This window comes from Mycena indigotica (genome assembly GCF_014461135.1).
Source record: "Mycena indigotica strain 171206Taipei chromosome Unknown Mind.scaff0006, whole genome shotgun sequence".
Taxonomy (NCBI): domain Eukaryota; kingdom Fungi; phylum Basidiomycota; class Agaricomycetes; order Agaricales; family Mycenaceae; genus Mycena; species Mycena indigotica.
Genome location: NW_023503005.1, coordinates 829,686 through 950,242, shown reverse-complemented (window position 1 = coordinate 950,242; position 120,557 = coordinate 829,686). Strand labels below are relative to the sequence as shown.

The 120,557-nt window shown below is 52.5% G+C and overlaps 31 protein-coding genes across 31 annotated transcripts; 12 read left to right on the top strand and 19 right to left on the bottom strand.

Moving 5' to 3' along the window:
• Positions 1-9,203: 9,203 nt before the first annotated feature.
• Positions 9,204-10,126, bottom strand: MIND_00675900 (uncharacterized protein; the record flags this gene model as incomplete). Its single annotated transcript, XM_037363473.1, has 2 exons — positions 9,204-9,349; positions 9,400-10,126. 2 exons carry the CDS (start codon positions 10,124-10,126, stop codon positions 9,204-9,206), a joined length of 873 nt encoding a protein of 290 aa, XP_037219117.1.
• Positions 10,127-14,495: 4,369 nt separating this feature from the next.
• MIND_00675700 (GPI ethanolamine phosphate transferase 3) lies at positions 14,496-17,552 on the bottom strand (the record flags this gene model as incomplete). The annotated part of the gene is made up of 2 exons (XM_037363472.1): positions 17,061-17,552; positions 14,496-17,018 (listed from the first exon to the last, which is right to left on the bottom strand). Exons 1-2 carry the CDS (start codon positions 17,517-17,519, stop codon positions 14,496-14,498), a joined length of 2,982 nt encoding a protein of 993 aa, XP_037219116.1. The 5' UTR covers positions 17,520-17,552.
• A 362-nt stretch (positions 17,553-17,914) lies between these two features.
• Positions 17,915-19,205, top strand: MIND_00675600 (Serine/threonine protein phosphatase 2C; the record flags this gene model as incomplete). The annotated part of the gene is made up of 4 exons (XM_037363471.1): positions 17,915-18,101; positions 18,163-18,519; positions 18,567-18,740; positions 18,796-19,205. The coding sequence occupies 4 exons, from the start codon at positions 17,915-17,917 to the stop codon at positions 19,203-19,205; spliced, it is 1,128 nt and encodes a 375-aa protein (XP_037219115.1).
• Positions 19,206-41,441: 22,236 nt separating this feature from the next.
• MIND_00675400 (uncharacterized protein) lies at positions 41,442-42,794 on the bottom strand (the record flags this gene model as incomplete). The annotated part of the gene is made up of 3 exons (XM_037363470.1): positions 41,442-41,868; positions 42,256-42,632; positions 42,678-42,794. The coding sequence occupies 3 exons, from the start codon at positions 42,792-42,794 to the stop codon at positions 41,442-41,444; spliced, it is 921 nt and encodes a 306-aa protein (XP_037219114.1).
• A 251-nt stretch (positions 42,795-43,045) lies between these two features.
• On the top strand, positions 43,046-44,360 carry MIND_00675300 (uncharacterized protein; the record flags this gene model as incomplete). Its single annotated transcript, XM_037363469.1, has 4 exons — positions 43,046-43,810; positions 43,864-44,190; positions 44,238-44,279; positions 44,334-44,360. The coding sequence occupies 4 exons, from the start codon at positions 43,046-43,048 to the stop codon at positions 44,358-44,360; spliced, it is 1,161 nt and encodes a 386-aa protein (XP_037219113.1).
• Positions 44,361-45,318: 958 nt separating this feature from the next.
• MIND_00675200 (uncharacterized protein) lies at positions 45,319-46,845 on the bottom strand (the record flags this gene model as incomplete). Its single annotated transcript, XM_037363468.1, has 5 exons — positions 45,319-45,332; positions 45,387-45,447; positions 45,501-45,545; positions 45,590-45,970; positions 46,018-46,845. The coding sequence occupies 5 exons, from the start codon at positions 46,843-46,845 to the stop codon at positions 45,319-45,321; spliced, it is 1,329 nt and encodes a 442-aa protein (XP_037219112.1).
• Positions 46,846-51,277: 4,432 nt separating this feature from the next.
• Positions 51,278-52,888, bottom strand: MIND_00675100 (uncharacterized protein; the record flags this gene model as incomplete). Its single annotated transcript, XM_037363467.1, has 5 exons — positions 51,278-51,541; positions 51,587-51,906; positions 51,956-52,446; positions 52,489-52,827; positions 52,872-52,888. 5 exons carry the CDS (start codon positions 52,886-52,888, stop codon positions 51,278-51,280), a joined length of 1,431 nt encoding a protein of 476 aa, XP_037219111.1.
• A 403-nt stretch (positions 52,889-53,291) lies between these two features.
• On the top strand, positions 53,292-56,062 carry MIND_00675000 (uncharacterized protein; the record flags this gene model as incomplete). The annotated part of the gene is made up of 8 exons (XM_037363466.1): positions 53,292-53,483; positions 53,535-53,659; positions 53,710-53,928; positions 53,975-54,093; positions 54,144-54,241; positions 54,455-54,834; positions 54,883-55,370; positions 55,419-56,062. The coding sequence occupies 8 exons, from the start codon at positions 53,292-53,294 to the stop codon at positions 56,060-56,062; spliced, it is 2,265 nt and encodes a 754-aa protein (XP_037219110.1).
• Positions 56,063-56,858: 796 nt separating this feature from the next.
• MIND_00674900 (ATP citrate lyase) lies at positions 56,859-60,676 on the top strand (the record flags this gene model as incomplete). The annotated part of the gene is made up of 7 exons (XM_037363465.1): positions 56,859-57,021; positions 57,077-57,252; positions 57,322-58,126; positions 58,177-58,275; positions 58,326-59,734; positions 59,787-60,207; positions 60,258-60,676. The coding sequence occupies 7 exons, from the start codon at positions 56,859-56,861 to the stop codon at positions 60,674-60,676; spliced, it is 3,492 nt and encodes a 1,163-aa protein (XP_037219109.1).
• A 266-nt stretch (positions 60,677-60,942) lies between these two features.
• On the bottom strand, positions 60,943-61,863 carry MIND_00674800 (Peptidase C14, caspase catalytic subunit p20; the record flags this gene model as incomplete). Its single annotated transcript, XM_037363464.1, has 5 exons — positions 60,943-61,055; positions 61,104-61,219; positions 61,267-61,470; positions 61,517-61,656; positions 61,711-61,863. The coding sequence occupies 5 exons, from the start codon at positions 61,861-61,863 to the stop codon at positions 60,943-60,945; spliced, it is 726 nt and encodes a 241-aa protein (XP_037219108.1).
• Positions 61,864-62,815: 952 nt separating this feature from the next.
• On the top strand, positions 62,816-64,240 carry MIND_00674700 (Metallo-beta-lactamase superfamily protein; the record flags this gene model as incomplete). Its single annotated transcript, XM_037363463.1, has 6 exons — positions 62,816-63,210; positions 63,256-63,278; positions 63,326-63,434; positions 63,484-63,595; positions 63,642-64,132; positions 64,180-64,240. 6 exons carry the CDS (start codon positions 62,816-62,818, stop codon positions 64,238-64,240), a joined length of 1,191 nt encoding a protein of 396 aa, XP_037219107.1.
• A 1,233-nt stretch (positions 64,241-65,473) lies between these two features.
• MIND_00674600 (Rad60-SLD-2 domain-containing protein) lies at positions 65,474-66,105 on the top strand (the record flags this gene model as incomplete). The annotated part of the gene is made up of 3 exons (XM_037363462.1): positions 65,474-65,783; positions 65,833-65,916; positions 65,972-66,105. The coding sequence occupies 3 exons, from the start codon at positions 65,474-65,476 to the stop codon at positions 66,103-66,105; spliced, it is 528 nt and encodes a 175-aa protein (XP_037219106.1).
• Positions 66,106-69,078: 2,973 nt separating this feature from the next.
• Positions 69,079-70,605, top strand: MIND_00674500 (uncharacterized protein; the record flags this gene model as incomplete). The annotated part of the gene is made up of 5 exons (XM_037363461.1): positions 69,079-69,906; positions 69,954-70,334; positions 70,379-70,423; positions 70,477-70,537; positions 70,592-70,605. 5 exons carry the CDS (start codon positions 69,079-69,081, stop codon positions 70,603-70,605), a joined length of 1,329 nt encoding a protein of 442 aa, XP_037219105.1.
• An 891-nt stretch (positions 70,606-71,496) lies between these two features.
• On the bottom strand, positions 71,497-72,307 carry MIND_00674400 (AB hydrolase-1 domain-containing protein; the record flags this gene model as incomplete). The annotated part of the gene is made up of 2 exons (XM_037363460.1): positions 71,497-71,853; positions 71,903-72,307. 2 exons carry the CDS (start codon positions 72,305-72,307, stop codon positions 71,497-71,499), a joined length of 762 nt encoding a protein of 253 aa, XP_037219104.1.
• Positions 72,308-73,175: 868 nt separating this feature from the next.
• MIND_00674300 (uncharacterized protein) lies at positions 73,176-74,735 on the bottom strand (the record flags this gene model as incomplete). Its single annotated transcript, XM_037363459.1, has 1 exon — positions 73,176-74,735. One exon carries the CDS (start codon positions 74,733-74,735, stop codon positions 73,176-73,178), a length of 1,560 nt encoding a protein of 519 aa, XP_037219103.1.
• Positions 74,736-77,568: 2,833 nt separating this feature from the next.
• On the bottom strand, positions 77,569-79,158 carry MIND_00674200 (uncharacterized protein; the record flags this gene model as incomplete). Its single annotated transcript, XM_037363458.1, has 8 exons — positions 77,569-78,413; positions 78,462-78,506; positions 78,557-78,607; positions 78,655-78,711; positions 78,758-78,802; positions 78,849-78,923; positions 78,970-79,017; positions 79,065-79,158. The coding sequence occupies 8 exons, from the start codon at positions 79,156-79,158 to the stop codon at positions 77,569-77,571; spliced, it is 1,260 nt and encodes a 419-aa protein (XP_037219102.1).
• Positions 79,159-79,995: 837 nt separating this feature from the next.
• On the bottom strand, positions 79,996-80,350 carry MIND_00674100 (uncharacterized protein; the record flags this gene model as incomplete). Its single annotated transcript, XM_037363457.1, has 2 exons — positions 79,996-80,127; positions 80,177-80,350. The coding sequence occupies 2 exons, from the start codon at positions 80,348-80,350 to the stop codon at positions 79,996-79,998; spliced, it is 306 nt and encodes a 101-aa protein (XP_037219101.1).
• Positions 80,351-80,911: 561 nt separating this feature from the next.
• On the bottom strand, positions 80,912-82,456 carry MIND_00674000 (uncharacterized protein; the record flags this gene model as incomplete). Its single annotated transcript, XM_037363456.1, has 1 exon — positions 80,912-82,456. One exon carries the CDS (start codon positions 82,454-82,456, stop codon positions 80,912-80,914), a length of 1,545 nt encoding a protein of 514 aa, XP_037219100.1.
• A 746-nt stretch (positions 82,457-83,202) lies between these two features.
• MIND_00673900 (uncharacterized protein) lies at positions 83,203-84,842 on the bottom strand (the record flags this gene model as incomplete). Its single annotated transcript, XM_037363455.1, has 1 exon — positions 83,203-84,842. Exon 1 carries the CDS (start codon positions 84,727-84,729, stop codon positions 83,203-83,205), a length of 1,527 nt encoding a protein of 508 aa, XP_037219099.1. The 5' UTR covers positions 84,730-84,842.
• Positions 84,843-85,647: 805 nt separating this feature from the next.
• Positions 85,648-86,862, top strand: MIND_00673800 (Abhydrolase-3 domain-containing protein; the record flags this gene model as incomplete). The annotated part of the gene is made up of 9 exons (XM_037363454.1): positions 85,648-85,668; positions 85,715-85,728; positions 85,779-85,934; positions 85,984-86,044; positions 86,092-86,288; positions 86,336-86,415; positions 86,460-86,634; positions 86,681-86,735; positions 86,791-86,862. The coding sequence occupies 9 exons, from the start codon at positions 85,648-85,650 to the stop codon at positions 86,860-86,862; spliced, it is 831 nt and encodes a 276-aa protein (XP_037219098.1).
• Positions 86,863-87,416: 554 nt separating this feature from the next.
• MIND_00673700 (uncharacterized protein) lies at positions 87,417-88,979 on the bottom strand (the record flags this gene model as incomplete). Its single annotated transcript, XM_037363453.1, has 1 exon — positions 87,417-88,979. The coding sequence occupies one exon, from the start codon at positions 88,977-88,979 to the stop codon at positions 87,417-87,419; it is 1,563 nt and encodes a 520-aa protein (XP_037219097.1).
• Positions 88,980-89,239: 260 nt separating this feature from the next.
• On the bottom strand, positions 89,240-90,309 carry MIND_00673600 (NAD(P)-bd-dom domain-containing protein; the record flags this gene model as incomplete). The annotated part of the gene is made up of 2 exons (XM_037363452.1): positions 89,240-90,184; positions 90,238-90,309. The coding sequence occupies 2 exons, from the start codon at positions 90,307-90,309 to the stop codon at positions 89,240-89,242; spliced, it is 1,017 nt and encodes a 338-aa protein (XP_037219096.1).
• Positions 90,310-90,877: 568 nt separating this feature from the next.
• Positions 90,878-92,027, bottom strand: MIND_00673500 (Serine/threonine protein phosphatase 2C; the record flags this gene model as incomplete). The annotated part of the gene is made up of 4 exons (XM_037363451.1): positions 90,878-91,293; positions 91,346-91,528; positions 91,582-91,926; positions 91,988-92,027. The coding sequence occupies 4 exons, from the start codon at positions 92,025-92,027 to the stop codon at positions 90,878-90,880; spliced, it is 984 nt and encodes a 327-aa protein (XP_037219095.1).
• Positions 92,028-92,464: 437 nt separating this feature from the next.
• Positions 92,465-93,605, bottom strand: MIND_00673400 (1-acylglycerol-3-phosphate o-acyltransferase; the record flags this gene model as incomplete). The annotated part of the gene is made up of 3 exons (XM_037363450.1): positions 93,250-93,605; positions 92,853-93,202; positions 92,465-92,808 (listed from the first exon to the last, which is right to left on the bottom strand). The coding sequence occupies exons 1-3, from the start codon at positions 93,594-93,596 to the stop codon at positions 92,465-92,467; spliced, it is 1,041 nt and encodes a 346-aa protein (XP_037219094.1). The 5' UTR covers positions 93,597-93,605.
• Positions 93,606-94,029: 424 nt separating this feature from the next.
• On the bottom strand, positions 94,030-96,036 carry MIND_00673300 (Transcription factor; the record flags this gene model as incomplete). The annotated part of the gene is made up of 7 exons (XM_037363449.1): positions 94,030-94,666; positions 94,715-95,053; positions 95,114-95,427; positions 95,481-95,592; positions 95,638-95,807; positions 95,863-95,974; positions 96,020-96,036. The coding sequence occupies 7 exons, from the start codon at positions 96,034-96,036 to the stop codon at positions 94,030-94,032; spliced, it is 1,701 nt and encodes a 566-aa protein (XP_037219093.1).
• A 191-nt stretch (positions 96,037-96,227) lies between these two features.
• Positions 96,228-97,026, bottom strand: MIND_00673200 (Ribosomal protein; the record flags this gene model as incomplete). The annotated part of the gene is made up of 2 exons (XM_037363448.1): positions 96,335-97,026; positions 96,228-96,288 (listed from the first exon to the last, which is right to left on the bottom strand). The coding sequence occupies exons 1-2, from the start codon at positions 97,015-97,017 to the stop codon at positions 96,228-96,230; spliced, it is 744 nt and encodes a 247-aa protein (XP_037219092.1). The 5' UTR covers positions 97,018-97,026.
• Positions 97,027-97,112: 86 nt separating this feature from the next.
• On the top strand, positions 97,113-98,268 carry MIND_00673100 (uncharacterized protein; the record flags this gene model as incomplete). The annotated part of the gene is made up of 2 exons (XM_037363447.1): positions 97,113-98,183; positions 98,230-98,268. 2 exons carry the CDS (start codon positions 97,113-97,115, stop codon positions 98,266-98,268), a joined length of 1,110 nt encoding a protein of 369 aa, XP_037219091.1.
• Positions 98,269-98,594: 326 nt separating this feature from the next.
• Positions 98,595-100,022, top strand: MIND_00673000 (Protein kinase domain-containing protein; the record flags this gene model as incomplete). The annotated part of the gene is made up of 6 exons (XM_037363446.1): positions 98,595-98,825; positions 98,876-99,148; positions 99,204-99,241; positions 99,298-99,613; positions 99,662-99,880; positions 99,930-100,022. The coding sequence occupies 6 exons, from the start codon at positions 98,595-98,597 to the stop codon at positions 100,020-100,022; spliced, it is 1,170 nt and encodes a 389-aa protein (XP_037219090.1).
• An 11,844-nt stretch (positions 100,023-111,866) lies between these two features.
• MIND_00672900 (putative transmembrane protein) lies at positions 111,867-113,932 on the top strand (the record flags this gene model as incomplete). Its single annotated transcript, XM_037363445.1, has 3 exons — positions 111,867-111,894; positions 112,141-113,403; positions 113,454-113,932. 3 exons carry the CDS (start codon positions 111,867-111,869, stop codon positions 113,930-113,932), a joined length of 1,770 nt encoding a protein of 589 aa, XP_037219089.1.
• A 420-nt stretch (positions 113,933-114,352) lies between these two features.
• MIND_00672800 (Proteasome subunit beta) lies at positions 114,353-115,087 on the bottom strand (the record flags this gene model as incomplete). The annotated part of the gene is made up of 4 exons (XM_037363444.1): positions 114,353-114,500; positions 114,553-114,692; positions 114,738-114,883; positions 114,937-115,087. 4 exons carry the CDS (start codon positions 115,085-115,087, stop codon positions 114,353-114,355), a joined length of 585 nt encoding a protein of 194 aa, XP_037219088.1.
• Positions 115,088-115,224: 137 nt separating this feature from the next.
• MIND_00672700 (Vacuolar assembling protein) lies at positions 115,225-118,565 on the top strand (the record flags this gene model as incomplete). The annotated part of the gene is made up of 6 exons (XM_037363443.1): positions 115,225-115,690; positions 115,741-116,897; positions 116,945-117,799; positions 117,851-118,163; positions 118,215-118,425; positions 118,478-118,565. The coding sequence occupies 6 exons, from the start codon at positions 115,225-115,227 to the stop codon at positions 118,563-118,565; spliced, it is 3,090 nt and encodes a 1,029-aa protein (XP_037219087.1).
• Positions 118,566-120,557: the final 1,992 nt, after the last annotated feature.

Sequence of the window (120,557 nt, the reverse complement as noted above, 5' to 3'; positions counted from 1 at the left end):
TGTCGCGTGGCGGAGTTGGCCTCGCAGGCTCTCGCGTGGCTCAGAACGGTCGCGAGAGTCAGCGGTCGTCGTATCGTCCATTGCTCAAAAAAGGTGTTGATAAATGTGCTTCCAATGAGCGGATTGAGGCCGGAAGAAGTTGGAGTTGGGGCAGCTAAGGCACTGAAAGCCGTTAGAGGAGCCGATGCATTTTGAGGTTGTGCTTAGATGCGGGCTTGAGATTCGTTTGTGGAGCTCCCTATATGCTCTCGAAGACTTGTTGTCGGACCAACATAGGCTTGGCCTTGCACGTGTGCATTCGCGGCAACTGGAGCAGACCCAGAGCTCGTATGTAGTAGCAAGAGAGTGTTGAGGATTGCGACTGCTGGCAGAAGGCGGGCCCGCACATCTGGTGGACGGCGATCTACCCCAGTGCTAGTTTGACCATTGGTATAACTTGTTGTCTGAGCGGGGCGGTCCCAAGAAGCGTGTGAAGCCGTGGGAGTCGTTTCGCTGGCAGTTTATCAAGTAAGACCCTGGTTGCCGCAAGCACATCTTTTTGACTGCGAAAACGTTGTCAGCAACGAAAGCAAGAGCCTAGTAGCTTCAGACTCACCCATTTGTGGCCCCCCCATCAGTACCTTCCTCTCCCGTCCTCGAGCCCTCCGTTCCTTTTCAGTTCCCTCTCGTTTCCTGCATGAAGGCGCCTGCCGTGTTGGTGGGAAGAGGAGCAGACTCGGACGCCAGCGTGGCGTTTCCCACGGGCTCGGGCAGGCCGGTCCGAACGCGGAGGCCTTTGCCACGACCCACCTGGCATGTGCACGACACAGGGCTGGAGGTTAGGGGGAAATGGTTGGCGGTTGGAAGGAGGTAGAGGGTGGGGGTATTCGGGCGAGAAGGTCGCAAGGAATGCGGGCGGCGCGTGCAAGTGCATGATTGCTCGCAATCGTCCTCCTGCAAAGTTGGAGGTGGGTGTGCCGATCCAGAATGTGGTCAGAAAGGCAAGTTCCGAGCACGATCGGCCTGGGCCCGGCCCGGCCAGAGTCACGTGCGGTCACGTGCAGACCCTTCTCGCGGAAAACAAACTGCTCACACATTATTCCACAATAGACCAAAAACAGTTCACGGTAGCCTCTCAACTTCTTGAGATGGGAACTGACTTATTTCCAGGTGAGATTTCCATTTATATTTTGAGATTTATTTATTTTACAAACGGACCGCCATAGCTCTCGTCCCACCCCTCTCATCACCTCCTCAATCCCGCCGGGAAATCAGCAACACTTTTGTGAAAGCGACCATAACTTTCAATTGCTGGATCATCAAAATTTCCTGCCACATTCATCGCAGGCAACCCAACGACCGCACTCTCGCCATCTGAATCGTCTGACTGCTCTTCGTTTGACCACTATTCAGTCATGACAGCTATATCTCCGACTCAGGGCGTGACACTACGGACATTAATGTATTTTCCGCCCCAGAAAATGCACAGAAAATTTGAAATTTTCTGAAGATCTTCTGAAGATTTTCCGAGGATTTTCTGTCACGGAAAATTTGGAATTTTCCATCAATCTTCTGAGAATCTTCTGGAAATTTTCCGTGTCAGAAGATTAGAAATCTTCTGACACGGAAAATTTCCAGAAAATGTAGCCCTCGGATCTGTGATCCGAGCAATGACATTTTCTCTGGCATACAAGTTAGCTATGAAGGCAATCAGTCGGCATACTTAATCAAATCCTCCATTTGCTGCAATTACATTACATTGACCCACAATGAGTATAATACATAGCATACAACACTTTGCACATGTATGCTCTTTCATACTAGCACCCCATCCACATCCTTTGGACTCTCCACCACCTATGTGCCAGCCATCTCTTCCACTGCGACAACCATCAACCTACTCGATGACGACTTGGGAGAGTGCGCGTCTTCAACCCCCTGTCGCTGTTGGATATCAAGCTGAGCATCAAGTTCAGAATCCACTCACAGTTTGACGACTACAACTTTCCTCGTTGCGCTAGCAGCAGGCATCGTCCCAGCTCTGTCTCAAACAATTGTATGGCGCTACTGTACTAACACACAGTGTGGCTGCTGGCAGCAACAAGGCTGCACGTTGCTGGCCAGGCCAGGTGGGTCTCTTTGTGCAGCACATTGGTTTGAGCTGGGCGGGGCGGGGAAAGCATGGGTTATGGCAGGCGATGGTAGTTTCGGACTTCGTTCCTAACTCGATGGTTGACTTACTTATGTCCCAGTTTTGCACTCGCGCGGGCCATCCCTCTTATCTAGCAATGGTGAGCGGCCTCGAAGTTATATTTCGCCGTTGTCGTCGGGCTTACCTCGTGCTGCAGCCGAAGGGATAACCACTCCTCAACCCGTTTGTCTCCCCATTTCTAACTAAGTTCTTGCTGACGCTGTTGCACAGTTTGAACCTGTTGTTTTAGTCAAACTCATGCCGTTTTGGAAGTTCTCGCCAATGCTTTCGAATACGGGTGTCATTCCGAGTCTGCGAGTGGGGAGGTAAGTTTCTTGTCATTCATCTTCCCTCGCGTCCGGCCGAGTTTGCTGTCATTCTTGCAGACTTCGCATTGGGCTTTCAAACCGTGGATGTGGTTCTGCGAGTGGGCTTCTTGAGCCGCTATTCATGGATGCTGACGTCTTTATGCTGCTTCGTCGGGATACCGAACTCCGATTTACGGAGGGAGGGAGGGCGGTTGTCGACTTTGAGGAGGACGTTTTGGCCGCCAAAGTGCGCGCGCGTTCCTGCTGTTTATCCTACTCCTCGATGCTGATCTTGTTTATTCATCGAATTCTCGCAGAGTCGAGAGGGCGCGCGAGCAATTGATGGGAGGGTGGTTTCTCCGAGATGGAGATGTTTGCCCTGGGTCGATTCGGGCGAGCTTCTGCCAGCAGAATGGCGTCGTTTTGGCGAGAGAGGGCGGCTGCAGTCGTTGCCCAAGTTATTCCGGCCCCAAAAGTGCGAGTTCTTGCTCTGCAGTCGATATTTGTCCTTGCTGACCTTGCTTGCAGCTTGCTTGCGACTTGTCACCCTGTAAAGCTCGCAGTCGCGCGAGACAGCGCCGGTGATTGGGCCGGAGGGCAACCGGGCGGATAGAGCCGCTTGCGTGAGGTCGATTCGGCCCCTTGCTGCCGGGGCAAGCGGCTTCGTTTTGCGAGAAATGGCGGCGGGACTTGGTTCTGGTTGCCGCCCGTTTCGACATGCTGTTGCCGTTATTGACCGGGAGGGCGAGTTGGGAGGTTGCGCGGGCCAGCGGCACCTTTTTTCCGTCCAGCACGAATCCCGCGGCATCAAAAGCATCTTTGCATGCTGGTAGTTTCAGAAATAGTGAGCTTCTCGTTCCCAACTCAATGCTTGACTTACTTATGTCGCAGTTGTTCACTCGCGCTGTCCATCCTGAGATGTCGCGCTAACATTCGCCAGGGCCAATCTGTGGAATCTACACAATAGTCAGCAAATGCATTGTTTCCCGCAATTCGACTAACCGGCCAGCGTTGCTGTTTGCGGCGACTGGTCTTGCCGCTTCAGGCTGGTTTTTCCCCAGCCTGGGCCAGTTCCGTCGATCAAGCGGACCTTCGCCAAATGGCGCAGAAGCTACGGCCTAAAGTAAGTTTGTGCGGGTAAACTGACCGGAATTTCAGACTTACCTGCTCGTTTCAGGCTGCGACGGCCAAGCCAAAGTGGCCCGTTTGAACGTTCGGCTTGTCCCGTAGCATGACTCAGTACTTGTCGCGCCAGAGCTTGCCGTCCCGCGCGGGCGAAAATGACGGCTACCCAACGCGCGAGTCAGACTCGGAGTTCGGCGCTGCCGGGGTCCCGGGCCGCAGAGTCTGGGGTTGCTGCTAGTTGTTAAGCTCCAACGAGTTATAGACGGAGAACGGCTTGTTTGCGGGCCGTGGGCAGCAATGGCTGCTGGTGGGATGTGGCGGAAGTGGAAGGGAAAGGCCGGTTAACGGGCACGTGTGATCGGCGGGCCCAGTCCGGCCGGTTCCCCCATTTTCTTCAAACGTGTTTCCTTGCCCTGGCCGCGAACACTGGGCCTAACGAGCCCAGAAACTTTGCGCAGTCAGAACCTGTTTGCGGGTCAAGCTCGGTGTCTGGTTGGCCAACCCGGTGGTGAGTGCTGGCTTGCGGGTATGAAGTTTACTGACCAATCTTGCAGCGGCGATGGTCGTGCTCGTCCCTGACCGTTAACCAGCTTTGGAGGGCGGCTGCAGTCGTCGCCAAAGATGTTCCCGCCCCAAAGGTGCGTGTTTTTGCTATCCAGCCGCTATTTGTCCATGTTGACCTCGCTTGCAGCTTGTTTGCGACTTGTCGCCCCGTAAAGCTCGTGGCGCCCGGCGATTGGGCCGGAGAGCAGCCGGGCGGATGGAGCCGCTCGCGTTGGGTCGATCGGCCACTTCAAGCGGCCGTTTGGCGGGCAATGGCGGTGGGACTTGCCGTTTGACACGCTGTTGCCGTTATTGAAGAGGAGGGCGAGTTGGGAGTTGGCGCGGGCGAGCGGCCCGGGGACCATTAAACGGCTGTATTTGACGGTGGACTTGCCGGTAGGAGGCGCCAGACTTGCGAGATAGACCGAGAGGAGTGCCGAGTTAGCCGGAGTAGTGCTAAGTTAGATAGATGCTGAGTGCGGCTCTTGTGCCCGCCGTTCGCGGCAGCGCGGCGACTCCGCCTTGAGTTTGCGAGCGCGAGAGATGGCCGTTTCGAGCCTGGGCTTGATACGGCGGGCGGGAGATGGCTGTTGAGTAAAAGGCCGCTGTCAACGGGCACGTGCTCGCAGGATAGGCAGTCAGTTTTGCTAGCAAAACCTGGGCTACTGGTCAAGGGTGTTACTCACAAAACTGGGCAAGCCCAAACGGGATGCTGTGACAGGAAAATGTGACATTCAATCAATTGTGAATATCTCAATGAGTTTGATAGCTATGACTAAGCTATTACCAGATATGGAAAGGCAAATCACCATTTCTTCAGGCCGAAGACCCGGATAAACATCTAGGTAGGCTTGTGATGCAGGGCAAAGGTATACATCCTAATTGGGTTGAAATTGATGTATCTTGACAGAGCCATCAAAAGCACTGATGTCAATCAAAAATCGTTCCACATCAATTACTTTATCTAGATGCCATCAATTCCATCATCAATATCATGATCTAACACCTAAATATGAATAAAATAAGTTTTCAAAAAGTGTGACATTTGTGACCCTTGGGCAGTCCCCCAGGTTTTGTGAGTAACACTCTTGACCAGTAGCCCAGATTTTGCTAGCAATTCTGAGTGAATGAGCTGGTGCTCGCTTGAGGCTGTACCTTCTTCTCCTCCAACTGCCAACACCGCTCGCGTTGACGTGTTTTCCCGAGCTGGCCCGGACCCAGTGAGGAAGAAGAACTCGGGCCAAACTTGCTGTGTGACCTGCTGACCGCCGCAACCTCCTTTCCGGCCGTCGGCGCGTCTGCTGCCTCACGTTGACGCGTTTCGCCGAGCTGCAATGCGCAAAGAAAACTCGGGCCGAACTTGGCAGCGGTACTGCCACGACCTGCTTTCTGGCACGCTGTGTGACTTGCCGACTGCCGCTCGAGCTCGATGCGGTAGGCAGGAGATGGCGGGTTTGGGGATTTGTAGTCGTCGCGGAGGTAGACTTTATTTGCCCAAGTACGTGTTCCTGCGCTTGGGAATTGTGTCTTGCTGACCCATGTCCAGGTTTTGCGAGTGTCGTCGTTTCGACCCAGGTTTCGGTCGCTGGGGACGGCGCGCTTGTGTTCGCTTTCATTGGTGGTCCCGTTTGCATGGGTGATATGATTCCAGACGTTGGTCCCCCACCACTGCCACTTGCGTTGGCGGCGGACAAGCCCGCTTTCGCTCGGGCAGTCATTTTGGAGCTAGAGCGGAGTCGCGCACAAGGGTGTTCTATTGGTCAAGGTAAGCATTCTTTGCGGCTGGAGACGATTTTGCAAGATTTACCTTGTTATTCAGTGATTTTTCGCATGAAGGGCGGGACGAAACGCAGGCACCGTAGAGCGGCATGGCGACTTGGGACAGACAGTAGCAAGACAGCTTGCTTAACGGGCGTCCACAGCGCCAGCCTGAAGATCACATACTAAGAAAAAAATGCTGTCATTGCGCGTCCTCGACACAGTGCAGGAGGATTGAAGGCTTGGCCTGCGGAGAGCGGTGTTGGGTGCGCGCAGCACATATTGAGCCTGCGGCCCTGCCAGCGGTTTCCATGTTGGCACGCGTGACGGCGGGACAGATGACTGCCGCTCCCGGGCCATCCATCAGCCCACACCCGCCAGTGTCAACTACGGGTTATTCTTCCGGCTGAGCAAACACCCCTGCAGCTGCGCGATCATCGGCTCGGGCGGGACCGCCGCAGCAAACTGGGTGCCCAACAAAAGCGTTAATTGTCCACGTCGTCAGAGACGGACTGACTCCTCGCTGGACACGGGGTCTGCGGCAGTGCGAGGTGCAGGGCGGCAGGCGGGGCAAGGAGTTGTACGAGCTGAGTGTGGGTTGGGACAGGCTCGGGCTGGGGTTGACTACATAGGAGCCAATAGACGCGGTGTTGGCTTGTGGGAACCAATATGTCACAGTGTTACACTGTTTTGAAACACTGATTACTTAATCAGTAGTAGCGGTCCCCCACTCTTTCTTGACAGTGTCCCATTGTAGTCCGTTCGGTAACAACCGCTGCCAGCAGCTGCAAGATAAAAAACGTAGGTTGCGAGATAAGTGATGGGCTTGGCAAACCAGCTCAGCTCGGCGCTAAGGGCAGGAGATACCAATAATACAGTGTCGTTGGACGGTATGTGGGAGCAAAAACCAGTACAAGCATGGTCAATATCTTTCTTGAGATTTCAGCTCCCTTCCGCCAGCACTCAGCTACTGCCCTCCTTTCTGCTTATACTTTTACCCACCCCGAGAAATCATCCTCCTCGTATCGTGCTCGCAAAAATCCGAAGACAAGGCTTCCTTGTTATCGCCATGAACACTGAAGCAGTGTGTCCTTTGCTCTTAATCGCTCTGTTGTCGTGATGCAGCAAACTCCCCAGATTTCATGCTTTTCTCTCGTCTCTGGGCGTTTTCATTCGCCGCAGCCGTAGTGTACGGCCGAAAATCGATCGTTCTTGATCGTCGAAACTCTATTCCGATTGATTTCGTCCACTCGGATGTCACTCCGGCAGAGCAAAGGCTCAATCTTCGTATCAACCTTCCTTCCTTTCCAATCCATCTACGAGAGAGCGCGCTGAGCACCTCGTGGTACTTCAGCCCGCTCTCGCTTTCGATGCGCTGGATGTAAGACGTTTGGGGTGCATTGATTCTGTCGTATGAACGCAGGTGGTAAAAGCGGATGTATTTGGCACTGTTGCAAAGGTCAATGTGACGCAAGTCCAAAACTAGAGAACTTACGGGTCGTAACCTGCTTTCCGAACCTCTTCGTATATACTGTGTCCGGTTGATAGTTCGGTCACGGTATTGGACGGCCATGATAGTCTTGAGCCCGCCTTCGGTCTTGATATTCCCCGTGAAGCCTGGCACTTCGGGAATGACTCGGACAACGATAATCTGGAACTTGTGGTCTTATTGGGCGACGCGAACTATGCGCTCAACCAAGGCTGCCGCGACTTGGTTCTTCACGACATCCTTATCGTGTGTGACAGAAATACTACGTGAGAGTTAGAATGACAATGAACGGAATCAGGCGTGCCGAGCATACAAGAACTGGTTTTCTGTGTTCATCTTGGTCAACTTTCAAGCTTCGCAACTAAAGAAACACTCACCAATGTAGATGTAATGTTCTGCTTCGCGAATGAGCTGGCAGTCTGTAGCAAGATGTTTGAGGAAGGAGAAAACAAAAGAAAATGGCACGCACAGGCATTCTGGATACTGTGCTCTGTCAAGACTCCGTGGCTCCAGTCAAACTTGCACCCTCATTCCAGGAATCATTCTTCTTGGCATAGTGAGCTAGTGAGACCGGTCAGCGAAACGAGAGAGCAAAAAAATAGTGAAATTGTACCCGCATCCTGGCTCGTCCGGAAGACCCAGCCAGCGTTGCTTATAACGGTGACCAACCGAGTGCCATGCTTCCCAATGAGGATGTCGCACGACCGCTTCGTTGTGCGCAAATTCGACATTGTGGGGGAGACTTTCCTTCAAAAAATATCGTAAGCGACCAAAGGCTATGGAAGGACCCAAGAAGGACCGAAACGAACTCCTTCTCGCGGTATTTGCGCTTCATGTCCCCGGCAAGGTGGCCGCTTGAAGCGGCCTGCTTCTTCTCACATGATGTCCTCTTTGCCTTTTACCGCCCGCAGCTCTCAGATGGAGTCCGCGAGAAAGACAGCTGGGTGTGCGGTGCGCGATAGTCATTCAGTCCAGTCCATACAATATCCGCTTCTATCTACACCTCCCCCCGCAAGTCCCGTCAACTTGAACGCAGCGAGACACTCCCCCGCCCGGACCCGCACCTCCCGCGCACTCTCCAGCAACGGCCGTATATTCTCTGGCGTCATCGTCATCGCCAGACCTGGCAGCGCATCATCGCCAGCCACGCCCTCCTCGACAAATGACAGCCGCGTCCGGAACCCAGCACGCTCGCCCCGCGGAAGGAGAAGCGACGTCGTCAACCTGTTGGCAGTTGCGGGAGTACGGGTTACCCGCCGTACGGGTTACCCGCCGAGCAGATGGCGACCGGGACCGCGAACTAGACTGCGCTCGCCCGAAGCGGAAGATGGCGGTCAATGAAGGCCGGCGGGTGATGTCGCCTTGAGAGAGCTCGGCGCCAAAGTCCTCCAACTTGTTCTGCACCCTCCGCAGTCCCCTGAGCATCGCCCGAATCCTACTCATTCGCAGCCTCCCGCCCTTATTCTCCTCTGGCTCCGACCCACTCTCTGACATCTCAAGCGACGCAAAGGTCACCCTGCTGCCCATCGCCTCCCTCTTCCAAACACCCGCCTGCACCGACTGCTTCGGCTCCCCGTCCCGCATCATCTCCCTCAACAGAACCAACTGCCCCTGGCTTAAGTCACTCCTGCCGACCGATTTCGTGTTATCCTCCTCCTCAGTCATCAGCACCACTTCCGCCCAGCTCCACGAGCAGCGCCGCACACTCCCACACAACGCGGTACTGCTCGCAAATGCCTTCTAACGCTCGTCGTTGCTGGACCACTGCAGGAATCGGGGGCCGGGTGCTGGCGGAGGACCTCGATCGAGATCATCGCCGGGGTAGAAGGGGGAAGCTGGAGAGCCGACTATACCGATGAGATCGGTTGTCAGCTTCTGGTTCGTCTGACACGGTCGTAAGACTGTCCGTGAGGCTATCGATAAGCGTGGTATATGTCATCTGCAAGACTTGTAATTCTATCACAACGAATCAGCCTCTCGAAGCAAGAAACGACGATCATACACACCTTCGACAACATTCGCAAACTCCCGGACCATCCCCAAATCGCGCTTCAGCCCCTCCTGCACTTGAGTGATCCGCACCGGTATCTTCAGCCCAATCGGGAGAGAGCTTCGTCTGGATCCGGTCGGGCTTGGGCCACCGCCAATGAGCGCAGAAGACCGCCCGAGCGACTTGGTTTGCATCGCCATGACCAGTATCAGTGTCGAAGTAAGGTGCGCAGCTGCAGGGGTATTTGCTGGGCTGGAAGAATGACCCGCAGTCGGCACTGGCGGGCGTGGGCGGATGGATGGAGCGGCAGCAGCGTGAGAAGCAGGAAATTGAAGAGATAAAGAAGCGCAGGAGGCGGGAGGCCGCGGCGAGACAGGCAGCAGAGGAGAGGAAGAGATGTGGGCGGCAAGGGAAAGTGAATTGGCTGTGGATAAAAATGATGAGGAGAGTAGACAGACTTCACCGGGGCTGGGTGGCCTGTCCGCCGGGGCCGGGCCAGGGTCGCCGCAGCACTCCTTGAAATCGGTACAGGTTGAATTCAAACGCTGTCCTTCACTATCAAAGGCGACAGGGACAGAAGAGCCAAGATTTGCGTTTATTGAGGCGCTATTGACGATGAGCAGCTGAGTTTGGAGGTGCGGAAGCAGAGAAGAACGTGGGACAGCAACCGGGGGCGTCGGCGCCGGGACCGGGCACGTGCTGCGGATCACTGCCAACGCCTCTTTGCTTCCTCCCGCCCACATCCCCAAGCAGAACCGCCGCACGCACTACTCTAGCTGTTGGACGGGATCTGGGCACATGCTGTGCTTCTCCGACTTTGCTTAACGCCCAGGCAGCGCGCCTCGGCCAGGGCTGGGCACAGCTGACACACTGTCTTCCCTGGCCCTTGTCCCGCTCTGCCACGTCTCCCCACTGCAACCAAGACCGGCCGCGACATCTACGCTGCCGTGCCCGGCAAGGTAGCCACCAGTCCAGGACATATCAAATCGACCCGACTTGAAACGGCGGCTAGTAACGCCGTTAACGATGAGGACAGAAGGACCAATTTGATAACTTGAACGCGGAACGGGCCAACGGGCCAACGACACCGCCTCCAACTCTGCGAACGGCGGCCAGCCCAGACATGCACACTAAGGGAGATGGACATGCAACACATCATGCTGCTGTGGTGCCCACTGGCACGCTAGCCCGCAAATATCGACTATTATTGAGAATGTCTTTAGCCACGAGAGCAGGAGCTGAAGAATCAGCGGAGGGTTCTGGGGGCACAAATAGCTTACAAGGTGGACCAACTGGCTTTTTTAAACGTGTTTTGTCGTTCGCTATCCATGGGTGGCCAAACAGGCCTCAAAGCCAACTCTAGAGTACCGAGAGGGACACATCCAAGTTGGTGAGGCACAAGTGCAGAGGCAGAGGTGGAAACTCGAATGTCAAAGTGTGTATTTTAAGCTCTGCCAAATCTCTGCTAACCCATATCCTTTCAGCCTCCATTTGTAACAGTCCTGTAATTGTCACCCGCGTTCACGGGCCCTCCATACTATTCCAATATCCGACTTCGACAACGAGAGTGACAACACCATTCATTCGCGCAAAGCTGCAAGTAGAGATGCCAACTCGTGTGGATGGCTTTTGAGGTCATTGGGACGGCGTGCGTTTTCAAGTGCTTTCAATTCCCTCATCTTGACTGGTGAAACAGTATATGCCGATCCGGACTCTGTTCTGTTACCAGAATCCTCAGCCGGACAGTATGCCAGTTGGTATGTGTGCCAATGCTTCCACATGACGCTGTACATTACTCACCGGCTCAGCAGCTCCTTGCAACGCGCTTAAAATCCGAGTCTTCGCTCGCGGCACTAGGAGGAAGGGAGTTTACTGGACTGGATGAGCTCGGTATTCAGATGGAGGTATGTAATCTTGACATTCGCTACCATTCTATCCGATGCTCATTCATTGTCGTTTCTGATAGCTAGATGGCCTTCACATCTGTCTCAACTACCACGCACGCAAAGGTAAACTACTGGACAATCCAATCTGCTCGTCGCCCTCAAACCCACCACCTCTTCTTGCGCACTGCGACTTGTCTCCACTTACCACTGTGCATTCCCGTTCGGGATTGTGTTTGTCTTCTCCCTTTCTTGTGTCACGCAAGCACTCGCCGTTCAAGAAAGTATCCTTGTCCTGTAGCAGGCTGGCTTTCAAAGCCGCCGAACACAACCCTGGTGCTGTTGTGCCTCAATTTCGTAGGGACTCAGAAGGTACCCGAGCACGTCTTGCTTTAAGCTGAACGAGGGAATGGTTAAAGCATTGACTGACACAGCTATAGAACGAGAGACCACCCCTATGTCTAACTGGTCAGGCAGGTGCAAAATAATGTTGACGCTCAGGGCATGCATGTCATGTCGCTTTGCTTCTACCCCCTGCTGCTGAGTGGGAGAAGAGAGCTAAAGGATACATGTGAAAAGCCTTGTGTATAATGTATGATACTTAAGTCCAACAAATGGAGGATCGGAGTAGACTGTGGTCCGACTGATTGCCTTGATTGCCAATGTATATGCCAGAAAAAATGGCACTGGCCGGATCACAGATCCGAGCACTACATTTTCTGAAAATTTTCTGTGGCAGAAGATTTCTAATCATCTGACCCGGAAAATTTCCAGAAGATTCTCAGAAGATTGATGGAAAATTCTAAATTTTCCGTGACAGAAAAATCCTTGGAAAATCTTCAGAAGATCTTCAGAAAATTTCAAATTTTCTGCGCATTTTCTGGGGCAGAAAATACATTAATGTCCGTAGTGTGAAGAACAAGTCGAGTGGGAGGAAAGGTGGCGACGGTCGAAAGCGCACCAGCACTGGACATGTACAGCAAGTATGATGAAATGCACGGAGTTGTCAGCCAACCCCCGGTTGAGGGGCGGATTCCCAGCAGTCCCGGCTGATTTCAAGTATGAATTTGGCAAGGCCTTTTTCTCTCTCTCTTTCTGTCACACCCACGTGGAAGTGACTCGGCGCGTCGAAAATAACTTTTTCGCTTTGCGCCACGAGCCAGCCGCATGCAACCATCTGAACACTCCTTCCTATACTCTTGATTTCCTCAAAATTTTCCTCTTCCATTCCCGTTTCTAAGAATCCTCCTCCGTTGCCGGCGCTGTGTCGATCAATGAGTTCTTTTTGGAGCGGTGGCATACCAAGCCTGACGAAATTTCTCGCTCTTGCTTCACTAGATTGCCCTGATTTGAGGAAAAGTTCAGTCAGGCGAGGCTTGGACCATAATTGCGATGTTCGAACCTCCTCAAGGGTGCGGATCCACTTCAGAAGCTCGGGCTATCCTTGCTTTCCCTGGATCTCTTGTACGAGGATGGGACTCGAGCCAGTTGATTTTGGCAGCGGCAATATCCACCATTCCTGGATAGATTGCAGAATCTTCTTCAAGTAGCAGTTTCCCTTCATCGAGGAGCGATTCTAGATGTCGCAGGCGGGGAAGATCAGAGCGCCGAAAAGCCGAAAGGTCGAGAGGGTCGTAGTTCTCGCTGTCAGGATCGTCGAAACCGAGCTCTGCAGTGCCAGTGTCATCATTCGCCTGTCCATCGTTGACGGCTCCTTCAACCTTGCTTCGCTTAATGGGCCTGGACTTTGTTAGTGTGGGGCCTTGCTCGTCTTCATTGTCGTTGTCCTCCATATCCTTCCTTTTCTTGTTGTTCTTGTTGTTGTTGCCCTGTTCTTCTTCCGCGCTGCCCCCACCGCCAACGAACGTGAAATTTCTCCCTCCATAGGTTGCGAAAGCAGTTTCCATAATCCGGAACACAGTCCAATTGAATCGTGCCCAAAGAAAATGCCCGGAAACTCTGGACGGTAAGGCAAGGCTGCGAAAATGATGGTCTCGGGCAGTGGCGGGAGATTTGGAGTCCATAAAGAGCGCTACCCATTCACCTCCCCACGGATAGATGGAAAATTGTCCTGTATCGAAGATCCGCTCATTTATGTCATGCCGGAGAGTGATAAGGTTGTCGCCCGTATTGACGGCCTGTCGGTGGCCCGTGTAGGCCAAATCATGGATCGCGAGCTACTCACCTTGTCAATAGAGAACAGAAAAATGGCCAACTCCGAGTCCGTACCCATTCTTGACAATCTTCGGGCACGAGGTGCGAGGCGTCCAACGCTACCATCTCGTCGTCCCCCGTCAATAGACATTTCCCGTCCATATATTTCACCGCGACATCAATCATCGTAAGATCTAGACCGGCGTTTACAGGTGTTGCTACGCGTTGCCATTCTGCCGGCGGGGGAGAGGGAGACCAATGGCTGAAAGAGCGACATAGGGGCCAGCTTGGGCATTCAGAGATAAAATCACAATCGTTCCACTAATTAGCTCACCAAAGCGTTGGCGGCTGTCCTTTAATGAGGAAAACATAACGCCCAGGCCGTATCCAAGCATCGGACACAGGCTCGCGCTCATAGTCGTGGCCCCGAAACAAGAACAAGTCACCATCCGCATTGTTAGCGATGGCGCGCGCAGCAGAAAGAAGGGCATCAGTCGGGTACAAGTAGACAAGAGATTCCGCTGTCGGATCGAGAGGGAAGACCGCCTGAGAATAGAAGAAACGTGGCGGTGTGTAACCATTATGGAGGAGGTGCACATCCTCGCAAGGAGCCCGGGCTCTATTAGAGCTAATCTCTGCTCGAGGGTGGAAGGAATCGACATTCACAAACTGATTTAAGTTTGTGCTCATACACACCGAATCTTGCACTGATTGTCACGACCTCCGCATCAACCCATGCCGTGTCACAATTTCCCATGTCAACGGGTGTATTCGGACCGACCCTCTTGATGTTAAAAAAATTACTTTCTGTATGTAGGTAAATATGTTGCAGATTTGGAGATAAAATATCTTATCCATGACAAAAATTTGAGGTTTTATTTAGACTGGATTGACCACCAAGTATTTAGGCAAATATTCAAAACAGGTATTTATGAGTCTAATCAGTTTGTGCTACGCCGCTGGTCGGCCTACCTTGAATCATTGAGGGGTAGACTTGTGACCACCTGTGACAAGTGAGTCATAAATGTCACTGGCCACGTGAACATGACCGGACGCGTCTAACCTCTATTTTCTCTTAAGCCAGCTGGGTATCTACACCACGAAACATCTTCGCCACGTGTCCCCCAACATGCTGAACCCCGAGTCCGAACCCAACCAATACACCCACATCCACAACAATCAGCTGCACAACCGCCAGCATAAACCGTGGCGCGAAAACCTTCCAGACCATTAGGTGCCTCCGAAGAATCGCGGCACTGACCGCAGCGCCAAAGAGCAGTGACGCGTAATAGAGCATTATGCCTAGGCCCGCGATAACGCTCTCGCCGTGGATCTGTGTGTCTGGCCGTGTTTTATTCTTTTTCTGGTCGGAGGGTAAGGGAGAGCGGTTCCAGAGGGAAAGAAGTGGGACCGCAAGCGCGGCAAGGAGAATTGCGCCAACCGAGTTGAGAATGACTGTCGTTGCGGAAAGCGAAAAGTGCATTGTGGGGGTGAGGAGGAAGGCCGTTTTCCATTGGATGGAGGAGATCACGGCTTGATGGCCCGTTCCGTAAAATGCGTGTAGCCCAAGGAGAGCAACCGGGACGATGTCCGCAAATGTTATGGGCGGAGAGCGCGTCGGTCGGCGGTTGGGCTCGAGAAGAGCAGATGGGTTTGAGGCAGCAAGAGTATCGAATAGCCGGACATCACGTGTGCTGTCGATGACTTCAAGGTGTGCCATAAGAGCGACAACCATCAGTCCAAGCACGAGTTGGCCAGTGAGCTGTGTGGTAAGATATATAACCGCAAGGAACCCGCTCCAGAACAACAGATACGACGAGCCGAAGGCATTCGCGTAGCCAATGACTGTGACTTGTCGCTTTTCGTTAGTAGAGTTAGGTGTTGCTTCGATAATGTCCAAGCACAGCGGGACGGTCCACCACAGGAGCCCTCCACCAAAGACAAGCAGCACAATTGATCGAGCAACCCATGTTCTGGCAATACGCAAGAGCGCGGCTAATTCTGCGTCTACGACCCCCGCCGAGTCTGCCCATTCCACGAACCAATACCCAGCTCCAGCAGTAAGAGCTGGCAAGAGGATCGCGGGTAAAAAGATTTTGGCAAGGCCTAAATGTGAGCGCGATACTCGAAGGAACCTCCGGAGAGTCCACGGAATGGCAAATGCTGTCGGGAGGGCCATATACAGTACCAAAGTTGGGGGAGCAGGAAGCGACGAAGAAGCGTAGAATGTCACGTGACAATATGGCTGCTGTTCCTCACGGCACACTGTGCTGATGGACATTAACCGGACACAGACGGCAAAGAGAAGCGAGAAGCCAAGGATGCGATAGCGGAGTCGGGGAGTCGGAGCAGAGACACCTTTCCTGATAAACGGTGCCAAGGAGGAGACGAGTAAGAACGGAACCATTCTGTCTTCCCAGAAGGTAAACGAGTTGGAGGTGAATGCGACGGAATGCAATATGAGCAGAATAACCGGCAGGGAAAAGGAGCTGAAACTAGGCGGAGATGAAGCAATCAAGACGACACACGCCATCAGCATAGCGCCGAAAACGCAAACATCGAGTGCATCCATTCCAGTTAAGGATGTTTCGAGCACATAGTAGAGCCCTAAGCCCATGATGGACCCAATTGCCGCGCCTCGGACGTAGTTCATAAGCTGGCTCTCTAACCACTCGTCCCAGCGATCTCCCACTTTCGAAAATCCCGAATAAGCCGCCCATGTTGCAACGATGCCCACACCCAACAGTACCAAGCCGAGTCCCATCAAGACGGGGTTGAACTGGGCCCATATCGCTCTGCAAGCAGCAACTGCTACTCGTGTGTAGTTGACCAGGGTAATCAGATGTTGCTCGTTGGTTAATGTGGTTGATTGCGTTGCGGTCCAGGCATTCAAGAGGTTTGGCCACGCGTCATCGAGTTCAGAGCCAGAGGCACTGGCTCGGTAGGCGTCAAGATAATCCTTGATTTGCTGAACGTTGATAGCAAGGGCGTTCTCAAGCGTTTGATCGCGCCAGAAGAGCTCTGGAATTATACTTCCGAGGTTATTGAACGGTATTGGAAGGCCGAGAAGGAGGGAAAGGGACGGAACGATGTCGATTTGTTGAATCCAGCGATGAGAGTTGGGTGCATTCGGAAATGTTTTATATTGCAACAGTCCGGAAGGGATTTTTGACGAGGAAGTCGACAATGGAGCGCCTTTGCTGTACACCCACATAGCGGAAGAGGTCTCCAGGTCACCGTCACCACCATGATCACCTGAACGGTCCATTCCATGGTCTCCGAGAACCACCAGGAGAGTGTCGTGATCCAGCAAGTCAACTACCCGCCGTAGAACAGTGTCCATCTGTTTGAGTTTGTCCTTCATGCTGGAATGGTCTGGCCCAACTCGATGTCCGACATGGTCGACCCCAAGGAAATGGCCAATAAGAAAGTCGAATGGCTTCGAGTTATCTTCTAGCAGGGGGAAGATGTGGCGAATGACGCCTTCGTCAACGGTGTGCAAGTCTTCCACGTTGAATGAATCTTCGGGAAAGGTCATATTCAGCGCGAAAGAGTCCGGATAGACAGACATCCAGGTATCGTCTCCCATGAAAGCAATCTGGCCCGAATCAGACATGCTTGGACACAAACATATACGCACCTTCTTTCCCGCTAGCCTTAACTGCTTCATTATCGAATCCTCCGCAATAGCCGAACCTCCAAAGTTATTCCCAATGTCGACGAACGTGGGCAGCGACCCGGTCGTAAGCGCCTTTATTCTTTGCAGCGTGGCTGTTGGAGCGTCGGAATACGCGTTGAACAAGAACGAATTCTGTGGATGCGCGGCGGTCAGCTCATGCGGGAGCGTAAGGATGTTATGGTGGAATGGGGAACTTGGAACGGGTGGGTTGGGAGAGATGAAATCGAAGCGGAGGGAGTCTATGATGAGTAGGACCGCGCGTTTATGGGTGGGGGGAAGGATACACGACTTGTCGGGACATTGAGTGAAGTTTGGGAGTGAGAGACGTGTAAGTAGGAAACCAGATGTGAATAGGTAAATGCCAGCTAGGTGAACAAGAAATACGAGTGAGAGGAGGGCGAAGCCTTTGGAAAAGGCCATAATATTGTCTATCCACAGAGGTGCATCAAGTTGGGAGATAAATGGGTGTTGTCCACGTGACTTCTTGCCACATTTTCTTGAAATTCTTCACTTCTGACTTCATCCAACTCATCTTCGCGAGTGCATTTAGGCAATCTCATCGCACCACACAGCCGGCGCGTATGACCATGTTTTCCGCTTACTGCTCTACTTCGTCAACGAAGCTCAATGAAGAATGATTGCCAGAACAACGACGACGGAAAATATGCCCGAACTCGAACTGGTATACCGCGGACTCATATCCAGCCAATAATGTGGAGGCCAATATCAAATCCGAGTTTGTAGGTCCAGCACGTTGCTTGAGAAGCTTGTGCCGCGTGGGAGTCGGACTTGGTCTGAGCAGTCACTAACCAACGATGAGCGAAGCTATGGATCTATATACTCATCTTATTCAAGCTGCGACCCTACAACGAATAGGCAATGTGGACATTGTGGCGTTCGACCGCCGAGACAATCACAAACGTTTTCCTAGCGAGGACCGATATTACACAGAAGATTGGAAACTCTTGAACGGGATCTGGAAGTTGGCCATTGTACTCGACGGTGTGTTTGTTGCTCGTGGGAGATGTGAGGGAATAGGATATTCATTTTTTGCTCTGCTCAGGTCATGGTGGGACTGCAACAGTGGATTTTGTTCTTGAACGTTTACCTTCAATGCTGAAACTGGCTCTCGAGTCGGCTCTCCAAAAGGGATCCGCCACCGTCGACGACGCAACTCTGACGAACATGATGTCCAAGACTCTCATCGACATTGAAGAAGAAATTAAGAACGACTTGCTGTCGCTTATTCCCACCGACCCAGACGCACTGGCCAAGTTCGACGCTGCTGCCGCGCTGCAGGATAGTCCCGGAAACTTAAACGTGAAGCTGAAGCGGGTGCTTTCGGGGACGACTGCCATGGTAGCCTTGATCGACCCCGACAAACGTGTCCACATTGCGAGTGTAGGAGATTGCGATGCTTGTAAGCAAGTCGTTCTTTCATGATCAATCCCAGCTGACGATAGCAAGTTCTTTGTTTCCTCGCAGAGGACGGATCGTGGGACAGCCGGCACATGGGCTTCGCCCACCGATGCACAAATTCAGCTGAGAAAGCACGAATCTTGGCTGAACATCCAGGGGAGCCTGATTGCATCAGTAGCTGGGGTGTACCCAGATTACTCGGCTTACACACCCTCAGTCGTGGTGGGTTGACTCCGGCATTCTCATCTACTTTTTTTCTCTAAGCCGGTCAAATTAGCGATTGGCAACACGTATTTTAACCTCCCAGTCAATGTTATTCAAGTCATCGGAGCTGGGCGCGGCGAAGATTTCGAGCAATCCTTTCTCGATCTTGTCAAGACCCCACCATACCTTTCCAACGTCCCTGAGGTCGCTCACGATCATATTGACACCCAAAAGTTTCTCGTCCTAGCCTCGGATGGACTGGAAACTGTGGTGCGCCGAAAGTTGCCATCTGACCCAGTGTCAATCGGCAAATTGTGTGGTGCTGCCGCCACCAAGGGTCAAACCGCTGGCCGCAATCTTGCGGGCGAAATTCTTTTTGAGGCAATGGGTGGCGACAGCGAAGGCAACATAGTCGTGCCGGCGATTGAGGGGAAATTGAAGGGCCGCTTGGATGACGCCACAATTCTGGTCATTTCGTTGTAAAGTGGTTTGGCTTCACGGACAATTTACGTCTCCTTTGCGAGTCGACGAGAAAGTAATCGTCTATCAATATATGTTTCAGGACCTCGTGCGCAAGGTACTCAGTGGGCAACTTGGCCGCTCCTCCAGCGATCTGTCAGTGAATTTGAACTGGAGGTACCGAAAAGTGAGGACGGGGAAGCACTGACTGGAGACCCGAACCATGTGTTGTCGACTCGAAAAAACCCTGATGGGAGGAGTAATGTCTGAAAACAAGGCGTTGCAATGAATGGTGAGATGAAGCATCCAATCTCGGTCTCCTGGTGAAGCACTGTCTATTCCAGGTTTAATTGACGAAAGGAGCTCCAAATCCAATGGAAGTAGGGTTCCAGCGGTATCAGTTTAGAGTTGAGACACGACTACGGGAACGGACGCGGAGTAGCCGAAAGAGTAGTGCCCTGGTCCCTGGAGAGGTTGGGAGCATTGCCGGAGCGATCACATCCACGGCGACGGTAAGCAAGATGCGGGGAAGGCCCGGAGGAAACACACGAATGGGATGATCGAAGCAGCTTACTAAGTAAGTGCAGCCCTGCAGTACGAAAGAAATCGAGGTTGATGGATTTCAACAAGACTGGAACAAGGACCATCTTCTGAGCCCTCGAGCATAGGCGAACGTGCCTTTCAAAATTTCTCGACACTGACAACGCCTCATGTTATTGCCGGGCAAAAGAGCACGAAAGGGGATGGCGAAATGTCGAGAGTGTGAACTGGGACGAGAAGAGCGGGGGACAACTTCCTTGCCAAGCACAAAGCCTGTGTGCATTCGGACTGCGGCGGCGTGGGATATCAGGCCACCTCGCATGTCGAGCCCACAGTCCTAAATGGTCACTTAAGCGTTTCCAAAGGTCAATGGTTGGTGACATCATAGGGTAAGCTATCCCACCATCGACGATTCTCAGTTGACTTGGAGGGCGTGGTTGGTGGACAATGCAAGATCCTTCAAGTTGAAAGAAAGAACTAATAACTGTCAGCGCTTCAGTGTCAATAATTGTCTGGAGCAGCCCTTCATACCACGCTCTAATTTTGCCTCGCCGAAGTGCTTGGAACAATCGGCCACAATTGAAGGTCGCCGCGGCGACGCACATCCCAAGGATGATCCCCAACTGCGCGAGAAAAGTCTGTGCAGTAAGGCAGAATGGCGATTAATAGAAGCAAGACGACATAGAAGTTTGCATGACATAACTCCCAGGGGAGTTGAGCTTCGTCTTCGATCAGTTCACATAGACATAGTCTGTTTTACCGGCGACTTACCGGTCCATCCAACACAAGATGTCGCCATCTCAGGCCAACGGGAGCAATACAGGGGACTGCAGAGAATAAGAAAACCTATAAAATGGGCCAGGATAGTATCTTCAGACTTCACTGGCAAACGCTCAGTTCCAACGCAACACTCGACTCAAACATGCGATTCCTTCCTACCTTGCTCCTTTTCTTCGCCACTGTCGTCTTTGCGCGCCACGGTGGAGATGATAATGGCAATGGCCGTCACGGAAACGACGACCGCACTCGTACAGTGACCGTTACCCAAACGGTTGCAGCGCGCAGCGCCAAGTTCACCAACGTTGCGGTAAGAGACGCCGCTATGAACTAGTATCGAGACTGAGTGATAATGTTAGCTTGTCGAGCGCAAACACGGAGGGGACGACGGACCCAACGACAACGGCCACCACACAAAACGCCGCCACGGAGGGGACGATGGCCCCAACGACAATGGACATCACGGAAATGATGACAATGGCCGGCATGGAAAGCGCCGCCACGGTGGAGACGACAATGGACGCCACGGTAATGACGACAATGGCCGCCACGGAAACGACGACAATGGCCGCCACGGAAAGCGCCGTCACGGTGGGGACGACAATGGCCGCCACGGCAATGACGATAACGGCCGCCACGGAAACGACAATGTTCTTACTGCTGTAAGTCACGGCCAGCCCGCTCGGGGAGATGCAAGCTGAATATGACCATTTAGCGCCGCCATGGAGGTGACGATGGCCCCAACGCGGCGCAGGAAGGCACGCGCACACGACGTCGCGACGTGCGTCGGCCCCACACTCGGCGATCACTGGCGTGACCACTCCCGGCCTTCTATGTAGCAAAATGGCACGATTCCCCCAAAAAAAACGGGTACACGAGAAACACCAAGTATCTACGGCCAATACCGCTCGCGTCTCTGGAGCCTGCCGACTATGGCAACCTGGTCAGCAACCTGGGCGACAACGACAAGCCGGCTTACGCGAGCCACACAGGGCAGCTCGGACAGCAATTTTCAAGGCTTGTCTGGGGCTGTTGGAAATGATACGTCTAGATAAGTGTCGACCTAGCTCAATCTCAGTCCGCGAAACGCCCAGACTGAGAGAAAAAAACTCACCTGTGGGGACAAGGGTCAGCGTGTTTAACGTACAACGGACAAGTCGGTGGGGCCGTCAGTCGGCGAAACAGCGTGCTTACTGACCAAAGACCTAACTTATTCTCAGTTCGCGAATCGCCCGGACCGAGGAAAAACGCACCTTTGACAGAGTAGGGCAACGGTAGAATGGCGGGATGCATGGATTGCGCGGCCCTGGAACGAGGTCAGCGAGCCAGAACAATTTGCTACAAACTAACCATTCAGACAGTGTCGTCTCGCGCCGGTCGACGTACCCAGCGCAGAGTTTGGGACACGCGAGTGGCAGACTTTTCGGACACGCCAAGGAGCAACTCCTGGTGAAAGCTCAGCCCGCGAAACGAAGACCTCGACGGAAAACTCACCAAACAAAGAGTAACACAACCTGCGGAGCGAGGGTTCAGCGTCGCAAGCATAGTCATAACTTTCATAACAAGGTCCGTGTTGCAAGGCCAACCACGGAACTCACCATTCTGGAAGCGGTAAGTGCTCTATTCGAGGACAGCGCGAACAACTCACCCATTCGACAGCCCGTCGCATCAATCGCTGGGAGGTCAGTCAAGTCTTCAGGTGCGCGTTGGTTGGGTTTGAAAGTTGACATCCTGGGGAAAGAGGTAAGCAACAACGCGTGGCTCGGGACTGACTTATCGAACGAAGGAAAAGGGAAAGTATTTACAACAGACAAGTACACGATGTAACGAGGTACCATGTGCAATCCGAGCAGCTTCTGTTGGCCAGCAGTCAGCGTGGTTAGAAGTCGCCAATCACTCCAAACTGAAGAAGGTGAGGGAGTGTAGTTGAAGAGGAAAGAATGACACTGACTTGGGTGTTGTGGTGTCCCGGAAAATCTCGCGATTGCAGCGCAAAAGATTATTGCTGAAATTCTTTAGTTTGTCACACAATATTAGAGTCATAAAATAAAACTCACTCACAGGCCGTGGGGGAAGGAATGAGACTTCTGATGCGCCTGCGGCGCATCCATCGCACTCGCGCTCCCCAATGACGACAAGAAACGCGACAGCACGAGAAACGTTGTTGCGAGTACGCCACGCTCAAGTCCAGGGCGTTATGCACGCCTCCGGCGGCAAAATCCTGCGAAAAAGTGAGCTTTAAAAGGCGAAAAAATGAAGCAGAAATAAGCTTACGTAATCGTTACATACAAGCAAATTTCGCTGTCGTTTTCGCGCAATTGAGGGGGTTTCTGCCGCGGGAAATGAGCCAGAGGTGGGATACAATCAAGCTGGAGGCGACCATTGCAAGCGGGCTGTACTGACTTCTTGAAGATGTTTCAGCAGCTCGCGTTCTCCACGACGACCACCCAGCTATTGTTGTACTTGTGGCGAAGGGAAGTGTCTGAAAACAAGTCAGCAAACCGGAAGTAAAGGACAACGGAGCAAACTCACGTTTGCTTAATGCACATTGCCTGATGCGCCTGACGGCGCATGCTTCGTGCTCGCCAACAACGATGACCACCAAAGCTAACCCAGACAAACTCGACGCGCCTAACGGCGCTTTCCCTGCGTTCGCAAACGACAGCGGCGCCAGCGAAAGAATAAGAGTTATTGCCATGAGTTCGTTAAGTCCCAGTCCAGTGCGTTATGCACGCCTCCGGCGGCAAAATCCTGCGAAAAAATGAGCTTTGAAAGGTTAAAAAATATCGCCAAAAGTCATTACGTAAGCGCAGCGGTACATGTAAATTTACGCTCGTTTTCACCCATTTGAGCGTGTCTGTCGCGGGAAATTAGCCAGAAGGAGAGAGGAATCAAGGTAGAGACCAGCCTTGTTGGCGGGGCAGAAGGATTTCAAGGCCTGTGGGGGAAGGCGGGTTCGTGTTGGGTGTAGGTGCTGACTTGCTGAAGGAATTGGAGCAAGACTGTGTTACCTTTCAATAACAGTTGATAGTGTGATAAAAGCAACGCACATTATGACTCCCTTCACTTCCTCCAATTAGAGCATGTTCGACACCGGTGAGGATGAGCGAGCTGCAACAAGGTAAGCATGTATGCGTCAACATGTTTTGGCCACGTACCTAGACTGCTGCTTGTTGCTCCACGGCCCCATTCCCACCCATGCCCATCGACAGCGTTGCCAAGTTTGAAGCCGAAGAACGCGCTGCAGAAGAAGTAAGCCAACGAAACAGAGAAAGTACAAATCCGCACCTCTCAGTTCAAAAGACGCGAGGTAAGTGCCGACTGGTAGCAGCGTAAGCAAACAGGTGTGAATGTCGAGCCCAAAGACAGATCGTGTGTCGAAGAGGAAATGGTCGAAAGCAAGTCACGCCGATTCGTGTGACGGCACGCGATAATCTTGCCTTCCTCCTTGTCGGCACTCTCAGTTGCCCACACTCTCCCACTTCAGATCTGCCCCTGGCAAAGTCGGCAAGGACTCAGGCGCCGTCTCTCAAACCACTCGGCCAAAGTCTACGGCTACAACTACATCAATCTCGCCTTCTGCATGCCGACTCAACCCGGAGACGTAGTGGCTTGAAACGGGTAAGCTGTGGGCATATCTCGGCAGACTAACATGCTCAAGACGGACCGGCTTCTCGGCAACGACTGCACTGGAGACGAATGCGAGTGGGAGACCGATTAGGAAGGGAAGGGAAATGCCAACTGCAACAACGAGCACTGTCTTCCCGAGCGCTGGTTCGACTCGACACTAACGACGAGCGGAGCAAAAGGAAGTGGAGGGTGTGAGCTTTAACGAGAAGGTGAGGGTTGTCCCAGAGAATGACGAGGCAACTCACCAAACGCGCAACCCGTTGTCTGGCGACACTCTCGACGTCTTCAAGAACAACCACCAAATCCCTTCAGCCCACAACCAACCTCGGCTCCAACAACGACCACTATCTGCCTGAGTTCTGACTCAAGACGGGACTGACGATGACGACCGCAGTTTGCTTTCCCGAGAAGAGCGGACATCAGCGCAATAATGCACAAGACCACAGCTACAACTCACCCATCTCGTCGGGAAACCCAATGACTACCACACCACTCGGCTGTTGTCGGCGACGACAAGAACACGGTCTCCAACATAACAAGTAAGTACCGACTCATTATCACCAAATAATGACTTACCGGTGTCCCAAGCATTGACCACAAGCCGCTCTTAAAGCATGTTGACGCCGTCCTCGTCGTTGAGAGAGAATCGTCTCAAGAACGCGAAGGAGGTCAGCCAATGCAGACAACGACAGCTTACCAGTTGTCAAGGTCGACAAGCAGGTCAAGACGATACCGAAGCCTTGGCTGCCGTGGTCCACGACGTTCCCGACCACAACCGCCTGCTGCAATCAAGTTAGCGCAAGAAAAATCTCAGCGAAGAACATACTGTCAAAGTCGCTCGGCCCGAACTGTCCCACCAGCAATCCAATACCACCATGGACTCTGCCTCGTCTACAAAGTTGACTGCTGCAATCAAGAACACTCGGCGAAGACATACTACTGTTCCGCCCCGACTTGTACCAGCCCAAGCAAGTGCGGCATACAACGGCAGGGTTCGGCTTGCCACCCTGAATGGTCCCGCACATCGGCCTCGTCGTCCAACCGAGTGAACGAACGCATCAGGACGACTTCCCTTCGCGCCGCAAGTAGGCATCGATGAGGTGAACGACGGCGATATCGAGAAATGGGAGGGAGAGCGTTGTCATCGACGAACTCGAGAAGAGGGAGGAAAGGAAGGGATGATGGGAGAATGGGAAACCGGTCGGGCTTTTATACCCTCAGCCTCCGGAACGCCCACTAAGCGAGTTACATACCGATTGACAGTTGTACCTAGCGCGGGATTTGAGTCAAGTCGGAAGATGTAAATTGTGTGGGAATGCAACGTAGGCAGTTAGGATGATTTTAAGCTCCTGTAGTATTGGCTGGATGTTCCTACTACTGAATTCAATGAAATGTTACTGGTACCAGCCACCCCAAGCTTCATCATCCGCGATAAATGTGGAACTGAGTTTTCGGAAATCGCAGGAAATGCATCGCTAGCGATGCTCGGAACGCCCATGGATAAGGACTTGACACCTGACGTGATGCTTCTGGTGCGTTTGCTAAGCGCAGCGCAAGACCGCCGTTGAAAACGGCAGCGTAAATTGCAACATCTGGACAGATTAAGCACTAGTTCTAGCCTTTGGGTGGATCGGAGGACGGAGATGGATGCGTGCTTACGTAAGCGTAATTTCTGTAAATTATCAAGGTAATCGGCGAAGAATAGCATGCATAAATTGCAAAAAAGTCGGAATTTCAGGTACATAAAATATACACATTTTGGGAGATATATATCGCGGGAGGACGCGCCGCAAGTCAACTGGTATGCTCACGTAATATATTTTCTCAAAATTGGAAGGCATTCGGAGCGTTTTCGAGGCCACGGGCCTCGAAATACTGCGACAATTTCCTTTTTAGTCGAGTGGTGTTAGGTCACGTGACCTTATGTTCTGGATCCATTTTGTAGCTCAAAGTGCCAGAAAGGTCTACATACTAATGTCACAAGCGATATTTACTTTGGATTCTAAAGCAGTATGAAAAAAGCAAAACACTCAGTCGAACGAGGAAAGTAGCAGCGGCAGCGGCACCGCGGCATAACCACTGTTCCATAGGTCCATTTCCGGCCTAGCCAGGCGCAATTACTTCACAACAAGCCCGACCCGCCAAACCCACCCTGTCAGCAAATTCAAGTTTGCCGCTCCGAATTTGCATTTATCTATGGGCTTGGCTCGCCGCACCCATTCTCATTGGCAGCGCCCAAACGTACGCGACACGCCGGAGTCGGATCTCCGCTCATGATTTACTATCACAACGGCATTTGCTTGCCAATATCAAATTTGATGCTTTAGTTTCGGAACTTGGGGAACAATCCAAAAGCAGCCAGAGGACTGTACTGGAGACTTTCAGGTTTTGTTTTCCACTTCCAGGTAAGTAAGTACACTACTTACTATGTGGGGAGCATCATTGTTATCATGATAAGAACTGATGTGTGACACGCTTCCGTTTCTCCGCCATGTTGACGACATGAACGAGCTCACCGTCTTTACGTGCGACCTTACGACAAGGCTTGGCAAGTCTCCGAGTCCAAGCGCGTTTGCAACCCTCCCTCTGCTTGCTGCAGAGGCAAGTATCAACCACTTGCTTCAACAAAACTTGAACACGCAAGACAGCCGCATGTCGCCTGAAGTTTAACACTACTTTTCCCGGTGAACAATGTCGTCAACAATGTCGCTTGTACGCTTAGAACTTAGGCGCGAAGTAACATCAAGTCACACTGTCGCCTCTTTTTCTCTCTCTACCACCACCCAAGTCCGTATTCCACCCAGCGATGCCTCAAGGAAGGTTACCTCTGGCAAAACCTGCATCACTGTGAGTGGTTCTGCACGTTCAACGCTCAGGGCTTGTCCTCATTGTCTTCGCAGCGCCGTTTCGACGAGCCCTGGTCCCGCGACGGTCTCAACGCGCTTGTAGACCAGCTCCCGGCTGGTTCGTTTTGAGCTCTGTCGACGGCGGGTTGTACTCATCAGCACTCCAGTCATGGCCTCTCCAGCGCCGCAACACAAGCAGTTGCGACTCGAGGGCATTCATTTTGCCAACGGGTGAGTAATGTGTTGTTGTAAGATGATGACTCACGAGACATATCATTAGACTTGTCAGCCGAAACGGCTTGCTGGCGGTCGAGGAAGCTGGTACTCGGGTCTTGTCACCTATGCCCTCTCGAAAAGCACCCATCCACGCGTCCCCCCGCCACGTTTATGCTCGCTGAGTCGTCCAAGTCTTGGGAATCCACTAGCGACGCACATGGTCGTAAGTAGCATGTTTGAGAGTATAAGCAATGACTCACAAGGCACATTATTAGGTTTGGCACGTCTGTTGCCTGTTTATCTCTCGACCTTTGGCTGTGCCCTTCACTCCCGCCACCGCCATAGTCCCATCTCGGGCTAGCGCCATTGAACCATCTGGCTCCCGCCTTTGCTACTGCCCATTTCTGGGCTAAGAATGCTGCCCTGGCTTCCTGTCCGAGTCCGCACCGGCCCACCTACTCGGGCATTGCGTGCGCGTCAATTTCATTCGTGCTTTATGCCGCCCCACCCCGCCTTCCTGCAACCCCATCGTGTGGTCCGCCTGATGCACGCGCCATCATATTTCAGGCCGCCAACCAAGTCCGTCAATTCCGGGCTCCATTACCGCCCGACTGCCTCTCCGTGCCGGCCAGCGTCTGAACCTAACTGGGGCGCCAAGTTACATCGCTTACCCGACCATCCCCTTGGGCAACGACGCCCTCTCAAGTTCCTGCGGCGAGCTCGACACATACAAGCCGAGCCCAGCTTGCGACTTTCGCCAACGCCAAGCACGCCAGCCTCGACGATGCTCAGCTTGAGCTTGACGTCGACATACTGGGGCTAGTCCATCGCGGCAACACGCGCGCGCCTGCCCATGACATATCCGACACACTTTCCCTGCAGCGAGTCACGACGAGCGATGCGGGATTCTGGGCGACAGCTGCACGCCGCAAGTGACCAAGCCACCATGCTGTCAGTAAGTCTATTGACTTTGGTTGGTTGTGCACTTACTGATTCCTTGAAAGCTGCGCCACAATTGGCTTTCTCCACGATCCAAATACTATCCGCCCATCGACCGTGTCATCTTCTTCACTCCCAACGGCAACGAGTCACAACCGGTGTTCGACCGACTCGCTTTGCTGGGCCTGAACAACCGCCATTCAACAATTTCATTCGTGCTTAATGTGGCTCTTACGGCTCCACTGATGTCGGCCCTCGACATCGTGATCTTCGACGGCGACTTCCAGTCACTGTCAACGCTGTTGTAAGATTTGCTTCCTCATTTACTCTGGTTTGTATTGAGTCCCTTCACAGATTTGCATTGCGTCAAGTTTGGCATTGACTATTCGACTTGGCACGCTCGCTGCGCTAAGGCGGGCCAACCTTTCCTTCACCAACCCAACCCATGGTCGACTACCCTCACTGCCTTTACCGACATTGCGGTCCACACCGACCTCTCATTCACTCGCAATGCTTGCTCGCCAACAAGTCATGACTCACGACAATCCTTTGACCGCCCTCGTTCTACTAGTACTGGCAGTAATGTGCCTGGAGTTTCACGCACGACCAGCCAACGCACCGCTCTGGCTGCCATCACCACCCTCTTGTCATATCATTCACACCGCTGCCACCCTTCTCGCTCGCTGCATGGAAATCCCTCCAGGGAGGGCGGACGTTGTCGTGCTCCGAGTTGCCGGCGCTTCCCCTCTTCACTCCCGCCATCAACAGGCGACAACTATGCGGAGGAGTCACCAGTGTCATCACTGGTTTTGGTGGCCGACCTTCCCGTCGTTCCCGCGCCGCCAACACGGTAGTCTGTGTGCCGGACATTAGTTTGGCCTCAGCCTCTTGCTTCATTGGACTAGCAAGCCATCCAGACAGGGCAAACATCGTCGAGCACCAATTGCAAATCCATCTCCCACAACACCTCTCATTCGGACAACGGCACGGATGCCTTTGGAGTCGCCAGCGTCATCACTGGCTACGGTCTTGGCGCCATCACCGCGGTCGAGTTTGCATTTGAGCACCATACTCTCGCGATTGTCGACTCAACTGTCTCGGACTACTTGGGAAGGCCACTCGGTGAGTGGCTTAGTCATCTTTTTTTTTGTTGCCCTCGCCGCGCTGCCTTCGGGAGGGGAGACTACGCACGGATGTTGAAGGAAGTGCAGAATGGGGTTCTCTTCCCGGAGCACGCGTTTGCTAAGGCTAATTAACGCGTTTTTGGGTACCTCTCATACTTTGTCCAGCCAAAACCATGCCAAAACTGATAAAAACGCGCAAGTCCCAAATTAAAACGCGACGCACGTGACCGCGTGGACTTGGCGTGTGGGAGGCTAGTCATTAGTAGACACTTGTACACTTGACTAGAAACCAGACCCATTAATATCATTCTCAAAGCTATGGATCTACAACAAATGAAAACAAGTCGTTGCAATGAACGGTGAGATGAAGCATCCAATCTCGGTCTCCTGGTGAAGCACTGTCTATTCCAGGTTTAATTGACGAAAGGAGCTCCAAATCCAATGGAAGTAGGGTTCCAGCGGTATCAGTTTAGAGTTGAGACACGACTACGGGAACGGACGCGGAGTAGCCGAAAGAGTAGTGCCCTGGTCCCTGGAGAGGTTGGGAGCATTGCCGGAGCGATCACATCCACGGCGACGGTAAGCAAGATGCGGGGAAGGCCCGGAGGAAACACACGAATGGGATGATCGAAGCAGCTTACTAAGTAAGTGCAGCCCTGCAGTACGAAAGAAATCGAGGTTGATGGATTTCAACAAGACTGGAACAAGGACCATCTTCTGAGCCCTCGAGCATAGGCGAACGTGCCTTTCAAAATTTCTCGACACTGACAACGCCTCATGTTATTGCCGGGCAAAAGAGCACGAAAGGGGATGGCGAAATGTCGAGAGTGTGAACTGGGACGAGAAGAGCGGGGGACAACTTCCTTGCCAAGCACAAAGCCTGTGTGCATTCGGACTGCGGCGGCGTGGGATATCAGGCCACCTCGCATGTCGAGCCCACAGTCCTAAATGGTCACTTAAGCGTTTCCAAAGGTCAATGGTTGGTGACATCATAGGGTAAGCTATCCCACCATCGACGATTCTCAGTTGACTTGGAGGGCGTGGTTGGTGGACAATGCAAGATCCTTCAAGTTGAAAGAAAGAACTAATAACTGTCAGCGCTTCAGTGTCAATAATTGTCTGGAGCAGCCCTTCATACCACGCTCTAATTTTGCCTCGCCGAAGTGCTTGGAACAATCGGCCACAATTGAAGGTCGCCGCGGCGACGCACATCCCAAGGATGATCCCCAACTGCGCGAGAAAAGTCTGTGCAGTAAGGCAGAATGGCGATTAATAGAAGCAAGACGACATAGAAGTTTGCATGACATAACTCCCAGGGGAGTTGAGCTTCGTCTTCGATCAGTTCACATAGACATAGTCTGTTTTACCGGCGACTTACCGGTCCATCCAACACAAGATGTCGCCATCTCAGGCCAACGGGAGCAATACAGGGGACTGCAGAGAATAAGAAAACCTATAAAATGGGCCAGGATAGTATCTTCAGACTTCACTGGCAAACGCTCAGTTCCAACGCAACACTCGACTCAAACATGCGATTCCTTCCTACCTTGCTCCTTTTCTTCGCCACTGTCGTCTTTGCGCGCCACGGTGGAGATGATAATGGCAATGGCCGTCACGGAAACGACGACCGCACTCGTACAGTGACCGTTACCCAAACGGTTGCAGCGCGCAGCGCCAAGTTCACCAACGTTGCGGTAAGAGACGCCGCTATGAACTAGTATCGAGACTGAGTGATAATGTTAGCTTGTCGAGCGCAAACACGGAGGGGACGACGGACCCAACGACAACGGCCACCACACAAAACGCCGCCACGGAGGGGACGATGGCCCCAACGACAATGGACATCACGGAAATGATGACAATGGCCGGCATGGAAAGCGCCGCCACGGTGGAGACGACAATGGACGCCACGGTAATGACGACAATGGCCGCCACGGAAACGACGACAATGGCCGCCACGGAAAGCGCCGTCACGGTGGGGACGACAATGGCCGCCACGGCAATGACGATAACGGCCGCCACGGAAACGACAATGTTCTTACTGCTGTAAGTCACGGCCAGCCCGCTCGGGGAGATGCAAGCTGAATATGACCATTTAGCGCCGCCATGGAGGTGACGATGGCCCCAACGCGGCGCAGGAAGGCACGCGCACACGACGTCGCGACGTGCGTCGGCCCCACACTCGGCGATCACTGGCGTGACCACTCCCGGCCTTCTATGTAGCAAAATGGCACGATTCCCCCCAAAAAAAAACGGGTACACGAGAAACACCAAGTATCTACGGCCAATACCGCTCGCGTCTCTGGAGCCTGCCGACTATGGCAACCTGGTCAGCAACCTGGGCGACAACGACAAGCCGGCTTACGCGAGCCACACAGGGCAGCTCGGACAGCAATTTTCAAGGCTTGTCTGGGGCTGTTGGAAATGATACGTCTAGATAAGTGTCGACCTAGCTCAATCTCAGTCCGCGAAACGCCCAGACTGAGAGAAAAAAACTCACCTGTGGGGACAAGGGTCAGCGTGTTTAACGTACAACGGACAAGTCGGTGGGGCCGTCAGTCGGCGAAACAGCGTGCTTACTGACCAAAGACCTAACTTATTCTCAGTTCGCGAATCGCCCGGACCGAGGAAAAACGCACCTTTGACAGAGTAGGGCAACGGTAGAATGGCGGGATGCATGGATTGCGCGGCCCTGGAACGAGGTCAGCGAGCCAGAACAATTTGCTACAAACTAACCATTCAGACAGTGTCGTCTCGCGCCGGTCGACGTACCCAGCGCAGAGTTTGGGACACGCGAGTGGCAGACTTTTCGGACACGCCAAGGAGCAACTCCTGGTGAAAGCTCAGCCCGCGAAACGAAGACCTCGACGGAAAACTCACCAAACAAAGAGTAACACAACCTGCGGAGCGAGGGTTCAGCGTCGCAAGCATAGTCATAACTTTCATAACAAGGTCCGTGTTGCAAGGCCAACCACGGAACTCACCATTCTGGAAGCGGTAAGTGCTCTATTCGAGGACAGCGCGAACAACTCACCCATTCGACAGCCCGTCGCATCAATCGCTGGGAGGTCAGTCAAGTCTTCAGGTGCGCGTTGGTTGGGTTTGAAAGTTGACATCCTGGGGAAAGAGGTAAGCAACAACGCGTGGCTCGGGACTGACTTATCGAACGAAGGAAAAGGGAAAGTATTTACAACAGACAAGTACACGATGTAACGAGGTACCATGTGCAATCCGAGCAGCTTCTGTTGGCCAGCAGTCAGCGTGGTTAGAAGTCGCCAATCACTCCAAACTGAAGAAGGTGAGGGAGTGTAGTTGAAGAGGAAAGAATGACACTGACTTGGGTGTTGTGGTGTCCCGGAAAATCTCGCGATTGCAGCGCAAAAGATTATTGCTGAAATTCTTTAGTTTGTCACACAATATTAGAGTCATAAAATAAAACTCACTCACAGGCCGTGGGGGAAGGAATGAGACTTCTGATGCGCCTGCGGCGCATCCATCGCACTCGCGCTCCCCAATGACGACAAGAAACGCGACAGCACGAGAAACGTTGTTGCGAGTACGCCACGCTCAAGTCCAGGGCGTTATGCACGCCTCCGGCGGCAAAATCCTGCGAAAAAGTGAGCTTTAAAAGGCGAAAAAATGAAGCAGAAATAAGCTTACGTAATCGTTACATACAAGCAAATTTCGCTGTCGTTTTCGCGCAATTGAGGGGGTTTCTGCCGCGGGAAATGAGCCAGAGGTGGGATACAATCAAGCTGGAGGCGACCATTGCAAGCGGGCTGTACTGACTTCTTGAAGATGTTTCAGCAGCTCGCGTTCTCCACGACGACCACCCAGCTATTGTTGTACTTGTGGCGAAGGGAAGTGTCTGAAAACAAGTCAGCAAACCGGAAGTAAAGGACAACGGAGCAAACTCACGTTTGCTTAATGCACATTGCCTGATGCGCCTGACGGCGCATGCTTCGTGCTCGCCAACAACGATGACCACCAAAGCTAACCCAGACAAACTCGACGCGCCTAACGGCGCTTTCCCTGCGTTCGCAAACGACAGCGGCGCCAGCGAAAGAATAAGAGTTATTGCCATGAGTTCGTTAAGTCCCAGTCCAGTGCGTTATGCACGCCTCCGGCGGCAAAATCCTGCGAAAAAATGAGCTTTGAAAGGTTAAAAAATATCGCCAAAAGTCATTACGTAAGCGCAGCGGTACATGTAAATTTACGCTCGTTTTCACCCATTTGAGCGTGTCTGTCGCGGGAAATTAGCCAGAAGGAGAGAGGAATCAAGGTAGAGACCAGCCTTGTTGGCGGGGCAGAAGGATTTCAAGGCCTGTGGGGGAAGGCGGGTTCGTGTTGGGTGTAGGTGCTGACTTGCTGAAGGAATTGGAGCAAGACTGTGTTACCTTTCAATAACAGTTGATAGTGTGATAAAAGCAACGCACATTATGACTCCCTTCACTTCCTCCAATTAGAGCATGTTCGACACCGGTGAGGATGAGCGAGCTGCAACAAGGTAAGCATGTATGCGTCAACATGTTTTGGCCACGTACCTAGACTGCTGCTTGTTGCTCCACGGCCCCATTCCCACCCATGCCCATCGACAGCGTTGCCAAGTTTGAAGCCGAAGAACGCGCTGCAGAAGAAGTAAGCCAACGAAACAGAGAAAGTACAAATCCGCACCTCTCAGTTCAAAAGACGCGAGGTAAGTGCCGACTGGTAGCAGCGTAAGCAAACAGGTGTGAATGTCGAGCCCAAAGACAGATCGTGTGTCGAAGAGGAAATGGTCGAAAGCAAGTCACGCCGATTCGTGTGACGGCACGCGATAATCTTGCCTTCCTCCTTGTCGGCACTCTCAGTTGCCCACACTCTCCCACTTCAGATCTGCCCCTGGCAAAGTCGGCAAGGACTCAGGCGCCGTCTCTCAAACCACTCGGCCAAAGTCTACGGCTACAACTACATCAATCTCGCCTTCTGCATGCCGACTCAACCCGGAGACGTAGTGGCTTGAAACGGGTAAGCTGTGGGCATATCTCGGCAGACTAACATGCTCAAGACGGACCGGCTTCTCGGCAACGACTGCACTGGAGACGAATGCGAGTGGGAGACCGATTAGGAAGGGAAGGGAAATGCCAACTGCAACAACGAGCACTGTCTTCCCGAGCGCTGGTTCGACTCGACACTAACGACGAGCGGAGCAAAAGGAAGTGGAGGGTGTGAGCTTTAACGAGAAGGTGAGGGTTGTCCCAGAGAATGACGAGGCAACTCACCAAACGCGCAACCCGTTGTCTGGCGACACTCTCGACGTCTTCAAGAACAACCACCAAATCCCTTCAGCCCACAACCAACCTCGGCTCCAACAACGACCACTATCTGCCTGAGTTCTGACTCAAGACGGGACTGACGATGACGACCGCAGTTTGCTTTCCCGAGAAGAGCGGACATCAGCGCAATAATGCACAAGACCACAGCTACAACTCACCCATCTCGTCGGGAAACCCAATGACTACCACACCACTCGGCTGTTGTCGGCGACGACAAGAACACGGTCTCCAACATAACAAGTAAGTACCGACTCATTATCACCAAATAATGACTTACCGGTGTCCCAAGCATTGACCACAAGCCGCTCTTAAAGCATGTTGACGCCGTCCTCGTCGTTGAGAGAGAATCGTCTCAAGAACGCGAAGGAGGTCAGCCAATGCAGACAACGACAGCTTACCAGTTGTCAAGGTCGACAAGCAGGTCAAGACGATACCGAAGCCTTGGCTGCCGTGGTCCACGACGTTCCCGACCACAACCGCCTGCTGCAATCAAGTTAGCGCAAGAAAAATCTCAGCGAAGAACATACTGTCAAAGTCGCTCGGCCCGAACTGTCCCACCAGCAATCCAATACCACCATGGACTCTGCCTCGTCTACAAAGTTGACTGCTGCAATCAAGAACACTCGGCGAAGACATACTACTGTTCCGCCCCGACTTGTACCAGCCCAAGCAAGTGCGGCATACAACGGCAGGGTTCGGCTTGCCACCCTGAATGGTCCCGCACATCGGCCTCGTCGTCCAACCGAGTGAACGAACGCATCAGGACGACTTCCCTTCGCGCCGCAAGTAGGCATCGATGAGGTGAACGACGGCGATATCGAGAAATGGGAGGGAGAGCGTTGTCATCGACGAACTCGAGAAGAGGGAGGAAAGGAAGGGATGATGGGAGAATGGGAAACCGGTCGGGCTTTTATACCCTCAGCCTCCGGAACGCCCACTAAGCGAGTTACATACCGATTGACAGTTGTACCTAGCGCGGGATTTGAGTCAAGTCGGAAGATGTAAATTGTGTGGGAATGCAACGTAGGCAGTTAGGATGATTTTAAGCTCCTGTAGTATTGGCTGGATGTTCCTACTACTGAATTCAATGAAATGTTACTGGTACCAGCCACCCCAAGCTTCATCATCCGCGATAAATGTGGAACTGAGTTTTCGGAAATCGCAGGAAATGCATCGCTAGCGATGCTCGGAACGCCCATGGATAAGGACTTGACACCTGACGTGATGCTTCTGGTGCGTTTGCTAAGCGCAGCGCAAGACCGCCGTTGAAAACGGCAGCGTAAATTGCAACATCTGGACAGATTAAGCACTAGTTCTAGCCTTTGGGTGGATCGGAGGACGGAGATGGATGCGTGCTTACGTAAGCGTAATTTCTGTAAATTATCAAGGTAATCGGCGAAGAATAGCATGCATAAATTGCAAAAAAGTCGGAATTTCAGGTACATAAAATATACACATTTTGGGAGATATATATCGCGGGAGGACGCGCCGCAAGTCAACTGGTATGCTCACGTAATATATTTTCTCAAAATTGGAAGGCATTCGAGCGTTTTCGAGGCCACGGGCCTCGAAATACTGCGACAATTTCCTTTTAGTCGAGTGGTGTTAGGTCACGTGACCTTATGTTCTGGATCCATTTTGTAGCTCAAAGTGCCAGAAAGGTCTACATACTAATGTCACAAGCGATATTTACTTTGGATTCTAAAGCAGTATGAAAAAAGCAAAACACTCAGTCGAACGAGGAAAGTAGCAGCGGCAGCGGCACCGCGGCATAACCACTGTTCCATAGGTCCATTTCCGGCCTAGCCAGGCGCAATTACTTCACAACAAGCCCGACCCGCCAAACCCACCCTGTCAGCAAATTCAAGTTTGCCGCTCCGAATTTGCATTTATCTATGGGCTTGGCTCGCCGCACCCATTCTCATTGGCAGCGCCCAAACGTACGCGACACGCCGGAGTCGGATCTCCGCTCATGATTTACTATCACAACGGCATTTGCTTGCCAATATCAAATTTGATGCTTTAGTTTCGGAACTTGGGGAACAATCCAAAAGCAGCCAGAGGACTGTACTGGAGACTTTCAGGTTTTGTTTTCCACTTCCAGGTAAGTAAGTACACTACTTACTATGTGGGGAGCATCATTGTTATCATGATAAGAACTGATGTGTGACACGCTTCCGTTTCTCCGCCATGTTGACGACATGAACGAGCTCACCGTCTTTACGTGCGACCTTACGACAAGGCTTGGCAAGTCTCCGAGTCCAAGCGCGTTTGCAACCCTCCCTCTGCTTGCTGCAGAGGCAAGTATCAACCACTTGCTTCAACAAAACTTGAACACGCAAGACAGCCGCATGTCGCCTGAAGTTTAACACTACTTTTCCCGGTGAACAATGTCGTCAACAATGTCGCTTGTACGCTTAGAACTTAGGCGCGAAGTAACATCAAGTCACACTGTCGCCTCTTTTTCTCTCTACCACCACCCAAGTCCGTATTCCACCCAGCGATGCCTCAAGGAAGGTTACCTCTGGCAAAACCTGCATCACTGTGAGTGGTTCTGCACGTTCAACGCTCAGGGCTTGTCCTCATTGTCTTCGCAGCGCCGTTTCGACGAGCCCTGGTCCCGCGACGGTCTCAACGCGCTTGTAGACCAGCTCCCGGCTGGTTCGTTTTGAGCTCTGTCGACGGCGGGTTGTACTCATCAGCACTCCAGTCATGGCCTCTCCAGCGCCGCAACACAAGCAGTTGCGACTCGAGGGCATTCATTTTGCCAACGGGTGAGTAATGTGTTGTTGTAAGATGATGACTCACGAGACATATCATTAGACTTGTCAGCCGAAACGGCTTGCTGGCGGTCGAGGAAGCTGGTACTCGGGTCTTGTCACCTATGCCCTCTCGAAAAGCACCCATCCACGCGTCCCCCCGCCACGTTTATGCTCGCTGAGTCGTCCAAGTCTTGGGAATCCACTAGCGACGCACATGGTCGTAAGTAGCATGTTTGAGAGTATAAGCAATGACTCACAAGGCACATTATTAGGTTTGGCACGTCTGTTGCCTGTTTATCTCTCGACCTTTGGCTGTGCCCTTCACTCCCGCCACCGCCATAGTCCCATCTCGGGCTAGCGCCATTGAACCATCTGGCTCCCGCCTTTGCTACTGCCCATTTCTGGGCTAAGAATGCTGCCCTGGCTTCCTGTCCGAGTCCGCACCGGCCCACCTACTCGGGCATTGCGTGCGCGTCAATTTCATTCGTGCTTTATGCCGCCCCACCCCGCCTTCCTGCAACCCCATCGTGTGGTCCGCCTGATGCACGCGCCATCATATTTCAGGCCGCCAACCAAGTCCGTCAATTCCGGGCTCCATTACCGCCCGACTGCCTCTCCGTGCCGGCCAGCGTCTGAACCTAACTGGGGCGCCAAGTTACATCGCTTACCCGACCATCCCCTTGGGCAACGACGCCCTCTCAAGTTCCTGCGGCGAGCTCGACACATACAAGCCGAGCCCAGCTTGCGACTTTCGCCAACGCCAAGCACGCCAGCCTCGACGATGCTCAGCTTGAGCTTGACGTCGACATACTGGGGCTAGTCCATCGCGGCAACACGCGCGCGCCTGCCCATGACATATCCGACACACTTTCCCTGCAGCGAGTCACGACGAGCGATGCGGGATTCTGGGCGACAGCTGCACGCCGCAAGTGACCAAGCCACCATGCTGTCAGTAAGTCTATTGACTTTGGTTGGTTGTGCACTTACTGATTCCTTGAAAGCTGCGCCACAATTGGCTTTCTCCACGATCCAAATACTATCCGCCCATCGACCGTGTCATCTTCTTCACTCCCAACGGCAACGAGTCACAACCGGTGTTCGACCGACTCGCTTTGCTGGGCCTGAACAACCGCCATTCAACAATTTCATTCGTGCTTAATGTGGCTCTTACGGCTCCACTGATGTCGGCCCTCGACATCGTGATCTTCGACGGCGACTTCCAGTCACTGTCAACGCTGTTGTAAGATTTGCTTCCTCATTTACTCTGGTTTGTATTGAGTCCCTTCACAGATTTGCATTGCGTCAAGTTTGGCATTGACTATTCGACTTGGCACGCTCGCTGCGCTAAGGCGGGCCAACCTTTCCTTCACCAACCCAACCCATGGTCGACTACCCTCACTGCCTTTACCGACATTGCGGTCCACACCGACCTCTCATTCACTCGCAATGCTTGCTCGCCAACAAGTCATGACTCACGACAATCCTTTGACCGCCCTCGTTCTACTAGTACTGGCAGTAATGTGCCTGGAGTTTCACGCACGACCAGCCAACGCACCGCTCTGGCTGCCATCACCACCCTCTTGTCATATCATTCACACCGCTGCCACCCTTCTCGCTCGCTGCATGGAAATCCCTCCAGGGAGGGCGGACGTTGTCGTGCTCCGAGTTGCCGGCGCTTCCCCTCTTCACTCCCGCCATCAACAGGCGACAACTATGCGGAGGAGTCACCAGTGTCATCACTGGTTTTGGTGGCCGACCTTCCCGTCGTTCCCGCGCCGCCAACACGGTAGTCTGTGTGCCGGACATTAGTTTGGCCTCAGCCTCTTGCTTCATTGGACTAGCAAGCCATCCAGACAGGGCAAACATCGTCGAGCACCAATTGCAAATCCATCTCCCACAACACCTCTCATTCGGACAACGGCACGGATGCCTTTGGAGTCGCCAGCGTCATCACTGGCTACGGTCTTGGCGCCATCACCGCGGTCGAGTTTGCATTTGAGCACCATACTCTCGCGATTGTCGACTCAACTGTCTCGGACTACTTGGGAAGGCCACTCGGTGAGTGGCTTAGTCATCTTTTTTTTTGTTGCCCTCGCCGCGCTGCCTTCGGGAGGGGAGACTACGCACGGATGTTGAAGGAAGTGCAGAATGGGGTTCTCTTCCCGGAGCACGCGTTTGCTAAGGCTAATTAACGCGTTTTTGGGTACCTCTCATACTTTGTCCAGCCAAAACCATGCCAAAACTGATAAAAACGCGCAAGTCCCAAATTAAAACGCGACGCACGTGACCGCGTGGACTTGGCGTGTGGGAGGCTAGTCATTAGTAGACACTTGTACACTTGACTAGAAACCAGACCCATTAATATCATTCTCAAAGCTATGGATCTACAACAAATGAAAACAAGTCGTTGCAATGAACGGTGAGATGAAGCATCCAATCTCGGTCTCCTGGTGAAGCACTGTCTATTCCAGGTTTAATTGACGAAAGGAGCTCCAAATCCAATGGAAGTAGGGTTCCAGCGGTATCAGTTTAGAGTTGAGACACGACTACGGGAACGGACGCGGAGTAGCCGAAAGAGTAGTGCCCTGGTCCCTGGAGAGGTTGGGAGCATTGCCGGAGCGATCACATCCACGGCGACGGTAAGCAAGATGCGGGGAAGGCCCGGAGGAAACACACGAATGGGATGATCGAAGCAGCTTACTAAGTAAGTGCAGCCCTGCAGTACGAAAGAAATCGAGGTTGATGGATTTCAACAAGACTGGAACAAGGACCATCTTCTGAGCCCTCGAGCATAGGCGAACGTGCCTTTCGAAATTTCTCGACATTGACAACGCCTCATGTTATTGCCGGGCAAAAGAGCACGAAAGGGGATGGCGAAATGTCGAGAGTGTGAACTGGGACGAGAAGAGCGGGGGACAACTTCCTTGCCAAGCACAAAGCCTGTGTGCATTCGGACTGCGGCGGCGTGGGATATCAGGCCACCTCGCATGTCGAGCCCACAGTCCTAAATGGTCACTTAAGCGTTTCCAAAGGTCAATGGTTGGTGACATCATAGGGTAAGCTATCCCACCATCGACGATTCTCAGTTGACTTGGAGGGCGTGGTTGGTGGACAATGCAAGATCCTTCAAGTTGAAAGAAAGAACTAATAACTGTCAGCGCTTCAGTGTCAATAATTGTCTGGAGCAGCCCTTCATACCACGCTCTAATTTTGCCTCGCCGAAGTGCTTGGAACAATCGGCCACAATTGAAGGTCGCCGCGGCGACGCACATCCCAAGGATGATCCCCAACTGCGCGAGAAAAGTCTGTGCAGTAAGGCAGAATGGCGATTAATAGAAGCAAGACGACATAGAAGTTTGCATGACATAACTCCCAGGGGAGTTGAGCTTCGTCTTCGATCAGTTCACATAGACATAGTCTGTTTTACCGGCGACTTACCGGTCCATCCAACACAAGATGTCGCCATCTCAGGCCAACGGGAGCAATACAGGGGACTGCAGAGAATAAGAAAACCTATAAAATGGGCCAGGATAGTATCTTCAGACTTCACTGGCAAACGCTCAGTTCCAACGCAACACTCGACTCAAACATGCGATTCCTTCCTACCTTGCTCCTTTTCTTCGCCACTGTCGTCTTTGCGCGCCACGGTGGAGATGATAATGGCAATGGCCGTCACGGAAACGACGACCGCACTCGTACAGTGACCGTTACCCAAACGGTTGCAGCGCGCAGCGCCAAGTTCACCAACGTTGCGGTAAGAGACGCCGCTATGAACTAGTATCGAGACTGAGTGATAATGTTAGCTTGTCGAGCGCAAACACGGAGGGGACGACGGACCCAACGACAACGGCCACCACACAAAACGCCGCCACGGAGGGGACGATGGCCCCAACGACAATGGACATCATGGAAATGATGACAATGGCCGGCATGGAAAGCGCCGTCACGGTGGAGACGACAACGGACGTCACGGTAATGACGACAATGGCCGCCACGGAAACGACGATAATGGTCGGCACGGAAAGCGCCGTCACGGTGGGGACGACAATGGCCGCCACGGCAATGACGATAACGGCCGCCACGGAAACGACGATGTTCTTACTGCTGTAAGTCACGCCCAGTCCGCTCGGGGAGATGCAAGCTGAATATGACCATTTAGCGCCGCCATGGAGGTGACGATGGCCCCAACGACAACGGCCATCACGGCAATGATGATGGCCGCCACGCCAAACGCCGCCACGGTGGTGATGACAACGGACGCCACGGCAATGACGACAACGGCCGTCACAGCAAGCGCCGCCACGGTGGTGATGATGGGCCCAACGACAACGGCCATCACGGCAATGATGATAATGGCCGCCATGGCAAACGCCGCCATGGTGGTGATGACAATGGCCGCCACGGCAATGACGACAATGGACGTCACGGCAACGACGACAATGGCCGCCACGGAAAGCGCCGTCACGGTGGGGACGACAATGGCCGCCACGGCAATGACGATAACGGCCGCCACGGTAACGACGACACCGTGATTGTCGCTGCTTGAAGAGTGAGTGTTCCATACTCTCAAAGTTGCCCGTCTAATCAAGAGATGCAAGGTTTTTCTTGGAATGTCTGCGCCATCTTCAACGCTTCTCCTTGTCCCGCATGCCTGCTGCTGTGATCATGATCAGCAGTCGGTAAACGTGTGGCAGTGATAACTTGGCGTACTGTACTTGTATTTGTTCATCCCTCGAAAATCTGAATCAAAGACTGCTTGTAAGACCGCATTACTGATAAGTGTTGAGTGAAACAGTTGTTAAGTATTAACGTACGTCTGCTTTAAATGTTTCTCTTCTTGAAGAACTAAGGCCACTTGCTTATGTTTACGAGAGTTAGAAAAGCGTTATCACTTGAACGATTTGACATGGAATATGAGTAGGCACCTTGCAAAAGCAAAGGCGCTTCGATTCAAATTGGAAGCAAGTTGGAAGTCTGTACGGTCACTAGCGTCAAAAACATTTTCGAGCGCAGTCTGCTTGTGTCGATTGCCTGAGCACGAGATAGACCAAGACCCACCAGCGGATTCGCGATAGTCTTCTCTTTGCGTACAAGGCGGAGTCCCACGGGGCTGAGGTCGTTTTCGTTCAAAATGATCCCGTTGAACCAAAACAGATTTACTCTCGCTTGCGCCATGGTTCGCGCGAATCTCGGTTTCTAGACAGTAACTCGACGAGACGACGTATATTTGGGCAGTTCTGAGAGGGTTCAGTAAGAGTCGCGAGCGGTTCAAAAGAGTCGGCGATGAGTTGTGTCGCTTGAACTGCAAAAGTTTCAGCTTCATTTGGCAACCAAACAGAAAACGCACGAGCGTCTGCTTTGTCGTCGAGGATCCCCCGCAGCAGTCTCCCGTTCGAACAGGATCCAACTCTGGAATTTCTGACTCCGCCTTCGATTCCTGAGTGGGAACCTTCCCAGTTCCCATGTTTCCATCGTCTACTGCAAGGTAATTTGTCTTCTTCAGATCCAGAACAACCCCATATCCTGATAGCAAGTGTCGCGCCTGGAATGTTTCTGACAACGTATTCAATGGACGGCGAGGGTTGGTCCGCTAGGTCGTAGAGGTATGCGTGGAGTTGTTCTCGGAGTCAACCGACGCGTCAGGAATCAGAATCGCGGTGGTTGCAGCCTGAGAAGAAGTGTCACTGTCACGTGTGCGTACCCCACTCGCCAAGGATGACGACACCTAATCCTCTTGACATCCCCGAGCTGCTTGACCGCGTCCTTTGGAACCTACACCACTCAACCAAAGACCTTTCCTCGTGTGCGCTCGTCGCGCGAGTGTGGGTTTACCCGGCCCAAGTTTATCTCTTTCGCACGCTTCGATTCTACCAAGGCATCTCCGCTAAGACGCTTATAATCACCCTCTTGGCTCCTCGCAATGCACATCTTCTTCCCCACATCCAGCACCTGCTAATTGACTACCACCGGGACGACACGGCCGGAAATGACGCCCTGCAGAACATGCTGCCGTTGCTGGGCCGGGCAGTGCAGCCATGCCCCAATCTGACGCGCTTGACCTTCCAATACTCTGGCGACCGTCTTGCTAGAGTCGCCATCACTGGTCTGCGCGACCTTTTGTTCGTGAAATCGTTGCAAACGGTGACGATTCACTGTCGCGCATTCTCATCTGAAGAAGACTTTTGGAAAGTCTGGGGAAACTGCTCTCCCAATATCCGCCATCTAAACTTGATGTGTGCCTGGTATGAGCGTCCAGGGACTCGTCCAAACGACCAAAAGCAACCGAAGACGATTCCGCTCGCCTCCTTTTGCCTTCCACGGACCGCGCAAACTCATCTCGCAAAGGCAATGCTCGAAGCGCTTCCCTTCGCGCTCAACAACCTAACAACCCTCTCGGTCTCAAGTGCTAACCACTCAGCAGTTCTTTGGGAGGCTCTGCGGCCCAGAAACAACATCCAGCGGCTGCATTTCCGTGTCGAGGTCGGTCATTTCCTCAACCCTATCCCCGCACTACTCATCATCTGTCGTTGCAGCCATATATCGCCAGCCATGCCACCCCATTTGAACTGTCTGCCTTTCCAAAGCTGATCTTCGTCGACTTTGCCTTCCCTCTCCATCAAACCCACATCAACATATTGGCAAACCTCGTCGCCACAATCCCGCCGACAAATCAGCTGCAGACCATGCAGCTTGAGCAGTACAGCACACCCGAAGATCGTTACAACGGCAGGATTAACCCATCAACTCTTGACAGCACCATCGCTGCCATCCCCGGTGCCTTCGAGGTCTGGCTGAAGATGACGCCGGGCATGGCGACCATTTGGCGCCACGGGTTCTCGCACACGAGCAAGTCCAAATTGGTGAGCGGATGGGAACAGTCTTTGACGACTGCTGACGTCTCATGGAGGTTCGCAATGCCGCTATTGAATGTGAGTGCTATGGTTGTCGGGTCTGTCATCTCTTTCGAACTGGTGCGAGAAGACACTGATTGGTTGTCATACAGCCTTTAACTACACTTCTGTACAATTAAGATACCCAAATCCCATACTTTCAGTTGGACAGTTTTGCGACTGATCATTGCGGAAGCCAAGTTTCGGCTTGTGTAAACTAACAGTCGGGATAAGATCAAGCGTTCGCATTGAGTGAAAAAAAATGATATTATTACTCCGAGGAAAGAAACATCGGTATCCTTCACGTTAAGGTACTACACTACACTACTCAATGGCCGCTAGCATCTCTTGACGGTTGGTCGCCCAATTCTCACCCAAGACTACCCATTTCTTGACGGTCGGATACTCGTATCCGATTCTCAATCAATCCTATAGCTCGTCAACAAAGCGAAGCAAAAACGCAGAGAGCAGAGCACGAACCATGGTGATGCTAGCGTCCAACGGTCGGTTGTCGATTCACAATCAGAAGCCATCGCAAGTTTTGACGGTCGAGTAAGCTGATCGCGGGGCCTGAATAGCCTTCGTTCGTCGCTCGTGTCGATTCTCAATCTAAACCTGCTTCGTTCAAGGGTCGGAGGGTCCGATTCTCGCATGGACGTTGACTAATTGATGCTTCTGACGGTCGACAACCGATTCTCGATCGGAGGAGTGTTGCAAGTGTTGAGGGTCGGCCTGCGATTCTCGATCAACAACTCGTACTGTTTTCCGTCAGTTAGAGTAGTAAAGTATGCGAGAAACGAAGCACCTTTGTGAAGGTCACCGTGTTCTCTGCCCGAATCCCAGAATGGAGCGATATGACCACATAAAACCCAGAGGTAAAAGAGAAGAAAGAAATCAAGCAATTAAACGGCAAAGTTTGCTGCGGGTGATTGGGTCGCAATCGCGGGACATGGCGAATCATCGTCAAAACGGTGACGGATTAGGTAGTCGGAAAGTAGGGCGTCCCCTGCAGTCTTGACACCGGTGTTGTCTTCGTAATGGATATTCGGCAAGGTCGTCGTTCGTTGCTCTCCGCTCATTCGCTGACCACGCCACCCGCTATTCAATCACTTCTGTTGCGCTAAGTCAGTACAAGCCATTGATAGAAGGGAGAGACAATGACATACGCTGGTGACGACGTCGGCGCCAAACTCGATATTTCCACTTGAGGTGACGAGTAAATGGAATCTGAGAATTCTGTTAGTCCAGACTCTGACGCTCATATGATCAGCGACACGCACCAGATCGTGATAAATAAACAAGACTACCACTGGGGTAATCGTAACCTGCAAGAAATGAACTGGGGCATTGAAGACCAGAGATGACATACGATTAGGTGAGTAAGACCCAGCCGCATCCAGAGACCATAGCTCTCCATCGCCACCTGACTGACTGTTTGTCTTAACGCAACGAGGTCTTCGTGTTGTTTGCTTCGAAAGCGCTTCATCTCTTCCATTATGACAAGGAACATGTGCTTCTCCACATCCCAGAAAGACACATCTTTATTCCGCACCAGTTGCAGTATGTTCAGGTTGTACTTCGAAGTCTCTGCCATGGACAAGGAATAGATCAGAAACCCATTCGACAAGCCGCCCAGAATGAAACGTGGCAAGTCGTCCACAAGATAGACTGCTTCCGCGGTGTGGACCAACAGCTGGACAGCAAGCAGCACCACCCGGAGAGTAACGAGGAGTCCGGAGGTCAAGAGAGCCTATAACCTACATCAATGATAATAGGACAGTGGAAATGAGAACGCACGTTAGATACAGCGGGACTCCATCCAAAGTATACCTCGCGACGATGCAGAATGCAGAGAAGAATCTCATTGAAACGCTCGATGGTGGGTGGCCCCCATATGCAGTCAGCCGAGTATTGGTAAAGAATCCACCAGAGTGGGCGCAGGGCTGGAAGGCAGAGCATTACGGACAGTGGAAGGAGATGAGTCACATAAGCGTGGTCTAGGAGGTTTAAGGCGATTCGTGGCATGTAATGACGCCAAGTAAACAGGTTTCTAGTCGCTTGGACAAAAACAATCCATCCAACGTGGCTGAAGGCTGCGACCAGAGTAGACCAACACGCCTTCGCTGCATAGAAACGTAAACCGCGGACGCTGAAGGCAAGGAACCATGCGGTGAGGTTGAATGGGTGGTTGATGAGAACACGCTTCAAATCAGGATGGGCAACGAATTGATATTCAAGTGGGAAGCGCTTAAGAATCGCAGCCGTGGCTAAGCCAGCCATGATGGTCCACAAACGACCTCTTTGCCAACCATATCCACGACATATTCCAAGTCCCGCAGAGATTACCCCAAAGACAACGACAAGTGTGGCTGCTGTGGCACTTTGGATGGACGTTGTGGGAACGTAAAAAGAGCAGGGTGTGGGGACGAAGTAGACAGGATATGTCTGAGTGGGGACCTCAACGTTCACGGGAAGTGAGGTTGGGAGTGGCAGAGTGGTTTCAGTGGCGAAGAGTTGGTAGGTTGAGAAAATAGTGGATACTATCTTCGCACCGAGGAAGAAGGCTTGTAAGCGGAAAATAACCGGCTGAGAGAAGCTGAAAAGCGCAAATGGACTCGAAGGCATGGTGGGCGTAAACAAGTCCAATCGTGACGGTGACTTGTGATGCGTGTCTTGATTGACCCTTCCGCGTTCACGTGTGGTTATGTGAGCAGCGTTCTTCTTTCTCTACAACCGCTGTGTTCCAAAAAAAACTCGCCCAAAAGAGCCTCGCCTTGAAGTTGCAGTGACAAATCGTACGTCTATCTCGCCATGCTTGCTTCAGCCAACCATGAACGACAAGGTATCACTCACATTAAAACATCAGAACGCTCGCTGGCCTATTTCATCCAATGTTCACCAACCCGTTGGTCCTGCAACGCGTCTTCTTCGTCGTCGTCGCAGTCCTCCAGGGGCTGCAGCCAGTCCTCTTCATTGCTTTGAACGCGGCCGTCCAAACTCCAAGAAGTATTGAACCAGCAACCCCTTGTCTGTGGACCGGCAATGCCTGCGCGGTGAACCCGCCAACGTTCTCGCCCGCCATTGTCACGCCAGCTGCTAAATCCTCTCGAAGTCGCTCCCCCAAGCCTCGCCATGGAAATGCTCCCCTCGGTCGTCGCCCACGCTTGATAGCCCCGTCGGTTCGTCTGTGCTTGCTCCATCAAGATATGAGCGAGATGTGGCAAGGAAGACTCGCCTTGGACGCCAGAGCCCCACTCTACGTCTACATCCTCCAATCCTTCCCCCACTCTGGAACCACCTCTCACATCTTCTTCCCCGACCATCAATTTGCACTCCCTCTATTGTTCTCATCCCAAGACGACATGGAAGGGGGGAATGATCTTTTGTGGGAGGTCTTGGAGGACAGAACGTCGGCAGTGCTTCAGAGATTTGCAGAGGACCAAGCCGTTCGCATACAGCACGAAATTCCTATTTGGCAAGGCTCAATTGCATGGGTAGTGCGCAATCCTCGAGAAAGCGCGCACTTTCTGCGGCAAAATCACCTAGCAGGATCATTGGTCATTGCTCTGATTTATATCTGCCAGCAACGAAACAAGATATCCAGACTGGAAGCGCGGGTCAGAGAGCACGAACAACCGGAAGAAGCCGAGCGGGTGGGTGATGATGGTGTAGCTGATGTAATGCCAGAGGGCGAACTCGAAGAAGGGCTAGTCTTGCAGACTGGCGTTGCTGATGGTGACCATGACACCAACGACGAACCAGAAGAAGCTATCGGTGACGAGGGAGAAAGGGTTGTTCTTCCAAATCGGCCAGCGGGCTGGTTCCATCGACCCGAGATCATGTCGCTTGTGTTTACATGGCCGCCAAACTTCTTCCCTAGCAGCAGCTCGCTGGGTTCTGTTTTTGGGCACCCAACACCAACACCTGCTCCGCAACTTCGGGGCCAAGAGGAGGAGGCTTTGGCAGACGACAACGATGATGAATCAGACGACGACGCGGGCAGAATCCCTCGGCGTGACAAGGGTAAAGGGAAAGCAAAAGAGGAAGATATGGAAGATGATGAGGTGGTGATAGATGCCGTGGATTTGGAAGAACAGGAGGCGGAGGAGCTGCAATGGGCGATACGGCAAAGCCGGTTGGCGACTGAGTTCGGTGAAAACAGGGCCGGCCCTTCAACTGCTGGTCCAAGCACACTTGCAACCAACCCAACGAGTCCGGTCGACACTACGCCAGGGACCAATGACGACAGTCCAGGCTCTGTGTTGCCAAACAGAGCCGTAAGTTGGTTTCGCAAGCCCAAAATAATGAGGCTTGTGTTGTCATTCGCGTCGCCTTCTCGAAGCACCTTTTCGGCAGGTTATTCGCTTGGATCAGCTATTCTCAACCCCCATCCAACTCCAACGCCCGCTCCGCGACAAGCAGGTTGTGTCCAGCAAGAAGATTCTAGTGGTAATAGGCACCGAAAGGGGAAAGGGAAGGCACGGGAAGATCCATTTGCTGGCGACGACGACGACGAAGAGGGCGGCCGAACAAGGCCAGGTGATGATGTAGAGGGAATGAACGAGGAGATGACTGGATTTCCGCCTGCCTCTGCTGATTCGCCTGCTGCCCCCGTAGCTCCGCCACCCTCTCCAGAAACCACCCAACAAAACGACCCCGAAGTCGTGGGCGTTGCTGCAAGACAACCCTTTGCCCAAGAGAACCCATCAGAGCGTGCGGGGATGGCGGCTATTCCGCGTCAGCGCCAAGGGCTGTTCCCGCCCCGGCAGCTGCGGGAGCACGTGGTGGCAGGGCGATGGCAAGGCCAGAGAATACAGCTGGGACGGACCCCAGTCGCGGCTCATCCTCTAGCAACAGAGGAGACGGAAAAGAACTAGAGTTATGGCAGGAAATTAATCGAGGAATTTAGTATGTAGAAATAGTAGAACACTTGTAAATACGGATATGTTGGTTTTCATAGGACTTGATGACAATGACTTCGAAGACTCGGAAGAGAGAGCTGAAGCGCTGAAGAGAGAGAGGTGAGTGTGACTTAGGTGGTCACACTCACAGAGTGAAGCTGAGTGAAGCTGAGTGAAGCTAGTGAAGACACTCTGAAATGTTCGCCTCATGATCAGGCCTCAGGGTTGATTCAAGCATTGTGCACAGGACTGAAGAATAGTAGTAGCAGAGATTATTTCACAAACACATTCCCTGCAGCTCTTCCGTGCCCGCTCCCTTGCTATTCATGTCACAGTTAGCTCACGAAAAGTGGATCTCCTTCCAAAGCAGCGTCGCATATGTTGACTGCATACGTCGGCACGGGAAGTGTTGTCGACAAAGACGGAACAAATATCAGCACTGCAACAAATACCAAGAAAGAAGGACGGAAAGCGAAGTCCAGCAACACATGCATCCCGAATCGACTTCTGACCCGTCTGCAACAGAAGCGCCTGGGAAGCATGATGGGACGACGATATATTGGCATATAGGAATGCACAAGGCCGAATTACTCGTATGGGCCAGCGTCGAGTTACATAGGCGCCGACTGGCCCTTTGCTCGACACGCGACCCGTCTAACCTCCGCCAAAGCGCCCTCAACTCGAAGAGCCGGCCATATAGTCGTTCCGAAGAAGGCTTGACTCTAGCAGATAATACACTGACAACCCCCGACTTCGTCTCCATTATTGGGACTCCGACGAGAAGGAGACGGAGAGATCGCTAAATGCACGATTGTCGGGGAAGGGGCGGTTTCAGGGCCAGAGGGGAATCCGAGTTCTACAAAAATGGAAGTTGGAGGGGAGCAAAGAATGGGGGGAGATAAGGGACGCACTCGATAGCGGCTCTTCATCCTGCAGCACTCTGCCCAAGTGAAGAATGCGGAGACATGCTGATCGTGGCGGTCTATCTGGCCAGTCTGAATTGTTGGTTAGATCAGAGAGGATAGCGTAAAGACTACTACCTGACGGCCATGAGTTCCACAGTGTGCTCTTGACTGTCTGAATGGTCGTGTGAAGCTCGTATGAGCGCGTACAGCGACTGCCAGAGGCCAGAAGAAACATAAGCGTTGTTTGAGGCTGAAGCGACTCTGGTTGGGGCTGTTGTTGCTCTACGACATCAGTCGGGTCGTCGTCAGAGTCGACATCGACGCGGGTGACCGAGGTCGCAGCAGAGGGCGACCCAGAAGGGTAAGGGCTGACGCCAAGATGGGCGTTGGAAGCAAGAAGCAGTCCTGTGACTGACGGCGCTGGTGTTGGGAGTTGTTGCATAGTTGGCCAACAGCCCACCTCCTGTGAGCTTTTATACGTTACCCTGCCAAGGTGGCTGTCGCCTACCTGCATATGTACCTTTTCTCGCTTCTTCCAATGCCTTCCATCCGAGTCGTCCCGTCACTCTTCTCCGAGTCCCCCCGGATCATAGCGAATATGACGCGCCTGCCGCCAATTGCCGTGAAGCTGCTATTGGCCACTCGTGCTCTATCTTTCACCCCACTACCAGCGTATTGTCCCGCTGCTGAGCCAACTCTCCTCGTCGAACGGACTCGCTTCCGACCAACCTTGAAATAATTGGTTCTGTGTTGATTCGTTTGTGTAGCTGGCGGAAGGACTGGAAGCTCTAATCATTCATAACTATCTGTCTTTCAATCCACAATCGCCTCCTTGGGTCAACCTTCGGTCGTATTCTAAGTAGCTGGTTATCAGCTGTTATCTTATCAACGTGATGGTGGCTGATGTAAGCGAGGCCACTTCTTCCATTTACTTACCATGAGGGATTCTGAGTCGTGTGAGCCGCTGTTCTCAGCAGCCTTAGACTAAGATTCTCTGCATGCTCAAACATCAGCGTTGCTGGATCTGGCCATTAAAAGTTTGGCTCGGAGATGACGTAAAGCGGAATCAAACCTGAAGGGTGTAAAACTGGGCAATATCAGGGTTCGTAACCGTTTGTTGGATGTTGGCTCCGAGCCATTCTTTCGGGTGACGCACTGCAATTGAAGACGGAGAGGTCTTAGTCAGCTCCTTCGTTATGGTTGAATTCAAGTCCTTCCAGATCTTCCCAAATACTTACAGATTCCTGGTGCTTACGACTTGGCTGAGACGCGTTCAAGCTCTCGAATGACCCTCTCCACATCCCTCTTCACCTCCACACGTGAATTGCTGACGGCAATTCTGGCCGCAGCTCTGCCGTTCCACGAGGTGGGAGAAACATAGATGATGCCGGACTCGTTCAGCTTCGCGGTAAGCTGGCTGTTCAAGGTGTCGTCTCTCGCGCAAAAGAGCACGATCATGTAGACTTTGTCGATCTCAGGACCAGGAAGCAACTCGTATGCCGCTGACTGGAGAATCTATGTCGCGATTGTCCGTGCGAGAGAGATCTGGCGCTCGATAACCTCTTGGTGCCAAATCCGGCCATACGCAAGCAGCGAGGCATATACTGGTAGTCCGCGCATTCGTCGGCTGTTCTCGACACCGAGATTATGAGCGGATGGGATTTCCCCATGGTCTGGAACGACCAAGGGCGCGTTTTGAAAAACGGTTTGCTGTAAAGCCAGATGACGAGGGAAGAAAACTCCGCAGTCATAAGGAACCTGCACTGTGTTTTTGTGGAGATCGCCAGTGATGGAGTCAGCCAGCTCGATGAATTTGACACCTTCAATGATATGCTTGTACTCGGGACGTTGTGGGAGGACCAAAGCAGGAAGACCGAAAGCTGTCATATTTTATGTAAACGGGTCGCTGTGGCAAAGAAATAGACACACCCGCATCAACATGAAGCCAAGCCCCATGTTCATCTGCCAGAGCGCGCAACTTAACCATCTCGTCTCCGGAAGTAGTAAAACGGCCAGTGTTAACCTCCCCTGCACTGACAGATATGATGCTTGCGACATTCGCAGCCTTGAGGTGCCTTTCTACGGCGGCCAGATCGAATTTCCAGGGCTCTTCCACGCTCAGCGGCAATGTGATGACTGCTGCATGTCCAAGACCGACAACCGATGCTGCTTTGATGAGCGACGAATGGGGCATTGCAGAGAGGATTTGGATTCTATTGACGCCGGCCAATTTACAGGCCTTCAAGACCCCGAGTTGCGCGATGCTTGTGTTCGTTGGTGGAGACAGTCGACGGCCAGCTGAGGCCACAACATATTCACGACCCAGTGCTAACGCAAGGATATTTGAACCGGTGGCGCCAGTCGTGAATATTCGGCCATTGAACAGGTTTTCGTCTAGCCCCAGAAGTTGTTGAAGCAGTCTAGAAGAGTTAGAAACCCGCAATCTGGAGAATACTGCATACCTCAGTGCTACGTGATCCACATCACTCGCAATCGTCTCCGTTGGGGAATGGACTTGAGGGTTCTGATCGACCGCACTGACAAGCCAGTCCGCAAATAACGACGCCATCGTTGCGCCACCCGTTACGAAACCGTAATAATTTGCGCTCAGCGAGCTTCCGTTTAGTGCGGGGACAATATCTTCCTCTAGATGTTGCTTGATCCGTTCAAATCCGAGGCCACTTTCAGGTAATGTCTTTGGCAACGACAACTCGGCACGTTGAATAGCGGAGTGAGGGGGCAGCGCGGCATGATCCTGTGCAAGTAGTATGGACTCGACTGAGGCAGCGTAGTCGTTCAGGCTGAGAGACATGAGCGTGAAAACACTCACATGAAGCTTACTCACCAACCAGAATGCGGCATTCAAGTTCTTGATGGCAAGACTTCAGAGTTGCCTTGTGCAGTTGAGCCAAGGCCATTCGTAAGAAGTACGGGAATGAAGATCGAGTGCATTTGAGATTAAATACTCGTATCCCGAGTGCTCACTGCTGGCAGTGAGTGGTTGGAATAATGTGTTTCACGTGATGTCGCCGGCGCGTCACACTGTAACTCCTTTGAATCCAACTTTTTCCAGTCACACTGTAACTCCTTTGAATCCAACTTTTTCCAGTCAACAACGCTTTGCCCAACAAATGTCTACTGGATTTTCATGCGCTCAACGGTTTGCACTGACGTCAAGCAAGAGAAAGGATACGCGGAGCGGAAGAAGAGGCATGGCTTAGGCCAGAAGCATGTCAAAGCTTCAAAACCAAGATGAATTGGGAAAATGATCCAAAGAGCCGACGAAGGAATTCGAAGAATGGAAAGTGTAACCCCGCGCCGCTCGCTCTCTCTAGCCATGTCCTTTCATGAAGATGGAGGTCATGATATAAGCAATGAAAATGGCCATTCGACCGCATTTCACGTTGTCCACCGCTCTGCAATCTGCCACGACGACGGAGTTTCCGAGCAAACGATAGTGCGCATTTCACCCCACCGGACTCACGCACATGCTCACCGTCTCATCCAGCTCGATGTGCTCCACTCGACTCTGTTTGTACAGCTTGCCACGAAAAAACAGCATGAGGAGTGGGTCTCTCGCTACAAGGAGTTGCTCGCTGTGATTGGATGGGTGGACCAAAGTCATACGTCGCTGTACGGAACAGTCCGTTTGACCTCGCCGTACAACACTGATTTCAGCGCAGGCAAACAACTAGACATGCAGTCTCATCATCGGTTGCTGATTATGCTATCCACTGGCTTGAGAGTACCGACAGCGCTTCTCGCGATGTGGTCAACCGACTTATCAACACCATTCGCTCTCTTGAGCGGCTTGAAGCCAACAGCGATGCATTAAAGCTGTTCAACAGCATGGCCATTTCTGACGACAAAACCTCAGCTATTTTCCAAATCGCGGCGGTTTCGTGAGCCAAGCTTCTCTTCCCGCTCGAGCTTATGACCGAGTCGCAGCCACGACAACTCGAATGCACCGCTGCTCACCAGCTTGATATGTGCCTATCGCTCTCATGATATCGACGACGCTCTTTTCTTCCACCCACAGGACGACAATGACCTGGAGCTGCACCTCCGTGAGTAAGACTAGTTTCTTTGGTAATCCAGGTAAATGACACGCTCGCAGAATTGTCCGTATTTGTTCTCAACGCGCAAGTTTACGCACATGCACGTCAGAGTATCAAAGACCGTCTTGCCACCCATATATCAGAGGGCATCGTCTCTGTAAATTGCTAGTGACTAGAGCTGCCCCTTTATCGTCCTACCCATGATCCACGCTTTATTGAAGTTATTGTTCATGTCTAGTAGCCTCAATGCCTTGAACTTTGTGATCAAATCATTGATAGATCATCGTCTTCCTCCAACAACCATGGACTGAAGTTCCAATTTCCCGTCGTGAAACGGCCACAAATTTTTGTGGCCTGACTCTGCTCTCAGACGGCTCACGACACCTTGAAGTTGGAAATTCGAAGCAAGCCCACGTGGTCCTACAAGACTTGGATGACAAACTGGACGAATGAAGAGACTCACCAAGCCGTTCCCGACGAAAGCACCCTCGCAACGGCTCGCGATGCGCTAATCACCCGGCTACCCGAGGGAGGCTGTGGGTTAGGGAGTATAAAAGAGCATCTGTTGAAGGACATTGCTGGTGGATTCACTTCCTCAAGCCGCTCCGCCACCTATTTCGCCTACACGACTGGTGGAGTTACAGATGCCGCTTTGTTTGCAGAGTGGGTAGCCAGCACGTATGATCAGAATGTGGCGGTTCACCTCCCGAACGAGTCTATCGCCACCACTCTCGAGGCGACAACATTGCGGTGCGTGATTTCTGCGGGATTATGCACTTTCTGACCTTGTTACTCCAGACTGCTCCAACAACTTCTCAACTTTGATCAAGATACTTTTGCTGGCCGGATATTCACGACTGGCGCAACAGCATCCAACCTGTTGGGTCTGGCTTTAGGAAGGGAGTATGTTGTGGCAGAAGCAGGCCGACGAAAATCACGTCCTGTGAACTCAAGCATCGCTGAGCTCGGTCTTCTCGAGGCGTGTTCCCATGCTGGGGTGTCAGATATCCAAGTTCTGACCACCTGCCCGCATTCGTCTCTCTACAAGGCCGCATCGGTTGTCGGTCTCGGCAGAGAATCAGTGGTCGTCCTCCCTCGCAACGAAGAAGAACCCTGGCGGTTCGATCTGGATGCATTGGCTTCAAAGCTAGCCAATGGAAGTGCGAGTATCGTGTCGGTCAGTGCCGGTGAAGTCAGTTCTGGCAAGTTTGCCACAGATGGCGAAGACATGAAGCATATTCGGGCTCTAGCAGACCAATACGGTGCCTGGATTCACGTTGATGGAGGTGTGTTCACAGGCCTGCATTGTCTCATGCAACTAACGCCTTATCAAGCATTTGGCTTGCAAGCTCGTATACTTCCTCAGTCCAAGGAATACAGTCGTCTTCGAAGCGGAGTCTCAAATCTCGAGCTGGCTGACTCAATCGCCGGCGACTGCCACAAGCTATTGCAGAGTCCATATGATTGTGGTTTCTTCTTCAGCAAACACGCTCAGTTACAAGAACAAGTCTTTCGGAATCCCAATGCGGCCTACCTGGCTACCGCGTTGTCTTCCATACTATCTCCCTTGAATATCGGACTCGAAAACAGCCGTCGTTTCCGGGCTCTACCCGTTTACTCCTCTCTGGTCGCTTACGGGCGGTCCTGGTACCAAGCTCTCCTTGAACGCCAAATTGCGCTGACACGCCGCCTTGCGGCCTACATCGTCAACTCAACCGTCTACGACTTGCTTCCCAATGACAAGCTCGAGGAGGTATATATGGTGCTGCTCTTCCGCGCCAAAGACGACGAGATGAACAAACAACTCGTTGGTCTGATCAACTCGGACAACCAGATTCACGTCTCTGGCATGTCTTGGCAAGGGGTCCAAGTTGCACGTATTGCGGTGGGAACGTGGCGCGTTGATGTCGACCGGGACTTGAAAGTTGTGGTGGACAAACTGGAGAAGATAGCTCAAGAATGGAAGAGTCAAGTTTGATAAGATAATAACTTGGGGAAGAGATCGTTATAAGATTTTATATCTGCGTTTGACAGCTGACTCTGAGAGATTTTGCCTTTATAGAGAGAACGGTGTTGTGACCCGAGATCTGCCAATTTGCTTCTGACGAGCATCTTCGAGTTCGCTGCCCGCTCCCAATGTCCTACTTTTTGGGGGCTATCGGAAGGCTGTTATGGTCCACAACGGCCGGCAAAGAAATCAGCCACATTGACAAGCGGCCGTAATGAAGGCTTCAACACACTAAGTACCGTTCATCTCTCCCCCCTCAACGACGCCACGACCTCTGCTTTACGTTAGATTGACTCAAGATCGGAAAAAATGGGGAGGGTTCTGAACATGATGGATGGATTGGAGCGGCGGGGGTGGGCGAATCGATGGAGAGGGTAAAGACCGTGTCTATCAGCTGACCAGTCGCGATCGAAGCTGGTCAAGTAGTACCCATGCCATAGACCCTTGCTGTGAACTACAGACACTTCTTCTTCACAGCGGGGGTGCCATTTCACGCGTGTTATCGTTCGCGCCAGCGATTTTGAGTGAACCTGGGAATTTTTTTGATTGGTGTTTGCATTCTCCGCCACATGTTGTCCTCGAGGAGGCTCTGGACAGATGAAAGTTCCGGCTATCGATGCTTGGGGCAAAATGAGGCCAGTGGAGGCTCGTACGACCAATAAAAAAACACTGATAGCAGTCGGCCAACATCTTTGGGGTACCAAAATGATGGGGCACTAGAAAAAGACGCGTCGTTCGTTCTTGTTCTCTTCCACTTACCACCACCATGGCATCCAAGCCCATTCGCGAGTACGACGCCAAGCTCCTTCTTGCGCATTGGCTCCCGCTTGCCCCCCCACCGACCGCGTCATATCCTTCGGTGAACAAGGACTTCAAATTCCCCAAGCCTCGCGTCGCTCAGCTCGGATGGAGCGAGGGTGTCTTCGATGGTACTCCTTTTCCATGTAGTACTCTTTCTCTCTTCTTATTGTTTGCCTTTCTCAGACCAGTACCTCATTGCACCACGATGGATTGACCCTTCTGCCACAAAACTTGTCGCCAAACCCGACATGCTCATCAAGCGTCGTGGTAAAGCTGGTCTCCTCGGCCTCAACAAAACCTGGGAAGGCACGGATGGTGCCAAAGCTTGGATTAAAGAGCGCGCAGGCAAACCCGTCAAGGTCGGCATTCTGATACTATCTCCTGTCTTTTCTTGTCTCACGTTCTGTTTTTCTTGTCTTCGATCATAGGTCGAGCACACAACAGGCACATTGACGACCTTCATCGTCGAGCCATTCCTCCCCCACCCTTCCAACACCGAATACTACGTCTGCATCAACTCTGGCCGTGAAGGCGATGCCATTCTCTTCACCCACGAAGGTGGTGTAGACATCGGTGATGTCGACTCCAAAGCCCTGCGCCTCAATCTCCCTGTCTCCGTTCTTTCTCCCTCAGGCACCTTCCCTTCTCGTGACACTATCAAATCGACTCTACTCGGTGCCGTTCCTGAACAAAACAAAGACGCCCTTACCGACTTCATCCTCCGTCTGTACGCCGTCTACGTCCACCTCCACTTCACCTATCTCGAAATCAATCCTCTTGTTTGTCTCGATGGTGGTGAAATCCACTTCCTTGACATGGCCGCCAAACTCGATCAAACTGCGGAGAGCATCTGTGGTCCGATGTGGGCTGTTGCTCGCGATCTGACGCTCTACGAAGAGTCGTTTGGTGCCCCTAAAGCCGCTGACGCGAAGAAGGCTGGTGGTGTTCAGACTGACCGTGGTCCACCAATGGTCTTCCCCGCTCCCTTCGGCCGTGACTTGACTACCGAGGAGGCATACATCCAAAAGTTGGATGCCTCAACTGGCGCGTCGCTCAAGCTGACGGTTCTCAACCCCAAAGGCCGTATCTGGACAATGGTTGCTGGTGGTGGCGCTAGTGTCGTCTACTCCGATGCTATTGCTGCCCATGGCTTCGCTGGTGAGCTGGCCAACTACGGCGAATACAGTGGTGCTCCGACGGAGGGCCAGACATACGAATATGCTCGCACCATCAGTGAGTGGCTTATTTTTATCATCTTGACGTTATCTAATCGCGATTGATAGTCGATCTGATTACCCGTGGCACTCCACATCCCCAAGGCAAGATCCTCATCATTGGTGGTGGTATCGCCAACTTCACCAACGTTGCTGCTACTTTCAAGGGTGTGTTGCTATAGGCGATAATCTGATGACTCAGTCTAATGTGCATTAAGGTATCATCCGGGCCTTGAAGGAGTTCAAGACTGGTCTTGTTAACCACAATGTCAAGATCTACGTTCGTCGTGGTGGCCCCAACTACCAGGAAGGTCTCCGTGCTATGCGTTTGCTCGGAGAGAGCCTAGGTGTTCCGATCAAGGTCTATGGCCCTGACACACACATTACCGACATCGTCCCCATTGCTCTTGGTATCGACCTCACCAAGAAGCCTGTCCCAATCCCCAGCACTGGCACCACTACTCCTGCTGCTACCGATGTCAAGGTCACCGAGACTACCGAATCGGCTGCTGTTGGCACCATCCATCCTTCCGGTGAACGAACACAACCCAACGACCAGATTGTCCATTTCGACACTGAAGCCCCGAGTGGTTCTCGCCCAGCTTATCGTCCGTTTGATGACGCTACTCGCAGCTTTGTGTTCGGTCTCCAACCCCGTGCAATCCAGGGCATGCTCGACTTCGATTACTCGTGTGGTCGTAAGACACCCAGTGTTGCTGCCATGATCTACCCCTTCGGTGGCCACCACATCCAGAAGTTCTACTGGGGAACTCGGGAAACCCTTCTTCCCGTCTACACCAGCATTGACGAGGCTGTCGCCAAACACCCTGACGTTGATGTTGTCGTCAACTTCGCTTCTTCCCGAAGTGTCTACTCTTCAACCATCGACATCCTCAAGTTCTCTTCCCAAATCCGCAGCATTGCCATCATCGCAGAGGGTGTCCCTGAACGACATGCCCGCGATCTGCTGTACCGTGCCCAGGAGAAGGGTGTCTTGATTATCGGCCCCGCCACTGTTGGTGGTATCAAGCCTGGTTGCTTCCGTATTGGTAACTCTGGTGGCATGATGGACAACATCATCTCGTCCAAGCTCTACCGCGCTGGCTCTGTTGGCTACGTCTCCAAATCCGGAGGCATGTCCAACGAGCTCAACAACATCCTTTCCCTCGTCACCAACGGCACATACGAGGGTATCGCCATTGGTGGTGACCGTTATCCCGGTTCAACTTTCATCGACCATCTGTTGCGGTACGAGGCCGACCCCAACTGCAAGATGCTTGTCTTGCTCGGTGAAGTCGGTGGTGTTGAGGAATACCGTGTCATCGAGGCCGTCAAGAGCGGCCGCATCACCAAACCCATCGTTGCTTGGGCTATTGGAACTTGCGCCAAGATGTTCGATACTGAAGTCCAGTTTGGCCACGCTGGAAGTATGGCTGATTCGGAGATGGAGACGGCTGATGCGAAGAACTCGGCCATGCGCGCTGCTGGTTTCGTCGTTCCTGCTACCTTCGAGGAGCTCCCCAAGGCGTTGAAAGACACTTATGATGGTCTTGTTTCCAAGGGTGTTATCGTTCCCAAGGCCGAGATGGACCCGCCAGTCATCCCTATGGACTACAAGTGGGCTCAGGTTTGTAGTTTTATCTGTTTTTTTGGCTGCTTTATACTGATTTACCTTGTAGGAACTCGGTCTTATTCGCAAACCTGCTGCTTTCATCTCGACCATCTCTGACGAGCGTGGCCAAGAACTGCTTTACGCCGGCATGCGTATTTCTGATGTGTTCAAGGAGGACATCGGTGTTGGTGGTGTTGTGAGTCTGCTGTGGTTCAAGCGTCGTCTGCCGCCGTGGGCCACCAAATTCATCGAAATGGTGCTCATGCTTACCGCCGACCACGGGCCTGCCGTGTCTGGTGCCATGAACACTATCGTCGCCTCTCGCGCGGGCAAAGACCTCATCTCCTCTCTCGCTTCTGGTCTCCTCACCATCGGAAGCCGATTTGGCGGTGCGCTTGACGAGGCCGCCTCTATGTTCTCCCAAGCTCGGGACACGGGTCTGACACCACGTGAATTCGTCGATAACTCGCGCAAGGCGAACAAACTGAGTATGTTCCAAGTTTCTTTTGCCTTGGTAACACTGACATGTATTGTCCAGTCTCTGGTATTGGCCACAAGATCAAGAGCGTCAACAACCCCGATTTGCGAGTAGAGCTTGTCAAGGAATACGTCCGCAAGCACTTCCCGAGCCACAGCCTGCTCGACTATGCTCTTGCGGTCGAGAAAGTCACCACCGCGAAGAAGGACACGCTTATCCTGAACGTCGACGGGTGCATTGCGGTCTGCTTCGTCGACCTGCTACGCGACAGTGGTGCTTTCACGCCCGAGGAGGCCGACGAGTACATTAAGATCGGCACACTCAACGGCCTCTTCGTGCTCGGCCGAAGCATCGGCTTTATCGGCCACCACCTCGACCAGAAGCGGCTCCGCGCGCCGCTCTACAGGCATCCCGCCGACGACATCTTCATCAACATGGCTGACGTCAGCCAGCCGCGGGTGCTTGGGCGTGTCCAGTAGTCGTGCTTTTTGCTCTTTTTGGTCCCGCATTACATACAAAACCACATACTAGACGTTGTAGACATACTGATTTTTGAGACTAAATAGACGAAATGTAATCAATGCTTGAAGTGCATTCTTTGGGGGGGGCGAAGTCGACTTTTGGGAATCTTGGATGCATCGATCAAGCTGGGTCTAGACATAACAAGTCGCACAACTGGTTCAAATTTCGGTAGTACACTTTGCGAGGTCCAAGTTTACACTCTGGATTACGGTTTGCTACAAGTCTAAGACAAGGGCACGTTGTCAATAAAGTCAAGCATGTTGTTGCCCAGTCTGTCCATAATTGCCTCGCGAACTTTAGCATACATGCTCTCGTTGAAAAGGAGCGTCGCGGTGCCTATATCAGGTCAGCCGCCCGCCAAACGAAAGGGAAAAAAAGACACACCAGCATAGAAGTTCACCGTCTGGTCCTTCCACGACCAGAAAAGCACGTTCTGGATATGGGCAGTCGTGGAGAAGGTGTAAACGCCGAGCTTCATCTCTGCAAAGTTGCCGTTCATCCTGGAAACCATCGGTTCAATTCTTCATTATTATGGAGTAACCGCTACCGGATGGAGCCACACTGGAAGTTCGCCGACTTGTCGTTGTTGGCGCTGCTCTCGAATATCTTGGTGGCCGATTTGGCGTTCTTGAGGCCCTCCAGGACATCTTTGAAGAGATCGACCTCGTTGGGCGAGAGGAAGCCCATGAGGAGCGAGAGGACGAGTTCAGAGCATGTGCCGCTGGCGCTGGCGTTGTCGACCTGGTCGCGGCTAATAAGCGTCAGAAAAAAGCAGATATAACGGGAGTAACACGCACCGGAAGTTGAGGATGTTCCAGCCAAGCTTGCTCAGGATGTCCGTGTAGAAGTTGTACCACTCCTTGCTGCCGCTCTGGTCGCCGGGATACTTAGCATTGGCGGCACGCTGCGCGAAGAGGGTAGAGTTGAGGATGTCTTTCTTTATAAGTAGATATAAGAACAAAAACTGGGTCAAAAAAGAGAGAAAACTCACCTGGATCTGGTCAGGCACGTCCTCAGCAAAGTGATTCACGCTTGCTGCGCTGACACGGGCCGTCCCGGAGTTTTTCGGCTTATCGTGGAAGAGCGAGCCGGGCAGGTCGAGCGGGAGGTGGGTGATGTAGTTGAGCAGTTCAGTGTGTTCCATAACGAAGTAAAGGCGAGGAGATTTGGGGGATGTAATGCCTTCCTGTTGATGTACGATTTCTCTATTGCTAGACTACTAGTAGTAGAAGCTAGGTCGGCATTGGAAGCTCCGCTTCTTCGTAGTTTGGGAGATGGAGTTGGGCATCGTTGGACACCTTGTCGCTCGGGAGAAGATGTCGCGGCGGGGCTCCACAGTTTGAGTGTGGCGGAAGACGCCAAGCTTGCCTCAAAGTAAAGTGTTCAGCAAAAAGTAAGTCATGGTCGTTTGGGATGAGTAAGTAGATTGATCCGTTGATAGCTGACTCATCTTTCACTTGCTGGTTTCTCCCACAACAGAAAGTCCCAGTTGGTGACGCGTCCATTTTCTGCAACGCCCCATGCGAATTCGAAGCGAAGAACAGGCCTTCCGGAGATCTACAGTTGGGTCTTCGCGGGCTAGAAGCAAACGACACGGGCCTGAGCTGGCCGGTAATGGAGCTGGAAGCGAAGAATCCGGGCAGGAACGAAACGCGCGCTTCACTCTCTGCAGTCATGTCCCCTGAGCCAAATAATCTAGCGTTTTTGTTCTCTCAACAGCTCGAGGTCGAAGCTTTCGATAACCAAGCAAGCATTCACTCTTTTCTCAACTGCTACGAGTTGCCATGCCTTAAAGCGTCTCCCAGCGTGTGCCCTCTGTAACAGCTTAATTTGAATCATCAAGAATACAGGTACTATCGACAACGAAACACTGCATAAGCACTCCGGCTCGGATTTCAACTTGAAGTCGTGATTGGCGCGACAGGTAAATCGAAGCGGTGCTGCTCTCTGACCAACGCGCACCGCCTGTGTTGACGCTTCGCTTAGACAGGCCGTGTCCTGTGCCCGGTGGTCGGTGACACGGGCATAACCCCGCGCCAGACAAACAAATAAATGCAGTCGCTCATGTCAACGAAAAGCCATCTTTTTTCTCTTCCATGCGGCTTATTCTCACCCTTCCCTTTCTCGCAGCCCCAGCCCTCGCCTCCTTCCGCGACTTTGGGATCCCCGCGTCATCCGCAACCGTCGACGTGAAAGCGTTCAACGTCGCAAGCTTTACACTCAACAACCTCACCCATGTGTTTGTGAAGCCCGTCCTGCCCGGCCAGGAGACTATCACACTCCCCATATTTGCGTTCCTCCTTGAACACAAGCCCACAAAGCGGCGCTTCATGTTCGATCTGGGCATCAGGAACGACCCGGAAAACCTGCCGCCGACGTTTGCGGGGCTGTTCAAGTCCAAGACGATTACGCTTGGCAAGTTCAAGGACATCACGCAGCTGCTGGTGGACGGCGGCATCGCGTTGAAGAGCATCAAAGCGATCTTTTGGAGGTGAGTGCCAAAAATCAGAGTTTTGCGCGGTTCTGATTGTTATAGTCATGGACACTTTGACCACATTGGTACGATGGTCTCCTGCTTCACTGTTTGGTCTGACCTCTTGTGCCAGGCGACATGAAGAAGTGGCCGAAGAAACGCAAAATCGTGGTCTCATCACAGACGGACACCTCCATCTTCCCCGACAACAAGAATTCCGACTTTCAAGCTAGTGACTTTGCGTGCGTGTTCACGGCTGGATACGCAACATGAAACTAAACCGCAATTCAGTGGCCACAAGCTGATTAAAGCTGATTTCTCGCGTTCGAATCTGACTATTAGCGGAATGAGGGCTCTAGATCAGTTTGGCGATGGGTCTTTCTACCTCCTCGATGCACCTGGAGTTCGTAGCTCAATCTAACTGGATCTCCCAAGCTGATATTCACAAGCACTTTGGCGGCCACGTAATTGGCCTTGCACGGACAACACCCACCTCGTTCATTATCTTGGGAGCGGACACACTTCACCACGCTGGCGCGCTTCGTCCCGGCGGTGCCTTCCAGGCCAACATCCCCTGCCCCGGAGAGCTCGTCGAATCCGCGCGCAGTGCCATCTCGACCGACTTTTTCTGGTCTCCCCGGACCGGGCCGGGCCGGTTCGACATTGCCTCACGGACCGAGCCCCTCCTCGCGCTCTCCGACACGCCCGACTCATTCTTCGTGGACCCTACCGCCGCGCAGCTCTCCGTGTCCAAGCTGGCGGCACTCGATGCAGACAAGGACTTTTTGACGCTTGTTACCCACGATGGGAGCATCACGAGCGCGCTGCCGACGTTCCCTGCATCGCTGGCGGATTGGCAGAAGCAAGGATTGAAGGAGAAGCTTGCGTGGCTGTTTCTGGACGGGAAGAACCCGTCGTTTTTGTTCCAACCGAAAGGACGGTGAGTCGATTCGTGTTTTGGTGTGCTTGATATTAAAACAGACACAGCGCGAAGCGGGAGGCGCATACACATCATCCTAATGAGGACGTGTCCAAGGAGGATGATTAGGGAGGATGTGGATATCAGTGTTGAGTTGGAGTCGACTTTTTAAACCCTATAATTAGTGCAGTATGCAATCTTTTTGGATTTGCCGTTTTGTCGCCGTATTTTCTACAACACTTAACTGAGCTAGATTACTAGTGGGCTGGCCATCGATGCCGAATCCGCAGCCCTTTGACCTAGCAGCAATTGCTCATGCACACCGAGCTGCTCCGAGTACATGAATACGTCTTTAGGTGGTTTGTCAGAGACAGCCAAGTTCTATTACTGAAGCTTCAAGTTAGCGCGTCATAATGATTCAGAACTCCTGCTCATTCGTCAAGCGACGCTAATGCCGAAGGTGCCTTTGAATAGCTTAGGGAGGATGTGGATATCAGCGTTAATTTGGCAGTCCGAGTCTATCTTTAAGTTGGTCCATGTTTCATCGGGTCGACTTTTTCAACCCTATAATTAGTGTAGTATGCAATCTTTTTAGACATGCCGTTTGCTATAAACTTTGTCAGCACGACGTGCCGTATTTTCTACGACACTTGACTGAGTTGGATTACTAGTAGATTGGCCATCAATACTGAATCTGCAGTCCTTTGACCCAGCAATTGCTCATGGACACCGAGCTGCTCCGAACGTCTTTCGGTTGTTCGTCAGAGACAGCGGTGCCTTTGATGACATTCTATTACTGAAGCTGCGTCATAATGAACTCTGTCCCCGCCTCACTTTTGCCCGTTTGTCAAGCGACGCTAATGCCGAAGATGCCTTTGAATAGCCGTGTATGAGCCTGGAATCCAGAAGAAGGCTGCGAGAAGATGATCACTGCTTTGAGGATGTTGGATCGCGCCGGGATTGGCTCTTCTGTGCGTAATAGTCCCAGAATCGAGGCGGTTAATGACAGTTGGATAGCATGGGCCATCGGAAAACAACGTTAGCCAGCCAGTCAAAGTCCGCCGACAGATTGCGGGGTTGGTCGGAAGCGAGTCCGTGCGACGAGGAGAGTTGGCTCAGCAGCGGGACAATACGCTGGTACTGGGGTGAAAGATAGAGCTAGCAGCTTCACGGCAATTGGCGGCAGGCGCGTCATATTCGCTATGATCCGGGGGAGGAGAAGAGTGACGGGACGACTCGGATGGAAGGCATTGGAAGAAGCGAGAAAAGGTACATATGCAGGTAGGCGACAGCCACAGGGCGAGACCTTGGCAGGGTAACGTATAAAAGCGCACAGGAGGTGGGTTGTTGGGATTCTCCCAAATGCAACAACTCCCAACACCAGCGCCGTCAGTCACAGGACTGCTTCTTGCTTCCAACGCCCATCTTGGCGTCAGCCCTTACCCTCCTTCTGGGTCGCCCTCTGCTGCAACCTCGGTCACCCGCGTCGATGTCGACTCTGACGATGACCCGACTGATGTCGTAGAGCAACAACAGCCCCAACCGGAGTCGCTTCAGCCTCAAACAACGCTCATGTTTCTTCTTGCCTCTGGCAGTCGCTGTACACGCTCATACGAGCTTCACACGACCATTCAGACAGTCAAGAGCACACTGTGGGACTCATGGCCGTCAGGTACTTACTAGTCTTCATTCTATCCTCTCTTATCTAATCAACAATCCAGACTGGCCAGAAAGACCGCCATTATCAGCATGTCTTCGCATTCTTCACTTGGGCAGAGTGCTGCAGGATGAAGAGCCACTATCGAGTGTGTCCCTTATCTCCTTCTCTGCTTCGCTCCCCTCCAACTTCCATTTTTGTAGAACTCGGATTCCCCTCTGGCCCTGAAACCGCCCCTTCCCCAACAATCGTGCATTTAGCGATCTCTCCGTCTCCTTCTCGCCAGAGTCCCAATAATGGAGACGAAGTCGGCGGTTGTCAGTGTATCATCTGCTAGAGTCAAGCCTTCTTCGGAACGCCCATATGGCCGGCTCTTCGAGTTAAGAGCGCTTTGGCGGAGGTTAGACGGTTCGCGTGTCGAGCGAAGGGCCAGTCGGCGCCCACCTTGACGCTGGCCCATACGAGTCATTCGGCCTTACTGCATTCCTATACCAATATATCGTCGTCCCATCACCGCTGTATGCTTGCCAGCCGCTTCTGTTGCAGACGGGTCAGAAGTCGATTCGGGATGCATGTGTTGCTGGGCTTCGCTTTCCGTCCTTCTTTCTTGGTATTTGTTGCAGTGCTGATATTTGTTCCGTCTTTGTCGACAACACTTCCCGTGCCGACGTATGCAGTCAACATATGCGACGCTGCTTTAGACGGAGATGCACCTTCGTGAGCTAACTGTGACATGATACTCTCACTCTGAGGGCGGGCACGGAAGAGCTGCAGGGAATGTGCTTGTGAAATAATCTCTACTATTACTACTCTTCAGTTCTGTGCACAATGCTTGAATCAACCCTGAGGCCTGATCATGAGGCGAACATTTCAGAGTGTCTTCACTAGCTTCACTCAGCTTCACTCAGCTTCACTCTGTGAGTGTGACCACCTAAGTCACACTCACCTCTCTCTCTTCAGCGCTTCAGCTCTCTCTTCCGAGTCTTCGAAGTCATTGTCATCAAGTCCTATGAAAACCAACATATCCGTATTTACAAGTGTTCTACTATTTCTACATACTAAATTCCTCGATTAATTTCCTGCCATAACTCTAGTTCTTTTCCGTCTCCTCTTTTGCTAGAGGATGAGCCGCGACTGGGGTCCGTCCCAGCTGTATCCTTTGGCCTTGCCATCGCCCCGCAACCACGTGCTCCCGCAGCTGCCGGGGCGGGAACAGCCCTTGGCGCTGACGCGGAATAGCCGCCATCCCCGCACGCTCTGATGGGTTCTCTTGGGCAAACGGTTCTCTTGCAGCGACGACCACGACTTCGGAATCGTTTTGTTGGATGGCTTCTGGAGAGGGCGGCGGAGCTATCGGGGCAGCAGGCGAATCGAGGGAGCCAGGAGGAAATCCAGGGCCTCCTGCCCTTGTTCGGTTGCCCTCCTCATCGTCGTCGTCGCCTGCAAATGGATCTTCTGCCTTCCCTTTCCCCTTTCGGTGCCTATCACCAGAATCTTCTTGCTGGACACAACCTGTTTGTCGCGGAGCGGGCGTTGGAGTTGGATGGGGGTTGAGAATAGCCGATTCAAGCGAGGAACTTGTCGAAAGGGTGCTTCGAGAAGGCGACGTCAAAGACAACACAAGCCTCATTATTTTGGGCTTGCGAAACCAACTTACGGCTCTGTTTGGCAACACAGAGCCTGGACTGTCGTCATGGGTCCCTGGCGTACTGTCGACCGGACTCGTTGGGTTGGTTGCAAGTGTGCTTGGACCAGCAGTTGAAGGGCCGGCCCTGTTTTCACCGAACTCGGTCGCCAACCGGCTTTGCCGCATCGCCCATTGCAGCTCTTCCGCCTCTTGTTCTTCCCACTCGACGGTATCTATCACCACCTCATCATCTTCCATATCTTCCTCTTTTGCTTTCCCCTTTCCCTTGTCACGCCGAGGGATTCTGCCCGCGTCGTCGTCCGATTCGTCATCGTTGTCGTCTGCCAAAGCCTCCTCCTCTTGGCCCCGAAGTTGCGGAGCAGGTGTTGGTGTTGGGTGCCCAAAAACAGAACCCAGCGAGCTGCTGCTAGGGAAGAAGTTCGGCGGCCATGTAAACACAAGCGACATGATCTCGGGTCGATGGAACCAGCCCGCCAGCCGAGTCGGAAAAACAACCCTTTCTCCCTCGTCACCAATAGCTTCTTCTGGTTCGTCGTTGGTGTCATGGTCACCATCAGCAACGCCAGTCTGCAAGGCTAGCCCTTCTTCGAGTTCGCCCTCTGGTATTACATCAGCTACACCATCATCACCCACCCGCTCGGCTTCTTCCGGTTGTTCGTGGTCTCTGACCCGCGCTTCCAGGCTGGATATCTTGTTTCGTTGCTGGCAGATATAAATCAGAGCAATGACCAGTAATCCTGCTAGGTGATTTTGCCACAGAAAGTGCGCGCTTGCTCGAGGATTGCGCACCACCCATGCAATTGCGCCTCGCCAAATAGGAATTTGGTGCTGTATGCGAACGGCTTGGTCCTCCGCAAATCTCCGAAGCACTGCCGACGTTCTGTCCTCCAAGACCTCCCACAAAAGATCGTTCCCCCCTTCCATGTCGTCTTGGGATGAGAACAATAGAGGGAGTGCAAATTGATGGTCGGGGAACAAGATGCGAGAGGTGGTTCCAGAGTGGGGGAAGGATTGGAGGATGTAGACGTAGAGTGGGGCTCTGGCGTCCAAGGCGAGTCTTCCTTGCCACATCTCGCTCATATCTTGATGGAGCAAGCACAGACGAACCGACGGGGCTATCAAGCGTGGGCGACGAGCGAGGGGAGCATTTCCAGGGCGAGACTTGGGGGAGCGACTTCGAGAGGATTTAGCAGCTGGCGGGACAATGGTGGGCGAGAACATTGGCGGGTTCACTGCGCAGGCATTCCCGGTCCACAGACAAGGGGTCGCTGGTTCAATACTTCCTGGAGTTTGGAAGGCCGCGTTCAAAGCAATGAAGAGGACTGGCTGCAGCCCCTGGAGGACTGCGACGACGAAGAAGAAGACGCGTTGCAGGACCAACGGGTTGGTGAACATTGGATGAAATAGGCCAGCGAGCGTTCTGAGGTTTTGATGTGAGTGATACCTTGTCGTTCATGGTTGGCTGAAGCAAGCATGGCGAGATAGACGTACGATTTGTCACTGCAACTTCAAGGCGAGGCTCTTTTGGGCGAGTTTTTTTTTGGAACACAGCGGTTGTAGAGAAAGAAGAACGCTGCTCACATAACCACACGTGAACGCGGAAGGGTCAATCAAGACACGCATCACAAGTCACCGTCAAGATTGGACTTGTTTACGCCCACCATGCCTTCGAGTCCATTTGCGCTTTTCAGCTTCTCTCAGCCGGTTATTTTCCGCTTACAAGCCTTCTTCCTCGGTGCGAAGATAGTATCCACTATTTTCTCAACCTACCAACTCTTCGCCACCGAAACCACTCTGCCACTCCCAACCTCACTTCCCGTGAACGTTGAGGTCCCCACTCAGACGTATCCTGTCTACTTCGTCCCCACACCCTGCTCTTTCTACGTTCCCACAACGTCCATCCAAAGTGCCACAGCAGCCACACTTGTCGTTGTCTTTGGGGTAATCTCTGCGGGACTTGGAATATGTCGTGGATATGGTTGGCAAAGAGGTCGTTTGTGGACCATCATGGCTGGCTTAGCCACGGCTGCGATTCTTAAGCGCTTCCCACTTGAATATCAATTCGTTGCCCATCCTGATTTGAAGCGTGTTCTCATCAACCACCCATTCAACCTCACCGCATGGTTCCTTGCCTTCAGCGTCCGCGGTCTACGTTTCTATGCAGCGAAGGCGTTTTGGTCTACTCTGGTCGCAGCCTTCAGCCACGTTGGATGGATTGTTTTTGTCCAAGCGACTAGAAAACTGTTTACTTGGCGTCATTACATGCCACGAATCGCCTTAAACCTCCTAGACCACGCTTATGTGACTCATCTCCTTCCACTGTCCGTAATGCTCTGCCTTCCAGCCCTGCGCCCACTCTGGTGGATTCTTTACCAATACTCGGCTGACTGCATATGGGGGCCACCCACCATCAAGCGTTTCAATGAGATTCTTCTCTGCATTCTGTATCGTCGCGAGGTTTACTTGGGATGGAGTCCCGCTGTATCTAACGTGCGTTCTCATTTCCACTGTCCTATCATCATTGATGTAGCTTATAGGCTCTCTTGACCTCCGGACTCCTCGTTACTCTCCGGGTGGTGCTGCTTGCTGTCCAGCTGTTGGTTCACACCGCGGAAGCAGTCTATCTTGTGGATGACTTGCCACGTTTCATTCTGGGCGGCTTGTCGAATGGGTTTCTGATCTATTCCTTGGCCATGGCAGAGACTTCGAAGTACAACCTGAACATACTGCAACTGGTGCGGAATAAAGATGTGTCTTTCTGGGATGTGGAGAAGCACATGTTCCTTGTCATAATGGAAGAGATGAAGCGCTTTCGAAGCAAACAACACGAAGACCTCGTTGCGTTAAGACAAACAGTCAGTCAGGTGGCGATGGAGAGCTATGGTCTCTGGATGCGGCTGGGTCTTACTCACCTAATCGTATGTCATCTCTGGTCTTCAATGCCCCAGTTCATTTCTTGCAGGTTACGATTACCCCAGTGGTAGTCTTGTTTATTTATCACGATCTGGTGCGTGTCGCTGATCATATGAGCGTCAGAGTCTGGACTAACAGAATTCTCAGATTCCATTTACTCGTCACCTCAAGTGGAAATATCGAGTTTGGCGCCGTCGTCGTCACCAGCGTATGTCATTGTCTCTCCCTTCTATCAATGGCTTGTACTGACTTAGCGCAACAGAAGTGATTGAATAGCGGGTGGCGTGGTCAGCGAATGAGCGGAGAGCAACGAACGACGACCTTGCCGAATATCCATTACGAAGACAACACCGGTGTCAAGACTGCAGGGGACGCCCTACTTTCCGACTACCTAATCCGTCACCGTTTTGACGATGATTCGCCATGTCCCGCGATTGCGATCCAATCACCCGCACCAAACTTTGCCGCTCAATTGCTTGATTTCTTTCTTCTCTTTTACCTCTGGGTTTTATGTGGTCATATCGCTCCATTCTGGGATTCGGGCAGAGAACACGGTGACCTTCACAAAGGTGCTTCGTTTCCCGCACCCTTTACTACTCTAACTGACGGCAAACAGTACGAGTTGTTGATCGAGAATCGCAGGCCGACCGTCAACACTTGCAACACTCCTCCGATTGAGAATCGGTTGTCGACCGTCAGAAGCATCAGCCAACGTCCATGCGAGAATCGGACACTCCGACCCTTGAGCGAAGCAAGTTTGGATTGGGAATCGACACGAGCGACGAACGAAGGCATACCCCCCGCCCCGCGATCAGCTTACTCGACCGTCAAAACTTGCGATGGCTTCTGATTGAGAATCGACAACCGACCGTTGGACGCTGGCATCGCCATGGTTCGTGTTTTGTTTTCTGCGTTTTTGCTTCGCTTTGTTGACCAACTCTAGGATTGATTGAGAATCGGATACGAGTATCCGACCGTCAAGAAATGGCTAGTCTTGGGTGAGAATTGGGCGACCAACCGTCAAGAGATGCTAGCGGCCATTTAGTAGTGTAGTGTAGTACTTTAACGTGAAGGATACCAATGGTTCTTTCCTCGAGTAATAATATCATTTTTTTTTTTTACTTTCAATGCGACATGGTTCAAAGAATTGCGTCTGACCAAGCTAAATCAACAGCTCCCTCCATCTCCCTCTGTCAAAATCGCCACCAACTGGTCGATATGACTCAGGAACGGACTGTGCCCGCAATCCATCTCGACCGTCTTCCAACTTGAATCGTCGCCCATATTAACCCGCTCCACAAAAACCCGCTGTGCTTGCAGCGGCATCGAGCGGTCCTGCGTGCAGAAGATGTACATTTTCGGAATGTCGACCGCCCAACAAACCCCAACAGCAGGAGTGCTGAGCACGTGCGCGGACATTGGCGCGAGCTGGCCGGCCCAGTAGGATTGCGCGTCGGGGTCCAAGTCGTGGAACAACACCTCTGCCGCCTCGGGGTATGCGGTCATCGTGACTGGGCCCGCCGGCTGCGATTTCTGTCAGTAAGCTTGAAGTCTTGAGGGAGAGACAGGATACCAAAAGCCACGATCCAGGCCAGGAGGGGGTGGCAGCAAATGCCTCCAGCAAGCCTTCTCCCTCTCGTGGCAGAATTGCGGCCAGGAATACGACCTTGATAATTCCGCCTTTGTTTCGTCGGCTTTTCTCCAGCCCTGCGACAGCTTGGCTGCCCACAACTCCGCCGTAGGAATGGCAGAGCAGCACGACCTCTTTCTCTTCTTCTTCGACAAGTTTTTCGAGAACCTTTTTGACAGCCTGAACATCGGCGTTTGGCGGCGCGGTGCTGGCCAATTCTCCGACGGTCGTCAGTGCGACTGCGTGGGTTGGATAACCCTTTGCTTGAAGGGCGTCGAGAAGTGGCTGCGCATGGGCAGGCGTGTGGAAGACGCCGGGAACGAATACGAAGGTCGGTGGAGTGGCCATGAATGGTCAGTAGTGCAGCAATTCTCGCTTTAAATCTGTTCAGGAAGCGTCTGAACCAGCTCCCGAGTCGCGCAATGAAGCCTCAAAGAGCAGAGAATATCTGGATGACGAGCTAGCTTAGCACTTAGCACTTTAGGATCGCGGGCGGCGGGCGGGGTCGAAGTTGGGAGCGGCAGCACTTGTAATAGGGAGGCCATGACGGTAAGAAGCGTCCTTCATCAAGTATGGTTCCGTCGACTGGAGCCGATGTATCAACCAACCAACGGCATGCAAGCCTACTCTGTCGGTGTTGCGTTTAGTGGATGTCCAATTAAAGTGCGGGGGGCAAGACACACCTCAAGGTCACGTAGCGCCCCAATCAGCTGGTGGATAAAAACTCGGGGCATGGCTGCTACGTATGCCTTCAAGTTCTTCGTCAACTTCGGGAGAAGAACTTGAAGGCGTAAGAGAATCTTGATGATACTTGGTTTATGAGGCGCAAGTTAGTTCATCGACAATCCATGGACCATAGGGCGTTGAGCCGCGATACGAGTCACCGTGCCCGTTTCACCAACCTGTGAGCGTTGGCCATGGGTGGGAGAGCCAGAAACACGTCCAGTCACACTGGTCACTGATCGGGCCCGGCCGCTCAGCCGGTGATCTTCGCAAGCATGGTGTGTGCTGTGCCAAAGAATCAGGTAACATTCTACATAGACTCGGACACGGCTAATATCCACATAGTAATGCCAACGAAACAAAGCTGCTGGTGCAATATTGTCCACTGAGTAAGTAAGTACTAAGTAAAAGGCATCGTTTACCAACTTGAATCTTTGGGCTCACTGCGTTTGACCCCGCAATCAACTGAGAACATTGAGGTCACCATCGTTCATTAATATTCATCGTAATCGGCCGGGTTGTACACCTTAACAGCAAAAGCCAGTCCCTCCGCGCACAGTTCAGCCACCGCGGCTTTGAACTCGTCCGAGAACTTTGCCCCATAATTACTAGCGGAGATGTAGATAGCCTTCCAGCGCGCGACGCGCGGAGAAGTCGGGAGTACTTGAAAGGCATCGCTTTCCCACCAGCGCGAGCGGACCATCGCCAGGACCGCATCTCCGCTATAATTGTTCCCGACGCAATCGAGCTCAAGCTTTTGGAGGCAGGGCGCGGGCGGGTCGAGGTCCGTAGCGCGGTATGTCAACCGCTCAAAGAAGGCGTTGTCCACGCAGTCAAAGCAGCAGTTGAGCTTGAGGTGGGTGAGTGACGGAATACGAAGGAGCATGCTGCCCAGCGATGCACGACCAAGTATGCAGCCGAAAAATTCGAGATACTCGAGCGCAGGACAACGCTGGAGGAATGACGGGAAGGACTGTCCGAGTTCAGGCTCCGTGATCACATTTGCGGTTCTGATTATAAGGGTCAGTAGAGAGGGAAATCCGAAATTGGAAAAGAATGGGTCGAATGTGCGATAGTCCAGCATGGCAATCCTCAGGTCATGCAGATGTGGCATCGAAATTACGCTGGCCCGAGACACGAAAGAGATGATGGTGTCTTCGCCACGGACAACACCATCTAGTTCAAGGTCAACAAGAGAGTTGCATTGCTCTAGAACGATGAGAAAGTCCGAGGACGCGACGGCGCCCAACTTGAGTTTGGTGAGCTGCGACCAAGGGAGCAACATTTTGGTAAAATCGGCCCCATAAAGCCTCACGCGGGTTAGCTTTGGGGCGTCCAAGAATAAAGCTAATCGCTGGTCCAGTACCAACTTTTGCGGGAAGTCAATTTCACACAAATGACAGAGTGGTCCGGACAGTTGCGTAGTGCTGAGGAAAGGAGTGGCATTGAAGACCACTGAGATCCTTCGCCACCGATGAGCCGAGCCCACGACGATGTCCATGATATTGCTCGTCATCATGATGGGAGGCTCCCGACTTGAAAAGAGGACTCTTGGCCGCACCGTGATGTCAAGAGAGTACGGTGATGAACGTTGGAGTAGCGTTTTCGTGGTCTCCAAGTATTGAGGGGAGCAAGCTGGGCCCCTGAGAATCATGGTTGTCGGCCATAGGCGCGGTGCCGTTATGACTAGCTGACGCCAGTAAAAACAGACCGAAGCTAGACAGAAAACTGGGACGAATGCCTCGTTTCCAGAAGAGCTTGCTTGAGATTCGTGGATGACGGTGCGAAATATCTCCAAAAGAATGTCTGCGGGCAGCCTTCGAACGGGCGAAACGGCGTATTTCAGCGCAGCAACCCGGGCCACGAGCTGTTGGTGGGTTTGACCCGAAGCGGCTGGCTGCACGTACATTCGGGAAATTTGTTGTTCCGCGTTTCCAAGAAGGGACCGCGCGTGATCTTCGAACCCGGGTGTGGCGGATTGGGCAAGGATGTCATAGAAAATGTGTGAGTGTGGCCAGTCCATTGGAGAGTTTGAGGCAGAGCTTTGGCTCATTTGAGTAGCCTATAGTTACTCTTAAGTGTTCCCTAGTGAGGTTGGATGGTGAGGTTGGAAGGCAAGTGGCACTTGGTGGTCAAAGCTCATGCCAGTGCTTTGTTGACGTGATGTGTCACGACATCGAGCCGGGGATTTAGACGTGTTGCTGCCAGTGGGCAGCTGCCGAGTCTTCTGTACCCAGGTTGACCCACGCTGAGAGATGCGGAGGAAGGACTCGACCAGGTTTTTCGTTTGACGGGCATGTCGGAAGGCCCGGGCCGGCCGCCGGCTGGGCATGCGCATGACAAACTTTTTTTTCTAAAATTTATATTCTGCGGGTGGGCAAGTACGCTACTTCTACTAAGGCACGGTGCTCGTAAGAGCAGCCCTCGGGGTGTTTGGACCGTCAACACTTTCCCATCTTGGAAAACTCTCCGAGTCGTATTAAGTAGTATCATCATGATCGCCGGCCATCGAATAGAATCTAGCTTACTGCTTCACTGGCAGCCGTTGTAGTGTCGGCGGGTTTGATATAGTACTATCCTTCAACGTCTAAATCTAGTCCCTCACTGCACAGTTCCGCCATCGCGGCTCTAAATGCGTCCGAAAGTACCACTTCGGATGGATAACGGTCGCAGATAAATATGCTTTCCCAGCGTGCAACACGTGGAGTTGGTAGCCGAGGAGCTTCGTTCGTCCACCAGCGCGAGCGGACCATAAGCAGGACGACATCTTCGCTGTAAGAATCATTGACCTCTTCAAGACGAAGCCGTTGGAGGCACGGCGCTGGGGGAACGAGGTCTGTGGGGCGGTATGTCAGCCGCTCGAAGAAAGTGTCGTCGACGCAGTAGAAACAGCATGCGAGTGTGAGGCTGGTGAGCAACGGAATATTGAGGAGGATATCACCCAAAGCGGTTTCATTCATATCAAAGCAAGCGATCGAGAGGTCGCTGAGAGCAGAACACCGCGCCAGAAAGGAGGGAAAGAAGTCTCCGATTTCAGGCAGATAATCTGCACCGGAAGTCTTGAGGGTGAGTCGGAGAAGGGACGGAAATGTAAAATGGCGAAACAAGGGATCAAATGTGCAATGATCCTCTGTCACCGATAGCTGTAGATGGGTGAGATGCACTAGAGAGACGGTGGCGGACAGGGCAGAGGTGGCAATGTCATCTTCGTCACAGATATAGCCCACCAAGTGAAGATCGACCACGGAAATACATTGCTCCAGAATGGCCAGGAATCCTGGGGATTCGGCACCTTCTAATTGGACTTCGGCGAGCTGCGACCAAGGCAGCAGAAGCTTGGTAGCATGAGATGTTTCCAGCGACACACGGGTTAGCTTGGGTGCATCCAAGAAGAAGGCCGATGGTTGGTCTGTTTCATTCCAATTCATGTCGTGGAGGCTGATTTGAGTCAAGTGAATGAGTGGACCCGGTGTTCGTGCAGCTCGGAGAAAAGGAACAATATCACAATTGACCCGTATACTCCGCCAACGATAAGCCACGTTCATGGCGATGAATATGACGTGCAAAGGCGAGGAAGGTCCAACGTTCAACACTGGCGGCTCATGGCTAATGACTGTGATGTGCAGAGGGTATGGGTTCGACCGCTGAAGCAATGTCTCGACGTCTAAGTGCTGAAGGCGTTTATTACTCGGAGAGTGGTTGAAATAACTGGTTCGGAGTGTCACGGTCGTTGGCCACATGCGCGGCGCCATTAAAACGAGCTGTCGCCAATATGAGCAGACTGAGGCCAGTCGGAATGCACGGCAGAAGTGCGTGTTTGACCAGACTCGCAAATTAGATTGTGACCAATTATGTTCGACTCTGGAAAATATCTCCAGAAGAATGTCTGCGGGTAGTTTGCCCACGGGAGCAGTGGCATATTTGAGTGCAGCAATCCGCGCCACCAGTTGGGCTTGACATAATGGGTCCGGCGGCGCGGTTGTTCGAGCGAGTTGTTGTTCTGCGTCTCCAAGAAGGGACTGCGCGTGATCTTCGAACCCGGGTGTGGCGGATTGGGCAAGGATGTCATAGAAAATGTGTGAGTGTGGCCAGTCCATTGGAGAGTTTGAGGCAGAGCTTTGGCTCATTTGAGTAGCCTATAGTTACTATTAGGTGTTCCCGGTGAGGTTGGATGGTGGGTTGGAAGGCAAGTGGCACTTGGTGGTGAAAGCTATCGCTCATGCTTTTTGTTGAGGCCATGTGTCACGAGCATGACAAGAATTGTATGACTCAGCCTTCAGCCTTGCAGAGCGTCGTCGAAACAACTCCAAACCAGTCATGTCAGCCTATGAAATGGGTTTTCTATTCTTTTATGGGTTTACAATTTTCTATATACTCTGCCGCATTCAAAGACAAGCCAGGCCCGAAATCCCTGCGAGTCGATGAACGCCTCCGTCTCGTCAACTCGACATTTCTGCCGAGGAGAGAACCGCCTTTAATATATGCCCACACGGCTATAAGCTGCATGTGGGGGTTTTATAGTCTTTTCTTCTTCTTCGACAACTCCAACTCCACCGTCTCGTCAACTCGGAAATGATGCGAGGAGAGACCCGCCTAAGGAATATGCCCACACGGCTAGAAGCTGCATGTGAGGGTTTTATGGTTTTTTCGACAACTCCAACTCCACCGTCTCGTCAACTCGGAAATGACGCCGAGGAGAGACCCGCCTATGAAATATGCCCACACGGCTATAAGCTGCATGTGGGGGTTTTATGGATTTTTTCGATGGTTTTTTGTCTGCACGGCTATAAGCGGCATGCAGGGTGTTTGGTTGTTTTTTGTCGAAAATGAACTGTCGGGTCGTTGTACGGGTGCCAACAACGACCACGCGGAATCGCTGGTCTCGATCAGACCAGCGCCTCCACCACCCAACGTTTCTCCAACGCGTCGGAATGTCCCGAAATTCTCCGCCAAGAAGGACTGACGATGAGGTCCTCGAAATGGTCCAAGATGGAGCCAATGGAACCGCAACTCGAAAGTGTTGCGAGCGTGGAAGAGTGAGGGAGGGCGGAGGATGGAGGGATTACATCATTGTGAAACGACGCAACAGCGGATTTATTGAGGCAAAGAGCGTGATTTGGAGAAGGGGTATTGAATTTGGCTTTTGGGCTCAACTTCAACGGCGCGGTTGGAGGGAGTCCTTGTATGTTGGTGTTAAGGACAATACGCTGGGACTCGACCATCGCGAGCGTTTCCTGGGCCTCGAGCAAGAGCTCATCCAGCAATTGCTCCAATTCAAGCTTCGGTGCCGCAGTCGAGGCTGTGGGTATTGCTGGCGCTGAATAACGTTTGGGAACAACGTTGATGGTGGGTGTTTTGTTTATGGGAGCACTGAGGCGCTTATAGGATACGATCTGCTGCCGACGTGAAGATACGAGAGCTTTGGCGGCAGCCCATTGCTCGTCGAGCGAAAGTGTGCCTGCGTTTACGACCTGATCATATTCCCCTTTGACGTTTCGGCTCGTGGTGGAGACGACAGCTGCGCGGGCCTGTTTCTTCTTGGAAGACCCGTTTCCGACTCGAACCGGCTTTCTAGTGTTGGTAATGTTGCACAACGGCACACGAGAAGGCGTTGCCATGACCTTGATTGGAGGAGACGGTGCAGGGCGGGGATTAAGATAAGTGAGAGACACGGAAGGGATAAGCGGCTGGCTGTTCACAGAAACAACGACTTTGGTGTTCATGTGGGGCTCTGATAAACGAGGTGAGCCACACAAAACGGTGCGAGGTACAAACATACCTTTGTTGGCAGAAACATCAACGACGGAGTTACCGTCATGCATGACTAAGACAAAGTTAGTGTATGAACTGATTGAACGGCGCTTTTCAACACACCTTGAGTTCCAGCGCTGGCCTCAACAACACTCTCAGTTGGCAGAACGTCGTCTGGGAATCAAGTGAGATAAACACGACTGAGTGGCACTAACACGAACCTTTCGTGGCGCCAACCGATGTTGTACTCTGCTCGGTGTGGACCTTGTATATGTTGTCTGCGATGAACGGTCAATAAACGTCAGGCAGAATGTAAGGACATACCAATCGAGGGCGGAGTGACAATTATCGTCGGCACCGGCTTGACCACTGGGATAGATGAAAACTAGAACCCCACCACTGCAAGAAGACACACCGTGAATATGGTCAGCTTCGGGGGTAGAAGCAGAGTACATATTGGGGAAGTGAGTGGCGACGACGTTGGTGTCGACTACTTCGCGAATGAGGCATTGACTTTGTATGCTAATATAACGCACCGGCACTGAACAAGCCTTCCTCAAGGGCTCTGGGGGAGTAGGCTGCGTCTGTGGTTGTTATGAGTGGCGCCCACAAACCGGAACGGTGACCATACCCCCGTTGGCCTCACAATTGCGAGTGAAGAGCCAGCCGACGACAGTAATGAACATGGCCTTGAAAAAGGTAGTGATGGACGAAGCGAATGACATTGTAGAGATTGTGGTAGCTGGGTAGCTGGTGGGTAGTGGTGGTCTTTGGAAGAGTAACACTGAAGAGGAGCGGGTGATTCACCGCTCCATCTTATCGGGCGGAACGTGATCGAGTTTAAGACACAGAACCGCCTCGTCTGGCTTGAAGGTGCAACGGGTAGTTGGCAACACTGAGCGTTCGACCGACAGCATCTCGAGGAAAGACTGGGTGGTGAAATCAAGAGGCAAAGGACATCTCATCACATGCTCCTGCTCTCACGAAGTTGATGCCCTCAAATTCAAGATTTCGACAGCAACAAGAAGTCAGCGTTGGACCGTGTAATTATTGTCGTTTCAGAGAAAAACATATTCAAGTTTTGTGCTTTTCAGTACATAATGGCCCATAAGTCACTTTGGCCGCAAACACGGTAAGTACTGCGTCACTGGCAAAATCCGTCAAGGGACCTTGTTTTTTTTCTGCGCGTCCGAGCTCGGTCTTGTGAACGGACAGTACTTGGTGGTGGACAATACTTGATGTAGCGCACACAAAGTGACTCGTATTGGAGGGCATCGAGGATAGACTGACAACTTGAAGTTGCGATGGTGGGAATACGATATCGATTGACCGGAATCCTTCTACTTTGAACTGATTCTTTACCTTATCAGGCTAGAGGTCTGCGCTGCCAACTCCACACAATATTCACATCCCTCTGCCATTGACAGCGCGTTCATCCAGGCTGGATCACCATGAGCGGCAGAAAAGGCCTTTATGGCGGCTAGATCGCGCTCTGCTGCATCCAGGTCTTGCTTGCTCTGCTGAACCTCCTGGTACAAGACATTGAGATGCAAGAGCGCTTCTTAGAGGCGCTTTCGTGCCATTTCGTGCTGGGCTAGACACGCCATACGACGCTCCCACAGAACGTTCATGATTTCCTGGGCCTCAGAGCATGTCATTGGCACACGAATGGTCATATTGTTGTAGCCGAGTATCTGTCCTTCGATAAACACAAGGATAGTTCAAACTCTAAGACAGTCGCACAAGTTCTGAATCGGAAGTAGGAGTCTGAGTAGAGTCGTTTGAGACTGGTGGGGCAGCCGAAGCGTTGAAGCCAAAGGATTCAGACGCGTTACTGCCAGTGGCCGCTGCTTCTTCTGTACCGAGGTTGACCCACGCTGAGATGCAGGAGGGACTCGACCATGTTTTGACGGGCATGGTGGTGAGTTGGAAGGCCCGCGGCCGGGCATGACATAAGTAATACTTCGCGACTTCCAAGTTTCCCCCACAGCGGCCTCAAGCTCACGCATACCTCTCGAAATCCTCTAGGCTCTAGCACATACTGTATCTCTGTGACACTGGCAGTCAAGCTCAACTTCATTAGTAGCCCACTCCTTTCTCTCCATACGCCAGCTGGGGCCAGACAACTCTGCTCCGAATTGAAGCTCTCCTCGGCGCTGTTGCTGCCTATGCCAAGGCAGCGCCATCTTTGTTCTCTCCAGCCCGCCTGCAGAGCTCTGCGCCATCATCTGGCGACGCACTCGCGCTTCACTCGGACTCGAACAAGTTGTGCAATGGGTAATTTATTGTTCAGTTGATTGTTACCGTCAGTCCGCGACAACGAGACCAACTTGAATTTCTAGAACCTGAACCTGCTGAGAGAACAATGACCATACACCAAATTGGCTACGCGTTCTCATTTCTATTATTGGGAAACTCTCGTCTCGAATACTAGTAGAATCTAGCTGCTTCAGGCGTTGTAGCGGGGTACTTATTGGATCAGTTGTCACCATGGGTCTCTTCATATTCTTCGACCTCGAAAACCAGTCCCTCAGCGCGCAATTCCGCCATCGCGGCTTTGAATGCGTCCGAAAGTACGACTTCGGGTGGATCACGGCCGCAGATATATATGTTTTGCCAGCGTGCAACGCGTGGAGCTGGGAGCCGGAGAGCGTCGTCCGTCCACCAGCGCGAGCAGACCATAGCCAGGACGACATCTTGACTGTAACGATCATTGACACCGTCAAGATGGAGCCGTTGGAGGCACGGTGCTGGCGGAACGAGGTCTGTGGGACGGTATGTCAACCGCTCAAAAAAGGCGTTGTCTACGCAGTAGAAACAGGCTGCAAGTGTGAGGCTGGTGAGCGATGGAATATTGAGCAGGATGTCACTCAAAGCCGTTTCATTCATATCAAAGCAAGAGATCGAGAGGTCGCTGAGAGCAGAACACCGCGCCAGAAAGGAGGGAAAGGATTCTCCAATTTCAGGCGTATCATCTGCGCCGGGAGCGTTGAGGGTGAGGTTGATAAGAGACGGAAATGTAAAATGGCGAAACAAGGGATCGAATGTGCAATGATCCTCTGTCACCGATAGCTTTAGATTGCTGAGATGCACTAGAGAGACGATGGTGGACAGTGCGGAGGGGGCAATGACATCTTCGTCACATATATAGCCCACCAAGCGGAGATTAACCACGGAAATGCATTGCTCCAGAACGGCCAGGAATCCTGGGGATTCAACACCTTCTAATTGGAGTTTGGTGAGCTGCGACCAAGGCAGCAGAAGCTTGGTAGCATGGGATGTTCTGAGCGACACACGGGTTAGCTTGGGTGCATCCAAGAAGAAGGCCGATGGTTCGTCTGTTTCGTCCCAATTTAAGTTGTGGAGGTTGATTTCAGTCAAGTGAATGAGTGGACCTGGTGTTCGTGCAGCTCTTAGGAAAGGAACGATATCACAATCCATAGATATCCTCTGCCAACGAGAAGCTACGTTCATGGCGACGAATATGACGTGCAAAGCCAAGGAAGGTTCAACGTTCAGGCCACGGCCATCGACTGTGATGTCCAGAGAGTATGGGTTCGATCGCTGAAGCAAAGTCTTAGCGACGTCCAAGTATTGAGGGGAGCATCCAAAACGACTGAACTGGAGTGTCATAGACGTAGGCCACAGGCGCGGCGCTGTTGACATGAGCTGCCGCCAATATGAGCAAACCGAGGCCAGTCGGAATGCGGGGCGGAAGTGTCTGTTGGAATACCAGTTTATGTAGTAGAAGGGTATCAGCAAATCATCCGCAACTATCCGAAATATCTCCAAAAGAATGTCTGCGGGTAGCTTTCGCACTGGAGCAACGGCATATTTGAGCGCAGCAATCCGAGCCACGAGCTGTTGGTGGCCTGGCAGTGGAGATAAGAGGTTTGATTGCGCGGTTGTTCGAGCGAGTTGTTCTTCTGCTGCCTCGAGAAGGGATTGCGCATGAATTGCAAACCCGGGTGAAGCAGATTGAGCCAGAATGTCGTAGAAAATGCGTGAGTTTGGCCAGTGCATTGCACCTGTGATGAGGTGTTGGTTTATTGCTATGGATCGAGTGTGTTTCCGTCTCTATGACTGGCTAGCAAGTTGAAGACTGAGCGCTTGGCGGAAAAAAACTCGTGGTTGACCTTCAACAAGGCGTCACACCTAGTCTCCACGTAACCCGCACGCCTTCGCCATATCCGCAAGGTTTGATCATGAACACGGCCCAAACAGTAAACTTGAACTTGAGCAACCTCAGGCTTCAGCTTCTCCAGTCTCCCGAAACAAGCCAGCCTTGAATTGTCAATTCCCAACGTCTTACTGAGAAGTACTGAGAGCTTTGGCTGACCAGCTGTACCACTACTTGAATGGGATGACGGATGGTGGGAGGTGCATGGCGAAATCACGTTGAGTCATTCCACCATTACTGGTGAAGTCGAGAACAGGCTTGGCAGTCGTCGCGCATCCCCGACGCGTGACGTGACGTGACATCCCGCCGATCGCAGGCTCCTGATCGCTCTCAACGAGCTAGGCCTAACTTGGCCCACGTTCCCGACTTCTACTTCAACAATTCTCCAAAAGTGTCCATGAGACTGACTGCCCTTCTAAACTGAAGGCTCAGCAGAATCAGGCAACAGGGCGACACTGCAATAACCCTTCACCCGGTTGAATAATCCATTGGAGGCGCACTTAGAAAGCAAACCCTACTCGACACAGGTGCGCTTCATATGACAAACAAACACAACCTATTAGAATCTAGCTGCTTGTAGTGGGGGTACTCATCGCCGTTCTTTGACCTCGAAAACCAGTCCCTCACTGCACAGTTCCGCCATTGCAGCTCTAAATGCGTCCGAAAGTACCACTTCGGGTGGAAAACAGCCGCAGATATATATGCGTTCCCAGCGTGCAACGCGTGGAGTTGGGAGCAGTGTGTCATCCGTCCACCAGCGCGAGCGGACCATAGCCAGGACGACATCTTGACTGTAACGATCAGTGACAGATTCAAGATGGAGCCGTTGGAGGCACGGTGCTGGCGGAACGAGGTCCGTGGCACGGTAAGTCAGCCGCTCAAAGAAGGCGTCGTCAACGCAGTTGAAACAGGCGCTGAGTGTGAGGCTGGTGAGCGATGGAATATTGCGGAGGATGTCATCCAAAGCGGTTTCATTCATATTGGAGGAAAGAATGGTGAGGTTTCGGAGCGCAGAACACCGCGCTAGAAAAGAGGGAAAGAAATCTCCGATTTCGAATTCGAGCAGATCATCTGCCAGTGCGTCGGCGGGGTTGAGGTTGAGGTTGATAAGGGACGGAAATGTAAAATGGCGAAACAAGGGATCGAATGTGCAATGGTCCTCTGTCACCGATAGCTGTAGATGGGTGAGATACACTAGAGAGACGGTGGCGGACAGGGCGGAGGTGGCAATGGCATCTTCGTCACAGATATAGCCCACCAAGTGAAGATTGACCACGGAAATACATTGCTCCAGAACGGCCAGGAATCCTGGGGATTCGACACCTTCTAAGTGGAGTTTGGTGAGCTGTGACCAAGGCAGCAGAAGCTTGGTAGTATTGGATGTTCTGAGCAACACACGGGTTAGCTTGGGGGCATCTAGAAAGAATGCTGATGGTTGGTCTGTTTCATTCCAGTCCATGCCGTGGAGGCTGATTTCAGTCAAGTGAATGAGTGGACCCGGTGTTTGTGCATGTCTGAGAAAAGGAACGAAATCGAACTCCATTCGTAGACTCCGCCAACGATGAGCTACGTTCATGGCGATGGATATGACGAGCGAATGCAAGTAGGTTCCAACGTCCCGGCGAAGGCCATCAACTGTGATGTTCAGCAAGTATGGGTTCGACCGCTGAAGCAATGTGTTAACGACATCGAAGTGTTGAGGAAAGGAGATGAAACCACTCGTTTGGAGTGCCACAGTCGTCGGCCACATGCGCGGCGCCGTTAACAAGAGCTGCCGCCAATATGAGCAGACGGAGGCCAGTCGGAATACGTGGCGGAAGTGTGCGTTTGTGGATAAGTGGTGAAATCGTGACCAATCATGTCCATCTTCGACTCTCGAAAATATCTCCAAAAGAATGTCTGCGGGTAGCTTCCGAATAGGAGAAACGGCGTATTTTAGCGCAGCAATCCGAGCCACGAGTTGCTGGCTGGCTTGACATAATGGGTCAGTCTGCGCGGTCATTTGAGTGAGTTGTTGTTCTGCCTCCTCGAGTTGGGATTGCGCATGAATTGCAAACCCGGGTGAAGCGGTTTGAGCCAGAATGTCGTAGAAGATGTGTGAGTTTGGCCAGTGCATTACTAGTACTAGGACACTGTGATGACTCCCGGTTCCGGGTTTCGGATCGAGTGCGTTTCTGTCAAGGGTGAGCGCCGGTGAGCGCTTGGCGGAAAAACCTTCAACAAGGTCAGACTCGTCACACTCAGAGCCAAGAGCCGCGTCACGGTTGCACGATCGGGCTAATGCCAGTGACCATACTTGAACGGAATGACCATGGGTCGGTATGCAAAATCAGCGTTGAATACGTTGAGTCATTCCAACCATGCATTTTTCTGGTTGTTGTTGTCAATACTTGGTTGTCAATGTTGGTGAAAGTCGGGAATAGGCTTGGCAGTTACAAGGAGAGGATCGCCAAGATCGCCCATCACCGAGCATCGACGTGACGCCGATCGCTCGCGCGCGCTTTGCTCTTCAACTTCTACTTGACTTCTACTTGTTCTCGGGGGCGACAATTCTCCAACAGTGTCCATGAGACTGACTGACTGTCCGTCTAAGCTCAAGGCTCAGTAGAATCAGGCAGCAAGACGACACTGTAACAACCTTCACCCGGTTGAATAATCCATTGAAGGCGCACTTAGAAAGCAAACCCAGCCACTACTAGGTGCGCTTCATATTTCATATGACAAACAGACGCACAACCTATTCATCTTCGCAAGATGGAAGCCCCGGTTACTCAGCGGATTGTCCCACACGGACCGATGAACTCAATGGGTGACATTGGGTGGTGAAGTATTAAAAGGCGCCAGTTGCGCGCTCTTTTGCTCGACCAGCTGAACCACACGAAAATGTCTCAATACGCCTACCTATCCGAAATCGACCCGGAGCTGGTCCCACTGTTGCAAACACCCCCACCAGCGGACATACCAGCGGACGACGATGTCGAAGGGCAGAGGGTCTTTTTGACGAATTGGATGAATGAAGGGGCGCGGAAGGCCCATGAAAGCACGCTACCCAAAGGTGTGGTCGTTTCGTGTTCGTGTCATGCACCTGACAACCAGAGTAGACTCCGAATACGCTGTCAAGGACTAGAAAATTGCCGTAGAGAATGGCGAAATCCTTCTCCGCAGTGTCATCCCCACCCCCACGGACGAAGACGAAGTGTTTCCGTTGTATTTCTGGGCCCATGGCGGCGGTTGGGTTGCGGGCAATCTGGATACCGACGACTACCCATTGCGTGCAATCGCTCATGAACTCCGCGTCAGCATCGTTAGCGTCGACTATCGGTGCGTTATCATCATCAACGGGCTTTTAGCAGTTGTGAATATATCCCAGCCTTGCCCCCGTCTATCACCATCCAACCCAAGTGAACGACAGTTACACCGCGCTGAAATGGGTGCGTTTCTGATTACAACAAAGTAAACGCTGTTCAAATTTGCCTAGGCAGTAGAGAATGCCCAACTCCTCCGGGCCGATGTCAAGAAAGGACTCGTCTTGGGCGGCATGTCAGCTGGGGCCCATATCGTTGGCGTTCTGGCGCATCGCGCTCGGGATGACCCGTTCTTCAGCCAACGACCGGTCACAGGCCACCTTCTTCAGATCCCCCCGTCTTTACACTACGCTGCCCAAGTTCCCGAAGAGTAGGTGGAAACCATCTTGCAGCCATATGCCTAAATGCCCGCTCTAGGTATAAAAGTCAGCTATTATCACCGGAGCAGAACAAATTCGCGCCGATCTTGTCCACGGAAGCACTCAACAAGTACTGGGGTGCGTTCCACTTTACAAACGGCTAATGGCTGACTTCAAAACAGACAAGTTGGCTGGCGACGCATCTCCCTCGTCACCTGACCTCTCTCCGCTCCTTGCCAGCCACGACGGGCTCGCCCCTGCCGTCCTCCAAATCTGCGGACTCGACCCTCTCCGTGACGAGGCCTTTCTGTACAATGACCTCCTCATCAAAGCGGGCGTCAAGACGAAAGTCACCAGGCATGTATACCCGCTCATTCGGGAACGGTTGATAACTGGTCTGCAGCTATCCGGGGCTTCCCCACGGCTTCTCGTATTTCTACCCCACCGTTTCAGAAGCCGTGAGTATTCTGTCCTGGTCTTCTCGCCGCAAGAGGCTGACGAGATTTGGTGCAGCGTAAATGGAATGAAGACTATCGTGTGGGACTGAGGTGGCTGCTTGCTGGAGCGGCAGAGAAAGCGCAATGAAGATCTTTATAACGTGTGGTCATATTGGGAATAATGAATCTAAACATCCTAGATTGAGATCGATCCCTCAAGGCACAACTCCGCCACTGCGGCCGCAAACGTGGTAGAGATGCAGGATCATCGGAGAGAAATATTTCCTGCCAACACGCATCACGCAGGGGCTGCCGGAACACAGTGTTCGTCCACCAGCGCGAGCGGGCCATGGCCAGGACATCGGCCTCAGGAGTTAGATTTCGCAATGATACAGTAACTGCCTCTATAGCGTGCCAGCTTGCGGGGTGAGCGCTTGACCCGGGTGTTAACACTCCGAAGTGGTTAAGTGGTTGGCTTCAAGTTGTCACAAGTGAATGGACCTTTGTAAATTTCCTACTACTAGTGGTTATATAGGTAACGAAGATGTTCAGAAACAGGCCCGGATTTTGGAAAAATTCACAATACAATCTTGGCCCATCTCCAATTGATGAGAGGAAATTGGAAAATGAATTGGGCGTCAGCCAAGCGACTCGTCCGTATTAGTATTGCTTCATTTCGGTGTTTTGTTAGTCGTACTGCGGCTACTGCCGGGCGCGGAAGACTTCACACGTCAGTCCTTCAGCGCGAAATTCCGCCACTATGGTCTTGAACTCGTCTGAAAGCGGCGCCTTGAGGCCCGAGTCGTCAGCCGAAATATGTATGTACTGCCAACGTGCGACGTGTGGCGGAAATGGTAGTGCTTGGAAAGTATCCTTTGTCCACCAGCGCGAGCGGACCATAGCTAGGATTACATCTTCGCTAAAATGATCCCCAGGCCCAACGCTTTCAAGACGAAGTCGTTGAAGGCAGGGTGCTGGCGGGTTGAGGTCCGTAGCGCGGTATGTTAGCCGCTCAAAGAAGGTGTCGTCTACACCGTAGAAACAGCAGTGGAGATTGAGGTAGGTGAGCGAGGGAATGCAGAGGAGAATTTCGCCCAGTAATGTGCTGTTAAGGTCACAGCCAAAAATTTCGAGGTGCTCGAGAGCAAAACATCGTTGGAGAAACGACAGAAAGGATACATCGAAGTCAGGTCCCATTCCTGCCATAGCCTGGATGACAACTTTTCGTAAAGAAGGAAATCTGAAATGGCAAAAAAAAGGCTCGAATGTTCCATAATCAAACATGTTGACCTTCAAGTCGCGCAGATGCGGCAGGGAAACGATGTCAAGCAGAGACATATCGGGCTGCTGGAGAGACGCATAGGAGACACCGACTTCTTCGCAGATAATATCCTCCAACCCAAGGTCAGCCATGGAAATGCATTGCTCCAGAATCGTCAGGAACCCCGAAGACCCAACGACAGTCTCCAATTCGAGTTTGGTGAGCTGAGACCAAGGTAGCAGCAACTTGACGGGATGGGACGTCTCCAGCTTCACGTGGGTTAACAAGGGGGCATTCAGGAAGAAAGCCGACGGCTTGTCGTTTTCGTTCCATCGCAAGCCTTTGAGGTCAATTTCAGTCAAGTGATAGAGTGGTCCTGATGATGGGACAGCCTTGAGGAAAGGAACAATATCGCACTCCACAGAGATCCGCCGCCAACGATGAGCCATGCTTATGGCGGTGAATGTGACATGTGATTGCAACGACGCAGACAAACGCAAGGCACAGCCTACGATGGTGATGTCAACAGGGTGTGGGTTTGAGTGCTGGAGTAAACGCCGAGTGATATCCACATATGAAGAGGGTTTGTATCCATTGAGGCTCATACTTGTGGGCCATAGACGCGGCGCGGTTATGATGAGCTGCCGCCAGTATGAGCAGACAGAGCCCAGCCGCAAGACGCAGTCAAAGTGCGTATTCGGAGACGAAAACCAGTAGGGAAATCTGGGAGAGTTATTTAAGGGTACCACTCTCTGAAAGATTTCTAGAAGAATGTCTGCGGGTAGTCTCCGGACGGGAGAAAGCGCGTATTTGAGAGCAGCAATCCGAGCTACGAGTTGCTGGTGGGTTTGCCCGTGACCATGACCTAGAGGATCGGGCTGCGCATTTGTCAAGGATAGTTGGTGTTCTGCTTCCTCGAGGAGAGCCCGTGCATGAATCTCGAACCCGGGTGAAGCAGACTGGGTCAGAATGTCGTAGAAAATGCGTGAATTTGGCCAGTGCATTGTGAGTTACGGTGAGTGGAAATTGAGGTCTTCTCCTACGTGCGGGGCAAGCACTATGAATCATGCACTGGCAGGCATAGATGAACTTGAAGCAGGATGATGGTTGACCGCTAGCTCTGAAGTTGTCACGTGGACTGTGCCAGGGTCATCAATTTCAGAGTATGGACAAATCCAGAAGTCAGCTTGATTTATGTAAGGCAGATACATTCAAGATGCATTCGTCTGGAAGACCAGCGCATAATAATACAACAACTTTCTATCTATCCACGAGTGGCGTAACTTAACACACCAGTCTTAACTAACCGCAAGCTCTCTTTCGTTGCCTCGTCAATGTTCTCCTCAGGAAGACCTAACACTGCATTCGCCAACCCATGCTTGGAATGGTCCCCCTCACCAGTCGGGAAGAACACGCGGGTGTAAAGCTGCCGCACGAAAGCAGCCATGTCGCCCTTCTTCATTGCCTCCACGCTCTCCTTATACCGCGTCTCCGACTTGACATACTCGACCGTCCAATCCTTATCAGAGGTCCCCGTGACACGTTTAGCTGATTCAAACATGTCCTTCTGGCTGACGTTGAAGCTGGAAATATATGCAACCTTGTTGGCCCACGTGTCAACAGTCGGGCCATTGTCGTTTTCGTCCTCAGGAAGCCTCTTAAGACTGAGTAAGCTCGCCAGAGCCCGACCACACTGCTCCCAAGTCGAGGTTGTTACGATCTCCTTCCCGTCGTCGAAGAATGTTACGGTCCGCGTATCAAAGTCGATTCCGAAACGGTCATAGCCCTCACAAGCGACCGACCACTCGTACCAGAAGCCAGTAGACAGCGCAATCCAGCTGCTGACGCCCAACTCTTCAATAACATCCCTCGTAGAAGTGAAAGTGTCGCCGACCAGATTGGCGTTGAGCGGGTCCGGGCCATAGGCGTTGGGCATGACATAAGGCACGCCAGCTTTCGCAGCTGCATTGACGAGTTTGGCCTCTGCGTTGTTGCCGTCCAGTCTAGCGCCGATTCCGAGGGTGATGACGAGGAAGTCCTGGCCTTTGAGAGCCTCCACGAGAGTAGATTCGTTGTTGTAGTCGATGGTGACCCGATGCACTCCTTCCGCTAGCTTTGCCGAGCTCCCAGCACGCGCCAATGCGGTGACCTGATGCTTTCCGGTCGCGAGAAGCGATTTGGTGAAGTAAGAGCCAATACTACCGCCAGCCTGGATAATAATAGCATTGAGACAGCGACAGAAAAGAAGAACAAAGTGCTGACCCCAACGATGGCGACTTTCTCAACACGATTAACGAATCCAGTCGGCTGGTCTTTGGCGAATTTGGGAGACATGTTGTGTTTAGTGAATGAGTTAGCCTCACGAGCGTGAGGGCTTTAAAGCAGTTTTCGTCCGGTTAAACGGGGGAGGGATACATCCGTCTCAGACCGAGGAAAAGAGAGGACCCGCCCGTGGCGCTGAGACAGTTGCTCAGCCTGTCAGATGCTGATTCATCGTGTTAACGAGGTCGAGGGTGAAGCGCAATATCAAGTTAGGATATGCCGGAGCGCAAGGAATATGCTGAACCAAATGCGACCAATCGAAACTTGCGGACGGACGGAAGAAGAGCAGAAGGCGAAGTCGATGTCACGATTTGTCACCTCAAGGTCCCACACGGAAATCTCGCCCATTTCATAGCGGCAGAACGTGATCGTGACGCGGAAAAGGACCCAGGCTGTGTCGCATGCTCCAAATTCGTAGTAGTAGTTGGCCTCTGCGCATCTGGAAAAAGAGTGGGTGGAGGGGAGAAGCAAGGGAAATCTGATCACATGTCCACTTCTCACGATTTGTCCTCTTTCCAAAAAAAACAGGCTACATTTGGTGATTCAAACTGTAGATACCGTAGACGTCTATTTATGCGTTTTACAAAGGAACGACCGCAACGGTAATGTCATCCAAACGTCCATTGAAGGTACCCAAAAGCCAGCCCTCGGAAATGTTTCCAATAGCGTCACCTCCCGTGGCTTCCCAAAGAACCGCTTCCGCTAGATTTTCCCCAGCCAACTGAGCCTTGGCAACGGCAGGCGCAAGACTCACACCGAGAACCGACTGCTCCACCTCCCGAAGGTGCTGATGTCGTCGCATGAGATTATCGAGACCGTCTGTCGCGACGATGAGGAATTGTTGTCCAGGAAGCTTGGTATGCACGACATCCGGTCTGTTGGAAAGGTAGGGCGGTGTTTTGATTTGCGATAAATCGGGAACCGTGCTTTGTCCCCATCCCAGCTCGAGAACCCTGACAAATTCCCTCGGGATTTTCCCGTAGATGTCTCCGATTGCTGCAGAAAACAAGATAAGGGAAAAAAATACCACGATGGGACCAACACATACCGCGACTCAGAACCAGCATGCTAAGGAGTCGAGGAACTCCGGACCGATGGTTCATGTCAACGCATTCTGGGTCGTTGGGGTGTTCCGCTATAATCCGAGCACATTCGTCTGGGTTAGAGCACTGATGATGAGTATTCAGAACGGAGCAAGTCCATTCTTCTTCTGAGTTGGAAGAGCAAAGAACTGTCGTTAGCACTGTTAGACCATTTCACGAGAATCAGAAAATTTTCACATACAGACATCACAGTCTCCTACACTTGCGACATGAATGCGCTTGCGAGGGTCGATAAGAGCGACAGCAACAGTGGTTCCAGTCATAGCGCGCTGAACTTCAATAAGAGGCTTGCCGTCCGCATCTTTCAAGGCCGTGGCCGCGTCAAAATCCGTGAGGTCGGCTGGGAGAAGGGCAAGAAAATCGTCTTTTATTTTGTTGTCCAAGGAGATCAAGCTTTCCGAAAGAGCTTTCGCAATGTCTTGGTCCTCCAATGGGTCTGAGCTCTCTATTACGGACTCCAGAGCCCGTTTGATCGTCGAGGGAAGCATCTCGAGCATGAATTCTGCCGAAGCGCATTCAAGATGACCTAGAGAATGAGATGCATTGGGCAAGCAACTTGAATGACCAGACCAGCGGAGTTGGCTCACCATCCAGAACCAAAACCAACGTCCAAACACCATCCTTCATCTCCCACCGCTCTCCCGTATGTCGATCCTGAGTCTTGGGAACCTTTTCATCAAGGCCGCGATTCAACCCCGGCAAAGAAACGAAATCGACTCCGCCAATGGTCCCAGGGGATGCAGCCAAACTGAGCAGAGCGCGTGGAGTCTCTTTTGTGGTGACATCTATTGTACTCGCTCGTCAGGAGGCAGCTTTTGTGTGTCCACCATGAGGTAAAGAGAGTAAAGAGAAACGTCACAGAACGGGCCGCTCGCCGGCCCTGTCATGCCAGCCACAATGCCTTCACAATACAACACATACTAGAATCTCGCCCCTCTAAGTTGGTTGTCGGGCTCAGGACCGTGACAAGCTTCAACAGCAATAGGTTTATTATTACACTACAGATCAAGCCTGTACCCCCCTCCTAAGTATTTGTAATGAATGGTTATGCAAGATCTCCGCGTCTAGTTGGGTCGCTTGACCACAACCATATCTTCATCCTCCGTCTCACCACCGCCAGTTGACGCAGTGGTATTGCTACCGCTAACGAGACTTGCCAAAGACTCGTGACTGGGAACAACAGGCACAGTCGGTGTCGCGTCTTTCGGGGCGTTAGCTGCGTCAACAGCTGCATCGTCGGGTTGCCCAGTGATTAACGTCGATGAGGTTGAGTCCTTGGCCTCTTGCGAAGGAGATGGAACTTTCCGAGAGATGTCGATAAGTGTGGTGAGCATCTGCTCTCTAACACGAGTGCAGAGATCGGGAATGTCGGCAACAGTGAGCCCAGTTGTTTTTATGGGTGGGAGAACTGCGGGTGTGTCAGAGGAAAGAGTGGATGCCATTAAATCGCACCTTTAACACGAATAACACCGCTGTCGAACACGCCCTTGTGGTAAAGATGCCAGTAGTTCTCAAACACGACCGGAATAATGGGCAAGCCGGACTGGATGGCAAGATGGAAGCCGCCTTTCTTGAACGGAAGCAGGGTCGGCGCTTCAGTGCTATGTCGGGTCCCTTCGGGAAATAGCCAAAGGGAAAGTCGGTTCTCCCGCATTTTTTGCACGGCCAAGTCCAGGGAGCGCAACGCGCTTGCGGAGTTGCCCCGATCGACGAATACGGCCCCGGAGAGCAACATGAAGGGACCCAACGGCGTATACTGCAAGGATTTTTTCGACATGATGGAGGCTCGCTTCGGCATCGTTCTGGGGGAAGCAGTTAGCCAATCCGGGGACAGAATAGGGTTGCGCACCCTCCAACAGGGAGTATATCGAGCATGCTCTGGTGGTTTGCCATTAGAATTGCCGGTAACGCCCCGCCATCGTTTGTGTCCCGCAAGTATTCCTCCCCTTCTATTTCGACACGTAGACCGAAGATTGCGCCAGCAACATAGTAGAAAGTCCGCGCGACAGCCCAATGGACGCTGTACCGTTGCCCCACGGGTAACATGACCACAAGGTAGGGCAGGCCCATTAACCCACAAAGGCTCATAGAAACCACATACGCGACCCTGCGAGTCAAATTCCGGCCGGAAGGAATGTATTGGAGGGCGATTAGTGGAACAGACGCGTACGCCAGTAGGGAAAGCAACATCGCCATGAAGGGAGAGAGGAAAGAGAGAAATTCCAAATTTGGATTTCTGGGCATGCCGAAACGCGAAAATTATCGTTACGTCGCAACACATCTTCCCCACTTCCAACGGCTCTCATCCGACACCCACACTGGCATTCGACTCGATTTTTATGGTCGCCACATGACTGCACACGCTTCCTTACGAGCTCGAGCTGGAACACTCGGATTCCTACATACTTATGTACAAACAAAGACTATTTTCGTGTGGTAAAGACAAGGTAGCGACCTCATCCCCAACGATCAATCCCCAGCAACCCAGACGCTAAGTTAGAAGCATTGCTATTTGCTAAACAGACCGGCACAAACAACGGCCTCCATCGCTGAAAACACGTTGCCCAGCCATATCACAAGACCAGTTTCGGGCTTGGCCACGCATCAGAAAAAGCCTAAATCATCCCAGTCAACTTGGGCGTCGATTTTCAATCTCCCTGCGTCGATCGCGCCGTACTCTGGTCCTTCGCCCCTTCTCCTTGAAGAATAATGGCGTAGGCTCGTATACTGCCACTTGAGCATGTCGATCTGGGCGAGGGCGAGGTGGTGACATCGTTGTCGGATCCAACAACACATCGACATTTTGTTGCGTCTTCTCAGAGAATAAAAACTCTTGCCAGTCGAACTCGGGTTGTTCAGATGGGGTGGAAATATTCAGCTCTTGGGGCCGGGCAGACGCGGAGTCTTTTCCCCCTTCTAAGCGGGATGACAACGATGCATCGTTGGTCTCTGTCCCGGCTGGACGAGAAGAGGTTGAACTCGACTCGTGCCATTCTGGCGCTGTTAGTGTGAGGAAAGACGATGGGGTTTGGTTCGTTCGTTCTCCAAGTGCTGATACGCCAATGATCGGAACAGAGGAACGAGAGAGCGGAGCAATAGATTCAGGCCGCAGGTCTGCAGTACGTGAAGAGGCACTGCCTGAATCGGGCTGCGACGTTATTGGAAAGTCTCGTTTTTGGTTTGCTGTGGCTGAAGCAGGTGTGAATCTTGAGAGGGTAAGCTTTGAGGACGACGCAATGGCGTTCTCTTGTTGAGAACATTTAATTCTACCAAGCATGTCAGAAGCAGAAAAGGAAAGAGAACGCTCGACGAACGTGAATATACTTGAAACTAAAATGTCAGCTTTTACTTCTGAAGTCGGTTTTATAGGGCCATTCGGGGCGGATTGATGAGAGCTAGTCTGGTCAGAACAAACCGAATCATCCATTTCATCCTTCTCCGGACTCATCCAGCGCAATTGGTCCAGGGGAGAACGATCAGGTCTAATCGGAGGTTTGGTGCTAATAGTCTTTGAGGACCGGGTTTCGCTGTCGGGTTCCTCCAAGCAGACAGGATGTAGCGATCCAGAAATGATTTTTGAGGAGTTATTACTGTTCTCGTCGTCGCTTAGGAGTTGGTCCACTTCCATGGAGTCTTGAGATTGGGATGCGTCACTGAAAGAAAGTGTGTCATTGAGGATAGACTTGTGAAAGTAAAAGTGGGACTTGACTCACGTTGATTGGGATTCTTGAAGAACTTCTACGAGCGGGAGGGAAGCGGTGGGTGCCTGTGGATCTTCGGGCTTTAGTGTTTGTTTAGTATCCGAGCCAGATTCCTCCTCTTCCTCTGCAAGCAATAGCCGTGGAGTAGCTTTCTTTATTTTTGCGTCATCAGTTCGTGATTCAATGTACACCTCCATAACACGTTTCCCCCGTTTCGTGAGCTGAATTTCCGAAATTCGCTCGTTAAACCGTTCCTGGCGTCGGAGATAAAGATGATACCAGCTTCTTTGTGGATGCCGTTGTGCCCAGGGCCACTGGTTGTCTGTCTGTGGATATATGCTGTTGAAGACGAGAGGAAAAGTGGTGTGGTGCCGCTCACGTTTTCGCAAAGTTGCTCGTACAGCTTTTTTGCATGACGACCTTGGTTAGTCGGACAGTGTTCTGCAAGGTAGTGCGCGAAGTGTTCCTCATCCTCCTGCGTGAACCAGACTCTACCAAGAAGTGAGCGCTGGTAATTTGACCAAGGCACTACGCACCGAGGAGGTCTCTTCGAGGACGAAGCCTTGGCATTGGAAGAAGCGGCGACTGCTTTCGATTTGGAGCGGAGATACTTTCCTATGAGCTCATCGAGCTCTTGTCTCCTCTCTCGATAGCGTGCCTTCCAGCTCACTCTCGAATGTCGCGCCGCCCACGGCCATTTATCTGGCTAGCGTAGCGCAGCGTCAGTCCATCGAGAACAAACTAGTATGCGTGCTACGCACATTTTCTACCAAACGATCATACAGTCTCTGGCCAGTCCTGCCGCGTTCATGCGTCGCAAGGAACTTTGCCAAGTGTTGATCGTCTTCTGGGGTAAACTCCGAGGCATGCATTCTGCAATGAATATCAGAGGCCAGAGATGAGGATAGCTAAGCTTACTCATTCTCGGCAGGCATGTGGGTGCCGCCCGTAGAGGTACGCTAAGTACAGTCGGAGAGGAAGAGGTGGATCAACGATCACGTGTTCGAGTTTGATCGTTATCATCATCATCCGAGCATTCTGGAAAATTTACAGAACTTGTATGATAAGATGTTTATTAAAAACTGGTTGTACACGTATGAAGAGCTGGACAGAGAAGGGAGCCACTCTACGCTGCCTGGGCAATTGCCGCTGCATTCATAGCTCCTGGAGCGATTCTGACGCCTCCTCTGCTTTCTGTCAGCTTGATTGGATACAAAAAAGGATACCACACACCTGTTGACCATTGCAAACCGATGCTGCTCCATCTTCTTGTCCAACGCGCCACCCCAGCTGACGTTGCCCGACCGCTGGTTGGCTTCTATGGAGGTGTGCACCTTTTGTAGGATGTCCACCATCTCCCGGGCCAATCTCTCCTCTAGCCTCCTTCCAGTTCTCTTTTTTGCAGCCTCTAGCAGCATACTGATACCATAATGCGTCCGTTGCTTCTCGCTCAAAGCTATCGGCGTATGCACAATTTTCGCGCCATGGGTCCTCGTCATCGTCTTGACGGCTGGAGATGCATATAGTACCGCCTGGCGCAGAATTGGGAGTGGTGGCGCCCGAGTGAGGGTGTAGATGTGAAGGAGAGTATTCGAGACAATGCGATTGGCTTTAGCGCGTTCCCCGTGGGTCATGATCATTGAAGCGAGGAGATGAAGGAGAGGGTCTTCTGGCGGTGGAATATTGAGCAGCGGCTCGCGACGACGGCCCCGACCATTGGTGTCAAGTGGCTGAAGTAACATCCAGTCCTCGACTGGTTCTTCTGCTTTGACCGTGGGCGCAATAGAGTCGTCTAGCCCGAGAGCGCCGAGTGCATTATCAGCTGTCGACTTGTCTGACACAGACTGGGACACGACCGAACGAGCATGATGCAGAGGTATTCGTCGCAGTCGCGCGAATTGGCGGAGTGACAGCATAGTTTTTCCGCGTGACTCGTTTTTTGTCACGGCTTGCTCTCGATTTCTCCAATCTCGTGGGGAATCGCTTAGCTGCCTCGCTGCTTCACACCTCCATGACCATCGACCCCGTTCCTATTCCCTCTCAACGTCGCCGCCGCCGATCTCTTTCGTCTTCGCCAACAAATCCATTTCATCCCGTTTTAGACCCTCCCCCAAGACCAAAAAGTACTCCAGGCGAACGCCCCACACAACGGCGCCGACAAAAAAGTCCACCTCACGGTGACGACGACGGCAGCGATTTAGAGGACACTGTAGACCCCGAGCCACCCGTGCCAGAAGAAGACGAAGAAGACGAGATTCAAGCGCCCGTCTCCAAAAAGGGCATAACTATTCTTCAGCGTGGGCTCCCATTACCCGACAGACCGACACGAAAACTTCCCGCCCGAAAAATGGACAATCCACAGCTCCCGCCACCGCCAGCCAACCCATCCATGCTGCCCGTCCAGGCCCATGTCCCCCGCTCTGGAATTGCAGCTGCCTCCAGCCAGCGACGACTCTATGTAATTCTCGAGCAAGCGTGCCTCGAGGCATACCGCCTTTCTGGCCCTTCTTCCTCGAAATCGAAACGTGGTCCTGGAGGCGAAACCGAAGTTAAATACACTTTGCTCAATTGCGACGATCACCAAGGCATCCTGGCCAAAACTGGTCGCGACATTGCCGATGCCCGGCCAGACATCACCCACCAATGTCTTTTGACCCTCCTCGACTCCCCGCTGAACAAGGCAGGCCTGTTGCAGGTCTTCATCCATACCGCAAAAGGTGTCCTCATCGAGGTCAATCCATCTGTCCGCATTCCACGCACCTTCAAGCGATTCTCTGGCCTGATGGTCCAGCTCCTCCACAAACTCAGCATTCGTGGCGTCAACGGCCCAGAAAAGCTGCTGAAAGTTGTCCGCAATCCTGTCATCGACCATCTCCCACCTAACACTATCAAACTTACGCTGTCTGGAGATGCACCGACCGTAAAACTATCGACGTATCTCAAAGCGTTGCCAACAACACATTCGATTGCTGTTTTTGTTGGCGCGATGGCCAGAGGGCGGGACGATTTTGCTGACGCCTATGTCGATGAGAAGATCAGTATTTCCGAGTATGCGTTGAGTGCGAGTGTTGCATGCGGAAAGGTTTGCCCGATCTAATTTTGATCGTCTGTTTCTGAAACTCCTGTAGTTCTGCTGTGCTCTGGAAGATCTCTGGGACATCATCTAGACTTTTCTCGCATTGGCCCAACGTTCGCCATGTTATCCTTCCCTCGTTCGGTTTTGCATTCCATTGTACCGTGTATTCTTAGTGCCTTCAACCGCGCATTTCTGTACTACCAGCCATCCTTACATCTACACACTCATACCTCCTACCCGCATACCCCCTTTCCAGACAGTCCGCCACAAAATATCGCGGCGACTCAACTCGCTGCTCTTTTAACGAACTCTCAGCGTACTACTTGTAATACTTTATGATAGAAAAAAAATGGTATTGGGATTTCTTGAGGGCATACTAACTGATGTCTAGGTTTCAATGCAACGGATAACTTGCTGATGTCTTTGAACTTGGAAGAACCAGACGAACTACATCCTTACTTGTTCGATTCAGAGAAGCAATGGGTCGAATACCAGCCTTTTCTTCTACAGCACGGATATATGCTTCGTCCACGGTACAACCCTAAATGGCGGTCTCTCTACTGGAACGCCCCGGTGAAACGCAAGTGGTGGAAATTTGGGACGACCCAGAAAGCCATGGACAGAGAAGATGATCTGCATAGCTTCGTCGTTCGTCAATTGCTAAGCTGTGGACCACTAAAGAAAACATCACCACACAGTTGTATGCCCTGGACGCCGTCCGTGTGTCAGACAACACGAAGGTGGTGGTCAAGCGTTTCCCTACCAACAGCCGCGAAGCGACGATTCATCGATACCTGGACTCGCCCGAGCTGCGCAGCGACCCCAGAAACCACACAATTCCGCTGCTCGATGTCATGGTTATGCCCGACACTCCCTGGAGCTTCCTCGTTACCCCCTATGCGCGCGAAATCGACTATCCGCCATTCCACTGTCGTCTTGAATTCGTCGAGTGCATGACACAGTATATAGAGGTAAAGCTCACTTCTGAAGTTCAAGCCTGTTTTTTCTGATTTATCTCTGTTGTAGGGCTTGGAGTTCATGCACGAACACAACATTGCACATTTGTAAGGCTGTTCAAGTTCCTTCCCTACCAAATGAGCCCATGAATAAATTCATAAAGGGATATAGCGCGGAAGAACATGCTTATGGACGAGTCGCGTGTGGTCCCCGAGGGCTCACATTTTGGCGAAAGCAGAAGTCATCAGGGGCACCCCGGTCTATTCCGCTGGCGAGACCGGTGCGCCGTCGGGCCGGTCCCGTACTACTACATCGACTTTGGCCTCTCCCACCGCTTCCCAAACGGCAAAGACACGGCGCGGGTCAAAGGAAAGCTGCGCACGTTTCCGGAGATCCCCGAGCTGTCCGACAATGTGTCCTACAACCCATTCCCCGTCGACATTTACCAGCTTGGGTTGACGATTCATAAAATCATCTATGTCTGTTCTCCCTTAAGTAAAATTCCGTGATGCTTTAACCGTTATCAGTGCTACCTCGACTTGGAGATCTTCCGTCCAGTGGCCGACGGGATGACGGTGGCCGAGCCCACCCAGCGCATATCGCCCACACAAGCTTTGGAACGCCTCCGTAGCATTGTTGAGGCGATACCTCCCCAGCAGCTCCGCGAACAGATCTGGGACACCGCTGCCACTCCCAAACACAAAGCAGACCGCCAAAAGCTCGGCGGGTATCGGTATGACTGGAGGGTGGGTGTTTCTCCGCTTGCTTCATTTGGAGATGCTAACCCCCGAACAGGACGAACGTGATGATGCGTTGTATGGAGTGCACCCATGGGAGTTGCCGTCCTCTACGTTCATGAAGAAGAGGGAGATGTCGCAGGGATCCTAGATTGTTCAATAAATTGCGTTTGGAATCGTCGGGTTCAGATGTCTACTGAAGAACTTATTTAGCCTGAGACGCGTCATAGTTTTAGTAATCGTTTCAACTGAATCAACTACATGACCAGACTCAGCGTTTTGGATCGCGAATACTGTAGGGACTCTCCTCATATATAGCAGTACCGGTGAAAGTTGACCTTGAAGCTGCTCAACTTGAAAGTCGATGATTGTCTGCTCAGCGCTCCAGAATACCGCTTGATCTGGTGATGGGCCATCGGCCATGAGACAGGCCTGTCGCATACACCTTCCCTCGAGTGCACCATGCACCTGAACACCATTGCACGGGGGTAACTGGGGTCATCACCTGGTGCATGCATGACATTCCCGGGGGGAGCCATAGGATTCCATGGGGGCATATTTGCTGTCTGCCCCTGTTACACATAGTGTTCTACCTCTGGGGCATATAAACATTCCACTGTTCATTGGTATATCTATCATAGGCATTACTTACATCTCTAAGCAATGCAACAAGATGAATAATTTGCTTTGAAAAGTAAACAATTACATTGTAACTACCTACATGACATACAAAGTCTGTACATAGCACATATGACATCTAACCCCTGGCCAAACTTGAAGAGAATCCGCCCTGGTGCAGACAAACGAGAACCCGGGGGGACAGCCTCAGTCCCCCCGGGCGCTCCCTTGTGTCTGCCCAAGTACAACCAAACGAGTGCCTGGTGCCACCAAAAAAATGACCCCAGGCACTTGCCCGTGTCCACCCGGATCGGTCGGCCCATATGGCCCGGGCACACATGAACAAGTGCCTGGGCGGATGCCAGCTGGTACCCAGGGTGGCGGGCGAGACTCCACCCGGCCCAAACAAACAAGGAAGGGAGCCAGTCCGCCCTTACCTGCCCGCCCGCCATGAAAACAAGCGGCATGAGAATCCGCCCCAGCGCGGACTCAAGTTTGAGCACGCAGCGAGCGGGGAGGTCGGCTGGGAGAAGAAGGTGGGCTGGGAGGTTGGGTTGGCGGAGAAGATGGGGGGGGGGGGGGGGGAGAGTGGTGGTCATGCTGGCCGCGCTGCAGCTACACGGCCAATACACGACCCAGCCCTGCTGCGAGTGGTAGGTGGAAGGAAGAGGTAAGTGGCCTTGACTGCCACCATCTCTGCGTGTGCATTGGCGTCAGCGGCTCGATCCGGCAGTTTATTTGCAGCTGGGATTGGCGAGGCGGGAGGGATGCTCGAGGCAAGCTCGAGGAGGGGAAGATGGAAAGGGAAGGAAAAGATTAGGGTGCAGTTTTTTGATCTGGTTTACAAACCGGTTTATAAACACTGGTTTAGTAAGATTTCACTAGGTCTCTGGTTTATAAACCTGGCTAGTCACATGACTTAAGTGATCCAACTGATCAACATTATTGATTATAAGTCCTGTACATTATATATAGTAAATTATCACCTGTACCACAGGTTACTGAGAGAAAAGAGGTATGAAGGCAACCCTTTCAGCTAGAATGTAAGGCTGGAAAAATTTATATCGTGACATCAAAGATATCACATGTTTGGTTGCCTGGTTTATAAACCAGTTTATAAACACTAGTTTGGGCTACCAAAAATTATAAACCGTTTTTTAATACTCAAATATTTAAAAACTGCACCCTAGAAAAGATGGCAGTCGGCAAAGTTCCCACGTGCTCCGGGGAGCCGGCCGGTGGGGGCGATGGTTATCTTCCCTGGGTATTTGTACAGTCCTCCCCAGGTACTAGCATCCTTGTGCCCATGTGGATAATGGCCAATCCCTGGTGCAAACCCATTGACTGCCTGGTGTGAACCCTGCTCAACCCCCCGGGCACAACCAGTTGTGTGCATGCAACAGGCTGATGGCTGATGGCCCATCACCAGATCAAGCGTCGGTCTCCCAGAAAGGTGCCAATCCTGTGCACGTTCCCATGGGACTGTCCCATAGGAATTTCCCATGGGAATTTCCTGCAGGAAGCCTACATTACTTCCTATAGGATACTGTATATATACTGTAGGTAACCTGAAATGGTAAATCGAAGGCCTGTAGGAAAGTACCCTGCAGGAAACTAAGAAACTTATCCTACAGGAAGATAGTTAGTTATCCTATAGGAAAATTTTGAAAAAAAAATCCCGTAGGAAGCTCTAAGAAACAATCCTGCAGGTAACTATGTGATTATCCTGTAGGAAATTTCTGAAACCAATCCTGTAGGAAGAACAATCCTGCAGGAAACTATAGGATTCATCCTATAGGAATATTTTGAAACAATCCTGCAGGAACCAGTGAGATTCATCCTATAGGAAAAGTATATTATAAATCAAAGCGTTCTTATCTTGATGATATCTTGATAACTCTTGTTCTCAGCTCTCATGGCTATAGCTCTCTCTGAACTTGCACAAATGGCACTAGCAGCACCTGAACAGCTGCATAACCTCCTCCTTTACATATCTATAGTCAAAAGACTTTGAGATTATATCAAGCTATGTCATCAGCCGAAATATGCTGGCCAGTCACTTAGTCTTCCAAAGGATGTTGCAGATTTGCTAGCCACTTTAGTGGGTTCACCACATGAAGTCTCATTGCTATGGGAGACTCTCAGAGATCATATTGAGACTTGGAAGGGGTTGTTACTTCAGCAAGAGGTCGATGAATACCTAAAAGTGTATGGACCAGAACATAAATGAGGAGGGATAAGGCCGCAAGCGGCAGGTGCTGAACCTTACATAATAAGCCAAGGAAGACCGTGGCCAGCACCACATGATATGACGTAGCTCGTCCCAAAAGGGTTATAGAAATGCACAGCCATTCCCGATATGGGGGGGCTGGTTTCAACATGATTCTATAGAGCCAAACCTTAGGTTCGGCAATTAGGTATAAATTACTATCTTTATCTCTCTGTAAATCTCGCCTTTTTCAGGGGCTTATATGCTATTGCCTCCCTATAGGCAATGTCAAAATCTTAAATGTGATCACAGGGGCTACCGTCTTGGAAACCCATATACAGTCTTTGCCCGGCTTTATACTCTCCGGAATGGTGTATTACCAGTCTATGAGGTCCCATTGTACTGCCGTTGTAAGGCTTCTCTTTTTCAACTTCTATTCTATTAAGTTGCCCTTGCTCTTGCTGAAGTCGAGTAACTGGGGCCCAGGCACCGACTCATTGCGTTTACCATGAAAAGCAAAGGGTCCTAAAATAACCTTTTGACCTTGAGAAAGACCAGTAAGAGGTGTATCACGGCCAATCCAGACATTCTTGACTAGCACGCAGTATACGGTCAACTCTTCAGCTTTCAGTCCCGAAACCCTTTGAACTAGAAGTGATTCGCTGGGATGGAAAGTGGGAAATTTAGGTGCAGATGTTGTACAATAGACAGGCATTTCATCTGTAATGTAAGGGCAACCCCGGAGGCCTGAGATCAAGGTCCTAGCAGGGGAGGATCCAAAGCGTGAACATTGGTAAGCGAATACAAATGAAGCTGACCTAGCAGGGGAGGATCCAAAGAGAAGAAACTCTAAGGGTCCGCCTGCTAGGTAGCTGACTATATACTGCTTGTCCGTAGCTGCCGCTGTCGGGCACAGAAGGCTTGGGCGGCGTCGCAGGCAGGGTCCCAGGGCGACCGTCGGGAGGGCGTTGACGGATCGGTGATTGTGCGGGCGAGATGGAGGGCCGGACCGGAGACGGAACCGAGTCGGACCGGAATCGGAGGCGTCTCCGAGGGGCCGAGAGGGAGGTTCCCCTGACATCACCCCCCTTTGAATGCGGCGTCCCGACGCATAGACCGGAACGGAATCGAGTCGAAGGTCGCGGAGGCGATGTGTCGTGGCTTGCCAGGGTACTTACGATAGAACTCCGCAATTTTCTCCGGGCGAAGACGCGGTTGAAGCGGACCCATTGGTCGTGTGTGATGCGTCGTAGCCTTTCCATCTGACGAAGTAGTTCAGCCGCTTATACCTCACCCTTGCGTCCAGGATTTCCTCTACTTCCCCTCCGGGACTCCGTCCTCGAGGTCCGGAGGGGGCTGGTCGTAGCCGGGCGTCCGTCGAAGGGGTCGTCCCTGAGCGAGCTCGAGCTTGACGACGGGGAAGACCGGGTGGAGCTTCGAGTAGCGCGGAGGGAGGTCGAGCTTGTAGGCACCTTTGCTGATCTCCGCGACTATCTTGAACGGTCCAAGGCGGCGATGGGAGAACTTTTCCGAGGGGCGAGTCGTCCTGATGTCAGAGGCATCCAGCCAAACACGGTCGCCAACCTTAAACTCCGGAGACGGAGTCCGTCTCCGGTCGTAGTAGCGCTTGTACTCCTCTTTGGCCTTAGTGAGCGGGCCTTGGCTTCAGCAACACCAGTGGCGATCCGGTCGCGGAACTCGTTCACTGACTCCATGGCGGAACGGACTCCGGGTTCAAGCCCATGCGCGGGAGCCGTCCCGTGTCCGTCATGAAGGGGACCTGCTGCGTGGAGGAGTGAACATGGTTGTTGTAGGCGAACTCCGCTGCCGGAATCAGCTCATCCCAGTCGTCCTGCTGGTAGTTGGTGAAGATCCGCAGGTACTGCTCCAGCTCCTGGTTGACGCGCTCTGTCTGACCGTCTGTCTGCGGGTGGTACGCGGTGGACGTGGCGGGCTTGATGCCGATTAGACGCCAAAGTTCTCGGGTGAAGTCCGCGATGAACTGCGAGCCGCGGTCGGAGACGTACTTCTCCGGAGTCCCATGGTGCCGCCAGACATTCCGGTAGTAGAGGCGGGCTGCCCCTACTGCATCGACCGTCGTATGACACTCTGAGAAGTGGGCGCTTTCCGAGGGTGTCAACGACGACCATGATCGCGTCGTACCCATGGGCTTCGGGGAGCTCTACGATGAAGTCGACGGAGACGGTATGCCAGCGTTCCGGGGGCGTTTCCGTGGGGTGCAGCTCTCCGTGGGGCAGTCTCCGGAGTGCCTTGGTGCGACAGCACAAGTCACAGGTCGCAACATACCGGCCGATATGGCGAGACATCTGAGGCCACCAGTAGTTCCGGGAGACCAACTCCAAGGTCTTGAAACGACCTGCGTGTCCGGCGACTCGGGTGTCATGGCAGAGCTCGATGATGCGTCTCCGGAGGTCCTTGTCTTTTGGTACGACGATCTTTCCTCGGAAATGGAGAAGACCGCCGGAGACGGCCCACTCGTCAGAACGTGAGGAGCGGGGGCCTCGAGCTTGACCTTGAACCTTAAGAAGTTGCCGGGCCGCTAGTGCGACGGGCTCCTCCAGGTCAGGCTCACCGGAGAGGGCATCACGGATGTCACGGAGGAGTTCAGAGCCGGGACCGGAAACGGAAACGCCCTCGAGTGCGCGGACGTGGAAGAGTTCAGGCCGCAGAAGGACGACATCGGAGTTGTCGGAATCGACTCCGTGGTCGGGTCTCCGGGAGAGGGCGTCAGGCCGACCCATATCGCGGCCAGGCTTGTGGTGCAGCGTGAAGTCGAACCGGGAGAGGTACAGAGACCACCAGGCCTGTCTCCGGTTGAGGTGTTGCGTCTTCCTGAAGTACTCCAAATTCTTATGGTCAGTCCAAATCTCGACAGGGTGCGGGCGCCCTCGAGGAAGTGTCTATACTCCTCGAGTGCGCGGATGATCGCGAGCATCTCCTTGTCGTGGATTTCGTAGTTGCGCTGGACATCATTTAAGCTTTTGGAATAGAATGCTACAGGGTGCCACTTCCCGTCCGGGGCGGATTGTGAAAGAACCGCCCCGTCGCATAATCAGAGCTGTCCGCCTCGAGTCGGAAAGGCCGTGTGTCGTCCGGAATCGCCAGGACCGGTTCCGAGGTGACCGCGTCCTTGATCGCTTGGAACGCGGAGGCCTCCGCGTCGCCCCAAGTCCATTGCTGGTCCTTCTTGGTGAGCACGAAAAGAGGGCGCGCAAGGGTCGAGAAGTCCCGAATGAACCTGCGGTAGAAGTTAGCGAACCCGAGGAACTGCTGAATGTCCTTCTTGTTTTCCGGAGTCGGCCAAGCGGAGACGCCTGCGACCTTGACGGGGTCCATTTCGACGTGGTTGTGGGAGATGATGACTCCGAGGTACTCGATTGACGATTTTTCAAAGTCGCACTTCTCCGCTCGAAGGTACAACTTGTGCTCCCGGAGTCGCCGTAAGACCTCCTGGACAATCTGCCGGTGTTTCCGGAGGTCGGAATGGGCGATCAAGATGTCGTCAAGGTAGATCATGACGTCTCCGGAGAGGATGAGGTCCTGGAAAATGTCATTCATCATCGTTTGGAACGTCGCGGGAGAGTTTGTCAGGCCGAAATACATCACCAAGGGCTCGAACAGGCCTCGGTTAGTCCGGAAAGCCGCTTTCCACTCGTCACCTTCCTTGATCCGGACGTTGTTGAAGCCCCAACGGACGTCGAGTTTGGTGAAGTAACGAGCGCCTTTGAGCCGGTTGATGAGGTCGTTGATCAGCGGAAGGGGGTACCGGTTTTTGACAGTCATCGCGTTGAGAGCACGGTAGTCCTGGACGAAGCGGAGTCCGCCGTCCTTCTTCTTGACGAAGAAGACCGGAGACGCCATCGGAGACTTGGAGGGGCGAATCCGGCCCGTCGAAAGCCCTTCCTCGATGAACGCGTCGAGCTCGCGTTGCTCGAGGGGCGAGATGGGGTACACCTTGCAGTTGGTGGGCTTAGCGTCGGGGACGAGTTCAATGGCGTGGTCCCAGGCTCTCCGCTCCGGTAGCGTGTCGAAGGACTCCTTGTTGAAGACGTCCTGGAACTCCTTAGCCCAGTCCGGGATCTCGGAGGGCGGAGGGGCGGAGTTCCTGGCGAAGGCTTCGGCCAGGCGTTGCGAGACAGTACTGCCAGCGCGTATCTCCTCCGAGGGGCGGAACGAGGTGTAGAAGATGCGGTCACCATCTTCAAGCTGACCATCGTCATCGTCGTCGTCGTCGGAGTCCGACGTCAGATCAGGCAGGCCGGAGTCGTCACCGAGAGACGGAATCGTCTCCGTCATCAGACCCAGAAAGGTCCATGGCGCAGACCGAGGGGAACGGGCCGGAGCGGAGACGCTTCTGAAGCGACCGGAGTCGCCGCAACTCGGTCCGTTCGACCCGCTCTTCCTCACGGCAGGTCGAGCAATTGCGGGGGCACCGTGTCATCTTGACCTCCTTGGTTTCCCAATTGATCTCTGGGTTATGTTTCCGCAACCAGGAATACCCCAGGATGAGGTCTTGCTTGCCAAGATGGGTGACGGCCAGCTGAACTCGTTCGGCATGGCCCTTGTAGCGCAGGACCAAGTCCGCGATCTGTTTGATGGAGCCAGCGTCATTGGGGGTGCCATCGACATTGAAAACCGGAATCGGCTGATCGAGGGTGCGGACCGGAATGCCATTCCGAGCAACATAGTTCGTGTCAATGAAGTCGGAGGTGGCACCACAGTCGACAAGCCCAGAGAGTGAGAGCTTCAGCGCCTGGTGGTGGACTCGAGCTCTAACGGGAGGTGGAGGGAGTTCGCCCCAGGGGCAGCGGCAACGGTGTACTGCTTGGGCAGTTTCTTTTCCCAGGCAGTGAGGCGGCGGAGGACGATGACCGGAGTCGCGGGCGGAGTCGGAGACGGAGTCGAGACGGGGGGCAGGAGAGGGTGTGTCTTTCGTTTCGGGGCTCATTGTAGGGCAAGGAACTGCATTCATCATACAAAGAGGCAAAACGATTTATAGACGAGAACGAGGGCACACCAGTCACTCGTCGCGGGGACAAAATCCTCTCCGGCCATCGACTCCGCTACCGTCTCCGGCAGGGCAGCTGTGTCCGTGTAGCGGGCGATCAACTCCGCTAACATCTCGTCACCGAGTTGTTGGATCACCTCGTCGAGGATGTCCATCGAGCGGACATCGGCGGGGAGGGGCAATCCCGGGTGAGATGGTTTGGGTCGCCGCACCTGAAGCAGGCGCGGCGGGGGCACCCCGAGCCCTGGTGCGATCCAACTCCATTGGGACGGGAGCTGGAGGCGCCGGAGCGGGGGCGCGGGGCCGCGGGTGGCACGACCGGAGCCACCGGGCAGAAAGGGGCCGGAGCCGGGATGCGGTTGACCGGAAACGGAGTCCGAATCAAACCGCCAGGCGTCTTGGGGGCGGCTGACTTGATCAGCTTGGCCCGGACCAGGGCCTCGTATTGACGGAAGGCCCGGGTGCGCCAGCTAAGGTAATCCCGGAGGTCCGGGGGGTCGTTCGAGGACGTGATTCCGTTATTGATCAGGGGGTCAAGTCCGTGGCGGAACTTGGTCACCTTGACCAGCGCGTCTTCAATCCGGCGAGGTCCATCAGGTCCTCGAAGTCGTCGGTGTACTGGTAGACATCCTTTGTACCCATGTGATAGGCGGAAGTCTCCAGCTTGGAGAGAGCGTGATCTTGCTCATTCTCCTCGACGAACCGGAGTCGAAACTCGAAACGAATGAGCCCCAGGACGGAAACGGAAACGGGGCTTTGCTTCCGTGGCGCTCCACCCATTGCTGAGCGGGTCCTTCTGCCATAAACGACATGGCATAGCGGACAGCCTTTTCCTCGCTCGCCTCTCCGTTGACCACGAAGGCCTCAGGGGCAAGGCGGGCGTAGGTGCGGACCGCGTAGAGGAACCAGCGGCGGCCGTTTTCCAGTCGCCGTTGAAGGTGAACGGGGGGTTTGGTCGCAAGACCAATTTTGAGGTGAGGTTGATGTCGCCAAAAAGGGCTTCGAGTCGCCCTGGACCGGAGTCAGAGTCGGAATCGACGTCTCCGGCGATGGTGTTTGGGGTCCGCCAGCATTATTAGCGGCGGCAGCGGCAGCGGAAGCCTGGTTGGTGAGTAAAGCAAGGGCCTCAGTTAGGCTATCGATTTTCGCCTCGAGTGAGTCCAGCCGGGCGTCTGCGGTAGGAGTGACTCCGGACGGCATGACGGGTGCGGGGACCACAGGAGTAGAGGAGGAGGGGACAAGTGGCAGGGGCGGTGACGAGGGCGGAACGGACTCGTACTCCGAGCCTGAGTCAGCGCCGAACCTGGCAATCTTGTCCGGTTGATCCCGTAGAGAGTTTCTTCTGCTGTAAGGGCAACCCCGGAGGCCTGAGATCAAGGTCCTAGCAGGGGAGGATCCAAAGCGTGAACATTGGTAGCGAATACAAATGAAGCTGACCTAGCAGGGGAGGATCCAAAGAGAAGAAACTCTAAGGGTCCGCCTGCTAGGTAGCTGACTATATACTGCTTGTCCGTAGCTGCCGCTGTCGGGCACAGAAGGCTTGGGCGGCGTCGCAGGCGAGGTCCCAGGGCGACCGTCGGGAGGGCGTTGACGGATCGGTGATTGTGCGGGCGAGATGGAGGGCCGGACCGGAGACGGAACCGGAGTCGGACCGGAATCGGAGGCGTCTCCGAGGGGCCGAGAGGGAGGTTCCCCTGACATGTAAGGGCAACCCCGGAGGCCTGAGATCAAGGTCCTAGCAGGGGAGGATCCAAAGCGTGAACATTGGTAAGCGAATACAAATGAAGCTGACCTAGCAGGGGAGGATCCAAAGAGAAGAAACTCTAAGGGTCCGCCTGCTAGGGAGCTGACTATATACTGCTTGTCCGTAGCTGTCGCTGTCGGGCACAGAATGCTTGGGCGGCGTCGCGCAGGCAAGGTCCCAGGGCGACCGTCGGGAGGGCGTTGACGGATCGGTGATTGTGCGGGCGAGATGGAGGGCCGGACCAGAGTCGGAACCGGAATCGGACCGGAATCGGACGCGTCTCCGGGCCGAAAGGGAGGTTCCCCTGACATCATCCTCCAAACTCTATTAAATGTTAGCTTGACCATAATGAATATAGAGTGAAGCCAAAGGCATACCTTGTACCACGCCACTTCAATTGTTCGATTTTGCCCCTCGGGATAGGAATTCAAACTAGATGACTTAGATTTCGATAGAGAGTTTTCAATGAAGTCTTGGGGTAAGCTACGCCAATAAGGAGAGAGATTATGTCCATGAAGGGGTAGTGAGCGTGTCGCAGATATAGTAGATGTAGGGGTATTCGATATAATGTCTTGACTTGAACCTGCAAAGAGGTTTATATTGAATTTCTATATAAGATGTAACTCACCTGGGATAGCTGGCTGAACACTCAAGGAGGGAGAGTCGGTACTGGCGGCAGGAGTGGATATCGATGCAGGTGTTGATGGCATCAAACTGCTCAGTGGCACTGTTGTGGGCGTTGTTGGAAGCCTAGGGCCAATAGCAATTGGGAAGGAGGTATGGTGTGTACTGAGGGCACAGCAATGATACCCAGAATAGGCCTGAGCATAGCCTATACAGCAGAGTTTACATAGCCAGTGAGTGCAACTTGCATTTCTGGCCCCCTTGCCATTGCAGTGACTGCCCTGGCATGCGGTAGAACCTGTTGGCTACCCCATGTCAGAACCTTATAATGAATAAAGAGTATGGTTGCACACCTTAGTATGGGTACCCTCTGGCACCCACCAAAACCCATTACATTTTGCGTCCAGAGCTCCTTGTGAGAGCCAACCACTAACAGGCAATATACCTCCAAAGTCATAATAATTATTAGAACACTATTGGAAGGAACATGAGTTTGAAGTTAGAACATGAAAAGTCGCATACCTTGATATAATATTGACCATGATGCTCTATATTGTTTTTGCCAAAAGCACGTCTGCTGAATAGAATAGTGCCTCTATGACAATTCTGGCAGGTGGAGCCAAGAGCTGGTAGCAGTGCTGGTGGTGGACTGCTCATATTGGGGGGGAGAAGGTTTATATGTCACAAATTAAGAGAGACAGACAGAAAACTTTGAATCAAGACACGTAACTCATGCTTCCTACAGGAATGTGTACTGATCACATGATGGTGTTTTTCCTATAGGATATTATGACTTGGCCAATTTTGTCTTGTTATCATATACAGAAGTCACAGTTCCTTTAGAACGAGTTAACGACTCTGTAAAAATAATAAAGTCATAGGAGATCTATCCTATAGGAAAGCAATGTATCCTATAGGAAAGACCCTCAAGTTATCCTATAGGAACACAATATATCCTATAGGAAGACATGCTCAAGTTATCCTATAGGAAAGCAATGTATCCTGTAGGAAAGACCTCAAGTATCCTATAGGAAAAGACCTCAAGTTATCCTATAGGAAAGTAACCTGTCCTACAGGAAACTGGAGTGGAATTAATCCTGCAGGATACATTTGATAGGTAAGCCAGTGGACAAAAAGCTAGAAAGCAGAATTGAACACAGAGCAGTAAATATCTCAACACCAGAAGATCTAACTAAGCTAGGAAGCTGGACAAATGCTAAACTCATTGCAATAAAGAGTGTATTCAGATTCTTTCCTCTAGAATCGTCATATATATTATAGTTCTTATTTATGCTACTAGCCTCTTTATTTCCTTAACCTTCCTATAGGAGCCTTTCTCTTCTTACTGCAGGATCTATATTTATTCTATAGGATTCTTGATCATCCTACAGAATCTATATTATTAGTGAAATCCCATTGTTTTCAAGTTTCCTATAGGACCTGCAGGGGTTTTTTCCTGCAGGAAATATATCCTGTAGGAATGAACCTTTCTTATGAACCGTATATATATTATTCTCCATTGCAGTCAAGAAACCTACAGGAAACACAACTATCCTGTAGGAAATAAACCCTTTCTGTAGGAAAATAAACCTTTCCTATAGGAAATTCCCATGGGAATTCCCATGGGAATCTGCACAGGATTGGCATGGCTCTCCGGTCTCCAGCGCTCAGCGCTCAGCGATGATCATGAACTTCGACAACATAGGAGATGACGTAAAATTTTTCATCTACGTCACAGCCACCCGCCACATTTGCAACTTTCTCACCGCTCATGCGTGAGCAACGCCCTGCTGCAACTTGTTCGCCTAAGAACTGACGGACCGTACTTATCCGCAGCTGCTCTATCAATTGAAGACCTCAAGAACGCTGGTCTGGTTGGTGATCGCGAGTTTCTTGCTGCGTGGGTTTCTCCCTGGCACTAACGACCTCCATAGATGTCCATAACAACGTAGCCCAAGTGTTTGAAACGATGACCAAGTACCCTCACCTCCTGGGGGGCGAGTCTATCTCATCTCTTTGTTGATACCGCACTCACCCCCGTGCAGACTTGTCTATCTTCACCCTTGAGTGTATCAATTTCGCTAGTCAAGGCCTATTGACTGCGTTGGCCTCCCCCATTCCAAGGGATACGTCAACCGTCTTTTCCACACTCTCTCTCAACTCGACCATCGCCATGAGAGCCCCTCACGTGCCTACTGACTGGGAAAGGACCCACTACTACCACGGTATCTCCCCCGATCCGCCTGAGCTACTCTACCGCTCCGACTTTGCCACCCGCACATTCACTATCCCCCAAGGGCGCTTTACAGAGGTCCCCATCAAAACTGTACACGGGGTTTTTGGCACACACCTCAACCTCGTATGGGACACCGTCGGTCCTCATATTCGCGACTATCTAAAGGCCCGAAAAGTCAAATACTCGTTTTTTACGGTGGCGCGCTTTGGTACGAGAAGCAGCTTTTATGATAAGGAGGAGGATTCAGAGTTTGGCCCGCTTGTGCTTTGGATCGCCACACACCCAGGCACTACCACCGTTGACACCGCCCACGATGTCTCACCCGCTCTTCTTGCGTTCTTCACTGCCTCGGGTGTTGACGATGTTGTGGCTGAATGGTATGAGGGCCCTACAGAGGAGCTGAGTTGCCCTCCCCTCCTATCCGTTACCAGCGATTCCGACCCCACTTATTTTGTGCGGCATTTCTTGACCACCGCGCTCGGTATGCCTATTGCGACAAGGGAACGTGAGGAGGAGGGAAGCGTAGCCTTCTTTTTCCACGAGAATAAACACAAGGATGGAAGCCCAAGCTCTCGCGTTCTCGGCGTTACCAACTGCCACGTGCTTCGTAAAAATACCAGTATCGACTACGAGTACAAGGGCAAGGGCTACCCATCTTGGAGAGTGCGCGTGGCAGGAAAACGCCGTTTTCAGCGGGGTTTCGACGAGATCCGCGCATCTATGAGCTCGCTCGCTTTTGACGCTGAACTCTTGGTACGCGAAATTTCCAGAGTGGAGGAGAAGCTGCAGACCGCGACAGGTGAGGATGCAGTGGAGCTGGCAGCGGAGAAGGTGGAAAGGGAGACCAGATTAATGAAGATGAAACGGGATATGAACAAAACGGAGGAGTTTTATGAGAGCATCGCCACGGGCTGGAGCGATCTCATGCGCCGTAGTATCGGGCGCGTCGACTGGGCCCCGCGCATTTCTGTCGAAGTTGTGGAAGACTCAGCTTACACGCTTGACCTTGCCACTTTTGAGCTATATGATCATCGGTTTAGGGCCAACTTCAAAGGCAATGTTGTAGACCTGGGTCCGTGCTCTGTGTTTCCTTGATGCGCACTGACCGATTTTCGCTTCCAGGAGCCAAATACACACTGTACCAGCTCCGCGAGAAGTTTTACCCACAGGCCAACGCTTCCAGTCCTTTCAAGCTTCCTTTCGACGGCCAGCTTCGTATCAACGGCTGGGTGACGAAGGAGGAGCTGGTCAATCCCGAAAGCGTCGACAGCCACGGCGAGCCCTGCCTCATTGTCATGAAATACGGGAATACCTCAGACCTGACTGTGGGCCGCTGCTCAGGCCTCAGCGCCTATCGCTGCTCAGCGCTTGGTGTCGACTCGGTCGAGGTTGCAATATGGAACTACCACAACGAATCCGGTCCCTTCGCCGCCAAAGGAGACTCTGGCTCACTTGTATTTGATGGCATGGGTCGTATGGTTGGCGTCCTGCATGCGGGCGGCGTGAACCGTCATGTCTCCTTCGCGACGCCGGCCTGGTGGGTCATCGAGAAACTGAGGGAAAGGTACCCGTATGCCGATTTTGACCGCCAGAGCTTCTAGGTGCCTTCTCTTGTTTGATTTCTCAGACACCCGAAAACCGATCCTGTTTCTTGGGAATACAGTATAGTACAGTCGACATTGAACACTCAAGTCATTCAAGGATAGTCTTATTTTTGCAGTAATCAAGCCGTTATACTTAGCACTTTGTCATGGGGTACAGTACAGTATATACTTACTTACAATCATATTTTTCCACTTATAATCATATTTTTCTTATTCCATTTTGCGCGCAAGCGCCGCAAGGCAATGAATATTTTGTTTGAACAATCCCAAGTCAGAAAAGAAACAAAACCTAACCAAAACATGTCCAAAGGGATCCGCAATTTCTGGGACTATGAAGAAGTCTTCAAATAGCCAACAAATAGCTGTCAAGACGCTCAATGATGTTATGATCCTTTTCATTTTTGCATGTACAACTGATTACAGCTCGACCTCACGGACACCATCCTTGTCGACGATCTTGACCTTATACGTGCCGGGCGAGACCACAAGACGCTTGGAAACTTCGTCGATGCAGCGTTTGAGGGTGGCAAGTCCTTCTTCAAGTGACGCAGATGGGTCGTGGTATCTAGCAAGAGGGTTAAGATTATTTCGCAGGAATGCACGACCAGACAACGCACCGATCGAGCAAACTCAGCGCAAAATAAGAGCCATAACCGTGCGCGGCGAACGGGACCTCGTCCATTGTGCCAAGGTAGTCGACCCAGTAGAGCTTTGGTGCATGCTCTGTCTCGTCGTAGCCTCCAAGCAGAAGGTTGACCTGATTACGTTTAATGCAATATCGGAGACAAAGGAGAGGACTGACAGAGTACGGCTTCCGTGAGCGGAGGGAAGTAGCAAGTGCTCTGCGGATCCACGCGGCGGCGGCAGCTGGTCGGAGAGCATAGAGATTACGGATGGCGTAGAGACGGATATTGCGGGAGACGTATTCGGCGAATTGGAGGGTGTCACCTGCAAGTAGTTGTCTAGTTATGCTTGAAAGAGATGACCCACTGCCAACTTACCTGGTTCGCCGGAATAAGCCATGACCAGATGCTCACTTAGAGTCTTTATTTTGTCCTCGTCGGTCTTCATCTTGACAATGGAGCGCGCAGCAGTTGTGTCGGCCGCCACAATGACATAGCCCTTGCCCGTTATCGCGAAGGATGTTTCCATGATGACGCTCTAGGTTGTGGTTGGGAGGAAGCTGGGCTGACGCGTCGCGTTTGGTGGGGTCCCGAAAAGGAAGGCGAGTCACGCATGTGACCCCTACTTATTTCGACTTGCATCCGCCTCCGCTCACCCATGCCTGCATGGCATCTTCTGGGCCCCACGCAAACGGGACCCTCTCTATTTCTCTGCCGAATGAAGAGAAGGATGAACACAACGCGGTTGTCGAGTCGCCAGTCAGCATGACTGCAACGGCCAAGAGCGTTAGTGAGGGGAATGGCTCTATTGAATCTTCGGGCTCGGACCAAGAAGAAGATGAGGAGGAGGATCAAAGCTCGGATGGGAGTGAAGAGTCGGACGATGAAGATGAAGAACCTGCTCTGAAATATGAACGCATTGGGGGCTCCATACCGAATTTCCTCAAGAAAGATTCTGGTTCAGCGTTGGCGGTATCCAACAGTGTCATGGCTATGGGGACACATGCGGGATTTGTCCATATGCTCGACATGACTGGGCAGAGTATACGGAGCATTAAACCCCATGTAGCCTCTGTAATCGACATTTGCATGGACGAGACTGCGGAGTGGGTTGCAACTGCTTCACTCGATGGTGAGTTATGGACAGCATCATTCAACTCGGTACTAACCAACGATTTAAAGGTCAAGTAAGGGTCTACTCTACCGCAGAAACCTTCGCTTTCGATCTCAAACGACCAATGCGGGCCATTTCTCTCGAGCCCAACTTTGCTAAGCGAAGTACTCGCGCGTTTGTCTGTGGTGGAATGGCGGGAAACCTTATTCTCTATGAACGGGGCTGGCTCGGGCATAAGGATACCATCCTACACACGGGAGAAGGTCCAATATGGGCCGTCAAATGGCGCGGACGACTTATCGCGTGGGCGAACGATCTGGGTGTGAAGATCTACGACACGGTTTCGCAGACTCGAATAACATTCATCGATCGGCCAAGTCAAGCCCCAAGGGCGGATTTGTTCAAATGCACTCTCCATTGGCAAGACGATTCGACACTTTTGATTGCTTGGGCGGACCATATCAAAGTCGCGAGGGTCAGGGCGCGGCCAAGGACCCAAACAAGTTCGGCTGCATCAGCGGGACTTCCCCCGCTATTAGTGGAAATCACTCTGGTGCTCAAAGTCGACTGCATGATTGCCGGTCTTGTGCCACATCCACACTCTATGAATATCTCCTCCCCAACCCCGTCAATATCATCGGCAAACCCTGCTCATCCACAAACCCAGACGCAGACGCATTACCTCCTCCTCGCGTATACCCCTCCCGACATGTCCATTTTCTCCGACGAACCCGTCCCAGATCGGGCCCAACAAGCTCGGAAGTTGGCGGAACGTCCGGAATTGCGAATAATTTCGCCTGGGGGAGCAGAGTTGGCAGCTGATGCTCTTAGTGTCTCGGGTTATGAGGACTGGGGCTGCAACGACTACGTGCTGGCCGAGGCGAGTGCGACAGACGACGCTGAGAATAGAACCTATGTTGTTCTTTCTCCTAGGGACATCGTTGTCGTCCGCCGGCGGGACAGGCGAGACCACATTGCGTGGTTGGTCGAAAGAAAGCGGTACGAAGAGGCACTGAGCGAAGTTGAGCGACTCGAGGCGGAAACGGGAGCTGATGGTGGAAGCGATGCCGTCAGTGCAGTCGAGATTGGCCAGAGATACATCGAGCACCTCGTCAACGACGGTAACTTCGCTGCTGCAGCCCGGTTAACTCCGAAAGTTTGTGGACGGGATGTAAACAGGTGGGAAAACTGGATATTCCTTTTCCAGCAGAAGAGGCAAATGCAGGTCTGTCTTGTCTTCTTCCGTCCGATTCTGACACTAAAGTCGTACAGGCAATCATTCCATATGTGCCAACTGACTCTCCCCGTCTTGACCATCTCATCTACGAAATGATACTGGCGCATTTCCTGTCACACGACCGAACGAGCCTCTTGCAGACAATTAAGGAGTGGCCAAAAGACATCTACGATATTTCCGCGGTTATTGTGGCGGTTCTTGCTGAACTTGACCGCACTGCTTCGACGTCAAATCTGGATATTGCGGCAATTTCTGCAGACAAGACCACGCTTATGGAGTGTCTTGCGGAACTCTACGTTGCTAATCGTCAACCGGGCAAAGCACTGACTTATCTTTTGCGACTACGACGGCCGAATGTGTTCGAACTTATCAGGGAGAACAACCTGTTTACGGACGTGCAAGACCAGGCACTCCAGCTCGTCGAATTCGACCACGAGTTGATGGAGAAGCGGAAGCCTGAAGGACAGGAGAAGTCGACGGAGAAGAGTGAGGCAATCCAGCTGCTGGTGGACCACATACATGCGATTCCAGTGAGTCTTGACTCGTTTTTCTGCTACGCAAATGGCAACCACCAAGTTCAGATCGGCCGTGTCGTCGCTCAACTCCAATCCCGACCATATTTTCTGTTCCTCTACTTAGATGCGCTCATGGAAAAGGAGTCGCACATGGTATCGGAGTTTGCCGATGTTCAGGTCAAGCTCTATGCCGAGTTCGCGACTCCCCGCTTGATCGACTTCCTGCGGGCGAGTAACGAGTATAACCTCGAGAACGCGTACAGAGTCTGTGAGGAGCGGAGCCTTGTTCCTGAGATGGTTTTCCTGCTTGGGCGGATGGGGAATAACAGGCAGGCGCTGACGCTGATTATCGAGCGGCTGGGCGACGTGAATCGGGTTCGTTTTAGGTGTCTTCTTCTTCTGATTATTGCTCATGCTTGTAAACAGGCGATCGACTTTGCGAAAGAGCAGAACGACGACGACTTATGGGAGGATCTGTTGAGGTACTCGGAAACAAGGCCCGCCTTCATTCGTGGGCTGCTCGAGAATGTCGGAGCGGAAATCAGTCCGATCAGGCTGATCCGCCGCATCAAGAACGGACTCGAAATTCCCGGGCTGCAAGCTTCGCTAGTCAAGATTCTGCAGGACTTCCACTTGCAAATATCTCTACTCGAGGGTTGTCAGACCATCATGAACGGCGATAGCTCGGATTACGCCAGGAAACTGCAGAAGGACCAATCGGCGGGGTTCTTACTGACTGGTTCGTTTCGCCCTTAGTTCTCGTTTGGGATATACTGACCGTGATTCTTAGGCAAGTCGATTTGCCCAATGTGTACCCAACCATTGGTCGAGACGCATCAACGGCTGGTGATATTGTTCTTGTGTCGCCATGTCGTCCACGCCTCTTGCACAAGCGGGGGTGACCGGCTACCACCACAGCCCGATCCTGTTTTACGTGGGGCTGGAATGGCCGACTCGTCGCCGTACAGCGTGGCGCGGGGCATCAATGGCAAGATTGCTTTGTAAGTCGTAAACAGGTCCGGGGTTTTTCTGTGTGCTGACGGTTCCGTTTAGTGAGGCTGTTGTTCGGGCGAAGTTGGACCAGGGGTGTCCCGTGTGTCATGAGGAGAGTGAAGGGGCGGTGTTAAGGGTACGGACGTAAACTCGATAGAGATATTCCACATCCCATTAACGACTTCACCTTGCCATTTCTGGGGTCGATGGCCTATGTGGCGGGGGCTTTGAGAGAGATACCCGCGACCAGGTAACGATCCCATATGAACAATGATTTGTATACTGGTAAAAGAGCGTCGTTAAGGATAAAACTCGAACGTAAGCTCGGGAGAAATATATACCACATGCATTAGCGACTCGAACTGTTGGGGATTGAGTGTTTATTATGCTTTGAAGTGTAAGAAAGAACACTATGCCACCATGGGAAGAAGATCATCAGGTAATTGAACAGGAAGGTTTACAGTAATGTCACGTGGATGTTCTGAACGATGGGAGTTTAAATGAAGGAGGTGTAAGAAGAGAAAAAAACCCGAGGGATGCATGGACGCCTGTCGCGGCTGAACGCAGCAAAACATCATGACAAGAGTGGGATTCGAACCCACGCCTCGAAAGACTAGTATACGAAGGAATATTCGTATGGGACGGGACCAGAAGATCCCTAGCCTGAAACTAGCGCCTTAGACCACTCGGCTCATCTCAGCCGCTAGTGGGAAAAAGTATCTCAGAAGCCGCAGAGGAGCAAAACGTGACAAGAGTGGGATTCGAACCCACGCCCCGAAAGACTAGTATGGAGGATTGCGTCCTGAAACTAGCGCCTTAACCACTCGGCCATCTTGCTGATACCACCGGGTGCGACCTAGTGTACGTGACAAGACCAGCCATCACATGACCAAAGGAGTCCGTTGACATCGGAGATCCCGCCAGCAGTAATGCCATAGGGCATGCAATGGTAGAGCTAGCGCTGATTTACAGCAGACATAGCCAGGCCTTGGTCATTTGAACAGATGATCATTCACTTGACTCACGTCACACTCGTGACTCTCAGATTAAGTAATCGAAAGCATTGCAGGCGATTAGGTAAGCTGGACTTGATCTTACAATATTGCATTGCCCCCACAGTCTGCGGACTGACCCCAGGCGTCACGGTTGGCCGCGGCTCCGGCCCGGGCGCTCAATCGGTCATGATATGCGCCACCGCACGGCCTCCCTCCCCTTTTTCCCGCCTCGCGTTGACCTCGCGGGCCGGCGACGCATCGCTCCGTCTCCAACATGCGGTCATTGCGGTCGACGTTCCATACCCCCAGGTACCTCGCCAATGCTCTGACTTGTAGCTCACCGGGGCCCCTCAGCCCCGCGCCGAGCGTACGCGTACCAGTAGCCGGCCCAAGGGCCAACTCGCGGCCGCCCGTGTACTATGCCTTTTCTACTAGTACCATCCTCGCGGCTTCGCGAGGATGTGGTGATCCCATCCCGGTGGTCGCAAACGGCGCGTGAACTTGAATTCCGCGCCCTTTAATAATTCCAGATGCGCGGCTGAGCGCTGAGGTCCAAACCTGTGCACGTGAGTCACATGCCAGCTTTGTCGCAGTTGTCCACCACCATTATACCCTGCGGCCGGCCATACTGCTGCCCCGTTGAATGGACCGAACGGCAACCAACTTTGGGTGGCTCTCACGCAGGCTTAGTGTGGGTTTGAAAACTTGAATCCTCGCGAGTCCAGCCGCTGATTCAATTCTAGGGAAGAACCTTCATGGAGCCCTTGCTGGGTCCTCCAGTCTGCGTCCAGCGACCGAACGAAGCACGAACGACGTCTCGGAAGAGCCGTCTCTAAACACGGAAGAGCAGTTTGGCCCCGCGCCGTTGCAGTGGACCCCACTTCTCGCCCGGTTTGGTCAACATGGTGAGTGTCGACATTAATGTTAGCATTTAGATGCTTGGCTGATGCTGCCTCTAGGAAATGGCCATCCTTTCGAAGAATTTGCGTCGGAGCAGGTACCATTCTCCAACCGTCAACGCGCCGGGTGATTGAGCGTCGCTCTTGGCACGACATCTTGACATCAATCTGCTTGACGACCAGCCACTTCGTCTTGACCACACTGGCTCGACACTACTCCCTCATTCAGCGGTTGTCGGCGGTATC